The sequence below is a fragment of the Myodes glareolus genome, chromosome 1 (genome assembly GCF_982192425.1).
Source record: "Myodes glareolus chromosome 1, mMyoGla1.1, whole genome shotgun sequence".
Classification (NCBI taxonomy): Eukaryota; Metazoa; Chordata; class Mammalia; order Rodentia; family Cricetidae; genus Myodes; species Myodes glareolus.
In genome coordinates, this window is record NC_142026.1 from 75,037,478 (window position 1) to 75,155,190 (window position 117,713).

Genomic DNA, 117,713 nt, shown 5'->3' on the forward strand with positions numbered 1-117,713 from the left:
CTTTTTTTCTCTTTCCCCAAGTAACGGGGCCAAAGATTTCTTCTAAATGAACCATAATTCATTTACAAGCATAGCAAGCATTTTGAGTTTTACCAACAATTTTCTTTTTCTTGGTACCCTCTGCTCCTACCGTAGTTTAACCCTGATGGAAAAGGAGGATGCTGTTCGGTTCCCATCGAGACCAGAATCAGGTTGAGTAGCAAAGAGGAGAAATAAAGGTATCCAGGACCGGGCTGGAGAGCTAGGCAACAGTTGCGAACATAGCTGTCACTTCTAGAACTATAACCAGTGAGTATGGGTTGGGCCAATTTGAGGCAGAAAATTGATGATTGTAACTTTGGTCTTGGTCTGAATTTCAGAGATGGCCCTTTGCTTCTGAGTGACCTTGGACCAAACATTTCCTGTCCTAAACTCAGCCAATCTAGGGACCAAAGTTATCTTCAGATAAAATGAGAATAACTTGAAAAGTCACTTTACACATTTTTTTAAAGAACGGTGCAAATTGAGCCAGATGTGGTGGTGCACATCTGGGATCCCAGGGAGGTAGAGACAGGAGGATCAGGAGTTCAAGGTTGTCCTTTGCAACACAGGGAGTTTGAGGTCAGCCTGAGCTACATGGTAGAGGTGAACCACAAAAATCTTAAGAACTAGCCAAGGGTTGTCTCTGTCTTGGGCTAGGCAGCTTATGGCTTACTTTATCTCATGGAATTCTTATAAAATCGTTGCTGAGTGGGCAAGCTAAGACTCTGAGATATGAGGCATTCATTCAAAATCACCCAGGGGTTGCAGGCAGAGCTTGGTTGAAGAAGAATCTTTGTGGCGAGAGACCAGCAATGGGTAAGTTTCAGAAACTTTTTTTTTTTAGTGTGTGAGTATGTCTGTGTGTGGTGTGCATGTGAGTGAGAGTGAGGAAGGGTGTGTGCCGTGGCATGCGTGTGAAGGTCAGGAGACAACTTGCAAGGTTGACTCTCATTTGATATGGCGGCGGGGGTCCTGGAGGTGGAACTAAGTTAGTCAGGTTTGCATGGCAGATGCTTAGATGGGCCGAGCCATCTCGCTGACTCTGAGTCATTTAATCATACCTTTGCCCCGCATTTCTCTATCTTGGGGGCTAAGGGAGGACAATCTATGTTCCTCTCTCCATCATTTACCTGATTTTGTATCTCTGGGTACTCAGTTTCTCAAAAAATTCCACTAGTTTTCCGTTCTCTTAGTTCTCCTGTTTCTGCTTTGTTGTTTCTCTTCAGGTTTTTTTTTTTTTTTTTTTTTTTTTTTTTTTTTTTTTTTTTTTTTTTTGAGACAGTGTCTCAGTTTGTAGGTCAGGCTGGCCTGGGACTCATCCTATAGCTCAGACTCGGCTCAAATCAAGACAATCCTCCTGTCTCAGTTTTGGCAAGTATGCATCAGGACACCAACTTTCCTTGGTATTGCTTTATCTCAGTTCGTTTCATTCCCACCATGCCCCCTGAGAGTCTGGAGTTTGGAAAAGCATCCTAATACCTCTGGTTTAGAAGCAAATAAAAATAACCTGGAAGGGAAGGAAGGGACCTGGAATCCACTTGTCAGTTCTGGGTGTATTTTTTCATCATCTTTTGCCAGGGAGAGGAATAGAACAGACACAACAATGACAACCGATATAAACTGAACGTTTAATTTGAAGACTCAGTACCTTACAGGCATTGGCTCAATATTTTCGAGAAACAATTGAGAGGTTAGCCCCCGTTCTGTTTTGTTTTATTATTTGTTTGTTGTGTATATGTATATGCGTGCATTCATTTTTACATGTGTGTGTGTGCGTGCGTGCGTGTGTGTGTGTGTGTGTGTGTGTGTGTAGAACAGAGGTCAGTGTTGGATACCTTCCTCAATTGCTCCTATCATCCCATCATATTTTTTGAGACAGGGTCTGTCACAGGCCTGGAGTTTGAGGATTCTGTTAGACTAGCTGGCCAGCAGACCCCAGGCATCTTCCTGTCTCCTCCCCTCTAGAACTGAAATTATAGGTATACTTTGCCACACTTTGATGTTTACATAGGTGCTAGGAATCTGAACTCCGGTCATCATGCTTTTGCTGCAAGCTTTTCCCTGGCTGAGCCACCCCTACAGTTTCTAGTTATTTGTATGTTTTGTTTTATTTTTTAAAAGACAAGTTCTCATATGTCCCAGACTGGCCAGAAATTCACTCTGCAGCCAAAGATGACCTTGAATTTCTTGTCTCTATCTCCTGAATTTTGGGATTTGGGGTGTGCAACACCATACCTAGTTTTTAATTGCTCAATTCATTACATTTTATTTTCTGTGTGATTTTGGGTGGTGAGAGGAATATGCATGACATAGTATTTATGTGCACACCAGATGATAGCCAATGGGCGTTGGTTCTCTCCACCAGTAAATTCCAGCAATTGAACTCAGATCATCAGGCCTGATGGCAAGCACCTATTACCTGATGAGCCACACAGTCCGTCCTTATTTATTTATTTAGAAAAGGTCTTATTGTGTAGACCAGATAGGCTTTAAACTTACATCAGCCTTCTTTGCTGGGTCTCCTAAGTGCTGAGATTACAAGTATGTATCACCATATCTAGCTTAGATCCCATTTTATAGAAGTAAAAACTGAAGGTAAGAAAGAGAAGCATTCCATTACGTTTGGATGTAATGTCAGCTGACTTCAAATTTGGATATCAGACAATGAATAAAGCCAAAGTTTCCTAGCTTTGGTGTGAATGGTAGCCAGATCAGGCACTGCTTCGTCATGGGGTGAATTTTACATTGGGGGCGACTGAGCACCAGCCCTTGCTAGCACCCACTAAAAGCTAGGATCAGTACCCTCTCTCTAGTTGTGACAACCAAAGTCTTCAGAACTGTCCCAAGACCCTTGAGAGACAAAAATCATCCACAGCTGAGATATACTAACATGAAATAATTAGCCACTGGGAACTAATTGCCAACTTTATTTTTATTTTAAATTAAAATCAATTTCCTAAATGAATCAATATTGCTAGTAACTACTTTTTACAGAAAAGAACTAAATAGTTCATGAGGGATTTTAAGAAAAACAATTCAGCCAATTGTGTCCCAAATTCCGTACCTTCTGGAAAAGGGCTGTTAGTAGGGTTTTATTGCTGTTGTTGTTGTTGCTTTAGAGTTCTATATTTTATTTTATACATATGAATGTCTGGCTTGCATCTATGTATCTGCACCACATGTGTGCCTCATTCAGGGGTGGTCAGAAGAGGGAGTCTGACCTCCTGGAACTGAAGGTACAGATGGTTATGAGTCACCACGTGTGTGCCGGGAATTGAACCTGAATTCTCTATAGGAGCAACAATCACTCCGAACCACTGAGCCATCTCTCTGTTTCCATCGTGTGTGTGTGTGTGTGTGTGTGTGTGTGTGTGTGCGCGCGCGCGCGCATGCACACATACTCATGCGACATATGCTAGTACAAGTGTGGACATAAAAAGAGGGCATCCGGTGTCGTCTATTACTCTCTATCTATTCCTTTGAGACAGGGTCTGTCCCTGTACCAGGATGTGGGGCTTTTCTCTGGACGCAAACAAGCAAGCTTTAGCAGACTGCCCCCTCCAAGTTTCGGCCCATTTTGGAGCTGAAGCTATAGAAGTTTGCAAAACACCCAACTTGTGGAGTAAGATCTGGGACTTGAACTATGATGGTCATGAATGTGTGGCAAGCGCTCTTACACACAGAGCCAACTCTCTGACTTTGTAAATGTTTTAAATTATGTATTCTCTTGGGGCTTGGTGTGGTAGCACTCACCTTTTATCCCAGAACTCAAGAAGCATAAAGAATCTATGTGAGGCCAGCCGAGGGTACATAGTAAGACCGTCTCAAAGTGGAAAAAAAAGGTATTTCTTCTCTGACTTTCCTTGACATTTCTAAATAATGATTACCTTTGTGTCTACATGATGCATTATCTATTGTTTTTTGTTTGTTTGTTTGTTTCACTAATAGATAATGGTTTTACTCACTTTTTTCTCCCTTCTTTCAGATATATTTTTTTCATTGCTAGTTGTTTTCTGTATGTTAAAAGATACATAATTAGGATATTTACTGTTCTAGTGACCAAAAAGAGCACATATTTATTTATTTATTTTAATTTATTTATGTGTTTACAGAAGCTGTTTTTTGTTTGTTTTGGTTTGTTTTAAAAAATGGTTTCACATGGCCTAGGCTTCCCTTGAACATTCTCTGTAGGCAAGGATAGCCTTGAACTTGTGATTCTCCTGCCTCCACCTCTCAAGTATCGATTACAGGTGTGCACTACCATACCTAGTTTATACAGTGCTGTGGGTTGAACTCATGATTTTGTGCACAGACTATGCAAATACCCTACCTACTTAGCCACATCCCCAAGCCCTATAGTGTCCTTTAAAAGGCATTCTATCAGGGACAGAGAGATGCGTTACCAGGTAGACACATTTGCCATGAAATCCTGATGACCTCAGTTCAACCCTCAAAACCCACATAAAAAGTCAAATGTGGCACATGGCTCACATCTGCAATCCCAGCACTCCCACGGTGAAACAGGAGAATTACTCAGAAGTTCATAGACCAGCCGGAATATACAACAAAAGAGACCCTGTCTTAACCACAAGGTGGATGGGCCATCGAAATGGCTCATTTTGTAAATGCTTTTGCTGCACAAGCCTGACAAACTGAGTTCAAGTCCCAAGACCCACAGTAGAGGGAAAGAGACAATTCAGAGCTACCCTTTGACCCCCATATGCACACCCACATTCAGACACATTCACAAAAAGACTAATAAACTTATAGGGAAAAAATAGGAGGGAACCAACTCTCAAAAATGTGTCCTTTAACCTCCTAACCTCCACTTGCACACTGTGGTACCTGTGTATCTGTATGTACGTATGCACACGTGCGCGCACACACACACACATGGTTTACTATAGAGAGAGCCATGGTAGAGAGAATTTTGATTGGCAGCAAGAGAACAAAGAACTTCTTCTGACTACAGGGCAGTGAATTCTGTACAGCTTTCAGGAGTTTGGCCATCTCTCCCAGCCCAAGTTCCAGATAAGAACAAGCCAATCCATAGTTTCAGGTTTGAAATACCCTGGCCACAGCAACATATATCTTTCTTGACCCTTATCTGAGGAAGCTACAGGATGATTGTTATGTGTCATTTGAAGCTATAGGACTTCTGCTATTTTGACAGATGACTAATATGTCCCATAAAGCATCACACTGTAAAGGTCACACAAGCTGCTCAGCCACTGTTTCTTTAGCACAGCCTTGAAGCTTTCTGTCCCAACAGTCAGGCCTCATGTAGGTCCTATCTGGTCTCCTGTGTAGGTCCCCTTCCCTCTCGGTCCCCTTCTCCCTGTCCTGCTCTCCAATAGGCTCTGCCCAAAGCCCACACCACTAGCCTCTCGATGTCTTCTTACTTGATCCTAACTGTGCAGCATCATAGCTGGCCCTGTCCTTCTTCCTCTTAAATTCCTCCATGGCTTCCTGTGCATCCTCAGGAGAAAAGTCAGGCTCCTTAACTGAGTCTTCATGACAAAAACACCTGCCTCAAGGCAGGATATGCCCTCTGCTGCATCCTTATGATACAGTCGCTCTCCTACCCAGCTCAGACGACAAGTCTTCTGCCCACTCTTTTTGATGTTGTCTGATTTTCAAACAGTGGTTAATTAATTAATGCCATGCTACATGTTGTGTTGCAAATGTGGAGGTCAGAGGACAACTTTCAGGAGTCAGGTTCTCCACTATGTGGGTTCCAAGGAGCAAACTCAGATCGTCAGTATTGGTGATAAGTAAGTACCTCAACACACTAAGGCTTCGCCATTGGTCTTCCATCACTTAAAAAAAATTATTATTTTAAAATTACATTGAGGTGTGTATGGAGGTGGGGTATTTGCTATTTCCTCTAAGTGTGGTTTCCTGCAGAAGCCAGAAGATGGCCTTGCATCTCCTGGAGTTGGAGTTAAAGGGAATCTTGAACCAAACTTAGGAAGAGCAAAAGTGCTCTTAACCACTGAACTTTCTCTCTAGCCTCTTCCATCTACTCTTAAAAGATTCAGCCTCAACCGGGCATGGTGGCACATGCCTTTAATCCCAACACTCAGTAGGCAGAGGCAAGTGAATCTCTGAGTTCAAGGCCAATCTGGTCTACAGAATTAGTTCCTGGACAGTCATGGCTTCACAGAGAAATGCTGTCTCAAAAACCCAAACTTGACCAAACAAACTAGAGATTCACCCTTATCCTTGCTGAGATGGTACACATCTTTAATTCCCAAAATTTGGGGGTTGAGACATGTATGTGGCTGAGGAATTTAAAGTTAGCATTCGTTGCATAGCAAACTTCAAGTCAAATTTCAAGTGAGATAGACCAGCTGTCTCAAAAACTAACAGGAGTTGGCCAAATTTCTCAGCGGTTAAGAGCACTTATTGCACTGGGCAGTGGTGGTGCACGCCTTTAATCCCAGCACTTGGGTGGCAGAAGCAGGTGGATTTCTGTGAGTTCAAGACCAGCCTGATCTACAGAGTGAGTTCCAGGACAGCTAGGGCTACAGAGAGAAACCCTGTCTCCTGTTCCAGGGAAAGAGAGAGGGAGGGAGGGAGGGAGGGAGGGAGGGAGGGAGGGAGGGAGGGAGGGAGGGAGGGAGGGAGGAAGAGAGAGAGAGAGAGAGAGAACTTACTTAATGCTTTTGTAGTGCTGGGGTTTAGACTCCCAGCACCCACATGGTGGTTCACATTCACAACCATCTAATTCCAGTTCTTGGTGCTCTCTTCTGACCCCCGTGGCCACAAAGCACAGATGTGGTCCACAGATACATACACACGCAGGCAAAATACTCATACATAAAATAAAATGACTAAGTCTAACTTTAAATTTTTAAATGATCAGGAGCTGGTGAGATCATTTAGCCACTAGAAATAACTGTCACCTGATGATACAATACTGGAAAACCGAGTTGGATCCCCAGAACCCATGGAAAGGTGGAAGTAGAAAATGGACTCCACAAAGTTGTCCTTTGATATTCAGATATGTGCACACACACACACACACACACACACACACACACACACACCTCACACAAACACAGTAATAATAAGCTTTCTAAAAACCAGGGCTGGCAGGGTAGTGGTGGCGCACGCCTTTAATCCCAGCACCCAGGAGGCAGAGACAGGTGGATTTCTGTGAGTTCCAGGCCAGCCTGGTCTACAGAGTGAGTTCCAGGACACACAGGGCTACACAAAAACAAAACAAACAGGACTGAAGATGGAGCTCAGTTGATTAGGGTGCTTGTCTAGCATGGATGAAGCCCTGGGTTCATTCACCAACGCTGCATCAAACAAGGTGTGGTCCTGACTGCCTGAAATCTTAGCAATCTGGAGACAATCAGGAGGGTTCAAGAATTCAATGTCCTTCTTGACTACAAATGAGTTCAAGACCAGCCTGGGCTCCATGAGTCCTTGTCTTAAGAACAAAATAAGGTCTAGTGAGATAGCTTAGCAGGAGACTATTCTTACTGCCAAGCCTGACAACCTAGGTTCATTCCCTAAGGAGGCACACAGTGGAAGCAGAGAACTGACTTTCACAAATTGTCCTCTGACCGCCACAGGCATGCTGTGGCACGTGCATCTCCCCCCAAACTTATGAATAAATAAATATATCTTTTAATATTAAAAAGTTCACCTTCAATCCTCATTCTTCCAGGAAGCCTTCCCTGATTGCTGCAGTCTGTATCCTTGCGATGTTTCCAGTTTGCCCTGTGCTACCTCCACCAGCACCCAGGCACCCCACCTAGTGGTTGGTGTGGGGAATCTATCTTGCCCGTCAGTGCGGGAGCTGACCAAAAAAAGGAATAGGTCTGACTGGCTTCGGCCCCACCCCCACAGCCAGTAGATGGGAGGTCTCTATCCAGGGATACCGAATGGGTGGCTCAGAGAACGAATGAATGGAGTCGGAGGAGTGAGTCTGTTCTCTGCAGTCCCTACCCTGAAGCGTCAGCTCTATCCTCCCATCACCCGAAGCCTCCGGTCCCTTGCATCCTCTCCCCAGGTGTTTGTCATCAGCCACAGCTGGGGCCTTTGTGTTTCTGGAGAGGAACAGAGAGTGGCTGCTCGGCTCTCCTTCCCATCGCATCGGGGGAAGGATGATAATCAGCGCTTCTAGAATGTCCTCATTCAGGGTGAAGTGGAAATGTCCCAGCTCTGGGGAGTCAGGTGGTCTGTGTTTCACGTGCTGTTTTTCCTGGTCTCCCCCAAGGCATCCAGAGCCAGTGTCTCACCCTCTACCCACTGGGTCTCTTAATCTGCACAAGGGAAAGGTTGCCTGAGCGAGCCCCCTCTGGAGGGGACATTTTACAATAGAGATTCAAAACAGCACACCCAGAGAGTCTTGGAAGAGCTGTGACGACGTCCACGGTTCTCCTGAAATTACATACAGAATTGGTGAGTATGTGTATTCCCACAACACATTGGAGGTTTGAAGCTTTTATCCAATTCTCAAAGGAATCTCTAATGTCTGTATTAGTAATAATTAAAAAAAAAAAAGCAGAGGCTGGGGTGTGGCTTAGTGGGTAGAGAGTGACTGTCTAGCATGGATGAAACCCTGACTTCAATCCCCAGCACAGCATAAATCAGGCATAGAGGTACCCCCTCCCCTATCATCCTAGTACTTGGTGAGTAAAAACAAAAGTGTTAGAAGTTCAAGGTCACCTTCCCAATGTGAAGTGAGTTTGGGGCCAGGTTAGGCTTTAAAAAAATAGATAGATAGATAGATAGATAGATAGATAGATAGATAGATAGATAGATAGATAGATACATGGATAGATAGATAGATAGATACATAGATAGATGGATGATAGGAGGTAGATACATAGACAGATAGGGAGAGAGAGAAACGGGGAAAGTGTTAGTTAGAAGTATTTGTTCTTTTATTCTTTTGGCTCTTTGCCTCTTTGGGGAGGACCCCCACCACCCAGCTCCCAAATAAATCACACATGGAGTCTTATTCAACCTTAGCTTGACTTGTTTCTAGCCAGCTTTTCTAAAATTATCCCATCTACCTTTTGCCTCTGAGTTTTTTCTTTTCTTACTTCTGTATATCTTACTTTCACTTTGCTCCCTGGCTGGCTGTGTGATTGGGAGACTGGCCCCTGGCATCCTCCTTTCTTCCTCCTCCTTTTCTTGCTCCTTGATCTTTTCTTCCCAGATTTCTCTTTCTATTCCTTCTGTCTGCCTGCCAGCCCCACCTATCCTTTCTCTTGCCTCACTATTGGCCATTCAGCTCTTCATTAGACCAATCAGGTGTTTTAGACAGGCAAAGGAACACAGCATCACAGAGTTAAACTAATGCAGCATAAAAGAACACAACACATCTTTGCAACAGTAAACCAACATTCCACAGCATAAACAAATATAATACATCTTAAAATAATGTTCTACAAGAAAGAGAGACAATACACAGATAGAAGAGTAGATTAGCTATGGCAATAGAAAAGAATGAAAAAGGAAGAAGGAATACAGGTGAATGGGTAACGCCTAGAGCCAGTAATTGAAACTTCACTATAATCACATCTTAGACCAGAAGAATCTTTGCTGCGGATGGTGGCCAGTGCCTACCAACAAGTTTGCAGAATCCCTACAGAAGCCAGTCTGCCATCTTAACTTGTACAGAAATCACTTGTTTTACCCTGGTGGCAAAACCATTCCAGGTGAGAGTCACTGACCTAAAAGAAGAAACTGTTATTGTCACATCACCTAGGGATGAGGCCGAAATTAAAAAGAACAAAAATTGGAAAGTCATCTTGTTTCTCTTTCTTTCCTACTCTTATTTTATTTCCTTGATTTCTGGTACTGATACCAGCAGTCGGACCCAGAACCCTGTGCATGCTGGGCAGTTCTACCACTGAGCCACTATCTCGAGCCCCTCACTGGTCCTCACCAGGTGCTCTACCCTCTAATCCATGCCATTAGGACATTCTTCACCGGCACTCCACCTCTGGGCTAAAACTCTAACCCAACTATTCTCTTTGTAGCCTTCTCTGCTCCTGAAACCCTGCCTCAAAAAACAATTTTTTTCTAGGTGAATGCATGTCTCCATAGGTTAAGTGCGTTGCCTGAAGCGGCCAGAAGAGGGCGCCATATCCCCTGGAGTTGCGGTTACAGGCAGTTAGTTGTGAGTCACCCAATGTGAGTGCTGGGACCCCAACTCAATCGTCTGAGAAAGCAATGTACACTCTTAACCACTGCGATTTCCAGCCCTGAAAACTTCTTTTCTTTTTAGAAGTATTTTTAAATATTTTTATTTAATGTATATTTAATTTAATGTATGTGTCAGTGCTCATGGAGGCCAGAAGATGGTGTCAAATCCCTTGGAGGGATTGTAAGCAGTTCAGTCAACATGGGTGCTCAGAACTGAACCCTGGTCCTCATGACTGAGCGAGGCACATTCTCAACCACAGGGCCATTTCTCTCGCCCCAGAACACACACACACACACACACACACACACACAATGTCCTCTCCCTCTCCCTCTCCCTCTCCCTCTCTCTCTGTGAGTGTATGTCTGTGCATACACACACAGAGGTCAGAGGACAATCTCAAGTGTCCTCCCTTGGGCACCGTCCATCTATTTTTACTTTTTAGATATAGTTATTTTATATGTATGAGTGCTTTGCCTACATGTATGTACATACACCGTGTGCATGCCTAGTGCTCTCAGAAGTTAGAAGAAGGTGTCAGATGCCCTGGAACTAGAGTTACAGATGTTTGTGATCCACTGTGTAAGTGCTAGGAAACAAACCTTGATCTTTCCTGGTCTTTTGCAAGAGCAGTGGGTACTCTTAACTGCTGCCCTCCCTCCAGCCTCGGGTTTGAAGATAGCCCAGGCTATTCATCAAGGTTCCGTGCAGCCTGGACTCCACAGTGAGAGACTAGCTTAATAAATAGCTAGACCACAGCGTGCTTACATAAGCAACTTGCTTTAGGGAAAACTCTCTAGGGAGTTCCAAAACAAAATAAGCATATGCAGATGCTTTATAAAATCTATGCAACCCCTGTCCTAATAGAAGGAGGGGCAGTTCATGTAGCGATGCTGGAACCTCAGCCCAGTTACTTGTAAGATTAGGCAGGAATACTCCTAATGTAAATGTGAGGCACATGGCTTTCTGAGTGAATTCAAAACAAGTCTGGGCAAATTAGTGAGACTGTATCTCAAAATAAAAATTCAAAAAGGGCTAACTTGGCAGTGGTGATGCATGCTTTTAATCCCAGCACTCGAGAGGCAGAGGCAGGTGGATCTCTGTGAGAAATCCTGTCTCAAAAAACATAAAAACAAACAAACAAACAAACAGAAACAACTAATGATATAGACCGGGTGTAGAGCCCTTGCCTAGTATGTGTGAGGTTTGGGTCCAGGCGAAAGCCCATTTCTTTGTTCATTCTATCATCTTCATACTGGTCCTAACAGCTGGGAGGTGGTGGCCATGCCTTTAATCTCAGCACTCAGGAGGCAGAGGTGGGTGAATCTCTATGACTTTGAGGTCAGTCTAGTCTACATAATAAGTTCCAAGACAGTCAGAGCTGTTAGAAAATCCAGTCTTGAAAAACAAAAAAGCAAACAAACATACTGATCCTAATGTTGCTGTACTCTATATTTCATAAGGAAATAATAATATAAGGGTGAAATAAGTTTATTTAGACCCTGTTTTATTTATTTCTTGCTTCCTTAAATATTTTTTAAAAATTTAATATGTGTGTGTGTGTGTGTGTGTGTGTGTGTGTGTGTGGTTTGTTTGGATAGAATCTCCATCTCAAACTATCCTCAAACTCCATGTAATAGCTCTGCCTTAGGCTCCTGACCTTCCCGAGTCTACCTCCTGAGTGCTGGCATTTTGGGTGAGTGCTACACCCAGCTCCATGGTAGAACTTTGGACTCATAAATCCTATTTCCAGATTCTGAATCTTCTAGCTTTTTAAATAAGTCACAGGGATCCCCAGGGCTTCTGGGTCACAATTTGAGCGCCACTAATGTGTGACACTCTTCTGTAAATAACATAAGATGCAGGACACTGTGAAAACCAGTCACAGAGAGAAGTGTGGCTTCCCCATACATAAAGGCATACCCTTTCATGGGTGAGTAGTACAGGCTCCGGGACTCCCAGGATTCAATTTTAGCTTGGTGATTTTTCTAGCTGTGGGATGAGCAGAAAGTTAATTAACCTCTCCATGCCCTAAGATCTCATTTAGAAAACGAGATGATAATAACTGCCAAACCTCCACGGGTTACTGGATGTAAACGACTTAAAGCAAAGTGGCCAGTGACAGGAAGCACTTGCTAAATTATGCAACTGATTTATGCAAACTATTGTTATTAAGTGGCCTTGGAAAATAGTCAAGAAGGGTTATATAACTGATATGAAATTGGCTCCGTTCCACATGTGTAGTTGGAAGGTGGAGAACTCTGAGCCTTCTGTGATGACTGTTATGTAAAATGCACACATATGTGCTTCCTGCCCACCTGTGTGTGCATTTAAACAGACACCTGCACAAGCTAAAACACAGAGTGTTTCTCAAGAGATTTGCTCGAAGGTCACAGTACCTGCTGGAAATAACAACTCGGTTTGTAGAGTGCATGCACAGCACACAAAGACCAGGGTTCAATAACCCAGCATCATAAAAAGCACATGGGACAGCCTGGACTACTTGATGAGTTAGAGGCTAGCCTGGGATACATGAGACTGTCAAAAAAAAGCAAAAACCAAACAAACAAACCCCACCCATCAACAAACAGAACTCTGATAGTACCTTGGCAAAGGTTCCTCCTGATGGTGGTTGTGCTGGATAGTTTTATGTCAACTTGACAAAAGCTAAAGTCATCTAAGAGGAGGGAGCCCCGATTAAGAAAATGTTCCCATAAGATCTGATTGTAGGTAGGCCTATAGGGAATTTTCTTAATTAGTGATTGATGTGGGAGTCCCCAGTCCATTGTGGGTGGTGGCGTCCCTGGGCTATTGGTCCTGGGTTCTGTAAGAAAGCAGGCTGAGCAAGCCAGTAAGCAGCATCCTTCTATGGCCTCTGCAACAGCTCCTGCCTCCAGGTTCCTGCCCTGTTTGAGTTCCTGCCCTCAATGCTTTTTTGATGATGAACTGTTTGTTATATGCAACTATGAGGAAAGAAACCCTTTCCTCCCCAAGTTGCTTTGGTCATAGTGCTTCATCACAGCGACAGTGACTCTGACTAAGACAGTGAGAAGCTAGCTTGTTGGTTTGCTGTGTAGCCTGATGAACTGAGTGCGATCCTTCCCAGGTCCAGGACAGCATTGTTCTCTGACCTCCATATGCACACACATATACTAAAGAAAGAATTTTTTTCATACAACTTTTTTTTTGCTAGGAAGTGGTGGTGCATACCTTTAATCCACGGACTCAAGAGGCAGAGGCAAGCAGATCTCTGTGGGTTCGAGGCTAGCCTGGTCTACAGAGTGAGTTCTAGGACAGCCAGGACTCTGTCTCCAAAAAAAAAAAAAAAGGAAATAAATAAAACCAAAAAAAATTCCCCTATGGAATTCTTTTCCATCTTCAAAATGTAGCAAAAATAAAACAAGATGGATGTTATTGTTCCTCTGCATGTGAACAAACACCAGACAAAAAGAAACTTTAGGAAGAACCGATCATTTTGACTCAGTAAGAGGGCAGAAACCTTTTGGTCAGGTAGTGGCGCAGGCCTTTAATCCCAGCATTCAGGAGGCAGAGGAAGGTGGACCTCTGTGAGTTCAAGACCAGCTTCGTCTACAGAGTGAGTTCCAGGGTTCCAGGGCACCCAGGTCTACGAAGGAAACCCCGTGTGCACAAGGAGAAGTCAGAGGAGTTCACGGGTGTTTCTGCCATATTCCTTTGGAAACAGGCTCTCTCACTGCCTCACTAAGCCAGAAGCTAGCAACCCTCCTCTCTGTCCCTGACAGCGCTGGAGTTACAGGCCCGTGTGGCCACGCCCAGCTTTTTCTATGAGTGACTGAAATTTAAACTCAAGTCCTCATACCTAGATAGATTTTTAAAAGAGAGCATCAGCTTCCGGATTTGAGGTTGCTACGTTCTGGACAAAGAGCAACCACCAGCACTTGTACCATCACCACCCATGCTATCGGCACGACAGACAGCATCAATCTATCAGCGTGGCAGACAGCACCAGTAGATGGGGACATTCTCTCCTCCTGAGCAAATACATGTTCAGAATTCTTCTAATACTGTGTTCCAAGCCACCGCTAGGAATCAATTAGTCTCAACAAAGTAGCTGAACTGTGTTTGCCATTGCGAATCTCAAGCCTGACCTTCAGAAATTCCTGGAATCATGGGAAATGACTCAGAATGTATTTCCCTCAGGGAGTCTGACCCTGCAGGCTCTGAGTTCTTTCCTGAGAACCTCCCCAAACCATCCTCCCCTGTCCTGAGGGATTTGGAATCACTCTAAACCATCCCCCTCATTTTTCTTTTTAGATAGAAAAGGAAAGCAACGCCTCGGAAATTAAAAAGACTCGCTCAAGGTCACAGCATGAGTTTGCATAAGATCTCAGTGGTAAAATGTAGCAGCTGGGGGTGGCAAGTGGGCTCAGCAGGGGGAAGGAGCTTGCTGCCCCGCTGACACACTGCGTTCTTTCACTGGCAACCACGTGGTAGAAGCAGAGGGCTGATTCCTGAGAGTGTCCTCTGACCTCCATGTGTGCGCCACGCCACTCATTCACCTCTCCCGTACTTTTTTTTTTAATGTAAGAGTTAATTGACTGTGAATCAAGGAAAGCCTGGACATAGGACTAGCTCACACGTTAATAGCTGAGTAACCTCATCTCCCTGTGCCTCAGTTTCCTCACTTGTACCATGGGACTAATGCTGAGTTCACAGGATGGTGGGGAAACCAAAGACTGAAGAAACAGAAAGTGTTCCCTCAGTATGGCTGTGGCTGTGACCCACATGTCATGGTTGCCAGTGGTAGAGCACCTGCCCAGACCCCTCATTGAGGGACGGGGTGTGGCTCAGTGACAGAGTTCTAGCTTGGTTTCCTGGATTCAATCTGGGGAGGGGGGAGAGTAAAGTGGGGGGGGGGTAAGAGAGAGAGATCACAGCTATAAATTTATCAGATATTTTATATTTTGGCTGTTCTCAGTCTCTCAGTATAGGGAAATCACAGCTCTTAGAATCCAATTTTGAGCCTCCCTTCCTCACCTATACAAACAGTGGGAATTCCTACACACCCACTGCTGCGAATGGCTAATGGGATTGTGCTCAGATCGGAAGCACCTGCCTCATGGTGGATGTACAATAAATAGCTGCAGTCACTTCTCAGCCTAGCAAAAGGGCCCAGCATGGGAAGCCCACTGTCACCTTGTTCCCGGGAAGGAAGCTCGGCTCTGGAAGCCAGACTGACTTGGTGCCAGTCAAAGGCTGTCATTTTGTAGGAATGCTCTCACATGAGTCATTGGCCTCGTTGGCTGAATGGGCACAAAGAGGCCAGGAAATTCAACAGGGGGCTCAGAAGAAAGTCACATAGAGCAGTGTGAGCGGCGGGGACAGTGCAGTAAGCTGCAAGAGGAATAGCAAGAGATGGGCATTTTCTGGGTTTTGCTTTTGTTTTTGTATTGACCTTAACCTGTTGTCATTTATTGTCCTCATACAAGGGCTGAATTATGAAGTGATGCTTAAATTAAATAACCTAAATAGCTTAATTTTTCAATACTTTCTTCTCCCCTCTTCTCTCTCTCTCTCTCTCTCTCTCTCTCTCTCTCTCTCAGTCCTGATAACCTTCATGGCCAATGATGACCTTGAACTCCTGTCCCTCCTGCTTTCCTTCTCCTGAGTGCCACCATGCCTGGCAGAGAATGAGACTAGTCAATCACTCTACCAGCTGAGCTACATCCCAAGTCCTTCCTCAGCTTACTTAATTTTTTTTTTTTATAGTCCTGGCTGTCCTGGAACTCACTCTGTAGACCAGGCTGGCCTCAAACTCAGAGATCCACCTGCCTCTGCCTTCTAAGTGCTGGGATTAGAGGCATGTGCCACCACTGCCTGGCTTATTTGTGTGTGTGTGTGTGTGTGTGTGTGTGTGTGCATGCTCATGTGTATGGTCAGATGACAACTTGCAAGAATGGGTTCTAGGCACCAAGTTCAGGTAACCAGTTGAGTCATCTTGGTGGCCTTTGTTTTGTTGTTTGAGAAAGCCTTGAAAGTTTGCCTAGAACTTGCAGCTCCTGTCTCTGTCTCTCAAACCCGGAATTACAAACCTGATCAGATGGTGTTCTATTTTTTGAAGACAAAGTATCACTGTGTAGTCCTGGCTGTCCTGGAACTCACAGAGATCTGCCTGCCTCTGCCTCTTGAGTGCTAGGACAGAAGGTGCGCGCCACCACACCTGGCAAGATTAGTCAGTATAATAGCACTTTACCCTCAGGAGAAACCAATACAAATATCATAGGCCTCTTGCTTCCAACCCCTTCCCTTTGGTTAGGCAGAGACGTGTTTGAAATAAAGTTTATTGAAGTTTCTGTCGGTATTTACATATGATACACGGTAAATAACAGAGCCAGGCCCCCCACCCCACCGTTTCCCCACCCGTATTGCTTCCCTCCCCCCTCCCCAGCCTCATTAAAAATCGCTGCGTAAAGACAGGTTATAACTGCTGCGGTCCCCCCTCCCCCCTCCCTCCTAAGATGCAAACTAAAAGCCCCTGGTCCCTCCCCTGCCCCCTCCCCCCACCCCGGGGGCCGTTCTGGTTCCGTGTGCTAACACTGTGCTACCTCGCCCCTCCTCCCCTAATAAAGAGAGTGGGATGGGCGGTTTTCTGGCGACCCCCCCCTAAACTGTCCAAGGGGGCGGACAGGCCCTTGAAAAAGGCCGGAGTTGGGGAAACTGAGATGGGAAGAGGGACATGGATGAGAGGGAGTACCAGAAAATGGAAGACAGAGGTTTTGGGGGGCGTTAACCCCCGCTACTGCCCCTCCCTCCCCCGACGGGACCTCGAGGGGGGAGAGGCGGGCACAGGCGTGGAGATAGCATGAGGGAACCTCCCTCCACCCTGGGGTCCCATCCTTGTTTGGTGTGAGAGACCAGATGCACCTAAGGGCTTCGGATGAGCAAGTGGAAGCAGGAAAAGAGAGAAGTGAGAAGAGGGTGGGGAGGAGGAGGAGGAGGAGGAGAAGGAGGAGGAGGAGGAGAAAGAAGAAAGATCTATTAGAAGGAAGGTCACCTTCCAGAGGACAACAGAAAGAGAGGAAATAGTGTCTCCCAGAGGCGACAGAAAAGGAAAAGTCAAGGTAAGCCATAGTCTATCCCTGCAGTCCCTGACAAGACCAGCAAATGTGGGCAAAGCAAGCTTCTTCCCACCAGCCGCGACCAGGGCCCTGCAGGGCACGTGGTGTTGTGCTAGGAAAGAAGGGAGTTCAAGGGCATTCCCAGTGGCTGTCACACCCACTCTCCAGCCCAGCACCCCTGTGGGGAAGCGGGAGCCTGAAGGATTTGGGGGAGCTAGGTGCAAGATACCACCAGAGGATAGTTAACTGAGTTGGAGATAACAGGTGGAGAGGGACCCGGGAAAGGGACGGGTTCACCGGGGGTTAGGCAGGTGAAGGGAGGGAATCATTTGGAAGTATAATAGACTAATGAGGAGAGATTGGAAAGAGGGAGCCATCGAAATGAGGATGATGGATTGGGGCCTGGAGGTGGCACAGCATCCCCCAGCCAAGAGTCCCTTAAGGGGTTGGGGCCGCATGGGGGAGGGGCAGCTGAAAGGGAGGGAGGAGGAAGAGGAGAGGGAGAGAACCCAGCCTCAGCACGGTGAAGTGGAGATGTGGAGGGCCTCGGGCTGCAGAAACTGGCCCGAGTAGTCAGAGCAGTCGCTGAGACGCGGGCGGTAGAAGGCCGGGTGCGGGCGATACATCTCCTCCTCCGCATAGCGCTTGGTGAATAAGTACACGGACATGACTCCGGCCCCCTGTGGCAAGGAACCGTCAGAACCCCAGAAGCACCCTCCTGCCGCTTCCTCTACCAAAACCCTGGAGTCACTGCTGCATATTATCCCCAAGACTGACTTCTGCAAAACCCAAGAGGCCTCACCTTTCATCTCCTCCAGGACCCAAAGAATTGGAACACCCAGACCTCTTCCTCTCCAGGAACTAGGGGTTGAATCCACATCTAACCCACCTCCCTCATAATACAGGCACAACCCCATCCTCTTCTTCCTCTTGGCCCCGGGAATCCGACTGCTAGACCCTCCTGCTGCAAAGTGGAAAGATTGATCCCCCATCTCTGTTCTTTCCCAGGACCGAGGACTTCCTCAACCTCTTCCAAAGCTTCAAGGATCCAACCCACAGGCTTTCCTTCAGCTTCTGCCTTCCCAAGACCCCCAGGAGCTAGAATCCCTAGGCTTTTTCCTCTCTGGGACGCATAGATCCACAGTCCATCCACCTTCCTCATAACCCACAGAATTATTTTCCTCCTGGGCACAGGGAACAGGTCCTTCTCTGTTCAGGTAGTCCCATCCCTGGGCTCCTCCTCCCCGAGAACCCAGGACTCCCACCTCTAAGGCCTCAGAAGGTCCAAACCTCAGGGGTTTTGTCTCTCTCTCTCTCTCTCTCTCTCTCTCTCTTTCTCTCTCTCTCTCTCTCTCTCTCTCTCTCTCTCTCTCTCTCTCTCTCTCTCTCTCTCTCTCTCCCCTCTCCCTCTCTCTTTCCTCTTTATTTCTCTCCCCCAAACCAGAAGGCCCTATCTTCAGACATCTGCTCCAGACCCCCAGGAGCTAAAACACCCCGTAACTCCCACCTCCTTCTTCAAACTGGTAGTCTGGGCCCAACACATCACCTCTTTGAGAAGGAAAGAGGAAGCAGCGAAGGCAAACGACCACCCGTATCGATAGTGAAAGTACTGCTCAGAGCTGCTGGGCCTGTTCATGACCTCATCATTGATGCTGGAGATGTATAGAACCAAGCCCACCACCAAGGAGAGACCTAAGGGGAGAAGGGTTCCAGGAACATGAGAAGGGAACACCCCCAACTCCAGCTCACTGTTTCCCTTCCAGCTCTGTCCAGTATCTAGAACTAACATTATGCACTATTCCCAGCATGCTATGCAAATGCTCTACTTCTAAGCAACACCCTACCTAAGCTCTACTTCTGAGCAATGCCCCACACACACAACTAGGGGACTCTAGGCAGGTGCTCCTGCTCTATTACTAAGCCATACCACCAGCCTCAAAATGGAGGTTCTAAGCAAGCACTCTACTGCTGAGCCATGTTTCCACACCAAAGAATCTATGTAAGAGTTCTATCGCTGGGTCATAACCTCTGCCCCTCACTGCTGAATTCTATCTAGGCAGGTACTCCACAGCTAATTCTCGGATTCTAGGCTGGAGTTCTACCATGGAGCTTTGTCCCCTTCTTTTTACTTTTTGGGAAAAGATCTCAGAAACTTGCCGGGACAGGCTTGAACTTTTGATCTCCTGTCTCAGACTTCCAAGTAGCTTTCATGACAAGCCTGTGTGTGTTTCCAGGTTGGACTTCACTTCTGTGTTTTGAAGGACCGCCTGTTCCTGGCCTCGGTTGGGTACAGAGAATCCAGAGATGAATCTACCAGCTGTCCTCACCCCACCCCACATCTGCCATCTGAGACCTCAGAGCAACTGAAAGAGGTAAAAGACAGGATATTGAGCACCCATTCTGTGCAGGGTGACATGTGCTACGAAGCTTGTCTCATTGAGTAACATGGAGTCCACACTAGGCATAAATCCGTCTGTGATAAGAACAAAGGGATCAAAGAAATATGTCTTTCTCCACATCCTAGAGGGTGAGATCCAGGAAAGGTTAAAAGCAAAATAAGATGAAAAGCAATACCATGTGTCAGCCTCCGGCCTGTGTATGCATATGCATGTGCACAAACTCACACACACACACACACACACACAAGTGTAGGTATCTTAGGAGGCCTGGAGAGGTGGTTCAGTCGTTAAAAGCACTGGCTGCTCTTCCAGTGGACCTGGGATTCTGTGCATCACGATGGCAGCTCACAGCTCTCTATACCCAGTCCTAGAGATCTGTTAAAACCAGCTAAGGCGATAATTATGCAGCACCGGTTCTACTAAAACTCATAGTTATATATGAGTTATGTCTTATGTGAGTTATACCTCAAATGTTTAAAGCCTATGACTTTCATGCCTATGAGATAGCTCAGTGGGTAAAGACACTTGCTGACAACACTGAAGACCTGAGTTCAATCCACAAGATAGACATGGTAGAAAGACAAGTTGTCCTCTGAACTCTAAATAAACTCTATGGCACTTACGAGTACCCCCCCAGTAATTAATAAATGAAAAAATACCTAATATGCTCATTAGAATCTAGAGAGATAACTTATCCATTAAGATCACTTATTGCTCTTGCAGAGAACCATGTTCAATTCCCAGCATCCATACAGTGGCTCATAACTGTCCGTAACTCCACTTCCAAGGTATCTGATGACCTCTTCTGACCTCAGTGGATACACATGATGCATAGACATACATGCAGATCAACACTCATACTCTTAAAAAACAAAATAAAAACTACAAGTGAATTCATCTTTTATTCCCAGTCTCTCCAAGGATAGAGAGCTATTATGTAGGCCAGGATGACCTTAGACTTATAGAAATCTTCCTGCATCTGCCTCTCAAGTGCTGGGATTAAAGGGGTTCACCACCATGCCTGGCTTAGAATGTGCTCTTAAGCATAAAAGAAGGGATCATTTTAAGAGGTATTAGTTACTGTATGTGAGTGGACAGTGTGTTTGAAGAGGAATGCTGTACCTAACACAGCATACACATGGAGTTCAAAGGTCAGCTATGTGCAGTCTATTCTTTCCTTCCACTTCTATATGCTTTCTAGGGATCAAATCCAGATTGCCTCAGGAACAAAATACAAGGACTGGAGAGATGGCTTAACAGTTAAGAGCACTGGCTGCTCTTCCAGAGGACCTAGGTTCGATTCTCTGCACCATAATGGCAACTCAGTGTCTATAATTATAGTCCTAGGGATCTGACATCTCTTCTGGCTTCTGTGGGCACCATGCACAGACATACATATAAAAATACTTTTTAAAAAAAAGTATAGTAGGAGGACTCAAGAGATGACTCAGGATTTAAGAGTACTTGGTGCTCTTTCAGCACCACATCTGAAAGTTTATAACTAGCCTGGATCATTGTGAGTTCAAAGCCAACCTGAGCAATCTAGTGAGACCATGTCAAAGTAATGAAGACAAAAAAAAAAAAAAAGGTGTGAGAGTATGGCTCAGTGCTAGAACACTGATCTAGAATCCTACAGGAAGGGATTGGAGAAATGGCTCAGTGGTAGATCCTCTGCCTAAAATCTTCCAGTGAGGGGCTGGGAGTGTGGTTCAGTGGTAAAGCAACTGCCTGGAATCCCCCAGTGAGTGACTGGGGGCATGGCCCAATGATAGAGCACCTATCTAGAATTCCCCCCACATACACACACACATGAGGGGCCGGAGGGCATGGCTCAGTGGTAGAGCACCAGTCTAGAATTTTCCAGTGAGGGGCTGGGGGCGTGGCTCAGTGGTAGAGCACCAGTCTAGAATCCGCAGGCTGGGAATGTGGAAGGATAGGAGCCTTGTCCAGCATGTATGAGGCCCTAAATTCAATCCTCAGTGCTGAAATGGGAAAGAGAGAAAGGAGAGAGAATACATGTGCATCTGCTTATTTTTGCACAAATAAGCATAAGGAGAGCTGACAAACAAGTGAGGCTGATTGCATCGCAGAGTAGGTAGAACAAGGAGAGGAGGAAAAGCGCACAATTTTGCATGATTTTGATCTTCAGAGTTATGTTAATATTTTATACATTCAAGGGATAAAATCAAAGCCAGGTGTGATGGCAGCTTGCTGAAGAGAGAGGGACAGAGTTGGAGACTAGTCTGAGCTACACAGCAAAACTCTGTCTCAAAAGCAAGGCAAACAACAACCAAAAAATAAATAAAAATAAGAGTGGAGAACAATTCCAGTAACTTCATTCTCTAGCTTTCCTTTCTCCCTCCTCCCTCCTTCCCTCTCCACCCCATCTATCTTTTTAAAGGGTAGAATCTCTCTTGCTATGCAGCCCAGACTGACTTCAAACTGTTAGATCTTATAGGCATGCCAACTCTTTGTTTTTGAACCCATCCCCCATTGAAAGGAAACAGGACTCCCTGAAGAAACATCTCCAAAGCCAAGGACAGTCCAAGTAAAAGTGTAGCTTTGCCCTGCAATAAGAAAGAGCTCAAGGGGCTTAAGAAAGGGCTCAGCAGTTCAGAGCACTGCCTGCTCTTCCAGAGGACCAGCGTTTAGTTCTCAGGACTCACATGGCAGTTCACAACCATCTGCAACTCATGTTTGAGGAGATCTAACACCCTCTTCCAGCATCTGTGGACACTGCACACAGTACACAGACACATGCATGCTGACAAACACTCATACACACAAAGTTAAAAATAAAGATACCTTTAAAAAGAACATGCTCAAAAATGATGGGCACGGCAAGTAGTTTAAAGAGTTTCCTGAGTCAAACAGAGGATAATTTGAGCAGCAAAATGGGTCATTAAACTGAAGGCTTATAATCCACTGAGATAGAGAGAGATGAAGTGAGCTGGAGATAACAGCTCATGTTAGTAGAGGGCTTGTCTAGTATATGTGTGGCTATGAGTTTGATCCTGAATTTGTGTGTGTATGTTTGTGTCTGTGAGTGCATTTATAATATACACTGATTGCTTGTTTGACATATGATCTCCTCATGTAACCCAAATTCTATACAGATTTTTTTTTTCTTATTGGAAACAGGGTCTTATCTTGCCCGGACTTGGTGAAATTTGCTATGTAGCTAAACATGACCTTGATCTTCCTGCCTCCACATCCTGAGTCCTGAGGTGCCAAGTCTGCACCACCATGCCTGGCTTTTGCAATCCTGGGGAGAGAAACCAGGACTCATTTATGCTAGGCAAACACTCTACAAACTAAGCCACATTGTCAGCTATGGGTTTTGCTTTCTTTTTCTTTTTCTCCTTTTTTCTTTTCTTTTCTTTTTTTTTAAACTGGGCAAATAAAAGGATTCATTGGGTCAAAGGGTCACACAAGTCTAATGACCTGAGCCTAATCCCCAGAACCCATGAGGCAGAGAGAGGTCTGACTTCTGAAAGTCATTCTCTGACCTCCACAAACAATGGCACAATCATACATGCATTCATGCAAACACACATACAATTATAAAAATGAGGACAATGAACAAATGACGTTAATAAATGAATAGACGAAAAGGTTTGTTATGGTAGCACACCCATCTACACATGTACATGAAATGGTAGTCACAAGACAGCACACACTTGACGATGACAGTTGTAACAGCAGTCACCAAGCAGGAATCACCAACAGGAGCTAGAGAGACTGCTCAAAGGATTGGAGCAAGGGCACTGGCTGCTCTTTCAGAAGACCCCAGCTTGATTCCCAGCACCTCTATGGCAGCTCACAACATTGGTAGCTGCAGATTTAAGGGGTCCCAACACCTCTGGCTTCTGAGGTCACTAGATCCACATGATTAAAAATAAATCATCAACAGATACTAAATCAAAGGGTAGCAGAATCTCCTCATTGAATGCTGACTCGTCACAAAGAGGTTAAAAGCATCTCTCAGCCAGGAATGTAGCTCAGCTGGTACAGTGCTTGCCTGGCATACACAAAACCTTTGGTTCTGCCTCCAGCACCCTATTAACTAGGCATGGTGGTGCAAGTCTGTCATCCTAGCACTAGGGAGGTAGAGGCAGGAGGATCAAGCGTTCATGGTCATTTTTAACTATGTAGTGAATTTGAGCCCATCCTGGGCTAAAACATTAGGCCCTGTCTCAAAACAAGCAAAGAAAAAAAAACATATCATTTATTGTGATTTCTTGACCCAACAGGTATCACATTGAGCAAGCTAGTATCACTGATACAGGGCAGACAGACTCCAAACACCAAGTGTTACAAAGTCTGTAAGTCATTCCTTCCTTCCTATGCTGTTCCCATTGAAGCTGTGCGACCTGAATCCATTAAGAATAACACTGTGGGGCTGCCCTTTGCAATAAAAATGTCAACATGAAAGAGTAAAGGAAAAGTGACAGAACTTTATAAAAGATAAAGAGAACGCCATTGGAGTACTCAGAGCTCCACAGAGATGCAGTCGGGGTATGCCGGGGCACTCTGGAAGATCATGAAACAGCGAATCAGGCTCTAAGAATCAGAGGCGGAATATCCCAGGCTCTGCGTGGCGCTATTTTTCCTGTCACGGAGGCCGCTAAGGGAGAACAGCAGCCATGGTGTGCGCTAGCTCCCCCCCCACCCCCGACTCCTGGCAAGCCATGGGCACCTCACCAAGCACATCAAGTTCGTGCGGTACTTGATGTGGGAGTGGGAGTGTGCGCCCTACAAGCGGAGGGCCATGGAGCATCTCATGGTGTCCAAGGACAGGAGCTCATACAAGTTCATCAAGAAAAAGGTGGGCACATACGTTCGTGCCAAAATGTTGACAGCCATGAGGAAGGCTATGGTCAAGGACCGATGTGCCCACCCCCATAAACGTTTATGCTTCACGAAAACACAAAAAAAAAAAAAAAAGAAAAAAAGAAAAAGAATCAGACCAGCGTGTTCACATGTGCATTCTTTGAGCAGATTTCCTGGATGCTCAGGAGGTTCTAGATACTTTAGTCTGCTCCATGTTTCTAAACAATGGTCCTGTAAGTACAAGGCTGTTCTGCTAAAGAGAAGGTCTGAAGACACAGCATATGTGGGCAGTCTGGTTAGGAAAGAGAAATGGAAATAGGAGCCTGCCATGATGGATCTGAGGACCTGTCCACCTCCCTGAGGACTCAGGCAAATAAGAGTTACTAGGGCAGGGAGAGACAGACAGACAGACATTTTCTTCAGTGATATAATCACTGGTAGAGAGCTCACTCTCCGATAAATAATCCTTCAAGAACGATATTGTAAGAAACCCTGATAAAATACATTGGGTCACCACAAAAAGAAATAAAGAAAGAAGGATGGATGGATGGATGGATGGATGGATGGATGGATGGACAGATAGAATAAAGTAAGAAAACATGGACTGGCAGGATGGCTCACCAGTGAAGAGCTTGCCATCAAACTCAAACTAGAGTTTGAGTCCTAGGTCCCACATAATTGAAGGAGAGAACTGGCTACTGGGAGTTGTCCTCTGACTTCACGTATGTGCCTTGGCACCACGTTATTGAACAAAAAAGGAGCTAAACATAAAAATAGAAAGCCTCTACTTCCTGAATGCTGAAATTAAAAATATTCACCACCATGTCTAGTTTTTTTTTTATAAAAAATGAAGAAAAAAGTAAACATGAAAATAGAAAGGTATTTAGCTAGTAAGAAAGATATCAGAAGGCAGGAGAAGGAAACAATTGGTGGCAACGGGAGGGGCTGTGATCAAAATGCATGATACACATGCATGACAGTGTTACAACGGGCTGGCTGGGGCAGCGCACACCATGCGTGATACATGTGCATGACAGTGTTACAACGGGCTGGCTGGGGCAGCGCACACCTTTAATCCCAACACTCAGAAGGCAGAGGCAAGTGGAGTTTGGTGAGTTCCAGGGCAACCAGAAAGAAAAAAATGATAATGAAAGCCATTATTATGTGTAAGTGCTACATGTAAATAATAGAAGAAAACCTCGGGGCTGAAGAGATGGCTCAGCAGTTTAGAGTACTTGTCACTCCAGAAGGGGACCCTGATTCCACTCCCAGCAGAGTCCAGTTCCAGGGAGATTCGTTGCCTATTTTTGTTGTTGTTGTTGTTGTTTGCTTTTCTCTGTGTAACCCTTCCTGTCCTGGAACTCACTCTGTAGAACAGCCTGGCCTCAAAGGCAGAGATCCTCCTGCCTCTGCCTCCTGAGTGCTAAGATTAAAGTCATGCACCACCACTGCCTGGCTTCGTTGCCCACTTTTAAACTCCATAGGCACTAGGCCACAAGTCCTGTATGTATGTATGTGTATACATGCATACACACACAACAACAACAACAACAAAACTCTTCCTAAGGAAACAAGATGAGGAGGACAAAGAGGAGAAAGTTGATTAACGTTTATCTGGGGATGCAGCTCAGCTAGCCTAGCATGCATGAATGCATGATGCCCTGGGTTCAGTGGTCAGTCCTGCATAAAACTGGGGTAGTGGCCAGGCAGTGGTGGCACATGCCTTTAATCCCAGCACTCAGAAGGCAGAGGCAGGTGGAACGTGGTGAGTTCAAGGTCAGCCTGATCTACAGAGCAAGTTCAGAACAGCCAGGACTGTTTCTACAGAGAAACCCTGTGTCTAAAAACTAAGAAAAACAAAAACAAAACAAAAACGTGAGATACTACTGGAGACTGGCAGATCAGAAATTCAAGGTCATCCTTGGCTGTATAATGAGTATGAGGTCAGCCTAGGTGACGGAATATCCTGATTCAAAAACAAACAAAACGTTCAAAATTAAGGATCCATATTCATCCAAGAGGCCTCCCTTAACCTTCTTTTCTGTTCTGAGTTTTGCCCTCAAACCCAAGAACAGCTGAGCCTGGTTACGGTGGTGTTGCAAAGCGACCAGGAAAGCCATGGATCAGGTATGCTGTAGATGATTGGCAGCTACACAGAAGGCTGCTGAGCTAAAGGGAAAGTATGAAAAGGACGCTGTCCATGGCAAGCTGTGGGCTGGTCTGATACAAGAAAGGGCAACAAAAAGGAGGAAGAACCAGGTTATGGTAACTCACGCCTCTAACCCCAGCACTTGGAAGGCTGAAGCAGGAGCACTGCTGTGACTTAGAAGCCATCTTGGGCAACAAAATGAGACTCTGAAAACTCTAAATAAATTAAATAAAAAATTATAAATAATAAAATTATAAATTTTATTTATAATTCAAAATAAAATTAACGGTGGGTTGCTGAGATGGCTCGGCAGGACTGCAGCCCAGCCTGATGATTTGAGTTCGATCCTCAGAAGTTGCATAGTGGAAGCAGAGAACAGACTTGAGCAAGCTGTCCTCTAACCTCCACGAAGTTTCAGCCGCTCCCTCCCTCCCTAAGAGCTGTATGCAATTCTGCTCCGGTTGTATAGGGTTTTAGAAGATGATGGTAGACAGAATACAGAGGTGAGAGGCTGGCTGAAGCTTCATTTGTGCAGCTACGGGGAGGTTGTCATCCATTCCAGGGTGAGGCTTTCAGTACAGCTGCTTTGGGGTCACCACGTTTGTTTGTTTGTTTGTTTTGGTTTTTTTGAGACAAGGTTTCTCTGTGTAACAGTCCTAGCTGTCCTGGAACTCACTCTGTAGACCAGGCTGGCCTCGAACTTACTGAGATCCACCTGCATCTGCCTCCCAAGTGCTGGAATTAAAGGCGTGCGCCACCACTGCGCAGTCACCCACACTTTTATAGGTAACTCCTCAGGCACACTCCTGTAACCATCACCCATCCTTCTGTAAGTAAGCCCAATAAACGCACAAGTTCACCAAGCTGGAATTTGGTGCAGTCATTGCTCTGGTCCTTCACTGGTGCCCTACCTTGAGAGAATAAACATTCTGGCCAGGAGAAGTGAGTGCAAACGCTATGGGGAGAGGTGCGACTACGACCCGAAGAGAAGATCACAAAGCTCATAACAGAACTTTTTTTTTTCTTTTTGCCAATCATGTTTAACCCAAATGCTATTCGAGCCTCAGGCATAGCCTATCCTATCCAGGCATAGCTTTCAGATCACAGCACAAACAGGAAAGCGAAATAAGCTAAGCAAGGAAACAGATAAAATACAGAGTGAGATCCGGGCGGTGATGGCACATGTTTTTAATCCCAGCACTCAGGAGGCAGAGGCAGGTTGATCTCTGTGAGTTCAGGGCCATCCTGGTCTATAAAGTAAGTGCCAGGACAGCCAGAATTACACAGAGAAATCCTCTTTCAAAAAAACAAAACAATGGGTCTGGAGAGATAGCTCAGCGGTTAAGGGCACTGACGGCTCTTCCAGAGGACTTGGGTTCAATTCCCAGCACCCACATGGCAGCTCACAACTGTCTCTAATGTCAAGATCTGACACCCTCACACAGACATGCATGGAGGCAAAATACAAATGCAAATGAAATAAAAGTAAATGAATTAATTATTTAGAACCAAACATAAAAACCAAAAACTGCAAGAGGGGATATTCTACAGAAACCCTGCCCTGCAGCATTCTAAGGGTGGTGAATGGATCAGGGATCAATCCTTGCAGCAGAGAGAGAGAGAGAGGGGGAGGGAAGGAGGAAAGGAAGGAGAGAGGGAGGGAGGGAGGAAGAGGGGGAGAGAGACAGAGAGAGCATTGCATTTCCTAATAGAACTTTAACAGACCCATCTGTCTTATAACCCAGCCTGACCTTGAACTGTCTTTGAAGCCAAGGACAACCCTGAGTTCCCGATCCTCTTGAGTTTATCTGCTAAATGGTGGGATTACAGATGTGTGCCCAGCATACGCAACTTTAGGAAGTGCTCTTGACAAAACAATAAGAAATTAAACCAGGCTTTCCCAAGCTTCTTCAAAATCCTAGTTTACAAAGATGGATGGATGCATTCAATCACAGTATGGAATGCCTTTAGAAGAACACAAAGTCGGGTGGTGGTGGCACACACCTTTAATTCCAGTACTCAGGAGGCAGAAACAGGTGGAACTCTGTGAGTTCGAGGCCAGCCTGGTCTATGGAATAAGTTCCAGAACAGACTCCAAAGCTACAGAGAAACCCTGTCTCAAAAAAACAAAACAAATCAAAACAAAAAAGAACACAGAACATGAGGTTTCTACACCACAAACTGCCATGCCCCCTCCCAACAAAGTGGACGGCCTGAGTTCAATCCCTAGGACACACATGGGAGAACTGACTGCCACAGGTTGTCCCCTGATCCCCCACACATGTGCACATCCACAACCACAGATAAATAAATGTTTATTTTTTACAAGGAAAAAGAGAGACCGTCTGAGCTTAAAGGAGGCATCAGAGAGTCATCAGTTAAATGCCCGTTTGTAAATTACATGTGTAATTACACGCGGGTTGTGATTTGCAACCCGCTCACAGTTAAAAGGCATTTATGAGACCAGTGTGGGGGAATGAACAGTAAGTAGGTATTAGATGGCATTAACTTACTCTCTTGGTTTGTTTTGTTCAGGCTCTGTCGCGGTACCGTGGCTAGTGTGGTTGGCGTAAATAAAAGAGTACTTCTTACTCGGAGACATACTAAAATACGTGAGGACAAAATGAGTTGCTGGTGTCTGAGGCTGGCTTTAAAATAAGGCAGCAAAGCACGGAGGGGGACATGGCAGTGGTTGACTAAAAAAAGATCCGCCATATGCTGGCAATTGTTGGAACTGAATGAAGGGTGCATGGGATTTCCTTATACTATTTTTTCCATATTTTAAAAGTCACTGTTGGGGGTGGGGCAGAAAAGGAGTGGCAGAGCCAGAATATACCAAAGAAGACTTATTAACAAAATAAAATGCAAGAGGCTAGATGGAGTCCTGGTTCTGAAGAGAAACCTTAAAGAGAAAAGTATTTTTTTCTTTTTCTTTTTCTTTTTCTTTTTTTTCAATGCTGTTGAACCCAGAGCCTCAAGCAGACATGCTCACAATCCCTGAACTACCCCACCAACCCTAGAAAAGATATTTTTGAAACAAATGGGACAGCACAAAAATGGATTAAATTGGGCCAGTGTGATGGCTCAGTGGATAAAAGTGCTTGTTGCTGAAAACCTGAGTTTGATCCCTGAGTCCCACAGCATGGAAGGGAAAAACGGATTCCCAGAAGTTACCCTCTGACCTTCATGCATGTGCCACATCATAAATGTGCATGCATGCACACGTGTGCATGCACATATTGTATAAATATATGCAACTTTTGAAAAACACAAAAGAAAATAAATTAAATTACATTAGACACATATTGTCAAATTTTAGGTAATATATATATATAATATATATATATATAGGCACTGTATTCATGCAAAGAATGTGTTATAAAATCATTAAAACTGTGTGATAAGTATGTGTACATGTTCATGTTTCTGTGTGCTCGGACACATGTATATGTGTGTGTGTGTGCATGCGGGTACCAGAGGTCAACACCAGACATCTCCCACAATCTTGTTTGATTTGGTTTGCTTTGGTTATTTTGAGACAGGGTTTCTCTGTGTAACAGCCCTGGCTGTCCTGGAACTCACTTTGTAGACCAGCCTGGCCTCGCACTCACAGAGATCAGCCTGCCTCTGTCTCCCAAGTGCTGGGATTAAAGCCATGCGCCACCACTGCCCAGCTCCACATTAGTTTTTTGCTTGCTTGTTTGTTTGTTTGAGATAGGGTTTCTCACTGAAATTAGAGATCACTAATTAGACTAGATTCTCCTGTCTCCCCTTCCCCAGCTCTAGGGGTTCAGACGTCAGATGTGTGCTCCAAATGAAACTTTTATGTGGGTGCTGGGGATTAAACTCAGGTCAGCATGGTTGGGTGGCAAACACTTTACCCACTGAGCCATCTCCCCAGTCCCCTAACTTAAAAGCAGGAAAATGGCACAATATCTACAACTTACTTTTTCTCTCTCTCTCTCTCTGAAACCACCATCTCCTGCTTTCTTGAGACAGCCCCAGTCTATACCCCAAGCTAACCATGAATTTGCAATCTTCCTTGTCTTAGTTTCTCTTTTTTAGGAGTGGAGGGGACAAAGTTTCTGTATATAGCCCTGGGTGTACTGGAACTCACTCTGTAGACCAGGCTGGCCTTGAACTCACAGAGATCCACTTGCCTCTGCCTCCCAAGTGCTAGGATTAAAGGTGTGCGCCACAATGTCAACTCTATCTCAAACCCTCGAAGGCTAAGATTACAGATGTGTGCAACCTACTATACCTGGCTCTAAAACTTATCTTCAAATGGTAACGAAAAAATGTAATTGGTAATCACAGCTACACAGCAGACAGAGGCAGGAGGGTGCCAAGTGTAAGGTTTGCCTGAGCTACAGAGAAAGTTCATCTGATGCAAGGACCCCATCACAACATTAATAAATATAAAATGACCGGGATGTAGCTCAGTGGTAGAGCATTTGTTTGGCACGTGGGAGATCCTGGTTCAGTCCCTAGCGTTTTGGGGGGCAGAAGGTGCATGGTGTATGGAAGGAAAGGAGGAAAACTGGAGAGACAGCTCAGTGGTGGAGGACACTTGTTGCTCTTCCAGAGGACTCAAGTTCAGTTCCCAATACCTACGTCAGATAGCTCACGACCACCTCTAACTCCACCTCCAAGGGATCTTACGCCCTCTTCTGGTGTCTGTTGGCACTGCACCCTTAAGTGCATGTGCACATGTACATAAGGAGGAAGAGTAAGGGGAAAGGAAAAGAGAAAGAGGAAGGAGAGAATGGAGAAATATCTGGATGGTTCAGATAGGTGGATAAAATTATTCCTTATCTCCCACTTTCCCCCAACCTGTCTTATATATTAGTTAATTTTGTGAGGAGGGGGTGGAGGCACACCATGGAATGTGTGAGGGTCAGGGAAGAACGTGTAGAAGTTGGTTCTCCTTCCACCATGTAGGTCCCCAAGAATAGAGCCCAGGCTGGCAGGATGTACTTTATTATTTCTGTGTATGTGTCTGTGTGAATGTATGTGCACACACGGGCATGCGGTTGCCAGCCAGAAGAGGTCATCAGACCCCCTGGAGTTGGAGATACAGGCTACTGTGAGCCATCAGACATGGGTGCTTGGAATCAAACTCTTCTGGTCTTCTGGGAGAGCAACATGATCTCTTAACCACTGAGGTGTCTCTTCCCCCTCCCCCACCCTCTCAATCCTCTTTTACTCTTTGATTTGTTTTGAGGCAGTCTTGCTAAATTGATAAAGCCTCCTTGAAACTTACTCTGTAGCCCAGGCAGTCTTGCCTGAGCCACCCCAGTAGCTGAAAAGACAGGCCTGCACAATAAGACCTTTCCCTTCCTGGCCATTTGGCAGCATCTCTGAAAATGGCTTGCTTTCTCTCTCTCTCTCTCTCTCTCTCTCTCTCTCTCTCTCTCCATTTCTACACCTGCAGTGCATCTCTCTCTCATTTTCTCTCTCTGTCCCCTCAAGTGTGCACAAATCTCACACAGCTAACAGTAGACATCACTCAGAAGACAGAAGTAGGCATATCTGAGTTTGTGACCAGCCTGGTCTACAGAGTGAGTTCCAGGGCAGCTAAGGTTATGTAGAAAAATGCTGTCAAAAAAGAAAAAAAAAGAAAGAAAATCAAAAAATAAAACTGAAAAAAAAATAATAAAAGTACAGGAAGTAAGAATGAAAGTTACTTCACATTCTGCTCTGGCCTCTACATGTGTGTACCCACTCTCATGTGAGTGTAACACACACATGGGGGGGGCAGGAAGATATGATGTGGTATTACGACACTAGAAATTGTTTCCAGTGTAGGGGATTCCCTTTGTTGCCTGCCCGCCTGACTTCTTCACTGTTTGTTTATTTTTTTTTCTTTCCTGCCCATATGACACTGCTTGTTTATTTAACTTATTCATGTAATGTGTTCATGCAGAGGTCAGAGAACAGCATCTAGATTTATTGGTTCTTTCGTTTTGCCAATGTGGATCCTGAGACTAGAACGCAGGCTTTCAGTTTGTGACAAGCACTTTTACCCACTGGGCCATCTCAGAGACCTTTTTTTGGTGTGTGTGACAGGGTTTCGCCATGTATCCCAGGCTACCTTTAAACTGATTGCATAACGAAGACTGGTCTCAAACTCAAAACAATTCTTCTACTTTCTAATTGCTGGGATTGCAGGCATAGACCAGCAAACCCAGCCAGAAGAGGCAATTTTTGAAGAGGCCCTGAGGGTCAGGAAAAGAGACCCCTGCAGGGAGGAATAATGAAGTGCAGAGGTCCTGTAGGGAGGCTGGGATCTGCGTGCTCAAGCAATTGAATGAGGCTGGGACAGCCTAAAGTCAGAGGCAATGTGGAGCGTTAGTGGGTCAGAGATGACGTCGCAGACCTGGACACCAGCTAGACCCTCAAAGACCTTGTTGATTGAGTGAACAACCTGAATGCCTTTTGACACATTAAAAAGGCGCAGGAGAGATCCGAGAAACTCTAGGAGCTAGGAATAACATGAAGATGAGACTGTCCTGCGACTGTCGGGGCATTCGCCTAGATTTAGCCATGTGAGACCTGCTCCACTAGACAGCTGATGAATGAATGTTAAAGCAGATGCGGGGCTGGGGATGTTGCTTAGTTGGTGGAGTGCTTGCCTAGTGTACATGAGCCTAGATTCAGTCCTCAGCAGTGCATGCAGCAGCTGTGATGCCGTGGGCTGTGGTCCCAGTGCTGGGGGAGGCAGGACGAGGAAAGGCAGGAAGATCAGAATGTGAAGGTCATTCTCAGCTACACCACGGGCTCAAGGCCATTCTAGGGTACGTGTTTGTTTATTTGCTTGAATTAAATGTACAGACTGAGCTTGAGAGCTGGAATGAGTATGGGATGTATGGATGCCTGTCATGACCTACAAGAAAATCTATGCAAGCTGGACCGCGGTGGTGTGTGTCTTTAATCTGAGCACTAAGAAGGAGGTACAGGCAGGCAGAGAGATTTCTCAGTTGGAGGTCAGCCTGGTCTACTGGGCAAGTTCCATGACAGCCAGGGCTAGACAGAGAAGTCCTGCCAAAAAAAAAAAAAAAAAAAGGACAGAAAGAAAAGAAAATCTATGCCACCTTGGCTTCCTCCCAGCTCCCCTCTCCAGTCAGTCAGTCATCGGGTCTATTGATTCTCCTGCCAATAGCCCTCTCTCTCACAGCCGTGTGACACCCAGTATAACCTCATCTGCTGTTGCCTGGACCACTGCAGATACTGTCCATTCTCAGCCTTGTGATGGATAAAATTGAATGTCAACTTGACCAAGTCTACAATTATCTAAGCAACAAACTTACGGGCATATATGTAAGGGAGTTTCTAGATGGAGCTAACTGAGGTGGGAAGACTCACCCTAAATAGGGGTGGTCATTTGAGTTCAGCATTTATGGCTCTCTGCTCCTGCCCCTCCCAGCCGGGTGGGCTGCACCCTGGAACTGTGAGTTGGTTTTTTAGAGACAGGGTTTCTCTGCAGTTTTGGAGCCTATCCTGGAATTAGCTCTTGTAGACCAGGCTGGCCTCAAACGCACAGAGATCCGCCAGCCTCTGCCTCCGAGTGCTGGGATTAAAGGCATGTGCCACCACCGCCCAGCAAAAAAGAAAAAATATTAACCAGTCTCTTGCCCTCCAGCTCTTTCCCCAACAGGTCCTTGGGGGATGTTTGACAACCACATGTATCCCTTCCTTTCTCCTGCTCCAACATCCAGCACCACTTTCTCCAGTTTTGAGCGCTGATGTATCAGTGATAAACTCAGAAGTGACTCCTGTCTCCGAGCCTTCATGTCTTCATTGGGAACAGGGAGTTAGACCAGATCATTCTAGTCTAAGGTCTAAGGAATTGATATTACACATGGAGTTTCTGTTTGGTTTGGTTTTGAGAAAAGGTCTCATGTAGCCTAGACTGGTCTTGAACTCACTATATAGCCTAGGATGACTTTGAATATCTGATCCTCTTGCCTCCACTACCTCCTGAGTACTGGGATAACATGTGTGTACCACCACACCCAGTGTGTATGGTTGGCATAAGAAAAGATCTCACTATATAGCCCTGGCTGACTGGAGCTCTCTACATAGATGAGTCCCCGGCCTCAGACTTGTAGAGATCTGCCTGTCTTTGCCTCCTGAGTGCTGAGATTAAAGTTGCATACCGCCATGCCCAGTGTCATTATTGTTCCTTTAAAATAGTCTTGCCATGTAGCCCAGATTGTTCTCAGACTCTCAGTCTTCCTGCCTCAGCCTCCAGAGAACTGAGCTTACAGGCGCATGCCTGGTGGAGTTTTAGAAGCTGTGATTTGAGTGGGTGGTGCAGGGCTGTGGTGAAAGTGCCTGGTCTGGAATCCTGGTCTCATGGATGAACAACTTCACCTCCTACTGCTTCTGCTTTCACAGGGGTAAACGAAGATATTGGGGCTGGCGAGGTGGCTGAGGGTAAAGGCACCTGTTGAGCAAGCAGGATTTCGATTACTAAAACCCACACCAAGGCGGAAGGCAAGAACTGACTTCCCAAGGCTTTCTTCTGACTGCCACATGTCCACCTTTGCACTCACAACCACAGAGACATCATGCACACACGTGTGTGCGCACACACACACAGTAATAATGATAATGGCAATAATAAAATTTTTAAATGGAGCTATTAATAGTCAAGGGAATGAAATAATGAAATTCACATAAAGCAGAGCTGTCCAGACCCAAACACGCCACCCAAACACGCCATGTCCAGACCCAAGTCAGCGGGGACACTACCAACACCTGCACATTTATTTATTTATCAATCTATTTCTGCTTTATTGTATTTCTTTTTTTTTTTTTTTTTTTTGAGACAGGGATTCATGTAGCCCAAGCTGGCCTTTAACTCATTTTGTAGATATAAATGGCCTTAAATTTGTGATCCTCCTGCCTCCACCTTCCACGGGCTGGCATTGTAGGTACAGACCACCACATTTTGTTCATGTGATGCTGAGGACGGAGCCCAGGGCTTTGTGCACGCTAGACAAACACGCTACCAATGAGCTACTACTACAGCCTCTGCTTATTCGTCTGCTCTACTACATACAGTTGAACACTTATTGTTACAGTCCAAAAACGAGATGTCCACCACTGAGATCAGGGTTCGGACAATTGCAATTCTTCTTCTGCATGGCATTTGCTTGTTTCTTTGTTTGTTTTTTGACAGGATTTCTTTGTACAGCTTTGGCTGTCCTAGAACTAGCTCTGTAGACCAGGCTGACCTGTAACTCACAGAGATCTATGTGCCTTCCTCTGCCACTGGAGTGCTTGGGGATTAAAGGCGTGTGCCACCACCAGCTGGTTTGTGCCTGGTTTTGTTTGGCTTGCAAGCTAAGTTTGGGCTTTACATTTTTAACTTCCTGATAGAAAAGCAAAAACAAAAAGAGAGAGAGAAAGAAATATTCCACGACACTTTATGATTTGAATACGAAATGTACCTCAACAGGCTCATATGTGGAAAGCTTGTTCCCCAGCTGGGGCTGTAATTTTAGAAGGTTCTTTAGGAAATGAGACTTAGCTAAAAGATGACTTGGATATAGATTTTGTCCTTGCCTGGTCCTTACTCATTGTCTCTGCTCTCTAGCAACTTCATTCAACTAAACACTTGTTTATGACGGTGGCGAGGGTGTGTGTGGTCTGAGGTACACAGAAGGGATGGAGAGATGGCTAGTTATCAGTGTGCACCGCTCTTGCAGAGGACGCAGGTTCAATCCCAGCACCCGAATAAGGCAGTTCACAAGCATCTGTAACTCCAGCTCCACAAGTACATGAGTTCCCATAACCACATACACACACACACACACACACACACACACATATACAGAAAAATTAAACAAAATAAAATTTTAAAAGGACCAAGCGAGAACAAGGTGGGGATGGGAGCTCTGACATAATTCACCAACACTCTCCACCCTATGCCTTGAGGCAGAGTCTCTCGCTGAACCTGAAGCTCATTATTCAACTAAGTCAGTAAGTTCGAGGGACCACATGTCTCCAACTTCCCAGTGATAGGGTTTGAGGCATGCATTGCCATACTGCTTTTTTGTTGTTGCTGTTTTTGTTTTTACATGGTGTTATGGATCTAAATTGAGGTCCTCACTCTTGCAAGGTAGGCACTTTACCAATGAGCTATCCCCCAAGCCCAAACCACACACTTTTACTTCTATGACATTCTGCCTCACCACAAGCTCACATCAATGGAGTCAGACAACCCACAAAATGAAGTCTGTGAAATCATGATCTAAAGCAATATTTTCATCCTGGAAACTGTTCTCTCACCTCTCAGAGTGATCTCATTTGGGCAGTAAGGGCTCTGAACCCACATCTCTCTAGGTTTACAACATGTGGCTCAGCTACTGCAACCCACAAGCCTGAAACACGAGCATGTACCCTGGAATAGGGTAAACAGATCAAAATCTATTAAATGAATTCAAGAAAGAGATTCAGTCAAGACAAGGCGGTATACACCTATCACCCCAGCACTAGGGAACATGAGGTAGTAGATTGCCATGAGTTTTAGGCTAATCAGGTCTACATATGGAAAGTTTACCTAAGCCCCTCCCTATGCATGCCCTGGATATTTCACCTGGGTGTTTTATCACAGTGAGAGAAATCAAAGTAGAACACCACACACACACACACACACACACACACACACACACACACACACGTCAGACTTCCAGCCCCAAAGGCATCATTAATCTGCAGTTTGACCTTGGCCCAGCAGACAGTTACTGGTTCAGTGCTTGAAGGGTGGCTTTTGGAAGCAGAATACTCTTGGTTCAAAGCCCAGCTCTGCCATTGACTGGCTGAATCGACCGGTTCCATTCCTGTGATCTGCAAACAGTGGGACTTTATATCCAACATACTGGGAAGACTGAATAAAAGTCCCCATGGGATCCACTCTTGCCCCACTTTCTCTCTCTAGGCTACTATTTTTCCATCTCAGAAATGATGAGCCCTTTCTGCTCTGACACTCTAGGATCGTGATATCCAACATGTCTTATTTTAGCTCGGTGTCTGGCTCGAATGCTGAGATTTGAGTCTGCACGGAGGCTGCACCCTGTTTTCCCTGGGAAAGGTCTCCTCAGGTTAGGGTGAAGGCTTGGGGAAGATTTGGCCTCAAGAGAGCTGGGGGAGGAGCAGGGATATCCTTCTGTAACACAGTGAACTGTAAAGATGGACCCACGCTTCAGCAGAGCGAAGAGGAAACACACGCTAGATTAATATAATATATCATATGTATGTATATAGAAAGTATCAGCTCAAGGGGCTAGAGAGATGACTCGGTGTGGAAGAGTGTTCAAGCATGTGTACCTAAGTTTGAATTTCCAGCACTCGTGTACAAAAAGGGACATGGCTACCGTGTCTGTAACCCTAGCATTGGGGAGTGGGGGCCAAGACAAGCAGATCCTCTGACCTCACTGGAACCAGTCTAACTGAAAAGGTGAGCTTCCCAGGCAGGAGCACATCCTTTACCAAGGCCATAGGCAGAGGGCGTCCGACCAAAGGACACCCAGCACCCCCCCCCCCCCCGCTCTGGTCTCTGCATGTACACGTACAGGTGCAAGGATTCATGTACCTCACGTGTACATCACACCACACACAATGCACACACATTAAAATAGCAATCAACTGGAAAGACCTGGTTTGAGTTAAAGTATGTAATGGTAAACTAATTTGGATTGAATTGGAGAAATAAGCAAGAATGAATCAGGGTTAGTTGGACAGGATTGAGGGGATGAAATACATTTCATCCCATCAGTAAACTGATCTGAATAGAACTGGATTGGACAAAGCTGGAAAGGTTAGACTCCCCAAAGAGCGGCGTTTGGATCTCTGGACACTGGCATCATCTGGAAGCAGTGCCTTGGGTGTGTGGATCTTAGAACCCTTACTTCATCAGGTGACGGCTGACAGCTCCCCACAGAGTTCTTAGAGGATGGAGTGTGAGCTCACACATGCTAAAGATAAAGAGCCTCCCACCTCAGGAGACGATGAAATCTGCACCCTAGCTAATGGCATGCACTGTGAAGTGGTGGTGGTGAAGGACACCAGAAATACACCTTGAAATGCTTTTAAAAAATCAAAAACCGAGATAAATGATAGATAGTTAGAAGCTTAGACAAAGGGTTGGATATAGCTCAGATGGGACACGGCTTGACTAGGCACACGATAGCTTAAGTTTGATTCCCAGCACCATATAAACTGTGACTGTATTTCCAGTACTCCGAAGGTGGAGGCAGGTGGCTCAGAAGTTCAAGGTCAACCTCAGCTAGTGAACTGGAAGGTAGCCTGAGCTATTTGAGATCCTGATTCCAAAAAGGAAAAAGGAAGAAAAAGGAAAAAGAAGGGAAGGGAAGAGACGGGGAAAGGAGAGACAAGGGAAGAAAATGGAAGGAGATACGATGAGAAGGAAGGAAAACAGAGACGGGATGATAAAGGGAAATGTAAACCCAGGAACAGGTCATCATCGGCTGACTGGAATCAATGGGCCCATGTGGCTCACTATGAAACTCTTGTCTGTTTGTTTGTGGAAAAAAATTAAAGTAATAAAATGTTGCACCCAAAATAAAGAGCTCTGTAAACTGTTAATTTCTAAAATAACAGTGCTGGTTAAAAATACAACTTCTGGAGGCGAGTGACGTGAGTTTGACTCCCAGCTCTACCCCTCACTCTCTTTTGGCCCCATGCAAATGACTTCATTCCTCTGAGTGGCTCCTTCCATGTCTATAAAATGTGGCTATTAATAGTCCTCACCTCATGGCTTCTATCAGAGCAGAACCTGACACCTGATCAAGAATGTAGCTGTTGTTTAAGCTAAACAGCACAGTGCATGGACACTATGCCATCTCTGCTTCACATAGAGATCCTACATGCCTCCTAGGCCACACAGCAAATAAACCTCTCAGTGGAAGAAGGTCCCTTTCTAGCTCCTAGAAGTTGAAAGTCTCTTACCCTCCTTGCCCCTGCCCCAGCCCACACACAGTTCCTTGGACTCACCTGATAAAATGAAGAAGATGCCAGACACGAAGGCCAGAATGGTCCTCTGAGGTCGGATGTGGCCAATGTTGCTGATGACAAAGGCGGTGAACACAAGGAAGAGACTAACCATAGGGAAGGGAGTAGCCGTGCGGACCGTCTCTGGGGGAGGTGGACAAGAAGAAGCAGGGGTGAGGGCCAAGTCTCCAGTGAGCTACTTCCCCATGCCCTTCACTATTCTTCCCTTTAGCTTCCCCCCTTTCTCACCTACTCCATCCTTTTGTTAGTTATGTCCTCTGCTAACTCCACTCTCAACCAAACCACACCCTTGGAGGGACCCCACCCCTCTCCTGCAGATACCTCCCCATCCCAGCCAAGACATTTCTATTTGACTCCTTCTCTCCCGCTATTCTTTCTTCTTTCAACCCTCTGCCCTCTGTGTGAACCCACCCCTATCCTACCTAATCCTGCCCTTTCTCCCAAAACCCTCTTGTTGCCTGTGCCCCTTCCCTGATCCCCCTCACTCAAAATATTCTCCGTGTTTTCCGTCACCAAGTTGATCTCTGGTTCAAGAAAGTACTCGGAAGCCACACAACGCCCCTTCTCCCGACCTGGTGGGGAGAAAGATAAGAAACCATGGGTGGAGGAGAGGCTCCGGGGTTCAAGGGAGGCTGTCAGGGGCAGAACAGGACCCAGGAAGGAGATGGGAAATTTCACCCAACATTTACAATCTACCCTACTTTTGGGGCTCGAGAAAAAGGGTTGAGTCAGCTGAGCATGGGGGTACAGGAGTGTAACCATATCTACTGGGGAGTCTGAGGCAGGAGGACTGTAAGTTCAAGGCCAGCTGGGCTACATAAATGAGATTAAATCCAGTCTGGACAATTTAATAAAGCCCTGTCTCAAAATAGGAAGTAAAGAGGAAGCTAGGGATGTAGCTTGGTAGAGCACTTGCCAAGGATGTATGAGGCTTTGGGTTCCTTCCCAGGTACTGAAAAATGAAGAAATTCATAGAATGGCAGGCCATAGAGTTTTGGAAGATCTTAGTTGCTTTGAATATTGGAAGGTGGAAGAGGGCAGGGCTAGATTTTAACATTTGAAATGAGGAGGGAGCTGTGGACAAGGATTCCTGGGTTCCTAAGGTCCAGAGAGCTGGGGTGTCTGAAAGGAAATAGTCTTAGGGTTCAGCTAGAAGGCATGGAATCTTCCCCATTACATGAAACATAGGAGCTGTCCAAGGAATAAGTTCTGAATCTAAACTGTTGACAGGTTTTGTTTCTTTGTTCTTGTTGTTGTCATCGTCGTCGTCATTATTATTTTGTTTTTTCCTGACAGGGTTTCTCTGTGTAACAGTCCTAGCTGTCCTGGAACTCACTCTGTACACCAGGCACAACCTCACAGAGATCCACCTACTTCTGCCACCCAAGTACTGGGATTTAAGGCATGTGTCATCACCACCTGGTTTTCTTTTCGTTTTCTGAAACAGACTCACGTATTCCAGGCTGGCTTTGAACTCCCTCCATAGCTGAGGCTGACCTTTATCCTCTTGCTTCTGATCTCCCAGGCCGTGATTACAGACAGGCACTCTTACACATAGTTCTTGGAGTTCCAGAGGTCAGTCCCAGGACTTCTTGTGTGCTAAACGATCATTTGACCAATTGTACTACCTATAGCTCTAGACCCAGAATTCTGATTTATTTTTAACTGTCACTTTTAAAAGTATATTACTCATTTTGGGGGAGACAGGCGGGGTGTGCCTGCGTGCAAGTGTGGAATTCAGAGAACAACATTCTCCTTCCAGCATGTGGGTCTGGGGATGAAACTCAGGTCATCAAAATGCTGCTTAGCAACCTATCCACTGAAGCACCTCCCTGACCCTAGGCTGATGACTTCTAAGAGGTTTTCGACATGGATTTTGAGTACCTGAGCTTCACTATCTAGAGGATAAAGGGGGTAGGCACGAGGGTTCTGTGCTGAAATTTAACTTCCGGAGAGAAATAAAATTAACTTCTGGATTCTTGAAGTCTACAATATGTGACTATAGATAAAGTCTTTGGGGTGAGAGAGGGCAGGTCAGGGGGGCACCTGCAAAGAAGCAGACTCTCCAGAGGCCAGCGTGCAGCGCCATCTTGACCTCGGTGGTCTGGTTCTGCGGCAAAACGGTCCCCTCCTCCATGTACAGCCAGTAGTCCGTGCTGACCGCGATGCCCACAAGGAGCAGGCCGCAGGCACCAAACACGCTGCTCAGCAGGGTCAGGGCACGGCTGCTGCAGTGACTCATCCTGAGCGGCGGGGGGCGCCCTGTGGGGCCTGTGGGACCAGAAACTATAATAGAGAGTGCCCAGAGTCCACAGCCCCATGCAGCCATGTAGGACATTATTAGCTCGGGTCAGAGAGACAGAAACCCCAAAACCAAACTTCTAAGTTTGATTTCTGTGCAGTGAACCACCATCCCAGCCCTGAGCTCTGAATAGAGATACCAGCTGTTGACTCCAAACCTCCACACTGGACTTCCCTGACCCTTCATTGTGCTCTGTTCTTATGAATGCAGATCCTCAACTTGAGATAAGACTTGCAGCCACAGTCTTTAAATTCGACCGGGAGATGATTCTTGACTTGAGCCATGTCTATACTAGAGGTCCAAAGAATCAGTCAGGATTCTGACTAGACTCCAAATTCTCAACTCATGACAGAGTCCCCCAGATCCAACTTCCTGTGCTGGTGTGGAAGCTCAATTTTAGAAGCCAGACCTTAGCAGAGTCCTTAACCTTTGAAGTAAGCCAGTGACTCAGAAACAAGCCTCCTAATTCAACAGCTTCAAATTTGGACCTGGTACCTCAACCCTGACCGTGTGCCCTGATTAACTCTCAACTCTGCACACTAGACACGCCCCCCACAAAGGACATTTTAAAAACTGGGGTACGAGGTTTAGACAATGAATTACGGACGACTTAGTTTATTCAGAAATTTTATCCCATGCTGCCCAGCTTAAACTCTATGCTCTGACCTGTATATTGGAATGTTCTCTGTAGAACCTGTCTCTGAAGCACATTTGATAATCCTCAAAGTAGGTCACCACTCAGAGCTCCCTAACCCTATACCCTGGACTCCCACACTTGACTTCAGGCCTATGTAAGACTTTGAGCACAGCCCTGCTCCTGAGTTGGCACTCTTGGATGCCTATCCTTACCCCAACACTCAGTTGTAATTTTTAACCATCTCCTCTGCGTGTATGTGTGTGTGTGTGTGTGTGTGTTCACATGTTTGTGTGCGGGCAGTCAACTGTGGTGGTCAGACGACAACCTCAGGTGTCTGTCACCTTGCACCATGTTTGAGTTGTTTGCCCCTGCAAATGCCAAGCTAGCTGCCATACAAACTTGAGTCAGGGACTCGTCTGTCTATAACTCTTATCTCATCCTAGAAATGCCTACATTACAAACACTTGCTATCATGGCCATTACATGGGTTCTAGGACTCTGAACTCAGGTCTTCACACTTCTGTGGCTAATGCTTTACCTTTGAGTCATTTCCCTAGCTTGTGGTCAAATCATTTGTACAATATCAGTTCCAAACCTAACCCTACTTTTCCAGATCCAGGCATGTCTCTGAACCTGGGATGCTGGACTTTGTTCCAGGACATTAGGACCCAGAGATCTGAAGAATCATCTGGATTAGAGACTCTAGAATAACAAGAGCCAGAATAATAAGAGCTTGAGCTGGGCCCTCCAACCCAGCATTCCCAGAGATCTCCAGTAAAAACCAATGCCCTTCATCCTGCAAACAAGAAACCAGCACTCTGAACTGACTGTCCAATCAGGAATTCCAGTACAACCCAGTCCATTCCCCCAATTCTGCCAGACTCTGAGCCTTGGTTTTTCATACTAGAACTTCCAGTCAGTAGTGTCTCAGTCCTCCACTCTTCAAGCAATACCATCTTAGACCTCCCAAATTCCAATTAGGAGCTCAGAAGTGCTAATTGGGGGGGGGTATGCTGAAGGCTTCCAAATCTTTTTTATGCATGTATTTATCGTGTGTGCATGTGTGTGTATTGTGTGTGTGTGTGATCATGGTATTCATGTAGAAGTCAGAGGACAACTTTCGAGAATTGGTTCTGTCTTCTCACTGTGAGTCTGAGGGATTCAGCTGAGGTCATCAGCTAGACAGGCCAGACACTAGGACCTTTACCATCTGAGCCAACTCAACAGTCCCCAAATTCTTTATCTCTACACTTACACCCCCACTCACGGGACAAGAAATCCCACCTTGCCACAAAATGCCATGATGTGCACACAGGACTCATCTTGGTGTCCCCAATTTACCTCAGCCAGAGTCCTCTATGACCAAAGACACTCATTCCCCTTTTAAAAAATTATTTGTAGGTGTGTGAGTCTGCATGTGGGTATGTTCAGGAGAATGAGACCAGAGTTGATAGACCCCTGGAAAAGAGGCCAGAGGTGATTGATACTCTGGAACCGGAGTAACAGACAATTGTGAATCATCTAATATGGGTGCTGGGACCAAACTCCAGTCTTACGGAAGAGCAGCAAGTGTTCTTAACCACTGAACCACCATTTCTCCAGCTCCCACCCTCGATCTTTTTCATTATAAAGTTTGAGACACTCCCCCCAAACATTTTCCCAACAAAGCAATTAAGACGACCCGAGACCCCACTTTCCACATTTCCTCATAATTCTGTGAGCATTGGGAATGTACTTCATCCCAATAAGACCCTAGAATCAGAGTCACCCCGACATCCCCGCACTCTGAGCCTCCAGAACTCCTGACTTCCACCCTCAGCCTCCTGAGGACCCCAAGATCTAGATTCTGTCAGAGCTCTGGCTAGATTTTCCTCCCATCCCCCTCCAAGTGGCTCTGGAGCTTGACAGCCAGCTGCCTGCTCAGCTTCCAGTCCTCGGCTCAAACAAGCATTATCCACCCAGTCACCCAGTCACTGGACTGTCTCCGTCCAGGTAGCTGACCTCAGCCTCTGGGGCTGCTCCTCCGACTGGATTCACAGTGGGGAAGCTGGACCTTTCCAACTCCCCTCACTTCTCATATTAAGCCCACTCCTTCTCCCGTTCAGTTCATCTTCTTTCTACCTGACCCACTCAGAGCTCTTTATCTGCAGCCATTCCTCCTCTGGGACACCCCCACCGCCATCACTACCAGGCCTGGAATCTCCTTCTGGTCTTTTACCCCAGCGTTTCCGCGATTTGGATATTGAATGGCTGAAGTTCCATTCCTCAAAGCCCAAGTCCAAACTCCATCTCGCAGACCGTAACTCTTCGCTTTTCTGGGGACCCTTTCCCAGACTAACAGCTTGCTCTCCCGACCTGGGCCCTCCGCCTTTATCCGTTACCACCTTCTTCAAAGGCCCTACCTAGACCCTGCCCAGTGGCGACGATCTCTGAACTCAAACACCACGAGTTTGTTTTCTTACTCCCGGACCCTCGGACCCGGTCCTCTGGGATCCACCAGGCCCAAATGTCCCTCCATCCACCCAAACCTTCCCAAATTCGACATTGGAACCCCCAGGATCCCACTCTTGGAGCCCCTCTAATCTCCCTGAGTCCCAACTCCCGCTGAGAGTGGTCTAGCGCGGAGACCCCAGCCTTGCCGGACCCTCCCCTCGCACTTACCTCTCTCAGGGCTGGGCGGACGCTCCGGGCCGCGGGCTCCGCAGCCGCATGACCGGCCCCGCGGTTTCCCCCGGCCGCCGCCGCCGCCACCGGGGTCTCCGGTGCCCGCGCCCCCCGCCCCCGCCCCCGAGCCCGGCGTCCCGGCCCCCTCCCGGCCTCCCACCCCCCACCCCCCGCGCCCGCGGCCTCACTCGGCGGACGCAGCCGGGAGCAGGGACCGGCGGCCGCTCATTGGCTACTGCGGAGGAGGGGAGGGGCAGGGAGGGAGGGGGAAGGATGCAGAGACGGAATGAGATGAGCCTTCAGGATGGGGGGGCAGGCAGGGAGGGAGAGAGAAAAGAAACAGAGGCAGAGAGCCTGAGAGGGGCAGAGAGAGAGGGAGAGAGAGAGAGAGAGAGAGAGAGAGAGAGAGAGAGAGAGAGAGAGAGAGAGAGAGAGAGAGAGAGAGAGAGATTGATTCTGGAACTCACGAGTCCTGAGACTGGAGGAGACAGACAGAAAAGGAGAGAGAGAGATGGAATAGTTTCAGGTGTCCCCACCCCCACCACTACAGAGGCCCTGGAAGTGGAGAGGTCAGAGAGCCCCAGAATTCAGGCAGGAGAAAGCTCAGAGGCCTTGGGTCAAAGAAAACTGAAATCCAGGGATCTTGAGCTTGGAGATGGAGTAGGGAAGAAAAAGAAATAGAGATTAGAGATTGATGATAGATAGATAGATAGATAGATAGATAGACAGACAGATAGATACTCTCTAAGGAGAGACAGCAGGGGCAAGCCGGAGTGGGAGGTCCCCTGGTGAGGACTGGGGCTGTAGTCAGGCAAGGGGCGGAGCCTGGGGTCTGGGCAGCTGGAGAAGGCGGGAAGGGGCGTCCCGGGCCGGGGTCCCTAGAGCAGCAGGCGGGCAGGCGCAGAGCAGAGCCGGGTCCTGCAGCCGCCGCGGAGCCGGGAGCGGGGCCAGCCCCCCCCCCCCGCCGTGATGTCAGCGGGGCCACTCTTAAAGGGGCAGGCCGCCTGCCGAGGGTCGGAATTTGGGCTGGGGCCTTCAGGAGCGGGGTTAGGGGTACAGGAGTGGTGGTGCCGGAGAAAGGGATAGTTTCAGCATCCAGTTGGAGTGGGACTCGGAAACCCAGGGGAGATGTCAGGCCCTCAAAGGAACCTGCTAAGCTTTTGAGGTTCTGTCCCCTCCAAACACACTGACAGGCACATCATTCTGCTGGCCTGCCCGATCCAGTGACTACATTCCCCATCAGCCCTGGCGGCCAGAGGCCAGCACCTGGAGCGAGGGTCAGGGTCTTCTCCGATGTCTTCTGGGAAACGTAGTCTGAATTGATTGCTCCCCTCCACACACTTATCGCTCCCCTCCACACACACTTGCAAGTGGGTCAGGAGAGAAAAAGGCCGGGAGAACGCTTCTGCCTGTTTTCTGCCTTGCTAATTGGTTTCTAAGCCCCCAGGTTCTGATTGTCTCGCCTTCTGTGACATGGGGTCCATCCTTTCTTCTGATCATGTCTGTCTCTCCATAGGAGGCCAGCCTTTCATCTCCCTTTCCATGGACTTCTCTGGATCCTGGTGTGTGTGTGTGTGTGTGTGTGTGTGTGTGTGTGTGTGTGTGCGCGCGCGCGCGCGCGTTTGCACTTTGCTCTGGGTGAGTATACACGTGTGGTATCTGGGTAGAGGGTCGGTCCTTTGCTGACACAATTAATGGTCAAGGGGTGTTCTTCCTCATTAAGTATTTGACTACTTCTTTAAAGCAATCTCTGTATGTCGCTCACATGCCGAAGGTGTCTTTGCTTTCATTTTACGGGTCTGTGCAGTCTCTCGCCCCCATCTCTCTCCACACCCCCTATGTTTGTTTCTATGTACAGCCGGCCCACCTCCGCACCCCCTTCATTCCCCAAGCTTACAAGAAAACATCCAAACATTTTAGCATCAGCATCCCAAATTTATTCTCCAGCAGCTGTGTCTGGGTGGGAGAGGCTAAAGGAAGGGGGTGGGGGAGAGAAAAGTCCCAGAGAGTGGCAGGCACTGCCGAGGACGTGGATGGGGAGGTGTGCTTCCGACCAAGGCTGGAGCCATGCACCGGGGCAGGTGAGCAGTGATGGGTTCTGGAACAAGTCTAGAACAAAAGCTGACTGACAACAGTCGGGGAAAGAATCCTCCGTGCATGCCAGGAATCCCCAGAGCTTGGAAGGGAGGTGGCCTGGAACACGGAGCCCAGCCTCCCACTTAACTCTACAACTGAAGTGGAGGTAGGAGGGGCCTTGAAGGATGCAGGCGGGCTGATCTGGAATCTTAGTCTGGAGCAGGCAATCTCATGAGACTACTTCCCCCAGGATGTTGTAGGGGGGGGGGGGGGGAGAAGGCATAAAACTACCAAGATGGAGTCTAGAACCCCACACGGAGTGGGGTTTCTGGGAACAGTAGGAACAGCATCCAGATGTTGGGGGTGGGGTGGGGAAACAAGGCTCAGCACAACGGAATCTAGAGCACAGAAAGGCTCTAGAGACTGCATGGCGTTTAAAATGCCAGCGACGCTTGGGAACAGCATCTAGAACCCGTTGGGGTGTAGGAAAGAGGCCAGAGGCTGGGGTGCGGGACCTAGAATCTGGACTAGAGGTAGGGAGGGGCTGCAGCCGGCGTGGCGGAGGGGGCACTGGGGACACCTAGTGGTGGCAGGTGAGATTACATGACAGGCACAGGCACTGGGCTTGTGGGGCTACGGGCATCTGGGTGCACGAAGTCCGGGTTTACGTAGGTAAAGCCCTGGAAATCCGATTGGTCGATGCTGGCTAGGACCAGGCGGTCTGGCGGAGTCAATGCTGGCGCCGCCCGTGTGAAGAACTTGTCAAAGTTTTCGCCACTGCGCCCACACTGTGATATGAACAGATGGAAAATTAAGTTCTGAAAATCAGAACCTAGGCACACCCCCGTAGTCTCTGATACTCCCTTTGGGAGCATCTCTGCCGAAGGGTCCCCACAACTCCACACACAGGTATTGAAGGTCGGGAACTCCAATCCCCAGGGATGGAAGCTGGGAGGGCAACTGACCGGACGTGGTCTGAACGGAGGTGCAATCTCCAGTCTCTCCAACCTCTCCCAGTCGATCCAGCGGAAAAAGCCATGTGCCCGGATGGTGGGTTCACCATCTGGCCCTGAGCCCAGGCGCTTTCCCGGGTGCTTGGTCAAGAACTGTGAAACACACACAGAGAGGGCCTGCCAGATAGCTCATTGAGTAAAGATTTGCCACAAGCCTGATAGATGACTGAGTTCAATCCCTAGGACTCACATGATGGAAGGGAGAAATGACTCCCTAAAATTGTTCTCTGAACTCCACATATGTGATATGGTATGTATGTGTGTGTGTGCGCGCACACACACAATCACAGATTAAAAAATGCAATTTAAAATGCCTTAAAAATCAAGTGTGGTGATCTAAGGATCAGAGAAAATAAAAAAGACATAAGAAAAATCCCAAAGGGGGAAGGAGGGAGGGAGGGAGGGAGAGAGAGAGAGCTGGAAATAGAAGATCTCCTCTGGATCTTCTATGCCAACTAAAGAAGAAGAAACTGGGGCTTGGGGCTCACAGTTTGGGCAACTCATCAAGATCCCTAAAAAATAAAAGTCACAGGAATTGGAGGTAATCTGACCCATCCAGCCCTGGAAAGACAGGCCTTTCCCTTTCGGCATTCCCCACAGTGTGCCAGGATGTGGGTACTGCAAAGGATGATGAAGAAGCCACCCTTGGTCTGAAATGACAGCAAGGTGGCAAACTATTGTTCAGCCAACTTTTGCAGCAGATGGCCGTAAAGAGATTTGAATGATGGGAATCTTTTTCTAAAAGAGTTGGCAACTGGGGTGTATGGGATGTGGATCTAAAGAAGTTGGGAGCTGGGGCTCTCACCCCCTTGCAGATGGCCACCGCTTCCCGGGAAAGTGACTTGGGATAGGTGACAGTTTGTTCCATGATGGCTTGAAACAGCTCCTCCTCATCTTCCCCATCAAAGGGTGGCTACAAAAGTAGGGAGAACAATGTCAGGGCTTGACAGACTGCCTTTCCCGAGCCTGCATCCCTTCATTATCCACTTCAAACAAGAGCATTCTGATAATGCACCTCCACCCCTGTGGACAACAGCCCTGGGAAAAACCTAGAAAACTATTCCACCTTCATCTCCAATTGCCTCTCTCACATGCTCCAATTCTGTGTGTCTCTCTACTATCTGCCTGTATTTTTCTGCTAATGGAGTGTTAATTAGGAAATATGTCATCTAATGAGAGAGGTAGAGAAGGAGAAAGACACACACAGAGGGACAGAGAGTCACAGAAGGAGAGGCTGCAGGGAAGACTAGAAACAATTACCCTCACTGAAAGTGTTCAGTCTTCCATGGTTAGGAAAGGCAATATGAAGTAAAGGTTTGCTTGTTTATCTATTTGTTTTGACACAGGGCCTCATTTAGCCAGGCTAGGTGGCTAAGATGACTCTGAACTCCTAATCCCCTTATGTCCACCTCCCAAATGTTGAAGTTATAAGCATCTAATAACATGCACAGTAACCTTTTGGATTTACAGACATCCTTCCCAAGCTCATACCACGGCTATCACTTTGTTCTGGATAGTGGTGATACGGTTCATCAGACCACTAAAGAGGTCCCCAGGAAAAGGATGAAACAAAAGCCAAACTGACGCGGCTAAAACAATGTTTCAGGACCGTGGACAGCGCTGCCCTGCCCCAGCTTCCTGCGATTTAGCACTAGCACGTTTTCTTAGACTGGGCTCCGGTTCCTTCAAGAATAATGCCTTACAAAAAGGAGCATCCACTCAATGTAGTCAAGTCAACACAGCCACACTTCCCCTTACCTGTCCTGCCAACATCTCATACAGCAGGACCCCAAAAGACCACCAGTCAACAGACTTCCCATATGGCTGATAGGCAATGATCTAGAAGAGAAAGTAAAGAGAGACGTCTTTTGAGACAGAATCTCATGCAGTTCAGGTTAGTTTCGAACTATGTATCGAAGGGTGACCTTAAACTCTTTATTCTCCTGCCTCCACCTCCTGCCTGTTAGGAATTCAGATACGTGGCACTGTGCCTGCTGTGGCTACTTTAAGATGTGCAGAACTTCTCTGGCCTCTCTCTCTCTAGATCCTGACCTATTTCAAGTGTTTTTGACACAAATATTTTCCACTCTGAATATTTTAGCAAGAGCTCCACCCTTTGGAAAATCCAGGAAATGATGTTTATATACTTGCAAGGTTCCTTTGCGGTCAGATATAAAGGCTACCTAAGGGCTGGCAAGATAACAGCTTGCCACACAAAGACTGATGACTAGAATTGGATCCTCAGAACTCACATAGTGGGATGAGAAAACTAACTCCCTGAAGTTGTTCTTTAACCTCTATATGTTACACACACACACACACACACACACACACACACACTCATAAATGCAATACTTTTTTTTAAGTGGTGAGAACAGGCCCTGTAAAGTTTTCTTAAAACCCCCACAAACATGCTGTGACATGTATACCCATGCATACACAAAGTAATAATAAACTTAATATTTTAAAGCCTATCTAGGCCAGGCACAGTAGCACACACCTTTAGTCCCAGAACTCAGGAGGCAGAAGTAGGCAGATCTATGGGAGTTCGAGGCCAACCTGATCTACAAAGCAAGAACCAGAACAGCCAGAACTACACAGAGAAACCCTGTCTTGAAAAACCAACAAAAACAACAACAAAACCACAGAAAAAGTTTGTCTCAAAAAGAAAAGAACAAAGGGGATGGGTTGTAGGGATGACTCAGTGGTTAAAACTGCTTGCCACATCAGTGTGAGGACAAGAGTTTGAATACCCAGAACCCACATACATGCCAGGTGGGTGTAGTGACCCACCTGTGATTCCAGCCTTGGAAGGTGGGGGCAAAGGACCCTTAGTACTAGCTGGCTCGGGAGACTAGCTATATCAGAAAACTCTGGGTTTGACTGAGAAAATATGCTTCAATGAATAAAACAGAAGAGTGGTGGAGGGTTCCTAACATAACCCTGGGCCTCTGCATGCCTGCATAAACGTGCCCACACACATGCAAATATGCATATACATGTCACTACACAAACACACACGAGAAAAATGGAAAGCGTTCCTTAACATTCAACGGCAAAGCTACAAGCACTATCAGTGAGCTGCCATTCAATTCTGTACTAAAGGGTAAGCCCCACACAGCCAGCACACAGAAGAGACAAAGCCTCACAGCAGGCATAGTGTTCTCAGGCCTTCCCACTCAGAATATACTAGAAATAGTCTCCACCTTCTCCACTTTGGAATAGTGCATGCTCCACTCACGCTCCTACAAGCCGATCCTACTCCTGTACACTACTCACCCTCTAGTCCTGCCGGCTTTACCCATTTGAAGGAGGGAGATCGAGACCACTGTGAGTGGTACCATTCCCTAGGCAGGAAAGCCTGAAGTGTAGGAATGGCACAAAGTGTATGGGCTGAGCACTGAGCACACGTGTGAACACATTGCTTTCTGCTCTTAACATGAAAGTGCTCGGCACAAGAGTCTCTCCACTCAAGGCATTGGTGGAGACTACCATAGATGAGGACACAAACCAAGGACAAGCCTTGCCTCCTAAGACTATTAGACAATTGCACCCACTGAGAGATGTTCACAGAGCAGCAGGCTCAGGGTTACCTCAGGTGCTATGTAGTCTGGGGTCCCACAGAAGGTTCGGGTTGTGGACCCAGGGAAGACATTCTCTTTACACATGCCAAAGTCTGTGATCTTGATGTGTCCTTCAGCATCCAGCATCACGTTATCCAACTTGAGGTCCCTGGAAGGTGAGAGTACAAGGAAGAATTGCAAAAGAGTAGTGTGATGGTCAGTGTTCCGTGTCAACTTGATACAATGCACTATCTCCAGAAAGAGACTCTCAGGGAGGGAATTGTCTAGAACTGGTTGGTCACTGAACGTATTTGCAGAGTTCCTTGATTACTTTAATTTAGATAGGCAGACCTAGTCTACTGTGGGTGAAATCACTCTAGACAGGATACTAGCTTCGTGAATTAATTCATTGCTCTCTACTTTTACCTGTGGGTGTGAATAGCCTTGACTTTTCCTCAGTGATGGAAACTGTAAGCCAAACCAAATTTTCCGCTCCTTGTTTTTGGTTTTTTGAGACAAGGTTTCTCTGTGTAGCTTTGGAGCCTGTCCTGCAACTCACTCTGTAGACCAGGCTGGCCTCGAACTCACCGAGATCCACCTGCCTCTTCCTCCCGAGTGCTGAATTAAAGGCATGCATTATTATTGCCCAGTGTCCCTTGGTTGTTTTTGTTAGGTTCAAAAATTGTGTGTGTGTGTGTGTGTCCAGGTGCCTGGGGAAGGATGCAAAAGAGGATGTCATGGCCAAGTGGCAGTAACGTACGCCTTTAATTCTAGCACCAGGAAGCAGAGGCAGGTGGAACTCTGTGAGTTCAAGACCAGCCTGGTTTACAAAGTGAGTTCCAGGACAGCCATGGCTACACAGAGAAACCCTGTCTCGAAAAACAAAACAAAACAAATAAACAAACAAAAAAGTCAATGTCATATCTCCTAGAGCTGGAGTTACAGGCAGTTGACTTCTGTCTTCTGCTGAACAATCTTTCCAACCCCCTTGTGGTGTAATTTAGAACAGCAATGGGATGCAAAACCCAAAGCAACTAGCATTCAGCAATCCGGAGCTCTGTGTTGGAATCACATCCCTTCAAGGGACCTATTTTCCCTCCATGGAAAGTGCTGGGGCTACTGACCTGTAGATGATGCCCTGGTTGTGAAGGAAGAAGAGGCCTATTGCGATTTCTGCAGCATAGAATCTGGAGGAGCACGTGGGAAGTGGGAAGGTCAGTGACAAGACCACCCCCTCCCGCCTCCCACTCCCTTACTGTTGCTGAGACTTACGCTGCATGGGGCTCCTTAAACTTGCCCAGCTGCTGAATGTGGTACATTAAATCGCCTCCAGTGACATACTCCATCACGAAATACAGGCGGTCCTGAGGAAGAGTATGTGTGGCTTAGTGTCAGGGACACACCACACCTGGACAGAAAGGTTTTATTGTTTTGATTTGGTTTGATTTTGGTTTTTCGAGCCAGGGTTTTTCTGTGTAGCTCTGGCTGTCCTGGAACTTTCTATGTAGACCAAGCTGGCCCCAAAGTCACAGAGATCTGCCGGCCTCTGCCTTCTAAGAGTTGGGATTAAAGGGCTGGACCACAACTGCCTTTTTTATTTTTATTTTGAGTGTTTTGCCTACATGTATGTATGTCTCCACATATGTACCTAATATCTTTGAGTGTCAGAAGATGACAATCAATTGAGGCCAAGGACGTGGAGATTCCACCATGTGGATGCTGGGAACTGAAAGAGCGGTAAGTGTCTCTAACTGCTGAGTCATCTCCCTAGCTCCAAACTATTTTTTGTTTGTTTGTTTATTTTGTTTTGTTTAAAGACAAGATCAGTGGTGGTGCATGCTTTTGATCCTAGCACTTGGGAGGCAGAGTCAGACAAATGTCTAAATTCGAAATCAGCCTGGTCTACAGAGCAAGTCTCAGGATGACTAGGGCTAGTCCTGTATTACAAACATACAAAGAAAAAGACAAGGATGGTCTCGTGTAGCCCAAGATGGCCTTGAACTCACTGTGTAACTGAGGATAATCCTGAACTCATAATCCTCCTGCCTCTGATTTCCAAGTGCTAGGAATACAGGGATCTAACACAGCCATCTAAGAACAGCTCTTTCCTCCTGACCACCTGGGACAGACATGGAGACCTCCCAATTCACTCTGCCAGTAATCCAGAGGAACTGGACGAACACATAGGCAAGCTCCGAGATTCTAGCCCTGCCACCTCAGAATCTCCTCAGCCCTGACTCTGTTACTCTGATTAGCTGATTTTCTAAGAGACCCACAGGACTGAACTGAAATCCAGGAGCACTGAATCTCATGCTGCAGCCACACGTATGTGTAGCTCTGCCTGTCTGGGGCCAAAGGTGGCCAGCTTTCACTGCGGCTATCAGTTTTTATTTCTCTAGGGGGAAACTGTAGATGGTGTGTGCACATATGTGTATGTGTGCATGTATGGGGTCAGAGAAAGTAGGATGCCCACCTCAATCATTCTCTGCCTTATTCCCTCGAGACAGGGTCTGTTAGTGAACCCAGAGTTAAGGTGGCACCCAGTAAAGACCCTGTGACTCTGTTTCCATCCCCACCCCCACAGTACTGGTGTTACAGATGCTCATGAAGCCACAGCTGGCTTTTTACATGGGTGATGGGAATTCAAACTTAGGTCCTCACGTATGCATAGCAAGCGTTCCTACCCACTAAGCCATCTCTCTAGCTCCTATTGTTTTTGTTTGCTTGTTTTGTTTTCGAGGCACGGTTTCTCTATGTAGCTTTGGAACATATCCTGGAACTCACTCTGTAGACCAGGCTGGCCTTGAACTCACAGAGATTCTGCCTCTGCCTCCTAAGTATTGGTATTAAAGGTGTGTGCCACCACTGCCCGGCCATAGCCCCTATTATTATTTATAGGCTCTCCACTCTTAGGCCCAGGTTAAGTTCAAGCTTGTGGCAATCCTCCTGTCTCAGCCTCCAAAAGGCCAGGATGACAAACGTAGGCCATTACACTCACTTACCTGCAATTAATTTTTGCTTGGTCAGAGACCAGGGAAAGTGAAGTCCTCCCCAATCCCTGAGGATTCTAACTTATTGTTCAATCCCTCAGTCTCAGGGAAATTCCCTTTTCTGACTCATACTTCAGTCAGAATCCAAAAGTAATGAGCTCACCCTGGAAGCCCAATTATTCTGGACATGTCCAATTAGAAGACATCACTAAGGGCTGGGGCTACAATTCGTTTGGTAGAATGCTTGCCTAGCATTCCCAAAGCCCTGGTTCGATCCCCAGCACAGCATAAACAGGCTCATCCTCTATGAATAGCAAGTTCAAGACAAACCTGGAATACACAAGACCCTGTCTCAAAGGAAAAAAAATTCCCATCTAACTTATTCTTGGCTCAAAGCCACAGAACACTGGCTACAAGCATTGGAAATTGAGTTCACAGGAACCACAGAGATTCAGACCACACCCACTCAGATTCCTTCCTCTGACCATGCCCTGCATGGCACCAGCAACTTCACCCTACTGGATCCCTCTTGTAGGACCACATTCATTCATTTTTAAAATTGATGTTTATGGGAGGTGGTGGTACACACTTTTAATCCCAGCACTCAGAAGGCAGAGGCAGATGGATCTCTGAATTCCAGGCCAGCCTGATCTACAGAGTGAGTTCCAGAACAGCCAGGGCCACACAGAGTAACCTTGTCTCAAAACACCAAAAAAATTGTTTTGATTAAAAATAAATAAAATTAATTTTTAAAATGATTTTAAATTAGGTATTGGGGCAGGTATGTGCATATGAGCACAGGGGTCCCCAGAGACCAGAAGCATCAGCACCCCCTGGAGCAAGAGTTACAAGCGGTTATGAGCCACTGCACATCTGGGACACATGGGAACCAAACTTAGGAGCTTTGCAAGAGTAGCCCATTCTCTTCACTGCTGGGCCATCCTTCCAGATCACTCATTCATTTCTTTATTTTTATTTTTATTTTATTGAGATGGTGTCTCACATTGTCCTGAAACTCACTCTGTAGACTAGGTTGGCCTCCAACTCAGAAAGCCACCTGCCTCTGCCTCCTGAGTGCTGGGATTTAAGATGTGCACCATCACCTCCAGACTTATTCATTCATTTTAACAATTTATTCATAGTTGTATGTGATATATAAGTGTGGTTACATGCATGTGAACCCATGTGTCCCATATGGCAGTAATGGTGTCTCTTAGCTCTTATTGCTTTGAGACAGGGTCATTTTCTAAACTGGAAGCTCACCAAAGTGACAAGCCTGGCTATCTTGGGACCTATTTGCCTCTGATCACCCCCCATTCTGCCCCCACCCCACCCCCACAATGCTGAGGCCACAGAACACACAGCTGTATCCTCATTTTTTTGTTGGTGGTGGTGGTGGTTGGTTGTTTTGTTTTCAAAGCAAGGTTTCTCTGTGCAGCTTTGAAGCCTGTCCTGGAATTCTCTCTGTAGATCAGGCTGGCCTCGAACTCACAGAGATCCACCCGCCCCTGCCTCCCAAGTGCTAGGATTAAAGGTGTGTGCCACCACTGTGCGGCCATATCTGACTTCTTAAGTGAGGACTGGGATTCAAACTTGGCCCTCACACTTGTGAAGCACGCGCTCTTACCCAGCGAGCCATCTCTCAGCACTGGCCACATCCTCTCAGAACACAAGGTTCTTTTTGCCTTTCCCTGAACTCAGCCTTCTGAACCATGATCCCCATCCCTCCTTCCTCACCGGTGTCTGAAAGGTGGAATGAAGCTGCGTGAGAAAGTGGGGCCGGCCTCCGGGACCTCGGCCTCCCAGGGCCAGCACACGTTTCTCCACTAGGGTGCAGTCCACGTCATCATCCTGGACTATGACATCTTTTTTCAGGATCTTGATGGCATAGAGTTCATCAGAACCTCTGCGCTCTGCCAGCATCACCTACAAACAGATGTCCGAAAGGACCAGTCCATTTGAGAAACTCAAGGCTGCAGGGCCATGTACCACGCTTCATACAGAAGACAATATGAGAGCCCCTTCCTTCTCTCCCAGAGGACCAGATATTCTGCAGTTGCGTCTACTCCCCTTCAGAAGAGTGCTGGCATGTAAGTCCCCCCACCCAAACTTCCCCCCTAAGGAATAGAAATCCAACCTCTCTGCAGGCCTCCTCCCCTCCCTCCAGAACTCCAGGAATCTAACCTTCCCGAAACTGCCTTTCCCTAGAACCATGAGGAAGCTGAAGTCAGAGATATGCAGGCGTCCTGGGCTGGCACTGAAGAAACATCGCTTGGAGTCCGTGGGACTGGGAGATGGGGAAGGAATGGGGGAGGAAGAAGGGCCCATCCGCACTCTCTGTGAGAAAGAAGAGAGAGATCCAGAGACAGTCAGAACCTAGGGAAGTCCCCAAGGGACACAGCACCCCCAAATGAAAAGGACCAAGAGAGACAGAATGGAGAGAAAACGGCATTGTTCTCATTCTGTGTTTAGCTTAAGAACATTCTCAGGCTATGCTCACCTGTAACCCCAGCACTGGGGAACCTAAGGAAGGAGAATGGAGAGCATAAGACCAGTCCGGGCTGCCACAAGACCTTGTCTCAGAAGATAAGAGAGAGTAGAGAGAGGTGGTAGAGGGGAGAGAGGGAAGAAGAGAAAAGGAAGGGAAGGAGGGAGCGAGGGAGCGAGGGAAGGCAGGATTCTCCATAGCTGGTGAACCTATTTTTTAAATTAACACCTAGTCAGATCCAAAGAATTCACATCTATAGATTTGCACCTGTTAGCCTCTAAACCAGAACTCCTTGAGGGATCAGAAGAAAAAAAATACACCTGAGTCTCACTTCCAGGTTTTCTGGAGATGGGGCCTGAGAACTTGGACTTGAAACAAGATGCAAGGGGACACAGTCTGAGGACACTGGTCTGAGGACAACACTGAGTTTTGATGATGGAGTGTTCTCATCCTTTCCTGCCTCCACCTCTCGAGGGGGGAGCAGGGGGTCCCATGACTGAACTACAACAGCTGCCACATGTGTCCCTCTATACCCACTGCCATCTTTTCTGATATGTGCTCTGCTCTGCAGGCAGAAGGACCAATTTAAAAATAAATAAATCAGGTCATATCTTCCCTTTGCCTTCAAAGCCTCTAACGGCTTCTGTGTATTAAGATTTTATTCCCTGCAGCTTCAAAACCAGGCTCTGATCGGTCCTGAGTGTCCTTCTTCTCTCTGCCCCTCCCTTTCTTTCCATGATATAAACCCTGGCCTCATTCGCCTAGTCCTCTATCTCCCCTCAAGGCCTTGGGAGGTGACACCAAGTCTTCTTAAAGGCTGTCCTGTCCCATCTCCTGCAATCTGTTCCTCCTTTAGACCAGAATTAAGTGTCTCCTTCGCAGGTGTCTCCTGATGGCTTTAGCAGGGTCAGCCACCTCTCCTGAGACTCCTTGCTACCATGGACAGCTCCTACGAGGCTCTGAGTGATTAGCATCTCTCCATCAGTGTGACTGTCGCCTTACTCCCTGGGAGATCCTACAGAGCAATCTGTTTGTTCTCCAAGACACAGTGCCTGGAGTAGAGCCAGGTTCAAGAAAAACTGCACCTGTATCTGTACATGTACAGACACATATCTGAGATAGAGAGATGGATGGATGGATGGATGGACGGACAGACGGACGGACAAAGACAGAAAGAGACAGAAAGTCAGAGTTTTTGCTTTTTTGTGTGACGAGATCTCATGTAGCCCAGACCAGCCTCAAACTTGCCATGTGCCTTGGACTCTTCAATCTGCCTGCTTCTGCTTCCCAAGTGCTAGGATTACAGATACAAGCCATCTAATCTGGCTTCAAGAAGCAGTTCCTACAGAATGTGTTCTTGTGCAGAGGTGTAGTCTGACCTTCTGAATTTGGGGCCCGATCACCAAGGGCATCTCTTCATAACCTCATCTACAATGTAAGTGGAACAGGTATAATTTCCAATAGAGTTAGCAAGAGTTGGTGATTAACATCTGCAAATCACTTAGAACAGTACCCTGTGTGTCCCTTTTTATCCAGCACTGGGCCTGAACAAGCTAGGCAAGTGAGCTCTATCTCCAGGCCTCTCAAGGACTTTCTTTGTTTTTTGAGACAGGGTTTCTTTGTGCAGCCCTGGTCTGTCACATAGTAGGTCTGCATTGGTGACACTAATGTGCGTTTACTGGTTATGGAGACAGCTGTGGAAAACACCACACACAGTCATACCTAATCATTGGTACTCATAGACTAAGCAGTTAGTCCACACTGGGTATGGTGACACATGCCTGTGACCCCAGCACTAGGGAGAGAGAGGCAGAAAGATCAGAAATTTAAGGCCAGTCTCAGCTACATAGTGAGTTTGAGGCTATCCCGGGTTATATGAGTCCTCCCACCCACCTACCGCCTTTTCTTCAGATAGTCTCACTGTGTAGCTTTGGCTAGCCTGGAACTTTCTGTATAGACCAGGCAGCCCTCAAATTCACATAAATCTACCTGTCTCTGTCTGTCTCCAGGATGATGGGATTAAAGGCATGTGCTACCATGCCCAGTTTAATATTTAAATTATCTCAGGATACAACACAGCTCCGCCCAGAACCCTCCATTCTTGCTTGGCTTAAAATCAGACATCCTCGTGAGGGATGACACAGCATTCTCTCTGATGCCATCTCCTTTCCTTCCCCCACACCCTTTGACCAAACTTCACTGTCCTTGTTGTTTCCAGACCTGGCTCCTACTTCAGGGGCTCACACATGCCCCTCCCTCTGTTGCAAGGCCCTTCTCTGGGGATCCTCACTCTTTGTCTTGCTTCATTTAGATCTTTGCTCAACAGTCCCTTTCTCAGGGAAATCTTCTTAGTGCAAGCTCACATTATTATCAGTAGAATTCCCAGTGCTTCTCGAAGAAGATCACAGTATTACCAACAGAATTCCCAATGCTACTCAGTGCTCATTGTTTTCCTTATCGCTTATGACTTCCTAACATATTGTCATGCACTTTAGTTTTTAATAGTAAGAGGACTGAATCTGGAGTTTCATGGATTCTAGGCAGGGGCTCTACCACTGAGCCACCCCCCCCGCCCCTCACTGGGGGATTCTAGGCAGGGGCTCTACCACTGAGCCACCCCCCAGCCTCTCACTGGGGGATTCTAGGCAGGGGCTCTACCACTGAACCACACCCCAGTCCCTCACTGGGGAATTCTAGGCAGGGCTTCTACCACTGAGCCACATCCCAGCCCCTCACTGGGGGATTCTAGGCAGGGGCTCTATCACTGAACCATAACAGTTCCTCATTGGTGGATTCTAGGAAAGAATTCAATTGCTAAGCTATAATTTCAGCCGCCCCCATTTTTTTTTCACTTTCCATTTTGAGACAGGGCCTCACTAATTTGCCCTGCTGTCTTTGAACACTCCATAGCTCAGGTTGTTGTTGAACTCATCCTGTAGACGGCAAGCCATGAACTTGAGATCTTCCTACCTCAACCTTCAGAGTAGCTGGGATGGCTGGCGGGCACCACCAGGCCAGAATCATGTCTTACATCATGGGTGAGTTGGATGGAGAAAGGACTGATTTGTCGGCTGCATAGGGATCCCCAGGGACTAGACCCTTGCCTTGTATGCAGAAATGGGCTTTTATTTTTTGAAAGATCAAAGGAGGGGAATTGTCACATTGCCTCCTCCCACCCATCAGCACTCTCTAGGAAGTTGTCCTGACTCTCAGACTATGCTGGTTCCCTGGTGCCTGAAGCTATTTCCACCATCAAACACAGTCCCGTTCTGATGTCTCAGGCTGTCTCCTTCATTAGAGAGGAGCCCTAGGGAATGGCCTGATTCTTTGCTGGCACCATGCTTCAGGAAATAGTGTTCAATGACCAAATGAGTGAATGAAGAGAACAGTGTCTTCACTACAGAGACACAAAGCTCAAGGGCCAATTCAAGGAGAAGCTTCACTGATTGCTCACTGTTCGGGGTAGACTAAGACCTCAGGACCTGTAATTGAACTCAAACACCTATGATGGTGGCCCTACCTCATGTAGTCACTGACATTTTTCAACAAACACAGAGTAGGTGCTCAACTTATGTGTGCAGAATTGAAGACAGGAATCAGGAAGATAATGAGTGATGCTCACCTCATACAATTCCAGGGGGTAATTACAGGCCTGCAGAAGAAGAAAAGCCACAGTCAGAACCCCTTGAGAGATAAGTAATTGCCCTAGAGCAAAGGCCCACAGGGGCGCCTAATACCCCAAAGTCATGGGGATTAAGAACTACAATTCCCATGAGACCCTGTGACCTAGACCCCTAAGAAAAGTTGAGGAAGGAGCCCTAAAGTCTTCTGGGAATTGTAGTCCCAGTCCCAGTGCTATACCAGGGATAGAGGGCAAAGCCGGCTCTGAAGATGGGGAGGCTGGGCTGGACTCCCCTGGGGGAAGCCAGTCAGTCGGTCAGGGTACCTCAAACTTCTGGAGGAGGCTGCAGTTGTCAGCATCGGCCACCGGTACATTGTAATACTCGCCCTCCTCCTGGTTCAGTAACTTGTACCTGACATACAGACGGAGACCAGGGCCGGGCAGGGATGGGGGGAAGCAGGGCACCCATGGGAGAGGCAAAGACATCCAAAGGGAGGTAAGTGACACAGAAAGACGGACACAGAGATGGAGAGAGAGAAAGAGTGAGATACGGAGAGAGGGGAGAGGCAGGAGGGGAGAGAAGAGGAAGAGGAGGAGGAAGAGGAGAAAGGGGAGGAGCTATGTTGGAAGATAAAGGGGGAAAAGATGGTGGCCTAAAAGAGAGACCACATATGGAAAGAGAAGGTAACACCCAGGTCCACCACCAGCCCAGCCTTGCTCCTCACCATCCATCCACAGGAGCCTTGAGGAGCTCTGAGACGCCAAAGGACATTGCACCCATGAAATCATTTCGGGATGTTCTATCCCAATCCCACACCTCCACACTGAGCCGGCGTTCCACATCCCCTGGTTTCAGGTTGCTGTGGGAAGGGTGGAAGCAGAGTGAGGAGCCAAAGCCATGGCTCCCCACTTATTTTTACCCCAGGCACTGGAGATTTCCCCAACTCTGACCCTCAGAGAGTCTCCCCCACTGTCACAGGTTATAAACATAGCTATCACAAGCTCTCTCCATTCCTCCCAAATTCTTGGTCCCTTTCCATCAATTCTCTGCCTTTTCTCTCATTACTCTGACTTTCTGTGCTCCTTCTCTGGGTCTCTGTCCTCATGTCCTGGCTTCCTTTTCTGTCCTTGTCACTCCCCTCCTCCTCTTCTCTTTGTTTCTTTCCTTCCTTCCCTTCCTTCTCTCTCCTTCCTCTCTCCTTCAGTCCTTTCCTTTCTTTTGGTTTTTTTTGTTTATTTGTTTGTTTGAAACAAAACCTCTCTATGTCATTCCAGCTAGCTTTGAACTTGCCTCAACCCCCAAGTTACTGCCATTACAGGCATGCACAACTATGTCCAGCCTCTTGATCTTCCTAGTTGTTTCTGTCAGTCCATCCATCTGCCCTTCTCTTCCTGTGCCACCCTACTTCTTTTCCTTTTTCCTCTTCTGGACTCTTCTCTGGACCTCTCTTTGTTTTCTTTTTTTTTTTTCTGTTCTCACATATTCTGACCTCCTGTCTGAGCACTTGTGTGTCCATCATCCTGCCCGCTCATTCCCTCTGACTGCTTCCTTAACAATTTAAATATTTTGAATGTGTATGAATATTTTGCCTGCACATGGCTATACACCACGTGTGTGCCTGGTGCCTGTACAGGCCAGAAGAGAACAGCAGGTCCCTTGGAACTGGAATTGCAAGTGGCTGTGCCATGCAGGTGCTGAGGTCCCAGGTCCTCACCAAGAGTAGTACTCACACTTCACTACTGAGCCACCTCTCAGTCCCTCGGTCTGCTTCTTGAGAGTCCTGTCCTCCTCACTCTGTCTCTCCTCTGATATTCTCACTCTGACATGTAGGGCACTGAGGGGGAGTAAATACCCAGAGACCTTCTGGATCATTCCATTCCTGTCTCCCAACTTCTCCTGTCTCTTATTAGAGATTTCCTCTGCCCTCTACCCTGCCCCCAAGCACTCTAGGTGGTGTGGGTTACTGGGACTCTCAGATCCTCCTCTGTCATCACAGCCCCAGAGCTCACAACACGAAGGTCTCGTTCCACACGGGATTCAGTGTGGCTTTCACAGTCCTCGTCTTCTGTTTCGTCAGGTTCCGAGGGTCTGGGATGAGCTTCAGTTTCACATAGGGATCAGACAGACCATTGGGGTCCATAGGAATGAGGTTCCGGGCCTCGCCAACTGAAGGTAGAAGGCAAGGAAGGATGACTTCTTGAGTTAGAGATCCAAGAAATAGCTCCCACCCCTCCCACAACCAACAATCAGGAATGCAGGATCACAGCCAGCAAGATGACTAAATGATAAAGGTGCCTGCCACCAATCCTGATCATCTGACATGGCAGGAAAGAATGACTTCTTCCCACTGTCTTCTGACCTTCATACATTCACTGTAACACACAGTGCACACACGTACACATAGATGTACACATGTACCTGATAGATAAATGAATGTTTAAAAATAATAAAGAGGGGGCTGGAGAGATTGCTCAGAGGTTAAGAGCACTGGCTGCTCTTTCAGAGGTCCTGAGTTCAATTCCCAACAACATTAAAGATGGTGACTTACAACCATCTTTAATGAGATCTGTTGCCTTCTTCTGGCACATACATGCCAGTAGAATATTGTATACATAATAAAAAATAAATAAATAAATAAATCTTAAAAAAATGAAAAAGTAATAGAGGCTGGAGAGATGGCTCGGTCATTAAGAGTACTTGTTTTGCAAAACACCTGAGCTTGGTTCCCAGCACCTACATGGTGGTTGGCTACTATAGCTCCAGTTCCAGGAGATCTGACACCCTCTTTTGGCCTCTTTGGGCACCAGGTACTCACATGGTGCTCATACATACATTCTGGCAAAACACTCACACACAGAAAATAAATACATCTAAAAACAATATTTTTTTAAAAAAGAATTTAAGGCCAGTTTCCTTTCTCTAGAACTTATCTTTCTACCACCTATATCCAGGACATGTGGCCTGTTGCCTGGAGCATGTGCCCAGAAATCAGCATATTTCTTCCACTAGAACTCAGGAGTCTAGAGTCGAACTCTGCTTGGTAAGTCAGATCTTGGCTCTCATTTCACCCTCTCAATGGCCACTAATTGGAAATCTGGGATGAGATTGGGGGATATAGCTTAATAATAGAGTGCTTGATAAGCACAATGAATTCCTAGGTTCAATCTCCAGTACTAGCGCGCGCACACACACACACACACACACACACACACACACACACAAGCCTGGCGTGGTGTTGCTTATCTGTAAACCTAGCATTAGGGAAGTAGAGCCATGTGGGTCACAGATTAGAGACCAGTCTTTCCTGCATATCTGCTACATATCTAGTTTGAGGGCAGCTTGGGCTACATGAGACCACAGCGGGAAGACGAAGGCTGAGGCAGGTCTTCTGCTAGAAAGGGATTGGATAGATGGTGGGGATGGTGTCAGAGATGTGGGCGGTGTCTTTGGGGGGTGTGGTATGCCATGATGGTTCCCCACAGAGAACACCCAAGGTGAGTTCAGCCAGCCTCAGCTCTAGGTTGAGGGCGTGGCTACTGAGGAAGCAAGTCCTCACCAGTGATGTGGATCTCATCTGACGTGGGAGCCCGGATTTCCAGTTGCAGACGTCCACGGCGCTCGGTGTGGTCCACGCCGCACAGGGAGGGAACGCTGCGCACACAGCGTCGGTGCACGTTCATCTCGCAACCTGGAGGGACAAAACTGGAGTTAGCATTTCAGGCACAGGCGCTCACCATTTCCCCCTTAAATCTCCCCTCCACCCAGACAATGCATTGTGGTTGAAGGAGCGCCCTCTAGTCCCCGATCTGGGCTAGGGCAGCAGACATCCTGGTTGGCACACTCACAGGAACATTTCATGCCCTGGTGCACCAGACCATAGAGGAGGGAACCACAGTGGTCGCAGAAGGTGGGGCTGCTGTAGCTGTGCAGGCGGAACTTGTGCTTGTTGCGAGGATCCTAGGGAGCAGAGAAGAGTCATTTAGGGAAATAGGATTGGGGGAGGGTCCTAAAATCTTAAGAGAGGTGATTTTTTTTAATGGTTTATTATTTTTGCCTACGCATGTCTGCACGTGAATGCAAGTGCAGGTGGAGACCAGAAGAGGGCGTCAGATGCTCTGGAGCTGATGTTACATGAAGTGTGAACTTCCCAATACGGGTATGGGAATGGAACTCAGATTCTTTAGCAAGAGCAGCAAGTGTTCTAAACTGCTTTGCCATCTCTCCAGCCTTGGAACTTTTTGTTTTTATTTTTAGGCCATGAGATGGGGTTTCATGTAGTCTAGGCCAGCCTTAAACAAGATGTAGTGGAGGTTGACCTTGAGCCCCTGATCCTCCAGCCTCCAACTGAGATTGTAGTAGGCATGGACCACCATGTTTGGATAGAACTACCAACAGAGAAGTGTCCCCAGTCAGAAAAACATCCTTTCGGTATTCTTCCTTTGGCCTCGCTATCTATCAGCTTTCTGCTCCACCTCTCTCCTTTCAGTCTATCTACACGAATTCACTGAGATCCTGCTGTATGTCAAGCCCAGCACTGAATAAATACAATTAGAAATCTGTCACGTGGAGGGACTGGAGATTTAGCGCTATGAAATGCCTGTCTGACCTTCATGGAATACTCTGCTCCCCAGCACCCCATAAACTGAGTGTGGTGGTTCATGTCAGAGGGTCAAGAATTCAAGGTATCATCCTTTAGCTGCAAAGCAGCTTCAAGACCTATCTCAAAAAAAAAAAGAACAACAAAAACACTTGTCACCTTACATTTTTCTTTCTAATGGAGGGAGATGAAATAATAAGCACAGTAAATAATAAATAAATAATATAGTAAGACAAATGTTCATGGCTATTTTGGAGGAAAATAAAGCAGCGGTAGGGACCATCAGAAACCTGATGGCACAAGCCTGTCATCCTATCTATTCTTGAAGTGAGACAGGTGAATCAGAAATTCAAGGCTAGCCTAAGGTGCACAGAGAATTCAAAGCCAGCTTGGATAACTTAGTGATACCCTGTCTAACATTTTAAAGGGGCTGGGAGTGTTGCCCGGTGATACAGCACTTGTCTGGTATACATGAGACTCTGGGTTTGATCCCAGTATTTAAAAAAGAAGCGGGGGGGGGGAGGCTGGAAAGAAAGAGGCAGCAGGGGAGGAGGAGGGAGAGAAGGAGGATGGGAAGGAGATGAGGATGGTGAGAATGAGGAGGAAAGAGAGGAGGAGGAAAGAGGAGGAAGAGGAGGAGGTTGAGAATGAGGAGGGAGAGGAGGAGGAAAGAGAAGAAGGAGGGTGAAAATGAGGAGGAGGGAGAGGAGGAGGAAAAATGAGGAGGAGGGTGAGAATGAGGAGGGAGAGGAGGAGGAAAGAGAAGAAGGAGGGTGAAAATGAGGAGGAGGGAGAGGAGGAGGAAAGAGAAGGAGGAGGGTGAGAATGAGGAGGGAGAGGAGGAAAAAAGAGGAGGAAGAGGAGGGAAGTGAGAATGAGGAAGAGGGTAAGAATGAGGAGGAGGAAGAGAAAGAGAGGAGGGAAAAGAAGGAAAAAGGAAGATGAGAAAGAGGAAGAGGAGAAGAGAATCAAGGAGCAAGATGGAGAAAAAAATGAAAGGAGAGAGAAGAGTGGGAGGAAGAAAAATGGGGAAGAAGAAAAGGAGGAAGATGAGAAGGAGTAATATCTGACGCTGGAGACTCAAAAAGGAGTGTTCAGGGAAGCTCTTAATCCACAAAGTGGCATGAGAGCTCCCAGAGTTCATCTCTCTCTCAACTTGCTCTCCGAGGACCGGTGAGCCACCCTTAGCCCCAGGTCCTTCACTCGCTGCCTCCCTCCAGCCTGCCTTCACCAGGCTCCATGTGAGACAAGAATCAGTTACAGCAGGCACCAGAGGGCCTGACCAGATTAATGGGAGACTCACAGCAGAACTTAGTATGTGAGACATGCCCATTGCTGCTAGTCTGACAGCAGTTATTGTGGTGCTGTGGTTATTAGGAGGGATTTTATTGCTGGACCTGAAGAGCTCTGAGTTCAAATAACAGCTAGGTCACTTCCCGGATGAGTGATTTGTGGGGTGGGGGAGCAAATTCATTTCCCTGTTGTGAGTCACAGCATCCTTCTCTGTCAAATAAAAATAAACATTCTTTCTATGTCTTAAAGCGACATTAAATGCCCAGGGTCCAATTACTCAGGAATTTAGGACATCAGTCATACCTTCCCCACCCATATTCCACCCTGCAGGGTAATGTCTGGTTCTTAGAAAATTATTTTACTTTTCCCTGCTCCGTTCTTCCCTTCCTTCCTACCTTCTTCCCTTCCTCCATCCCTCTCTCTGATTTTCCTTTCCATCCTTTTTACAGGCTTGTTTGAAACTTATTGTGTAGCTCGGGATGTTTCTTAAAGTCCCGATCCTCCTGCCTCTACCACTAAGATGCAGGCATCCATTGCCATGACCAGTTTACACAGTGTTAGGGATGGAACCCAGGGCTTCTAGGCAGGTGCTCTGGCATCTGAGCTACAGCCCCAGCCTCAGATTTACCTTTCTCTGAGCAAGCATTGGAAAGATTATCCTAAAGGGAGGAAAGTTAAGATATTCTCAGGCTTTCATTTATTTTAGTGAGATTGCTATCTTTACCTTTTAGATTTATGATTTTATGTGAATGAGTGATTTACCTGTATGTATGTATGTATGTATGCGTGTATGTATGTGCTACACATATATGTGCCTGGTGTCCACAGATATCTGAAGAGGGCATTTGATCCCCTGGAACTAGATGGTTGTGAACCACCATTGGATGCATGGAACTGAACCTGTGTCCTTTACAAGAGCAAAAATTGCTCTTAACCACTGAGTCACCTCTCCAGTCCCTAGTTTTCTGTTTGGAACTTGTGCACGCACGTATGAGTGTGCATGTACGTGTGTGTATATGCATGTGTAGGCACACATGTGGGGGTCAGAGGACAACTTGCAGGAATTCCATCCTCATCTTCTACTGTGTGGGTCCCAGGGATGAAATTCAGGTTGCCAGCCTTGGAGCAAATGTCTTTACCAGCTGAGCCATCTTGATGATCCAATATTTTCCTTACTCTGTTTCAGATACTATCCCAAGGGTTTGGCTCAATCGATACTGGACTGGAAAATGACCCCGTAATTAGGTACAATTCTCACCTCACTTTCTAGCCCAGGAACTGAAGATGTACTGTAAGTAATTAAGCCAGCTATTTCAACACACACCTGTCATCTCAGCATTTGGGGAGCTGAGCCCTCAGTAGAATAGGGTTTTAAGGACAGCCTGGACTACATAGAAAGATCCTATCAAAAAAAAAAGAAGAAAAACATGGGACATGGTGGTGCACACTTTTAATCCCAGTACTCAGGTAGCAGAGGCAGATGGATCTTATGTGGTCAGCCTAGTCTACACAGCAAGTTCCTGGCCATCTAGGGCTATATAGTGAGATGCTGTTTCAAACAAAACAACAAAAACAAGACCTCCAAAAGAAGCAAAAAAGACTTTTGATCTCTCCCAAAGAAACAGAAAAGCCTTTAAAATGTATTTAAATTTTTAAGGAAGACTGTAAGAGATAATTCCTCATTCATAGAGGGACTGGCATTCAGATCATGTGTTCTAGTTCAAGAGTCTCTGCTCAGATGGGAACAGAAGAAGAAGCAACTAATCTTATGAGCAATTATACGGATTCAAACCTACACTGGGTGTAAAATAGTTGATGAGTATGTATGTAATCAGGACCTCATAAGACACAGCAAGCGTTGGAGGCAAGCAGGTGCACAGGCAGGCAACAACACACCCTGGCAATGGTACACAGTGGTGCTCAATATGTGTTCTATGTAGTCACATTCTTTATGCAAATTTGTTTTCTTTACCTGACATGCAGGCAGGTGCCTCATGAGCCTCCATGGATCTTTCCTCCTGCCTTTTCTTTGAGACAGTGTCTTGCTATTTAGCCCAGTCTGCCCTCGAACTCATGATCCTCTTGCCTCAACTTACTGATTGCTATCTTCCTATGATAGCAACTTACTGATTGCTATCTATGAATCATATGACTATCTCTTGCCTTGTACCAAACTCTAGGAAGAAACAACCTCCGTTGAACCACTAAGGTAAGATTGGAAATGTCTAGATTGACGCTACCCTGTTCAACTATGTAGTTGTTCAAATTTAAATTGATCTGAGCAAAACAGCGTTTAGGTTTCTTTTCCTCACAGCATCCCTGTTTTGTGCCAGCTGCATGCTGCTGATGGCAAGCATAGAAAGAAAACATCTCCATGACCACAGGCAGGTCCACTGGCCACTGGTAGGTCACAGCTCTATTTAACAGGGGAAGAATCACTGGCTTGATGAGAAAGTGAAGAAGCAGAAAGAAACCAGTGCCCTGAGTTGACTGTGTTTATCAACCCCTGCTGTGCAGAGGGACAGGGCAAGATGGTTGTGGATCTGCATGGTTTCTGTGCACTGTGGGGTCTCTCTGAGTCTCCCTAAACATTTAAACGTCTTTTATCTCTACCACTTCCTATTTCACACACACCCTTAAGAAAAGTCCTATGTAGCTCAGGCTTGCCTGGAACTTGCTATGGAGACAAAGCTAGCCTTCAATCCCAGATCCTTCTGCCTCCACCTCTTAAGTGCTAGGATACCTGGCTTGTGCCATGACACCCGACTTCGAATTTCTCTTTTCCTACATCTCTGTCCATCTTCTGAGATTTTCTCTGCCTATTTTACTATTTTGGTTCTGGCATTAATAACTCTCTCTCTCTCTCTCTCTCTCTCTCTCTCTCTCTCTCTCTGTGTGTGTGTGTGTGTGTGTGTGTGTGTGTGTGTGTGCACGCACCGATGGCAACTTCATCCTTTCAATGACTTTTGGTCCCTTCAAGCCCTGCTTCCTTTCTATGCCTTCACCTGTGTCCCCAGTCTCTTCCAGGCCCCCTTCTCAGTCCCCCTTTTCAGGCCAAGGGCAAGGAATCTGGGCCAGACTAGCTCCCCCTATCTCTTCAGCCCCCCTCCCCTCCCAGCCTTAAAAATAGAAAGAGAAATTGGGACGGACGCCGAGGGGGTGAGGGCGGGGACATGGCCTGAGGAGGAGGAACCAGGTGTCTGGGCACTCACGTCCGTCTGGGGGCCCTTTCCAGCGCCTGGACACTCGAAGGTCACAAATTCGTGGCATCGGCGGTGAACCACAAAGCTGCAGACTGGAGATGAGAATGCAAGAGATACAGAGGCAGGGAGAGACCCCCATAGACACAAATTCAGAGCCAGGCATTCCAGCCCACAGAAGACCACAAAAAGAGGAATTCCCACATAGAGTCCAATAGAGAGAAAAATTAGAGGAGAGACTCAGACCAAGAATCACATGGAGACAGACAGACACAGCCACAGAGAGCAGGACGCAAAACCCCAAGAGATAGACTTGAAGGAAGACAAAAAGAGACAGAGAAACACAGTGACACAACCCCCATGTGCACACGTACGCATACACACACACACACACACACAGAGAGAGAGAGAGAGAGAGAGAGAGAGAGAGAGAGAGAAGAAAGCAAAAGGAGAGAGGAAGACGGGTTTTGAAGAGAAACAACAGAAATCCTTAGACATAGCAGAGAGCAGCAACTTGAACAGAAGTGAGTCTGGGGGCGCTGCTTCGGCCCGCCCCCCACCTTGAGTCACTCTGTTCTCAGCCAAGTGGCAGCTGGTGTTTTAGGACTCGCCCCCCTCGCCCGGCCCCCACCCGCCCATTAGTGACCCCACCCGGCCTGCCCCTGCTTTAGGGATGGATGGTGTTGTCATGGCAACGATAGTCTGGGGAGGGGGAGCTCTGACTTTGCATCTCCAAGCCCCTTCCCCCCCTTCATCTCCCCTTTTCCAAATCTCTCTGTTCCCATGGAAACAGATTCTCCAAATATCTGTCCCCACCTGGAGCCGGCCGAGGGAGGGGCCCCCAGCACCACCTCCGCGGTGGCCCTGCCATCAGAGTTTCCTCCCCACCACAGGCTGTGTCTCTGCCACACCCCCCGCCCAGGGCTCCCCCGCGCCTCTCTGGGGACCACAGAACACGTGTGTCAGCCGCCTCAGCTGTCAGGCCCCAGCCTCCACCCTCGGGGGTCCCAGGAGTCCAGGTCTCAGCTCTTACCTTGACATTGCAGGCCCTGCTTTCCAATGCCCCTGGAAGAATCAAGGATCTAAGGTCAGTGCAAAGAAGGGTACCAGGGCCCTCCCACCTTTGCAAGACACAGGTTTGCGGTTTCCCATCCTCACCCAGGTGTCTGTGTGAGTCTCAATCTCTTTCTACTAGAACCAAGAAATTCTAGTCCCAGCTCCTTTTCCCTTGAACCCTGGAATCCAGCTTCCAACCCCTCCTCCCTCAGACCCAGAAACCCAGGCTTCACCACCCCCACCCTTGAGTCCAAGAATGGGTGCTACAACCCCTTTCTGCACAATCGCTTGGGGGCCGGTGTGATATGACCGACCCTCAAGTCCCCTCTTCCTCCAGCCCTCTCCCCCAGTCCGCTTCCCTCACCAGATGAAGTCGGTACAGTGACTGCAGAAGGTTGGCTGCTTGAAGAAACGAGCGGTGAACTTGTGGCTCTTCACCTCGTGGACCACCTTCTGCCTCAGCGCCCCCTTTCTGCAAAACAGGGGCCGGGGTCCCCCCTCTGAGTCGCCTCCGCCGGGGCCCAGACCCGCCATGGCCCCAGGAACGCAGTAGGGACCACGATCTGGCCCTTTTTCTGAGGAAACAGGTGGACGGGAAAGGGGGAACTCCGCAGACTCAGAGATGGGAAGGACAGGGGCGAGGCACCTAACGGTGAGCGGAGCAGGGTAGGAAGCAGCACCCCGTCACCGGCTGCACCGAAGGGGGAGCAGGCGGGTGGGGTCAGAGCAGAAGGCAGGGGCACCGAAGAGCCGCAGGCACGGGCGGCGGCGGCGGGAGCTCCGACTCCCGGCACCTGCTGAAATGTAGAAGCTGGGGGTGGGGGGTTGGGGGGGTGGGAGAGGCGTTGCCATGACGACCAAGGGGCGGGGTTTCAGCTTAAAGGAGCCCCCCCCTCGAGAATCCCGGACAGATGTCCCTCCCTCCTCTCCACGTGCACACACCCATTCCGCAGGCTATATGCAGGTAGGGTGTGTCCTCTTAGACTTGTCCATCCCCTTCTCTCCAAATCCATTCCATTCTGTCATCCTGGTCCCCCACACTCCACTTTCCTCCCTACTCAGTTGCATGGGTCGGTCTTGTCAGGCTCCTGAATCTGGGCTAGATCTGTGGGTCTCTGGTCTTAATCCTTGAATCAAGAAACTTATGTTCAGTGCTGAGGACTTCCGAATGAACAGAGAGGCTAGCGTCTCACTCCCGTGATGCTGCGGGCTCTTTATTGCTCTCTGATCTCTGAATTTACAGCTTCGCCTCCCTCTGGTTGTGTCCCATCTTTCTCTCCCGTTTCTTGTCTCTTCTTCTCTCTCTTCTCTCCTCTGTGTTTTCTCTCCATTTTCCCAATCTGCCTCTCTCCTTTTCTTGCTCACATCTCTCCTCATGCCCCACATGGTGCACTGGAAATGTTTCCATCTCCCTGCCTTTCCCGGTCCTTTCTCCACTAACATGTGTTCCCTGCTTCACCTCTGCCAGTTAAGTTCAGCGTTTCCCGATGTCCGTCACTCCCTGCTTTTGTATTTCTCCCCTTCTGTCGCTAGGGGATGCTCTCCCTGAATAGTTGCCTGTCGCTCCTTTCCTATGCCTCTTTCCTTCTGTCCCCATCTCTCGGACCCATTCAGGGTTTTTCTTTTTGGCTCTGTGATCCTCTTTGTCTTTGGGAATCCTTCCCGACTCCTTGTAACTCTGTCTCTAGAAGTCTCTTCGCCCTCCGCATTCTCCTGTGACTGTCTCTGGGAGTCTTTCCCTCCTCGGTGTCTCCCTGTGATCGCCCCCTCTCTGGGATTTCTCCCTCCTCTATCTCCCCGTGAGTCTCAGAGGCTTCTTCCCACTGTGTCTCTCCCTACAGCTCTCCGTCTCTGGAGGTTTCTCCCCACTCCGTGTCTCCCTGTAACTCTCCATCTCTGAGGGCCTGCCTCCTCGGTGTCTTCCTATGACTATATCTGGTTGTGGGGGGTTTGTGGATCTCTCTGTGACTTTGTCTCGGGGGTCTCTCGTGTCTCTCTGTGACTATCTGAATGGGGGCTTCTCCCGACTCTGTGTCTCCCTGGGATTTCCCTGGCACCCCCACCCAGGTCTACTCCCCTGCGTTCCTTCCCCCCCCCCCCAAGCCACGCCCCACGGTGCGCCTTTCCCGTAGTTCAGGCACAACAACTGGTCTCTTCTGCCAGGAAGCGGTTCATAGGTCTTGGGGAAACCTGGCCCGCCAGAGGCTGTCGAGCTCAGTGCACTCTGGGACTTATAGTTGGGCCTTCGTACGGGCAATTCTTGGGAAGCCCTCCCAGCGTGCCCTGCGCGTCGGGCTGGACGCCGGCATTGGCGCGGTTGTCTGTATAGCACCACGCCTTCTTTGCGGTTTTGCTTAGCTCGCGGTGGCGTCGGGATTCCAGAAGGTGCAGGAGAGGTGGAGGAATTCGAGTCAACCCTTAAACACCCGTCGCTGAACGCAGAGTTCCCTGCCCACCCTGCAAGTCACCTCTAGGTGTACGTGGCTTACCACAGCCTGAGTGTTCAGGTGCTGAGGATTAGACCGAGGACCTTGTACCGACTGATCCACCAACACAACCCTCTAGCTGTTCTTTCTGGTATCTTCTAGAAGGTATTCTGAACCGGGTCGGGGAAGGAGTGGGTGTGATGCCCTCTTGAAAATAGGGATTCATGCACTTAGGTCTTGGTAAACACTAAAAAATAAATAAATAAATAAATAAATAAATAAATAAATAAATAAACTTTTTCTTTCGCCTTGAGTGCGTGTCCTAACTGGCCCTTCTCCTACGTATTTCCTGTTGAATCTTAAACCCGGGTCAAAAGGCTAACTGACGTCCCTATTTAAAATATCAAAGCAGACCTGGCAGCCAGGTTCTCCCTGCCTTCCTCAGTCCCTACCTGTTAGTAGAGTATGGCTAGCATACCCCAATCCCTACCCTGAACTTCTCCAGCCGAGGATAAAATGCCCTTCCCCCAGTTGTCCTTCCGTTTATAACCCAGCTAACTTTCTTCTGTCTACCCTTCACTGCCCTGACCTCTTGGTCTCCTGGCTCTCCCCTCCCCGCTCTCCTCACAGTGCCCAGCTTGACCCTGTTCACTGTGAACTCTCCCAAATGTTTTTCTCTGGCTATGCTCTCCCTTTTCTCTACAATAAACCTCCTCCACCACACCTAAGAGCAATCATGTCCTTCGTTTTCCAAGTTACAGGTGGGGAAAAAAAGGATGGTATGATCCTGTGATCCTGAATTTTTTCTTTTTGGTGTTTCGAGACAGAGTTTCTTCATTTAACAGTCCTGGCTCTGCCAGAGCTCGCTTTGTAGACTAGGCTGCCAAATGCTGTTATTAAAGGCATACTCCACCGCCCAGATAATCCTGGAATTTTTTTTTTAAATGATTTATTTATTTTTATATGCATTGGTATTTTGCCTGTGAAGGTGCGAGACACCTGGAACTGGAGTTATAAGCAGTTGTAAGCTGCCATGTGGGTGCTGGGAGTTGAACTTGGGCCCTCTGGAAGAGAAGCCAGTGCTTTTAACCCGAGCCATCTCTCCAACCTGATCCTGGAATCTCTGTGTTCTACGTGTGTGTGTTTTCCGTATGTGATACCTTATTCAGGTGGATTTCAGCAGGGATGGGCAGGATCAGAACTGGATGGAGTGGGCCCCTCTGGGGAAAGGGTAAGTTGGACAGAGGGTAGTCAAGGAGGAGGCAGATATGGGTGGAACTCAGGAGAAAGAATGATGTCCATGAACTGCCAAGAGTCTATGCTGGGAAACATGGGGGAAAGGAGTGAATTTTGGAGAAAGCCATTGCACTCAAATTGGAATACATGGGTTTTGTTTTGTCCTCTGGGTAGAAGTGGCTGTTCTGCAACTAGCTCTGTAGACCAGGCTGGCCTTGAACCCAGAGATCTGCTTGCCTCTGCCTCCCAAGTGCTGATGTGCTCAGCTTGGACGCTGGATTTTTTTTTTTTAAGGCTTACTTGTATAAGTCAGTGTGAGTGGCGGAGACCAGAGGGTGTCAGCAGTTTTAACCTCTGAGCTGTCAGTCTCTTGAAACTGTTGTGAGCTGCTGATGTGGGTGCTGTGGACTGAGGTCAAGCATTTTTAACTGCAAGGACACCCCCTCTAGCCCCAGGACACTGGATTTCTGAGGTTTTCCTCCAGAATCTATGTGCGTTGCTAGGAAGAGAACTGCCAGGGCCTTGTACATGCTAAGCAAGCCGCTTGCCAAGCCATGGTGCTTTGTATGTCTTAAGTACTCATGCGACTCTCTGGGGGAGAAGTCATGTTCATGCCGTTCTTAGCCCACCTTCCTGGTTTCTGCCCTCTTTAAAAAGATGATAAATGTCTGTGTATGTCTGTGTGAATGTGGGCATAGAGGCCAGAAAAGAGTAATCTAGTCACCTTCCTGCACTCTGAGGCAGGAAGCCAGCAAGTCCCAGTGATTCTCCTGTCTCTGCCCCCCCTTCCCCAACCATGGCAGGAGTGTTGCGTGAGTTTGCGGGATGCTCAGCTTATTCCATGGATACTGGGATTCAAAGTCAGATGCTGAAGCATGTGCCTTTAGCCAACCTCCGAGCTCTCATGGTTTTACAGAATAATTTGAAAAACAAACAGGCTATGGTACATAGCTCAGTTGGTGAAGTCTAGCAATGCTGAGCTCTGGGTTCAGTCCTTAGCCCTACATAAACGGGGTGTGGTGGCTCATGCCTGCAATCCCAGCACTGGAGGCAGAGGCAGGCCTTGAGTTCATCCTGGGCTACATAGTGATTTTGAGGTCAGTCTAGGCTACATGAGATGGTCTTAAAAGAAGGAAAAAAAAAAATCCAGACACTGCCACTGTTTTCTGATGAGGCCAAGGTTCTTAGTCGCAACACCCCTCTGCCATCAAACTAAAGAATCTGGGTCTCAACCCTCTCTTTGAGCCTTTCCCACCCACCTTCCCAGACTCCCCCCAGTCATGATAAATAAAGCATGAGTCTTCCTGTTATCTTTATATTGAGATTTTAAAAAAGAACATTATGGATATGGGGGGTAGGTGGGAGGGGATGACTGACAGTAGGAGCTAGCAAAGCTCCAGAAAATTAAAAAAAATAAAATATATATTTATACACTTATAATATATATATATATGTATACCAAGTAATGCATGTGAGTCCCAGAGAAGCAGAAAAGCAGCAGCAAGAAGCAACTAACACACACAGACCTGGGTGCGTGTGCAGCACACACAAGCCATTCCAACCCTGACGCCCCCACCCCCCAAAGAAAAGATTGTTAAGAGTTAAGGAACTTCTCTCCTGAATGAGGTTACACAATTGGGGTGTGGTAGTACACCTGTAATCTCGGCACCCAGAAGGTGGAGATGGGAAGACCAAGGATTCAAGGGCAGCCTCAGCTACACAGCTTTGAAACCAGCCTGAGCTATATGAGACCCTGTCTCAAAAACCTTAAAAATAATAATAATAATAATAAAAAGCCGGGCAGTGGGTGATGGTGCAGGCCTTTAATCCCAGCGCTCATCAGAGGCAGGGGGATCTCTGTGAGTTCGAGGCCAGCCTGGTCTACAAGAGCGAGTTCCAGGACAGGCTCCAAAGCTACAGAGAAATCCTGTTCCGAAAAACCAAACAAACAAAAAACCCAAAAAGCTTCTTAGTTGTTTTGTTTTTGCCTTTGTATTCAGGAAAAAAAATCAAAGAGGCTCATAATGCCTTTAAGGCTGGCAAAGGCCGTTTTTCTTCTCCATGCTAAAGCAGGTCATGTTATTTTTAACACTGAGATAGGAGGGTACCATGACTGTCCCTCAGAAATACTTCAGAGTTGTCTTTAAGACCATGTGGCTATTTTGGTGGATTTTTGTTTGATGTTTTTTATGCTTGTTTTTTGGATAGCACAGAGAATAATTCAGCAAAAGGCATCCATCCTTTGCTTCATCTAGGATAGACAGGTTTTCAGGAAATCTGGTAAAAATTCAAGAGCCAATTTTAAGCAAAACTGAGTGACAGGTAGAGACAGGCTCTCTGCTTAATGACTCCTGGCTACCGGGAATCACTGACCTCCAGGGTTTTGAACTTAAAGGAGAGGCACAATATACAGCCTGCTCCCCAACCACTTTAACACACACACACATACTAAGGCACAGCTAAGGCAGGCAGGCAGGCAGGCAGACATGCTTTGGCAATGAGGCCCCGAAAGAGGCCCATGGGGTGAAGAACTGCAAAGAAGTATGGGATGTGTTGGGCCAGCACCTTTGAGGGGTGAGGGAGAGAAAGCAAGAATTCTGAGGGCTCCCAGGAAAACAGGCAGAAACAAGAATACGAAAGAAGTAAGGCAGAAAGCTGTGGAGACAGTTCAGGGGCAAAACAGGATATGGGGAAGCAAACAGGAAGAGGAAAGGGAAGAAAAAGAAACAAGGAAAGGGAACATTAAGTCAGGAAGAATACATAGGAGAAAGAGCAAATAGGAGGGAAGTAGGAAGAGGAAATAGCACGGTACCAAAATCTTGGGTAATCAGATGAAGAGGCCACAAGAAGGGACGGGGAGGGGAGCCCCTTGTTAACCTTAGACCTTGACAAACACCAGACGAGTGGAGTACACCAGATCAGACACGTACGCCAGCAGGTTGACACCTGTCAGGATGGCCACCGCCAGTCGGCGGTCCCAGTAACACACCGAGTGCGGGTGTGTATAAGCGCAGCTGGAATCCAAGGAACGCCGGGGGTAGCCATTATACCTCTGATCAAATTGGTAGAGGGGCCAGAGGACAATGGCAGTGGCATACAGGAGGACAGACAGTAAGGCTAGGCCTGACAGGAAGGTGGGAAAAGGGATGGGCAACATGTTAGTACAATCCCCCAGGTTGAGCAGGATGGTCACCCCAGCTAGTATGAAGCAGATGGCATAGACTGCCACACACCACTCCAGGGCCGGCTTTTGCTGGTACAGAAACGGTTCGCTGATGAAGGCAAAGATGATACAGGCTACAAAGGTCTCGAAGACTTTGAGCAGCCCTGGCACCGTAGCCATGTAGCCAGTGATCTCACCAGGCCTTGCACGAGTCCAAGCCACTTCAGTGGCATAGGCCAAACAGGCGACACAGGAGAAGGTGGTGGCGGCGATGGCGTGGTCCCGGGTACGTCCGTGAGCCATGAACTGCACATAGGTGGTGGGATATATGATGGAGGACGACAGGCAGAAGAGAGCTGCATAGCAGGCATAGGTGATGGGGAAGTTTCGCCACGACAGGGGGAAGCGGGTCTGGAGTCCACCCAATTCCACGATAAGAATGATGAGGGTCACAGCAAAGCAGAAACACCAGGTGAACATGGCCCAGTTACCCATGGGCCCAGTCCAAGCAGCCACACTGGCTACCAGTGAGAAAGCCACACAAGTGGAGATTAGCTGCAGGAGACGGAGGAGGCCCAGGGGCTGCGTCAGTGCCCGAGGGGACCCCACAATAGTGGAGGATGATGTCGTTGTAGTAGTGATGGTGGTGCGGGTTACTGTTACCGGCATGGCTGAGAAAAAAAAACAAAAGCATTTGGATAAGGTCTCATACCGAGGAATCCAGACACCAAGCTCCTCATCTGTCTTGGAACAATTACTCTAAACTCTGAAAAGGGTATGTCTCAAAATAAGGAATTTGTTAGTCAGGAAGTGGTGGTGAACACCTTTATTAGCAGCACGCAGGAGGAACTCTGTGAGTTCGAGGCCAGCCTGGTCTTCAGAGCGTGTTCCAGGACAGCCAAGGCTACATAGAGAATCCCTATCAAATGAAGGGGGGGAAAATGGAACTTGTTTATAAACTAAAAGAATGAATTAATTGATCAGCCGGGTGCTGGTGGCGCACGCCCTTAATCCCAGCACTCAGGAGGCAGAAGCAGATGGATCTCTGAGTTCGAGGCCAACCTGGTCTACACAGTGAGTTCTAGAACAGGCTTCAAAGCTACATAGAGAAACCCTGTCTTGAAAAAACAAAAAAACAAAACAAAGCAAACAAATAAATTGGTCATCTAGGCTCTAGGCTCATCCCAAATCTTCCTGTGAGAGAACTCAGAATCCAGAGACCCAAAGCAGCACTTCTTGCTCTCCTTCCCCAGGCACTCAGCAACCTCTCGACTGCTGGAGTATGGTGGGCCGGGGAGACAGTGGACAAAGGAACTTGTTGCCATACTGGACAAACTGAACTGGATCCCTGGGAGACACCTGGTGGATGGAAGGAGAGCACCAACTCCTCCGAGTCGCCACTGACCTCCACATGTGTGCATACAGAACCCACCCCAAACACACACCTAAGACTGTGGTCTTGGGGATGTGGCTCAGTTGATAACATGCTTGCCTACCATTCAGGAAGGCCTGGTCCAACTCCTGCACTGCACAGACCAAGTACAGAAGTGCAGACTGTGAACCTAGCATTTCAGAGGTGGAGGTAGGGTTACCGTGAGATAGAAGCCAGCCTGAACTAATCTAGGCCTGCCTGGGCTATAAAATGAAAGTCTACCTTTAAAATATATATATATGAAAGCTCATTCAACCCTCAGTGAGGACCACCAGGAAAAAAAAAAAAGCAACAGAAAGATTATGGTCTAAGATCCTGCCTGTGTCATTTCCTCCTCTGCATGACCCAGGGCTTTATACCCCAGGCCCTGTGAACAGAGTTCCCACTTTGCCCCTGCAGCAAGCCAGGCATCTCTAGTTTCTCCACAGCCAAGACTCCAACTTCCTCATACTTTAGGCCCTGTGAGTAGACTTTTTTTTATTTTTTATTTTGAGTATAACACAGAGTTTCTCTGTATAAATGCCCCAGCTGTCCTGAAACTCTCTTTGTAGACCACAGGTTGGCCTGGAACTCACTAAGAGTTGCCTGTCTCTGATTCCCGAGTGCTAGGATTAAAGGCGTGTGCCACCACTTCCCCGCAAAAAAGATTTCTTTTATGTAAAAGCAACCTAGATATTAGCAGCCCCTACACATCCAATATTCCAACTTTAATTCCAGCTCCCACATCTAACCAGAGCGCTGGACCTCCATCCTTCTCACTGCCCTCCCAGAGACCTCTGATTCAAACATCAAGTTTTCTTTCTCCCCTAAGTTTCACCCATCCTCCCCCTAATCCTACTTCAGACATGGAAACAGATCAAAAGACAGCTCAGTTTCCTCTTTCCTATCAGTAAGCCTATCACTTCCTATAGGGACTCAGTCAACAGGTTCCTCAAGTTCAGGAAAATCCAACTCCCTCCACTCCTACCCTTCAGTGGCCCAGCTTCATCCACTGAAATGTCTAGTTTTCAAGATCAGTCCTGCAGGGTTGGAGCTCAGGACAGGCCTCTCACTCTTCTGACATCCCATGTCACCCAGACATAGGATGGGGGTAGAAGGACTACCACCTTTTTTTCCAGTGACAAACCACAGCTTCTATTTCCTTATTCTGGAAACTCAGAACAGGGACTAGATGCCAGAGTCCTCCTCTGTATGACTGTCTGACCTCTCAGCTGATGCTGGGGAGGTGGTTCCCAGATCCTGGGAAATAAAACTTCCTTATTGCTAGTATCATTCTACAGTTATTTCCTCTGACTTGAACATCAGCTGCTGGAGGGAGGGGAGAAGCTCAAATGACTCAAAAGCTAGGAAGACCTGGGCCAAAGTAGATGCTCAGCTGGTAAAGGAACTTGCAACAGAGCAAGACCCACATGGTGAATAGAACTGAATTCTGCAAATTGTCCTCTGACCTCCGTATACTTGCCGCAGGTATGCACACACAGAAACACACACACAAGCCGGGCAGTGGTGGCACACACCTTTAATCCCAGCATTTGGGAGGCAGAGGCAGGCAGATCTTTGTGAGTTCGAGGTCAGCCTGGTCTACAGAGCAGGTTCCAGGACAAACTCCAAAGCTACAGAAAAACCCTGTGTGTGTGGGGGGGGGGGGGATGAGGAGGATGACATTGAACAATTAAGTAGATGGGGTGCAGGTGGGTGGTGGATATTTCATTGGATTGGGGGTGGAATGTGGAGGGTGAATATAGTTGGGCAGTGGTGGTGAATGCCTTTAATCCCAGTTCTTGGGAGGCAGAAGCAGGTGGATCTCTGAGTTCTAGGCCAGCCTGGTCTACAGAGTTGCAGATGGCAGATCTACACAGAGAAATTCTTTTTCGAAAAACCAAATAAATAAATAAATAAATAAATAAATGGCATGATAGTTCATTCTGAGCCGAACAGGTCGTGAACACGAATTCATTCAAGTTACCCTGAATGAAGTATTTCAGCATGGCTGCATTTTAAAATCAAACCATGGAAGGTATGACTTTACAGCTCTGTTGGTAGAGGGCTTGGCTAAGGCTCATGAGGCCCCAGGTTTGATCCTCAGCATAGGATGGACCAGGTGTGGTGGTACATGACTGCTAGCACACAGAAGGTAGAGACTGGAAGATCAGAAGTTCAAGACTATTCTCCGCTACTTAGGGAGTTCAAAGCCAACCTGGGTTATATGGGCTATATACTGAAAATATATTTCAATTTGAAATTTCACACAAACACCCACGCCAACTCCTTGGTTGCTGGGATGGTCCAGCCCGGACACATCACCCTTATTCACACGTGGCCTAAATTAGGGATCTTCCCGCGCTCACATCTGCGGCTATGCATGCGTAAAAGGTACAAGGCCCACCGACCTATGACCCAGGAATATATCTTTCATCACCCATGCTGGGGTGGGTTTTTCAGTGATGTCCATGCCCCTCCCTGTAAGTATCCCAATCAAGTCACTGGCTCAGCAGGCTGCACCTGGCTTAACAGATTATTTGGTCCATCATCCTTTTTTGTTTTTTGAGACAGGGTTTCTCTGTGTAGCCCTGGATGTCCTGGAACTCACACTGTAGACCAGGCTGTCCTGGAACTCACAGAGATCCGCCTGTCTCTGCCTCCCTTGTGCTGGAATTAAAGGTGTTTCCCACCACCCAGCAGCGGTATGATATCTTATGCTCTGAGACAAGCATAAGTTATTCCTAACTTTCCCTCAGGAAAAATCATGCTAAGGTCAGGCCCGCGGAAAGACAAAAGGGTAGGCTTTAACCTCTGGAAGCTCACACTGTCCCAGAAGAGCTCCCAAAAGTACACAGGAGCCAGCTCCTGGATACAACTTCTTAGGCACATGGGTAACTCTGATTATATCCTCTGGAACCCTACCAGGTCCCTCCTCTATCGGGGATCTAGGAATCGAGGCACCATTCCCCTCCTCCCTCATACCCAGAGATGGGGCCCTAGATCCTGTAGATCCAGTTCAATATTCCTGGCCAACCTCCCTTAGTAAGACCCAGGAAATCACCAGCCCTCCTATCATAGACTCAGAAGTTCAGGTTCCAAGCACTTCGCTCTTAGACTCAGGGGTCCAGGCTTCAGGCCCTCCTCCATCTGACTCAAAAGGGAAGCACCCTAGACCCTCCTGTCTTAGACTCCCGATCCAGAACCCCCCAGCCTTTTCCCTTAAACTTGGAGCTCTTCCTACCACAGCCTTCAAGCACTGTAATTATAATCTGGACCACAACTGCTCCACTCTCAAGAACTTGGAAAAGGGGCCACTAGCACACTCACCTGCTGTCTTAACTGAAGACTGGAAGGGGAAAGATCACGCTGCGAAGGCGGAAGTGGTTGAGCACCTGGAAAAGGCTGAATAGAAGCCCTGAGGAGGAGAAAGGCAGTCAGGACGGAACTCAGACTGTCCTCCCTTGCAGCACCGTGACCCCAAGCCCTAGACGCTACAGCAGGGACAAATCTCCCGGTGGGGACGCATACTTGGCTGCAGGCCCCGGGATGAGGTCTCAGAGGGTAACCGGAGGAAGCACCGCCCTCTTGTCCCTCCCCTAGGACTAGCCGCGTGGGCGAGGTGGAAGCAAATGTGGACAAAGGGCCGGCCCTCGGGACCGCTGGGGCGTGAGTGCTGTTAACCATTTAGCCCAGCCTTGTAGTCTGCAAGAGATCCCAGGGCGGAGGTTCTGAGAGCGGGAAGCCCGGCCTCGCCCGGCCCGGCGTCTCCGCGCCTTATAAGGGCTTTAAGTCGCCTCAGCCTGGGCGATGTGGCAGGGACCAGGAGGTGGTGCCAAAATCCAGGAGACCCAGTCGGAGGCTACCCACCCCTCCGTGACACCCTAGCTAGAGACTGGAGACTGGCTGTACGTGTACGCGCGTGTAGGGGGGGAGGGGGAGAGAGGAAGAGAGAGAGAGAGAGAGAGAGAGAGAGAGAGAGAGAGAGAGAGAGAGAGAGAGAGAGAGAGTTAACGTTTTCCAAAGAATCGGGAGGGTCTGTTTGTGGTTCCTTGAAAAGTGAGTTGCGAGAGCCAGGCAGAACTGACTGGGGGGGGAGGGGAGATCCTGGGTTCTAGGAGGAGGCGGGAGGGTGTGTGGTTCCTTGAAAAGTGAGTTGGAAGCCAGGCAGAACTGACTCCCACAAGTTGTCCTATGACCTCCACACACGCCTTGTGGTACGTGCGTCCCAAACCCCATGCAAAGTTAAAAATCTATTTTGAGACAAGCTCTTGCTCTATAACCCTCGCTCGCCTGGCGCTCACTATGTGCTGGCCTGGAGCTCACAGAGATCCGCATGCCTCTGTCTCCCAAGTACTGGGAATTTTTATTTTATCTTTTTTGTTTTTGTCCCTCCAAGAATGGAATGGAGATGAGTCTGGCCTGGTAGCGCAGGACTGTATTCCCAGAACCCTGGCAAAGGCAGAATTGGAAATTCAAGGCCTTCCTGTAGCCATAGACTTCAAGACAAACCAAAACTCAAAACAAAGAAACAAAAAAGGGAAGAAGGAGATCGGTAGTGGTGAGGTAGGTGGAGGTACTGGGTTCAACCCCCAACAACCAGTGGGTATGTGGTTAGGGAAATAAAACTCTTGAGTACCCACCAGACCTGAACTCGCTTTAAAATGCTCCGAATGCGCCTTGCTAAACTGGAGGACGCATCGCTTTCCCAGCACCAGGCTGTAAAACTCATGCTAAATTAGAATTAGGTACACACAATAAATGTAGGTTCCCAGGTCAGTGCTAGTTCACCTGGTAGAAGCCACAGGAAGGGAGAAACTCAGTTTCACCTGGAACGGTTAATGGGAAGCCAGGATTAGTCCCATACCCGGCACTGTAAAAAGTGGGCTACTGATTGCGTTTAATCCCAACACTCAGGAAGCAGAGACAGGCGGATCTCTGCGAGCTCAGGGCCAGCAAGGTCTACAGAGCAAGTTCCAGGACAACCAAGGTTATACACGTCTCTCTCAAAAAAAAAAAAAAAAGTAGGCTACTGTCCCGCCATAAACATTGGAGGAGGAGGGAAGAAGAGCATAAATCCCTAGGCCTGGAGGAACGTTGTTTAGGAAAGGAGGAAGAAAAAGGGAGTGATGACGCCCTTGCCCCTCAAGAGGGCCTCTAGCACTGTTTGAAATCAGAGCTCAGGAATGCTCAAAGACCTAAGCAGGGCAAGGAAACGCCCCTTGAGCTTCCTCCTAGATCTAGTTCCACTCTCCCGGGCCACACCCAGCACCCCTGCTACCACCACCCCCACAGCTACACTCCTGAGGTCATCTATCATACCATAGACTTGGGCACTGCCCTGATCAGACTCCCGGCCACGCCCCACACCATCAGTGGACACAGCCTTAATGCCACAGCTCCCCCCACACTCCAACTGCCCATATAGGGCCTCTGGAAGGAGGTTCAGACCACGGACTTCTCCCCCTCCTGAGCACCTCTGGGCACCAGATGCAAACCTCGTATCCTCAGATTCAGGGATCTATACTCCATCTCTCCAGGTCCTCAAACCCTAGAGTCCGGATCCCAGTCGCACTCGCCTCCTTCACGCCAAGTTCAGAACTCAGTCCCTCCTCCCTCAAAACAAATTCAGACCCCCCCGCCCTCCTCCGGATTAAGCCCCAAATCCATCCCTCCGTGCCCCAAGACCCATCTAAATTCGGATCCCAGGCCTGTTCGGTCTTATCTAGTATTCCAGACCCCATTTTACCTTTCTCAGCCTCAGGGGCTCAACCCCCACCGTCCTACCTCAGACCCAAGTGCCCACTCTCTAATCCCTTCTTATTACCTTCTAAGACCTGTATGAGCTCAGAGTTCTGGCTCAAATGGGAGTGTTTCTAGGGACCCAGACATCTGAATCCCTGCTCACTTCTCTTTCTAGACCCCAGGATCTTGGGCTACCACTCCTTCCCTTCGGGGTCCCTGCAGCCTCACCTCTCCAGTCAGTGGTGTCTGCGGCAGAAACAGAGCAACAGCTGCGGACCAGAAGGGTCTTGGGCTGGGTGGAGTTGACCATCTGAGAAGCGTGCGAGGGCGGGGCTGAGGGCGGGGCTTGGGTCTGATTTGGGCGGTGAAGGGGGGGTACTTTCCCTCCGCTTGGGCTATCCCTGGTCGGCCCCCAAGGCGGGGCTAATGTCACACCACGCCCCTCTAAAGACTAGAACGTCGCCTATTTCTAGCCAAACCAGGGAGGGGGTGCAGGGCTGAGGTCACCGTTGCCGTGGAGACAAAACAGGAAGACACAGCAGCTGGCGGCGCGGGGGCTCCCAGGGGCTATCCTCCTTGACATAGCTCTAGAATGAACTCTCCAGGGTAGGCCCGAGAATGCCGTTGCCGTAGAAACCTACATGTTTACGGTTTGTTTTTAGAGCCCCCTTCCCCACCCCACCCCCGTCGCCCCCAGCTTGGGTACCCACGCCTAGTCTTATCCCTCATTCAATTCTCCCTCTCTCTGCTTCTCTGTCCTTGTCTATCTGATCCCAAACGCTGACCGAAGGAAAAAAAATTATATCCAGATCGCAGCGTATTTAAGACCAGACCTCATAGTTTAACGGAATCTATGGACTAGGGTCTTGTCTACCTGAAAAAGAAAGGAATTTAGGGTGCCAGGCCTAGAGCTTTTAGGAGTTCTGAGCAAGCAACCTTGAGTAGCAAGGCTCCACCCGCAAAGAACAAAGACCATATTTCTGTGTTTAGGGGGGTCTTCCTAGACGGGAGTGGGCCGGAGTGGGCCATACACTGTAACTGCGACAAGAGGACTGGGCTACGCCTCAGAAGATCACAGTCAAGAGAGGCGAAGGGGTGATGAATAGTAGCTAAATTACTGGAAATCTGGGGGGGGTGTCCCCAGACTTCTGAACGATCAGATGGTTTTCAGAATATATGTGGCTGGTTGTCTGCTGAGTCTCCTGAGTCTCGAAGGGCGAGCTATTTTTGGCTAGCATTCCTGCCTTCAGGAAACAGGGAGGGACTCAGAATCTTTACGAGGACGGGCCTAGAGCCTGGAGTTCTGAATTCTGGGTTCTACCATATGGGAGGGATACGGCGGGCCCCGTGGTGTCCCGAGGAGGAGGGGGCAAAGCAGGGAAGGGCTTTAGGATTGGGCTTTTTTTTTTCCCGTCGGATTTGAGGACCTGAAAGATTGGACTGAGCCAAATGGGAAAGGGAGTTGAAGGTCGTGCTGCCGAGGGAGCTGAAGGTCGCGCCGCCGGCCCCTTGGGCAGGGCGGGGACCCGGGATACCTGGCTCCCTCCCTCCTAGTCGCTCTCACTCACCCCGCTCTGCAGCGGTCCCGGGCGCGGCCCTGCTCCGCTGCTGCTGGGCGGGGCCTAGTGGCGGCTGGCTGCAGATGCTAGGCTCTTCCCCGCGGCTGCTTCTGGTCGTCTTCCAGAAGGTCTAAGGAGGCTTAGAGGCTCAGCCCAACAGTGGGATCCAGGAACGTTGCGAAGGGAAGGGTCGGAAGGGGTCCAGGAGCACAGAACCGCCAGCAACGTGCCCTACGGAGGAGGGAGGAGCTGTAGGGGGGACCTGGGCGCTTGCTTAGGGATTGGTGGAGTGGGGGTGGGGACCGAGGTATAGGGAATGGGTAGGTGAAGAGCTGCAACTCACTTTGCATTCCCGCGAAGACACACAAAAAGACCCTCTTCGTCATCCTCTGGCCTGCATAAGGGAGGGTTTTAGTTTAGTTTAAACACACACACGTTTACTTATTTTATGTGTTAGAGTGCAAATGTGGAAGTCAGAGGACAATTTGTGGGGTCAGTTTTCTCCTTCCGCCATGTAGGATCTGAGGATCCAGCTCAGGTCATCAGTTTGGTTAGCAAGTGCCTCTATCCACTTGAGGTATCTTGTTGGTCTGTGGAAGGCAGGATTTTGCTTTTTGTTTGTTTTTATTTATTTTTTTGATTTATTAGTTTTTAATGTGTCTGAGTGTTTTGCCTTCATGTGTGTATGTGCACCACTTGCAAACCTGGTCTCTTTAGAGGTCAGAAGAGGGAATCAGATCTCCTAGAACTGAAGTTACATATGGTTATGAGCCACCTTTGTGGGTGATTGAACCCTCTTCCCTCTACAAGATAAGTGCTCTTAACTGCTGATCCATCTCTTCAGCCTGCTGAGAAGTTTTTAATAGGTCCAGCATCAGACATTTGCACACGTGCGTGTGCACACATGCACACACACGCAGAGAATAAACCTATATAGTCTAAAAATAACGTGTTGTGTTTCCCATAGATTCTATTTACAAGCCTCGTTAGCACTGGGGTTCAGGCTTAGTAATATCTCTCTTCCCCTTCTATCAGTAACAGCTCTCTCCCCCTTCTACTAAGTAAGCCACACAACCACGAAGTTGGAGGCATCTCGAGTGGTCTACAGAAGTCTTAGTTTACACAACTTACCATGCCATATCCTGTGGTAGAACTATTTCCTGTACAGAGATGATGTGTAACCCTTGTGTCTGTGTTACCCTCTCAGTACAGTTCGCATGCCACTGTACCATATGGGAGCCTGGCAAGGGCCTGGAGATTGAAAGAACACACAAGAGACCTGGGTCATTCGAAAGGAGATCAGCTGAATGCTGTTTATTCAAATTTAAGGAAAGCCTTAAATACCTTGCTGCTGCACAATGGAATAGCCCCCAGGCAGGTGGAAAATTACCACACCCAAGATGGAGTCAACAATGCCCTATAGCTAATCACCAGGCGGGGCAGAAGGAGCACAGGAACAAACAGGATGTTTAGCTGTCTGGCCAGAGACTGTCCTCAAAATGAACCCCAGGAGCAGGAGCAGTGGATCAAGTCAAGCCTAATGACCCGAATTCCACCTCCAGAACCCATGTGCTAGAAGGAGAGAACTGATTCCCAAAAGTTTTCTTCTGACTGACACATGTCCACTGTGGCATGCATTCCAACACATGCATACACACACACACATGCACAAATGTACAACAAATAACAAACAAAACATCTCAGTGTTCAGGGTAACATGAACAAGATACAAGAATAATCTGGGGTGCATACATGTGTGATGCTAAAGATCGAACCCCCAGCCTCAAACATGCTAGGTAAGCTCTGTACCACTGAGACCTTTCCCCAGCCCAGTTTGCAAACATTTGAAGAGTGAATCACAGGGTGTGATTTTGAAGAAATGTTACTCTTGGGTTCCCAGACCTGTGTAACCTGGGATCATGTATGTGCTACTGGTTCAGTGTTTACCCAAATGCCCCCCAATCTGTCACTCTTACCGCCTTTCCAATAGGCTGTGCCTGTGTTCTAGGAGGCTGACTGCTTTGGGAGTGTTGTGGTACATGAACAACCCCTCTCCAAACACAAACCAACTTCTAAATAAACAGTCCCTTGATCAGAAGCAGTACTGTGTGCTTTAACACGATGGTGAATGGTGAATAGGACCATTCATTGTGCACACACAGGCTGCATTTGGCAGAAGTGAAAAGGGCAAGAAAAGCAAATAACAAGAACAGAGTTACTTATTCCATGGAGAAGAAACATATTGCCCAACCCATGTTAGGAGAGGCCCAATGTAGAAGCCTGGGTATTTGCCTGGCCTCCATAGTACACTGTGCTTCCTTGGGGGCTCAGCAAGTGTTGCTGCCACCAGCAAGATTTGCAGTCGTTGATGATGTGACAGGCTAAGATTGGTGAGTTGAATCTATTATGGTCTTCCATGGCTATTTTTGCTTAGGAGCCGAAATATCCAGAGAAGAGCTTGTAACAACGCCTGTGTTACTCTCTACGGTACAATTCGCACTACTGTACCATTCGCGAGCCAGGCAAGGGCCTGGAGATTAAAAGAACACACAAGAGACTTGGGTCACTTGTGAGGAGATAATGCTAAATGCCGCTTATTCAAGCTTAGGAAATCCCTTAATATACCTAACTGCTGCACAGAGGAATTCCCCCCAGGCAGGTGGGAAATTACCAAGCCCAAAATGGAGTAAACAATGGCCCTATAGCTGTAGCTAACCACCATAGTGGGGGGGGGGGCGCAGAGGGAGCACAGGAACAAACAGGATGTTTAGCTGGAAAAAACAACAAGATGTCTGGCCAGAAACTGTCCTCAAGATGAACCCCTAGAGGAGGAGTAGACCCATGTGCCCTACAAGAGCTGACCAAGAGACACCAAGCAACCATCTGGTCTACCACGTGACATAACAAAATTCCCTCTAGTAGAGGTGGTTATGGGAAAGTTCATGAGATATAAACTATGAGATAGTTTTCATTCTCACAACTTCTAACACCTACTGTTCTCCTGGAAGCTTCGCCCCAGGCCCTGGCATTCATAAACCCAAAGAGCCTGGAATGTTCGGGCTGAAGCTCCACCCCAAGCTGCCTCCCCCTAGCACTCTCCAAACCCTGCTTCATCTCAGAAGGCCTGCCAAACAATGACCTCTCCCCAGAGATGCTCAAGACCACTCCCACAGGGTACTTAAACTGCCCCCCAGAAAACAGCGTGGTTTTTTAGTCTTTCTTTCCTGTTTCCTCTGGGTGGGGTGGGGGGTACGGGGTACTGGAAAGTCATCTGAAAGTCTTTTATCCATTAAACCTAGGCTTTTTAATTTTTGTTTTGTTTGTTTGTTTTTCTCAAGACAGGATTTATCTGTGTAGCTTTGGAGCCTGTCCTGGAACTCGCTTTGTAAACCAGGCTGGCCTCGAACTCACAGAGATCCGCCTGCCTCTGCCTCTGCCTCCCACCATTACCTAGCCTTTTGTTTTGTTTTGTTTTTGTTTTCAAGACAGGGCTTCTCTGTGTATCTCTGTCTTGGAACTCACTCTGAAGACCAGGTTGACCTCAAACTCATAGAGATCCTCCTGCCCCTGCCTCCTGAGTGCTGGGGTTAAAGGCATGTACCACCACTGCCCAGCCCTTAACCTGGGCTTTTTTTAATTGTTTGATTTGGTCTGATTTGGATTGCTGCGTTGGCAGAAAGGCTTATTAAGGTGCAGAAACTTTTCACCTATTATATAAGTTTTATTTTCTGAACTAACAATCAAATCTTTTTCTATCTTACAATTCAATTAAAAGAATTTTTTATTCTAATGTATGTGTGCTTAGGTGAATTTATGTGCACCACAAGCATCCCTCAGAGGTCAGAAAAGGGAGTTAGATACCCTTCGTGTTAACGGATGGTTGTGAGCCACTGTGTAGGTGCTAGGACCTGAACTCAGATTATCTGGAAGAACAAAGATTTTGTTATTCCCAGGATGGCCTTGAATTTGATGGGTAGACAAGGGTGACCTTGTACTCCTTATCCACCTGTTTCTAACTCCCTAGAGTTGATGGTACAAGTGTATATTACCCAGACCAGTTTGTGTTGTTCTGAGCGTCAAACCCAGGGCTAGTGACAACACTGAATACAACAGCAAACAGCTGTCTTCCTGGGTAAGGTGGCTCAGTGAGCAACCTTACATGCTGGCTCAACACATGTAAATTCAATCTCTGGAATCCATGGTGGAAGAAGAAAATTGTCTTCTGACCTCCATGCTCACATCTAGACATGCATACACATGTGTACACACACACACACACTTTTATACTTTAAAATCCACGCGTCCCGGGAGAGCGGCTTGCGATCCACCCCATCTGAGACTGGCTGTGGGTCCCTGCAAGATCCCGGCAAGTGGGCCATATGGTGGCAGGCAGACACATGGCAGGTGGGCAGGAGACAGAGACGTGGATAGACACAACATGTAGAGTGAGATTGAAATATTTATTCAGGGGGTTATGGAGGGGAAGGGGAAAGGGAGAGCAGAGAGAGAGAGAGAAAGAGAGAGGGAAATGGGGAGACACATGCAACCCCAAGAGGACAGTAAGAGAAAAGATCCAAGATGGTGGGGAGAGGTCAGGGGTCGCCAGGAGTGGGTGTGACTTGCCCTTTAAAGGATCAAAAGCATAATACACACATATAATAAAATTTAAAAGTTACACAGAAACATAGTGAGATATCGCCCCCTCCAGACAGGGTTTCTCTCTCTTAACTGTCTTGGAACTCATTCTGTAGATCAGGCTGACCTTGAACTCTCAGAAATCCACCTCCCTCTGCCTCCTAAGTGCTGGGTTTAAAGGTGCACATGACCACCACTGAGATCTTATTTAAGGAGAGAAAATGCTTCCATGGGGCTGGAGACCACTCTGTGGTTAATAACACTTACTACTCTTGCAGAAGACCTGAGTTCAGTACCTAGCATCCGTACTTGGTGGTTCACAATCAAGCCATGAGACTTGCAGGTAAATGCTTTTACTAGACAAACCATCTCCATGGCCCTGTTGGTACTTTTAAGATAGGTTCTCATGTAGCCCAGGCTAGTCATGAAATCCTTGCATTGTCTAAATTGACCTTGAACTCCTAATCCTCTTGCTTCCACATCCTGAGTGCTGGAATTGTGAGTTTCACTCTCCCTTGACATTTTTGGTGTTTTGAGACAGGATCTTACTCTAAAGACCAATCTAGACAGAAACTAGGAAGGGACATAGCCTAGGAACTCACAGCAGTCTTCTTACCTCTATTTCTCAAGTGTTGGGATTAGAGGTCTGAGCCACTGTGCCCAGTTCTATGATATAGATCTTAAATGTCCCACAAAGTCCCATGTATAGAAGGCTTGATACCCTTCTGGCACTATTTTGAGGATTCTCTGGAAACTTTGGGAGGCGGGAAGAGCTGGAGGAAATAGGTCAGTGAGGGGCGCATCTTTGGAGATTAAACCAAGTATCCAGGCCCCCGCCTCTTCCCATTTCCTCATCACCTTGATACGAACAGCTTCGGCATGCCTTCTCTGCTGCAGTGGACTGAACCCTCTGAAAGCATGAACCCAAACAAACCTTTCTTCATGTTCTTTCAGGAATAGTGACCACGGGAGCACAAAGTAACAAACGCAGCCAACGGCACTACTCTTGTGGTTTGGGATCACTGTTAAAAAAATAAAGTTTGTTTGAGCACAAGTGCCGTGATACCATGGTGGTCTGTCTGATCACCAAGACAGCTCAAGTGTAGTGGAAATGTAACATCCTAGAGTCAATTCCTAACACTAAAAAAACCAGGTATTCTGGTGCATCCCTGTAATTTCAGCATTTGAAAGGTGGTGGAGAAAGAAGAACCAACAATTCAAATTCATACATGGCTACATAGTGAGTTCAAAGCCTGCCTAGGCCACATGATGCTGTGGGACAATGGTCTGTACCCTGTCAATTGTATTTGAATAAAACACTGATTGGCCAGTAGCCAGACAGGAAGTAGAGGAAGGGCACGAGAATTCTGGAAAGAGGAAAGTTTTAATCTGCAGCCATCACCCAAATGCTGAAAAAGTACCAAGCCATGTAGCTAACACAGATAAGAATTATGGGCTAATATAAGTTATAAGAGTTAATAAGAAGCCTGAGCTAGTAGGTCAATCAGTTAATAATTAATGTAGACCTTTGTGTGTTTATTTGGTACTAAACGACTGTACGACCTCAACAACATGAGGCTCTGTCTCAAAAGTAGGGATGTATGAGCCAGGCAGTGGTGGCACACGCCTGTAATCCCAGTACTCAGTGTTAGGAATTTTCCTAATGTGAGCTCTCTGCCGAGGCAAAAATCTCAATCAAGCCAAATTAAAATATATCCAGGTTTAATGGGATTCCTGCTCTCTCAGGTGGGCCTGAGGGGGAACTGGGAAGCCGCAAATGTGATGTGGGGTGAAACAACGACAATGCGGGGGTGAGTGATGGAGGGAAGTGGGGGAGGAGACAGACACACGGACTGGGCCAGAACTTTTGAGGAAGCTGCTTAAATAGAATGGGGGAGGGGTCAAGATTTTGTCCGGCTGTCTTGACTTTCCTCCAGGGAGGGGTCAAGGCTTGGTGGGCACAGGAACAAAGATGGACCAGGACTTGGGACTTATACTCAGGAGTCAGAGGCATGCAGATCTCTGTGAATTGGAGGCCAGCCTGGTCTACAGGATGAGTTCCAAGACAGCCAACGTTGCAAAAATTCTGTCATCAGTTGAATTAGCCAATTGTAAGAAGCAGTTGGGCCCAAGGAGTGGAGTTTTATTGGAGGGTTTGTGACCTAACTACCCGAATAAAAGGCCAGGGTAGAGCAAAGCATGCTCTCCTGGGTGCTGGCCAGCTTGCAGCAAGCCATGGGAGTGAGAGCATGTGTGGCTGGTGGCTCCGTGCACATACCTTTTGAAACGAGACAGCGGTGCAGTGGGAATGGTGACAGTGTATCAACTGGTCCTGCAGTGGTGTAGCAGCCTCAATCTTCAGTGTACTAAAAGATTATTCCACAACAAACCAAAAATAGAGGTGTATGAGGTGTATGAGACAGCTCATTGGATAAAGATGCTTGCCTCCAAGCCTACTGGGACCCACATGGAGGAAGAAGAGAATCAAAATCGCTCCTTCAAGTTATACTCTGGTTTCATACTTACAATGTGTGGCATGCAGGGCCAGTCATGTTGGCATTCGCCTTTAGTCCCAACACTCAGGAGACAGAGGCAAACAGATTTCAAGTGAGTGTGAGATCTCAAGTGAACCCATAGTGAGTTCAAGGCCAGCCTGGCCTAATTATGAATCCCAGGACAGTCAAAGCTGTCTCATCAGACTCTGTCTCAAACAAAAACAAAAAGCAAGAGCTGGGTGTGGTGGAGCATGCCTTTAATCCCAGCCAGCACTCCGAAGGCAGAGGTAAGCAGAGGTAATCTATTTAAGGAAATATCTTTCCAATTGCCCAGTGCCTCTCGCTTTTTGTCTTTACTGGTCTATTTTCTAACTTTCCAGAAATATCCATTGCATAATATCCATTATTTGTGTTTCCAGAAATATCTATCCACATGTATTCAAGGAGTGTAGGTGCCCATGCCTGAGGTAAGATTCTGTTCAATATCTGTGACGGTTTGATTGAGAAATGTCCCTCATGATGTCAGGCATTTGCAGTGTTTGTTCCCAGTGGGTGGAGCTGTTTGGGAAGGATTAGGAAATGTAGTAGTTAGGGTTACTATTACTGTCATGAATCACCATACCAAATGCAATTTGAAAAAGAAAGTTTGGTTTGGTCCCCCTCCTCCCAGGCAGGGTTTCTCTGTACCTTGGAACCTGTCCTGGAACTAGCTCTTATAGACCAGGCTGGCCTCAAACTCACAGAGATCCACCTGCCTCTGCCTCCCAAGTGCTGGGATTAAAGGTGTGAGCCACCACCACCCGGCAGGAAATAGAGTTTTTATTTCATTCACACTGAAATGTAACAGTTCATCACCAGGAGCAGTGAGGGCAGAGGAAGAACCTGGAGAGGAACTGATACAGAGTCCATTGAAAAGTGCTGTTTACCGGCTTGCTCGGCAGCTAAGAGCACTTTTGCAGAGGATTCAGGTTCAATTTCCGGCACCCACAACCATCTGTTGTCCAGTTCCAGGAAATCCAGCTTCCCATCTGGCCTCCAAGGGCACTGTATGCACATGCACAGATATATCCAGGTAAAACACTCATACACATAAAATAAGCAAATAAAATTTTTTTAATGACATATATTTGCTCATATTGTTGGGGAAAGGTATACAAACAGCACATCTGTGGAGAATAGAGGATAACTTATCAGAGTTGTTTCTATTCTTCCTCCGATTCCTCCGGGTCCTGAGGATCACACTCAGGCTGTCTTTCTTGACAGCAATATCTTTACCAGCTGCGCCCCCTCAATGGCCCAAACATTCTCAGTTTCCTCACAGGTAATCATTGTGTCTTCACGCCCCATTCTACACCAGGACTTTTTAACTTAAGACTCTGTCCTAAAATTTTTTCCATTTCTGTAAACATAATTTCCTGATTCTATTTTTAAGCCATGTGCATTGCCTGGTGTTGCAGTACGCAGTCACACCCGTACTCTCAGCATTCAAGAGGTTGCGGCGGGAGGATTCTCATATTTTAAGTCATGTGCATTGCCTGGTGTTGTGGTGTGCAGTCACCCCCATACTATCAGCACTCAGGAGGCTGCAGCAGGAGGATTCTTATGCTTTTGAGGTTCTGGGTCATCACTGTGTAGCAGAGAAAGAAAAATCAGATGTGTACATTATTCCATTATCTTAAATTTTTTTTTGAGACTGTATTTCTTTCTGTAGTCCTGCCTATCCTGGAACTCACTCTGTAGACAAGACTGGCCTCAAACTCACAGATCCACTGCCTCCCGAGTGCTGGATTAAAGACGTGCACCACCACCCCCTTTAAAAACTTCAAAATATTTATTTATCTTAACTTTTTGTGTGTATAACTGCTTGCCTACATGTATTTAGGTGCACCATGAATGTACCTAGTACCCATAGAGGCCTCAAGAGAGAATCAGATACCATGGAACTGTACGGTTGTGAGTTACCATGTGGATGCTGGAAACTGAACCTGGATCTTCTGCAGAGCAGAATCTTAATCCCTGCGCCATCTCACCAGTTCCTTAACAATTTTTATTACATTAAAGATATTTTATTACAAACCAGGAGGTGGTGGCGCACGCCTTTAATCCCAGCACTAAGGAGGCAGAGGCAGGCGGATCTCTGTGAGTTCAGGCCAGCCTGGTCTACAGAGAGAATTCTAGGACAGCTAGGGCTACATAGAGGGGAAAAAATGGAGAAAGAAAAAAGAAAGAAAAATATTTTATTACGTTTATTTGTGTTCAGGGTGGAGGACACAAGTGTTTGGAAGTCAGAGGAAAATCTATGGAAGTCAGTTTTCTCTTGATCTGTTTGGATCCTGGGAATTGAACTCAGGCAGTCAACTTGGCAGCAAGCCCCTTATCCAATGAGTCCTGTCAATGGCTCACATTTTTAAGTGTGTGTGTGTGTGTGTGTGAATGAGTGAGTGTGTGTGTGTGTGTGTGTGTGTGTGTGTGTGTGTGTGTGTGTGTGGTTGTACTTGCTGGTCATAGGGCTGTTTGTGGAGATGTTAATTCTCTTTCACCATTTAGCTTCTGAGGTAGCCAGATTTGGCTGCAAAGACCTTTACTCACTGAGCCGTTACATTATCTAACTTTTCATTGTGAACCCAGTTCACTTAACATGGAGGCTTGACTCATTTCCAACATGATAAATGCCTTTAGCAACTTTAGAAATCAAGTAGATTTCCTTCCTGCCCTGTCCCCCAATGCAGCCCACGCCTTCAAAACAGACGACTTCATCCTCTTCGGTCTAAGGATGACAAAGCTGCCATCTGTTAATCCAATCTGCACCAGGAAGAAAAGAGACTCACTTCACCACGTGAAAGCCCCTCTCCCATTCCACCACAGGGGAATTTCCCAGGGTCTCACCGGGGCAAAACAGCCACCGGAACTTGTGCCTATCCTGGCTCTTTGCAAATTATGAATTTGCAAACCAGGAAAGGAGAATTGTGTCTGAGGATGCTGAGTAAATCATGGACGCCACAGGAAGACGAGTATCAGGCCCAGGAATCTGTCAGAAAGCCAAGTGTAGACAGCCTGAAAAACGCTTCCTAAGTCCGGTTGCAACCTCAGCCGGCTTGTGAGGTTGCCGCTTGTGAGCAGCTAACTGTTCACCATGCCCCAGTGACACTGACTGGTCATACAGTCGCCCTGCTGCCGCTCACCAACGTTTCCAGACTTCTTTTGTTTCTTTTTTGTTTTGTTTTTGAGACAGAGTTTCTCAGTGTAGCCTTGGCTGTCCTCGCTCTGTAGACCAGGCTGGCCAAGACCTCACAGAAATCTACCTGCCTTTGCCTCTGAGTGCTGAGATTAAATGTGTGCACCACTACCACCCCGCGCCAGATTTCTTTATATCTTTCTTCTCTAACTGGTGAGGTTTGAATTGCAGTTTAAGTGTGTCCCTCCCGGAGTCATGCACTAAGTGAGGTGTTAGGCCTGGATATGGCAGAGTTGAAAGGAGCTAGACTTTTAAGAGATCAGTCACCTGGGATGCTGTCCTCAGAAGCCATTAATGTAGTTCTTGTGGGGGCTCTGCTCAGTTCCCCTGAGAGGAGTGCTGTGTGACCAGAAGGCCCATGGTAGTGCAGCGCTATAATCCTGGTGCTCTATAACCCTGGTGCTCTATAATCCTGGTGCTCAGGCAGTAGGATCAGTGGTTCGCGGTCACTCTTACCTTTGAAAACAGATGAAGGTCAGTCTGAGTCACATGAGACCCTGTCCCAAAATCAAAACAAAAATTGAAAATAAAAACACAAGAATCTGAAAGCCAGCCAGGCATGGTAGAAAATACACCTTTAATTGTAGGTGTAATCTCAGGAGGTAGAGGTGTATTTTCTACCACGCCAGTCACACTCAAAACAAAACAAAAAACTCCCAACTCCTCCATTCTGCACTTTAACACACAAAATTAGGGGCTGGAGAGATGGCTCAGCGTTTAAGAACACTGGCTGCCTTTCCAGAGGACCCACGTTCAAACACTCCCAGCACCTACATGGCAGCTCACAACTGTCTGTAACCCAGTTTGGATCAGGAATCTAACACCGTCACACCAATGTGCTTAAAATTAAATAAATTTTAATTGAAAAAAAATTATTGTTAGGGGAGGTGGAGATAGGGTCTGACTATGTGGTCCTGGCTGGCCTGGAGCTGGCTGTAAAGACCAAGCGGGCCTTGAACTCTCAATGAATCAACTGACTCAGTATCCTGAGACCTGGAATTACAGGTATTATTTATCCTTGTTGAGTTCAAAGATTGACATTTTAAAACCCTCTTACCACTCGTAGTGGCAGCAAGCACTTTTACTTGCTAAGCCATTTGTCAGCCCCAAAGTTGGACTTTTTAAAAATTTGAGACAGAGTCTTAATACTTAGTCCTGGGTTGCATAAATCCGTAGTACACAACATGTTTTGATGTACATAAATACTTGGGAATGATAAGCTACCTCATGTATACATCACCTCACATATCATTGGAGGCAGGGTCTCACTGTGTAGTTCTGGCTGGCATGGAACTCTGTATGTAGACCAGTCTGGCCTCAAAGTCACAAAGGCTTGCTGGCCTCTGCCTCCCACATGCTGGGATTAAAGGCACACACCTGGCAGGTATTATTATTTTTTCACATGATCAGAACCCTTACAATCTTCTTAGCCAGTGGGCATGGTAGTGTAGGCCTGCAGTACCAGCAGTGGGAAAGCTAACGCAGGAGGAGGGTGGACAGTGGCAGATCAGCCTGGGACATACAGGGAGATTGATCACAACCAAAGAAAAGCTCCCACGCAGTCTACATAGCGAGCTCCTTTTCTCTTTCTTTCTTTCGTTTCTTCTTTTTTTTTTTTTTTTTTTTGGTTGTTGTTGTTGTTCTTTTTTTAAAAAAAAAATTTAATGGTTTATTTAACTTTATTTTATGTGCATTGGTGTGAAGGTGTCAGATCCCCTGCAACTGGATCTTCAAACAGTTGTGAGCTGCCATGTGGGTGCTGGGAATTGAACTCAAGTCCTCTGGAAAAGCAGTCAGTGCTCTTAACCACTGAGCCATCTCTCCAGCCCCATGTTGTTCATTTTTTGAGACAGGGTTTTTCTATGTGTCTGTGGCTGTCCCAGAACTTGCTTCATAGACCAGGCTGGCCTCAAACTTAGAGGTCCTCCAGCCTCTCTGCCTTCCAAGTGCTGGGATCTGTTGTAGGAGGCTGCTTGCTTGTTCCTGGCTGTTCAACCCTGAAATAACCACACAGAAACTATATTAATCAAATTATTATTTGACCTATTAGTTCTAGCTTCTTATTGGCTAGCTCTTACATCTTAATTTAACCTATTTCTATTAATCTGTGTATCACCACTTGGCTGTGGCTTACTAGCAAGGTTCCATCTAGCATCTGTCTCTGGTGGGGCTACGTGGCTTCTCCTGACTCTGCCTTCTTTCTCTCAGCATTCAGTTTGGTTTTCCCCGCCTACCTCTATTCTGTCCTGCCAGGCCCAAAACAGATTCTTTATTAACCAATGGTAATCACAGTATACAGAGGGGAATCCCACATCAGGGATCAAAGGCATCCACCACACTACTTGGCAATTTTCAACAACACCAATCATTGTTATTAGCTTCAGTTTTACCCTGTTACTCCCTTGGCCTTTTTCTTCTCAACTGTCTCGTTGAAACTTTGTGTCCTTTAAACAACAGTGTCCTAGTCCTCCCCTCTGCTGACCCTGGAGCGGTTCTTTCACTCCTAGCTTTCTTGAGTTGAACTGTTTTTCCTCTCCACATGTGAGTGGTTTGTTCTATGTCAGATTTATTTTAGTTACCGTAAAGTCTTGCAAGTTCATTCATCTTGTGACAAAGGGCAGGAACCCATAGCCAGATGCAGTGGATCATGCCTTTAAGCTCAACCTTTGTGAAAAAGAAGCAGGAGAATTTCTGTGAGTTTAAGGCCGACTTGATCTACATACTGAGTCCCAGGACCAGTCAGGGCTACATGGAGAGACCCTGTCTTAAACAAGCAAACAAACGAACCCCTAAAAACAGGACAGAAATCCTCCCCTTCCTTCCTTTGACCTTCCTTTCCTTGTTTTATTTCTTTCTATCTGTACTGAGAATGGTCACCAAAACCTCACACACTCTAACCAAGTTCTCTACCATTGGAATATATCCCCAGCCCAACTTTTTTTTAAGGCTCAATAATAGTCCATTATATATCTCATTGCTGTTATCCATTCATCTAGTGATGGCTACTCAGGCTGCTTCTCTTGGCTGCTGAGACGGTGGTCTGCACAAACATAGGATGCAGATATCTCTTCCTACACTGGTTTCATTTCCTTTGGATGTATACCCAGAAGCTGGATTGCCTCATCAGATGGAGGTTCTATTTTTAATTTCTTAAGGATTCTGAAATGATAACATTTAAGTCAAGAAATGAAAGATACAGAGAAGCCAGTGATTTGGAAGATCTCAGGAAAGGCTGGGCATTCCAAACTAAGGACTGAGTAGACATACGGGTCCAGAGCGTGGAATCCAGGATGAGGAGCCCCATAGCCCAAGGGGCAGTGTAATGGAAAGTTGACAGGACACTATGATGAGATGGGGAAGTTATATAAAGCATCTGGCTTTTGTTCAAGTATAAAGGGAAGCAACCAGAGGCAGGAAGTGACACAATTCCACTTCTGGTTTTGAAAGAACCTGGGTTGAATTTTTTTTTCTTTTCTTTTTAAGGTTTTTTTGAAACAGGATTTCTCTGTGTAGCTCTGGCTGTCCTGGAACTCTCTCTGTAGACCAGGCTGGCCTCAAACTCACAGTGATCCACCTGCCTCTGCCACCTAAGTGTTAATTTGTGTTTGTTTGTTCTTGTTTTTCTAGACAAGGTTTCTCTTTGTGTAGCTTTGTAGCCTGTCCTGGAACTAGCTCTTGTAGACCAGGTTGGCCTCGAACTCACAGTGATCCACCTGCCTCTGCCTCCCGAGTGCTAGGATTAAAGGCATGTGCCACCACCACCCAGCCCAAGTGTTGAGATTAAAGGTGTGCACCATCACTGCTCAGTTGGATGAATCTTGCTGTAGCAAAGAAGTGAGTTGAAAGATGGAAGGGAGGAGACCTGATATGCTGGGATACTTGGGACCATTGCTGGAGGCTCCCCATGGGTGGCCACAGGGCAGCCTGGCTCTGGAAGCTGTAAGGAGATTATTTTTTATGTCTACAAGTATTTGTGTAGGGTTGTCTGCCTCATTGTAAGCACTGATGAAGCTATGAAGAAAACAAAGGCCCTGTCCTGGTGGACACAATGGAAGACTGATGGTACAGTGCTATGTGGCTAAGCCTTTTTCTCCTCTCCCCTGCCCTTCTCTCCCACCCTCCCCCTCTCCTTCCTTCTCTTCCTCTCTCCCTTCCTCCTTATTGCCTTCTTCTTTATTTGCTTTTCTATTACTTGGATAAACACCACAACCAAAAGCAATTTAGGGAAAAAAGGGTTTACTTCTCTCACACTTTCACATCACTGTCTATTATGAAGCGGAATCAGAATCTGATGCAGAGGCCACAGAAGAAGACTGCTAACCGGCTTGCTCTGTGTGGCTTGTTCAGCTTGATTTCTTTCCTCCTTTCTTTCTCTTTCTTTCTCCTTCCTTCCTTCCTTCCTTCCTTCCTTCCTTCCTTCCTTCCTTCCTTCCTTCCTTCCTTCCCATGTGTTCATGCAGATCTCCTGTATCCCTTGAGGCTGATTTCAAACTGAATATGTAGTTTAGTTAAGGATTCACTTTTTGGGGATGTGTGTGAGAGAGAGAGAGAGGATTTCTCTGTGTACCCCTAGCTGTCCTGAAACTCACTCTGTAGACCAGGCTGCCCTTGAACTCAAAGAGATCTGTCTGCTTCTGCCTACTGAGCGCTGGTCTTACAGGTGTGGGCCACCATGCCCGGCTTACACTTCTCATCCTCCTGCTTCCGCTAGCTGAGTGCTAGCTTGCCACCAGGCCAGGTTTATGCAGTGACGAGGGTGGCAGTGAGAGCCTCCTGCATGCTGGACAAACACCTACCAACCGGACTACAGGCCCAACTCTTCCATTATTGGTTTGCGTGTGTGTGTGTGTGTGTGTGTGTGTGTGTGCATTTGTGTGTATTGTGTGGGCATGCATGGCACACATGTAAAGGTCAAAGGACAGCTTTAGAGGAGTTGGTTCTCTTCTCCTACCTTGTGGGTTCCAGGGACATTCGGAACTCAGAACATCATCTTTCCTGGTGACAGGCTCCTTTACCCACTTGTCACCCACTTGTCATCTTGCCAGCCCATCCCTCTCAGTTTTTTTTTTCTTAGTAGTTTTTTGTTTGTTTCTTATGAGACAGGATCTTGCCATGTAGCTTTTTCTGGTCTAGTACTCACTATGTAGCTCAGGCTAGCCTAGAAGACAATCCTGCCTTAGGCTTCCAATGGCTGCAATTGTATATTACAGGCATATACAGCTCTGTCCTGACCATACAGTGTTCATGCTACATGAAGCCCCAGCACCTGAGAAACAACTCTGTGAGAAACTCTTTTTAGAAAATCTGAGGTTTAGCTTATAAGTTGGGGACAGAAAATACATCAGTCAAGTCACAAGCAAAGAACCAGGCATGGCAGTGTGTACTCTAATGTCTCTCTAATGTCAACATTAGGAGATTGAGGCAGAAGAATTTTGAGTTCCAGGCAAGCCTGGATGACAGAATGAGTCCTGTCTCAAAGTAGAGAAGTTAAAACAGGGCTCAGGATATATCTCAGTGGTGGAGTTCCTGCCTAGAATCCCCCAGTGGGCAGCTGTGGGTGTGGCTCAGAAGTAGAGCTTAAAACCCACCAGTAGGAGCAGGGGTGGGGATGTGCGCACCTTTAACCCCAGCACTGGGGAGGCAGAGGCAGGTGGATCTGTTGAGGAAAAGGACCTGCCTAGAATTCACCAGTGAGGATCTGTGGGCATGACTCAGTGGTAGAGCACTTGCCTACAATCCACGAGTGAGGGGTTGAAGACATGGCTCAGCAGTGTAGCAGCTGTCCTACAATCCAACCAGAGGGACTTGGGGCATGGCTCAGTGTTCTATTGCTGACCTAATATCTACCAGTAAAAAACTGAGAATGCAGTTTAGTGGTAGATCTCTTGACTATAATCCACCATAGTGGGGTCATGGGCATGGCTCAGGGGTAGATCCTCTAGCCTAGCATCCATCAGGGGAGGGGCTGGGGCCTGGCTCTACAGTGAACTCTGACTTCCATTCCCAATATATACACACACAAATGAGAGAGAGAGAGAGAGAGAGAGAGAGAGAGAGAGAAAGAGAGAGAGAGAGAGGTGGTTTTACTCTTCCTCATACAGACTGTGAGAATTCTTGTGGAATTTAGTCTCTGTGTGTTATGGAAGCTGGCCACATCCTCCTCCCATGTGTTCCCCGTATGTGAAATTGGATGTGAAGACAAAATGGGATCGGCTGGAAAGATGGGAAAGGATGTCATGCGGGGAGGCCATGGATGAAATGGAACCTTGTTTTGTCTCACTCTCTCTACTGTTTTTCATTGTGATTTATTATATAAGTACATGCTATAGGACTGTTCAGTGACTGAAGGATTTAATGAGCATAAAGCATGTAAACCATTGGTCCGACCTGCCAGGCAAGGCTAGACTCCTGCCAGAGCTCTGCCTCAGGACTCAATAAGGAAGTGTAATAAGGACTGACAAGATGGTTCGGCCTTAAGAGCTCTGGCTGCTCCTGCAGAGAACTGGGGGTCCCATTCCCAGCACCCACACTGGAGGATTCCTAACAACCTTTAGCTCCAGTTCCAGATGATCTTTTGCCCTCTTCTGCACTCCAGGGGCATTGCACATATATGGTACACAGACATACCTGCAGGGAAAACACTCACATATAAATCAGAAACAAGTCTACGTTTTTGTGAATAACAACAGTTGGGAATTGTTTGTGCCTGTAATCACAGCACTCTGGAGGCAGGATCATGAGGAGTTTAAGCCCCACAAGTAAATAATACATCTCCCTGAACCCCCACCCATGGCTAGCCTGGAAACTGCTATGTAGAATGAGCTGAACTGGAAATCAGAGATCCACCTGCCTCTGCTTCCTAAGTGCTTGGATTAAGTGAGTACACCACCACATCTGGCCCCACACAGTACAGAACATTGGTGTGCACCACCACTCCTGGCCTCACACAGTACAGAGCATTGGTGTGTACCAACACATCTGGTCCCACACAGTCCAGAGCATTGGTGTGCACCACCACTCCTGGCCCAACACAGTCCAGAGCATTGGTGTGCACCACCACATCTGGCCCTACACAGTGCAGAGCATTTGGTGTGCACCACCACATCTGGCCCTACGCAGTGCAGAGCATTTGGTGTGCACCACCACACCTGGCCCCACACAGTACAGAGCATTGGTGTGTACTACCATACTTAGCTACATAGTGAGTGTGAGAACAATCTGAACAATGTAATAAGACCATGTTTCAAAGAAAAGAGGAAGAGAGGAGGCAGGAAGAAGAGATCTTCCTGCTATCTGACTGTGCATCTCAAGCTGTTCTGAGGTCTGGAACTCATGTCCCTTGAGGCTGAACTTCTAGAGAGGTGGAGTTACAAGTATGCACAAGCCTGCCTGCCTCGAGTGAAGCAAGCTTCCTTCTTTTCTATGTATTATCATTATCACTGTCACCATTACCACCACTATCATCTTTATGTATGTATTTATTTGTTTATTTATTTATTTGAGATAGGATTTTCCATATAGCCCTGGCAGTCCAGGAACTTACTATGTAGGCCAGGTTAGCCTCAGATTCACAGAGATCCACGTGCCTGTGCTTCCCCAGGACTGGGATTAAGGGCATGTGCCATTATGTCTGGCAACTTCTTTTCTTTCTGTCGGGGGAGGTGCGCTCACACTGGCTAATTTTATGTCTGCTTGACATAGGCTAGAGTCATCTGAGAGGAGGGGATCCCAATTAAGAAAATGTCTCCATAAGATAAGGCTGTAGGCAAGCATTAGCCTTCAAGCATTTTTTTTTTTTTTTTTTTTTTTTTTTTTTTAGTTAGTGGCTGATGGGGGAGGGCCTAATCCATTATGAGTGGTGCCCTCCTTGGGCTGGTTGTCCTAGGTTCTACAAAAAAGCAGGCTGAGCAAACCACAGAGAGCAAATCCAGTAAGCAGCACCTCTCCATGACCTCTGCCTCAGCTCCTGTCTCCAGATCCCTGCTCTGTTTCAGTTCCTGTCCTGACTTCCTTCAGTGATGAACTATGATGTGAAAGCTTGAGGCAAATAACCCCTTTCCTCCTCAACATCCTGTTAGTAGTGGTGTTTCATCATAGCAACAGTAACCCAGACTAAGATAGCAATTAAGCAAAGGAAGGGGGTGGAGAGATGGTTCAGCAGTTAAGAACACTGGCTACTCTTCCACAACTCTCTGTAACTCCAGTCCCAGGGGATCCAACATCCTCACACAGTTATACATTCAGGCAAAACACCGATGCACAAGAAATTAAAAAAGAGGCAGAGGGAATCAGTGAAGGTGTAGGCAAGAGGATCAGCTGGTTTGAATTGCATCAGAGAGCCCCAGAGCATAATGGTTTTCTTGGGTCCTCAGGCTTGGCAGCAGGAGCCTTACCCATTGAGCCATCTTGCTAACTCAGTTCTGCATTTTCCCTACAACTCAATGGTAAATCTCTTGACTAGCATTTTGAATGCTTTAGGTTAAATTCCCTAAACCAAAGAAGATGGGTGACCTGGGAATCAGAACAAGCCAGGGGAAGAGGTACAATCCTGTAATCCCAGCACTCAGGGAACCAAAACAGGAGAATGGTGAAATTAAGGCTAGTCTAGGCTACGTAGACAAAACAATAATAATTATTTAAAACAAGAATAGGCCAGGTGGTGGTGGTGCAAGTCTTTAATCCCATTACTTAGGAGGTAGAGACAGGAGGATCTCTGAGTTTGAGCTAGCCTGGTCTATAAGAACAAATGCCAGGACAGTCAGGGCTGCACAAAGAAACCCTGTCTCAAACAAACAAGCAACAAGAGTAGGTTCTTGGGGCTGGAGAGATGGTTGGCTTAACCATTAAGATTACTGACTGCTCTCTCAGAGGTCCTGAGTTCAACTCCCAGCAACCACATGGTGGCTCACAACCATCTGTAATGATATCTGGTGCCCTCTTCTGGCCTGCAGGCATACATGCAGAATGCCATATACATAATACATACCTTTCCAAAAAAGAAGAAGAAGAAGAAGAAGAAGAAGAAGAAGAAGAAGAAGAAGAAGAAGAAGAAGAAGAAGAAGAAGAAGAAGAAGAAGAAGAAGAAGAAGAAGAAGAAGAAGAAAAAAGAAACAAAAGACTAGGTCCTGGGATACTTTCACTCTGGCTAGCTGTCACTCTTAGCCACATGGCCCTCTAAAATCTTCACTATTGTTCATGCTGAATAAAGTTATCTTGTGACATCTGCAAAAATCACAACAAGATAACGACTAAAAGAAAACCTGCTGGGTGGTAGTCAGCACTTAGGAGGCAGAGGCAGGAGGATCTCTGAGTTCAAAGCCAGCCTGGTCTAGGTCTAGAGAGTGAGTTCCAGGACAGCCTGGGCTGTTTCAGGAAGAAGAAGGAGGAGGAGGAAGAGAAAGAGGGGGAGGAGGAAAAAAGCTTAATATGTCACATCCCCTCTGGGGAACAACTGCAGTGGCTGCAGACAGTTTTGGTTGGGGTCAGGGAACACTACTGATAGCTTCTAAGAAGAGGTCCAGATGATCTCACCAAGCATCCAGCCAGTTCTAACAACCGAGAATCGCCCAGGCTGGGTCAACATGCCAAGAACAAAACTGACAGCACTAATTTTCCCCAGTCGATTTATTGCATAGTTTCCTAATTCAGTAGACTTTCCTTCAGCTTCCTGTTTGAGCCACGGTGAAATCACCAGCTGGATGCACTCGGGCCCAGTCTTGGAGACAGTCTCCAGCCCACGTAACCGCTGACTCAATCGCTCCTCCTCCCAGATGTGGTAGAGCAGAGCGTTTCCAACACCAGATAAACGGACTGTGCTGGTTTCTCTCCAGAATGCCAGCATTAGGGAGGTGGGGCAGGAAGTTCAAGGTCATCCTTGGCTGTGGTGGGTTTGAGGCCAGTTCTGAAGACTGGAGACCCCATCTAAAAGGGGCTGCGTAAATAGATAGCTCAGTCATGAGGACCATGAGTGCTGCTCTTCTAGACGACGGAGTTTAACATCCAGGACCCACATATGGTGCAGCTCACAGCTTCTGGGAACAGGGGATGGATCCAGTGCCCTCTTCTGGTCTCTGGAGCAGCTCCCCCCATACACATACGAACTTAAAAACTATAAATATGCAGCGGCTGGAAAACTGGCTCAGTGGTTAAGAGAACTTGCTGTTCTTGTGAGGGACTCAGGTTCGATTCCCAGCATTCACATGGAGGTTCACCACTCCCTCAGGTATGCTCGTGGTGCACAGACATATGTGTAGGCAAAACACTCTAATGAGCAAACTGAATCTAAAATAAATAAATAAATAAATAAAATGATTTTTTTTTTTTAAGGAGGTTGCTCTTGCTTTGGCAGCACGTATACTAAAATTAAAACGATACGGAGATTAGCATGGCCCCCGCACAAGGACAACATGCAAATTCGTGAAGCATTCCATTTTTATATAAAATAAGTGAAAAAATGTTATTTTAAAAAAAAGAGGCTGAAGAGACTGCTCTGCAGAGGTCCTGAGTTCAGTTTCCAGCAACCACATGGTGGCTCGCAGCCATCTGGTGCCCTCTTCTGGCCTTCAAGCATAGATGCAGGCAGAACTCTGCATATGTAATAAATAAAATCTTCTTTTTAAAAAAAAGGATGAAAGCAAGTTGGCTCTTCAGATACATCAATAGCGAAGGAAATGTCTATATAAGACAGTCAATGTCGTTTTTTTAAAAAAAGAAAAAATGTAAAAGCAAAAAACAGGGCTCAATAAGATAACCAGGTGGGTGAAAATATTTGCTGCCAAGTTTGATGATCTGAGTTCAATCCTTGCATGCCCTCCTTCCCCGATTCTCCTCCTCTCAATCTTTCCCATCCTTCCCTCTCTCCTCAACTAAAAATGTTGAATGTCTGTAAGTGTCTGTTTCCTCTGGCAGCATTGGGTATCTCTGACGTTTGGGTCCATGGTGCAATGACCTCACAAATATTTTCTAAGTAAACAGTCAGTGGAATTTATTAGGTTGTGGTTTTAAAAAGTTTTGTTGCTGCTGTTTTTTTTTTCTTTTCTTGAAAAAGAAATGGGGTCTCCCCGTGTGGCCCAGAGTGACCTTTGGCCCCAGCTCCCCTAGAGCTGGTGTTACTGATAGATTTTCTTTATCCCTCTGTGTGACGAAGGATCGTAGCATGAGCCCTTATGAATTTACGTTTCTAAGTGCTATTGCATGAGCTGTTAATCTCAAATGCTGACTGACCTTTTGAACCGGTTTTACTCTCCGCAGCTGGTGCCTGACTTGAGGTAATTAAGACCCCTTTTCCCCCCCTCACAAAGCAATGACCTTGAATTTACACTTGATCATGTTTTATTAAGGTCTCTGCACTCCTCTCGCTAAGGTCTCCACACTCCTCTGCAGCTAAAGCCTTTGTTCCTTACAATTTCTATTTATCTTACTTAACTAACTGCGCCCAGGAATGAGTGAGTCACTTCGTGGTTTATGGGACACTTTAAGAGGCTCACAGACTCTTTTATGGCTTGTTCTCTGCTTACACTTGCTCCGCTCCATCGCCCCCTGTTGAGTTCCAACGTCCTTTGCAAGTCAGAGGCCCACTACGTTTGGCCCTCCAGACAGAGAGGCCAGAAGATGTCTATAAAGTCCAGAAAGAGGCCTTGGATGTTTGACCCTCCAGACAGATAGGCCAGAGGATGTCTATAAACTCCAGAAAGAAGCCTTGGATGTGGCTCCTTTAGTAGAGTGTGGCTGAAGCCGGGTTTGATCCCAGCATCTCAGAAATTATGCAAAATTGCAAATAAGAACTCAGAAAGGGGTGTACTTCTACATCCCATAAGAAAATAGTTCACACTGGGCTGTGATGACGCATACCTTTAATCCCAGCACTTAGGAGGCAGAGGCAGGTGGATCTCTGTGAGTTCAAGGCCAGCCTGGTCTGCAGAGTGAATTTCAGGACCGGCTCCATAGCTACTGAGAAACTCTGTCTTGAAAAACCAAAAGAAAGGAAGGAAGGAAGGAAGGAAGGAAGGAAGGAAGGAAGGAAGGAAGGAAGGAAGGAAGGAGGGAAGGAAGGAAGGAAGAAAAAATAGCTAATGGGTTGGAGAGACCACTCAGTGGTTGAGCACTGACTGCTCTTCCAGAGGACCTGGGTCCAATTCCGAACACCCACATATGCAGCTCACAACTGTCTGTAACTACAGTTCTAGAGGATCTGACACCCTCACACAGATATACATGCAGACAAAATGTCAGTGCACATTAAATAATCAAAGAAAAGAAAATAGTTCACTTTTGATTATTATTAACCTTGGAAATGCCAGTTGAATACCTTTTTTTTTTTTTAACCAGGCTCTTAATCTGAGACCACAGGTATAGTGCTTGTCCAAGGACCTGCAATCAATCCCCAGAGCCCTTGTCAAAAGCCAGGTGTGGTGCTAGGTAGCTGCTTGTAATCCCAGTCCTGGGAAGCAGAGACAGGCATATTCCTGGGGCTCATTGGCCAGTCAGCCTTGCCTCCTTCATGAATTTCAGGTCAAGAGAGATTCTGTCTCAAAAAGAAATTGGAGGCGGACTGGAGAGATGACTCAGTGGTTAAGAGCACTGTGTGCTCTTCCAGAGGACCAGGAATGGAACCTAGCACCTACATCATAAGGTAACTCTAGTTCCAGGAAATCTGAGCCCTGCCCTAACCTGCACTCATGTGCGCACACACACACACGCGCGTGCCCACGCGCACACACACACACACCTCCATGTAACTTAAAACAATGAAAGCAAATCTTTAAGCTGGGCAGTGGTGGTGCCTTTAATCCCCAGGTTTGAGTCCATCCTGGTCCACAGAGTGAGTTCTATGATAGCCAGGGCTATACAGAGAAACTCTGCCTCAAAAAACAAAAGCAAAAAGAAAGCAGCAACAAAAACACCAAAAAAAAAAGCAAAAAACCCCAAATCTTTAAAAAATAACTTTTTTGTAGAGTGAATGATACCTAAAGAATGACACATTAGGTTGTCCTTAGCGTCTCTGAGTATGAGCACACACACACACACACATACACACACACATTAATCAGTGATTAAACTGATTAATGATTTTTCAATAGCTATTGAGGATGAAAGAAATTAAGGCTGGAGAGATGGCTCAGTGGTTAAGAATACTGGTTGCTCTTGCAGAGGACTGGAGTTTAATCCTAGCTTTCATGTGATAGCTCACAGCCGTCCACGGTTCCAATTCTAAGGAATCTAATGCTCTCTTCTGATCTCTTCGGGCACCAGGCACACGTGCTACATAGATGTACAAGCAGGCAAAGCACCCACATACTTAAAAATTAAATAAATTTAAGAAAAAGGAAGGAAGGAAGGGAGGAAGGAAGGAATCACATTCCTGGGTAGAGCTAGCTCTGTAACTCAAGCTTTAATTTGATTGCGTGGAAATGATATCTTCATTGTGTGATTATTATTATTAGTCCTTTTTAAAATTTTTATTTATTTTTTTATGTATATTGGTGTTTCGCCTGCATGAAGGTATCAGATCTTGGAGTTGCAAATAGTTGGGAGCTGCCATGTCAGTGCTGGAAATTAATCCCAGGTTCTTTAGAAGAGCAGCCAGTGCTCTTAACCACTGAGCCATCTCTCCAACCCCTAATAATTCCTTTTTCTAACACTGAGAAATCAAACCTATGGTCTCATGCTTGAAAGGCAAACACTCTACCAACTGAACTTTGTGTACAGTTTTTAATTAACTAACTAATTAATTTTGAGACAGAGTCTCTCTTTGTAGCTTTGGTTGTCCTGGAACTCACTATATAGACTCGGCTGACCTCAAACCCATAGACATCCACCAGTTTTACAGTTACATTAGACTCTGGTGGACCTGTGTGTTTATTGGAGTTACTAACAGGAACATTAGTGATAGGCTCCATAGCTACTGAGAAACCCTGTCTTGAAAAACCAGAAGAAGAAGGAGAAGAAGAAGAAGGAGAAGGAGAGGGAGAGGGAGAAGGAAAAGCAAAGAAAATCCCCCCCCCCAAAAAAACAAGGGGGCTGGAGAAATGGCTCAGCGGTTAAGAGCACTGACTGCTCTTTCAGAGGACCCGGGTTCAATTCCCAGCACCCACATGGCAGCTCACAACTGTCTGAAAATCCAGTTCCAGGGAATCTGACACCTTCACACCAATGCACATAAAATAAAGATAAATAAATCATGAAAAAAACTTAAAAAAAAAAACAAAAAAACAAAACCCGACTTCAACTTCAGCTTGGGTGCTTACTTGTGAAACCTGAAGCTCTCTGCAGGATCTGTCACCTCCTGAGGAGGAGGACAGGACAGAGAACCTCTGCAGGCTATTGGCCTCCTTGAGCAGTAGGCGTATTGGTGCTTAGATAGAATATGCAAGCAAAACACTCATACAACTAAAGTAAATAAATAAGCATTTTATTTTATTTGCTTTTTCAAGACAGGATTGGTTTCTCTGTGTAATATCCTTTGCTATTGTAGAACTCCATGTGTAGACCAGGTTGGCCTCGAACTCACACTCGAGTGCCAGGAGTAAAAATGTGTGCCACTATGTCCAGCTTTATTTTTTAAAAATTAAAAAACAAATAAATGGATAAGTTTCTTGCAGAGGACCTAAACACACACACACACACACACACACACACACACACACACACACACACACAATTACTTAAACTCCAACTTCAGGGATCTATTGCCCTCTTCTGGCCTCTACTGGTCACAGGCACACACCTAGATCTCACAGACACACATGCATACACACAATATAAACAAAAACAAATCATTTAAAAAATGGGCTAAGGAATTGAATAAAGAGTTCTTAGAGAAGAAATACAAATAAAATATTTTTTAATATTTAATTTCTTCAACCATTGGGGGAAATGCAAATTAGAACTATTTTGAGATTTTTTTTTAAAGATTTATTTATTATGTATATAGTGTTCTGTCTGCAGGCCAGAAGAGGGCACCAGATCTCATTATAGATTGCTGTCAGCCACCATGTGGTTACTGGGAATTGAACTCAGGACCTCTGGAAGAGCTACTAGTGCTCTTAACCTCTGAGCCATCTCTCCAGCCCCTACTTTGAGATTTTATCTTACCCCAGTGAGAATGGCTATCACCTAAACAAACGAATGAATAAATGAATGAATTAATTGATGACAGCAAATGCTGGTGAGGATATGGGGAAAAGAGAATTTTTATTTATTGTTGGCAGTATAAAGTGTGTAGCCACTATGTAAATCAATCTGAAACTTTCTTTTTAAAAAACAGAGCTATAATATTGTGGCTGTATCACTCTTAGGTGTGTCCTCAAAGGATTCTAGAATCTACCAGGAAGATACTTGCTTATCCATGTTCATTGCTGCTCTAACCACAACGGCCAGGAAACATGATCAGTACATCTGTCCATCAACTCGCGAATGGATCGTGAAAATGTGCTCCCTACCCACCACAAAATTGTTTGGGGCCACAAAGAAAAGTAAAATTGTGAAATTTCAGGAAAATGGCTAAAGGATGAAAAAATGTTAAGTGAGGCACCACTCAGAAAGACCAGTACTGCGTGTTTGCTGTCATAAGCAGACCCGCTTTCCCAAACACACCCGCACACATACACTTATGTGGGAGTGTGTCTGTAGAGTCAAGGAAACTAGAAAGGGGCTTTAAGAGAGGAGGGGCCTTTAAGGTCCCATATGATAAGAAAACGTTGGGGGCTGCAGAGATGGCTCGGCAGCTAAGGACACTGGCTGATCTTCCAGAGGACCCAGGTTCAATTCCCAGTACCCACATGGCAGCTCACAACTGTCTGTTACTTCAGTTCCAGGGGATTTACAAAAAACCATAAAGAAGCTGGAGAGATGGCTCAGTGGTTAAGAGCACCGGCTGCTCTTCCAGAGGACCCTGGTTCAAGTCCCAGCACCCATGTGGTAGCTCACAAATGAACTGTCTGTAACTCCAGTTCCAGGGGATCTGGCATCCTCACATAGACTTACATGCAGGCAAAAACACCAATGCACATAAAATAATTTTTTTTTTAAAAAAAGCCATGAGAGTATCAGGCATGGTGGTACACTGCTTTAATCCCAGCAGATTAAAGCCAGAGAGTTCGAGGTTAACCTTGTCCACAAGAGTTTCAGGACAGCCAGGGCTACACAGAGAAGCCCTACTTTGAAAAACAAAACAAAACAACAAAACTGTAAGGGAAATGGAAATTTGCTAAGCTGATTTCAAACAAAAACTTTAAACAGATTAAACAAAAGTACTGCACAAGCGAATCAGTCAGTTTGTCCCACAACAAGGTTATTAAATGTTCCTGTGTTCAGTGTGTGATACTTCCTTATGAGTCACCCAGGAAAGTCCCTTATATCCCTCAGAAAACAATACAGGCTATTGATATTACTATTATTTACTGTCTATTGCCTACCAGAATTAAGGTAGGATCCTATTTCTGGGTTGTTGGGTTTTTTTTTTTTTTTTTGGTTTTTTGTTTGTTTGTTTGTTTTGTTTTTCAAGACAGAGTTTCTCAGTAGCTTTGGAGCCTGTCATGGAACCAGCTCTGTAGACCAGACTGGCCTTGCCTTGAACTCACAGAGATCTACCTGCCTCTGCCTCCTGAGTGCTAGGATTAAAGGCATACGCCACCATCACCCAACCAAGATCCTATTTCTGAAGACACCACATACTCTTGGTTCAGGACGTAGACAAAGCAATCTGAAACTGTATTGGAAGCTACCACCCTGCTGGCTCACAATCAGAGTCCTCCCTGCTAGCCCACCATCAAAGTCCTCCCTGCTGGCTATCCATCAGAGTCCTCCATGTTGGCTGCTGGGGAAGAAAATCAGTGGTTTCCCTCAACTGTGGACTGTGCATGTAACACGATTGAGTAGGAGAGATGTGCCCACTGGTGAAATGGTAGCAAGTCTGATGTTGTTTTTAAGATTTATTTATTTATTTTATGTATATGAGTGCTCTAGCTGCATGTACAACTTTATGTCAGAAGAGGGCAGCAGATCTCATTCTAGATGGTTGTTGGGACTTGAACTCAGGACCTCTGGAAGAGCAACTAGTACTCTTAAATGGTGAGCCATCTCTCCAGCCCAACAAGCCTATTTTGGAGGTGTCCAACTGTTTTCTGATTAGGTATGGGGCCTGTTTCATAGCAGGAAACTGACATCTGATACTTTCAAACCAGTCAAAAGCCTATGGTTGGGGTTATAGGCCCTAGTAGGAAGTTACCACTGCTGTTTTGTTTAGTAAGTATGAGATGCCTGCACTCTGAATAACTGTGCTCATAGATTAGCACTGTTGTATGCTTCCATCAGAGAAGTGTGGGCGTTACTACTGAGACTCATAACTCAACATAGTTCACTGTTGAACGCTCAGTCCTAAAGGGGCAACTATGACATCTATATCAACCCTTCCTAGGCTCACAGGAGAGGAGGGAAAGATGCCAGAGCCCATGGAACAGGTAGAGTGTTGTGGGCTTTCTAGGTGTGATATGGCTGTGGCATTCTGCAATCATGATTACCTACACAAAACCTGTACCAGATGAGCCTGGTCACAGCAGAGCACGGAGCTTGTCAATAACCACACTCCCTAGTGGTTTATGGGCAGTGAATGTTGATGGGGGAATGGCTGGCGAGTTTCTCTGTCACCTTGATCCAAGCTAGAGCCATGGTTCTCAACCTTCATCACACTGCCATACTTTAATACAATGCCTCATGTGGTGACCCCAACCATAAAATTATTTTTGTTGCTACTTCATAACTATAATTTTGCTACTGTTATGAATTGTAATGTAAATATACGTGTTTTCCAGTGGTTTTGGGAGAGTCCTGTGAAAGGTCGTTCGACACTCCCCCGACCCCCAGGGTTGCAAACCATAGATTAAGAACTGCTGAGCTACAGTCATCTGGAAAGGGGGAATCTTTTGTTGTTGTTGTTGTTGTTGTTTTGTTTGTTTTTGTTTTGAGACAGGGTTTCTCTGTGTAGCTTTGTCCGTCCTGGAACTCACTTTGTAGACCAAGATGGCCTCGAACTCACAGAAATGCTCCTGCCTCTGCCTCTGCCTCCCAAGTGCTTGGATTAAAGGCGTGTGCCATCACTGCTTGGCAAAAGAAGGAATCTTAATCAAGAAAATGCTGCAATAAAATTGATCTGTAGGCAAATCTATAGGGAATTTTCTTGATTAATGATTTATGTAGAATGGCTGAGCCTATTGTAGATGGTACAACCCCTGGCAGTTATCCTGGGGTATAAAAGAAAGCAGGCGGAGCAAGCCTTAAGGAACAAGCCAGGAAGCAGTGCTTCTCTGTGACCTCTACTTCTGTTCTTGCTTCCAGATTCCTACTTTGAGTTACTGCCCTGACTTCTCTCAGTGATGAACTGTGACCTGACAGATACAAGCTGAAATAAATCTTTTTCTTCCCAAATTACTTTTGGTCATCAAGTTTTAACACATCCATTTCTCCCCCAGTGGGGTAGCCACTGGGAAGATGCCTATAAAGAAAACCTCTTGTAAGTAATTGAAATGAAGGCACCTAGGGCTGTTCAGAAAAAAATGAGAAAAATTAAACAAGGTGTAATGGTATACGACTGTAACCCCGGCATGCAGGAAGATCAATGCAGGTTCTACATAGACAGGACAGGGAGGCCTTGCCCCAAAGTAGCAACAAAAACTGGTTGAAAGCTCACACCTGTTCAAATACAGTTTGTTTTCCATTTTCAAACAGAATACCTCTCTCTAATAACTACTTGAAGGCTGGGTATGGTGGTGCATGTCTTTAATCCCAGCACTCAGGAGGCAAAGGCAGGCGGATTTATGTGAGGTCGAGGCCAGCCTGGTCTACAGGGAGAGTTCCAGGACAGCCAGGACTACACAGAGAAACCCTGTCTTGAAAAACAAGACAAATAAGCAAAGTACTTGAAGGCCAGGTGTGGTGATCATTAATGCCAGCACTCGAGGCAGAGGCAGGCAGCTCTCGGTGAGTTTGAGACCAGCCTGGCCTACATATTCAGCTCCAGGACAGCCAAGGCTACATAGCAAGATGCTGTCTCAAAAATAGATAGATCGGTATAGGTAGATAGATAGATAGATAGATAGATAGATAGATAGATAGATAGATAGATAGATAGATAGATAGATAGACAGATAGACAGACAAACAAACAGTTGCTCTTTTTCTGTACACAGTATCCAGACATGCTTATTCCCCCATCCTGGTCTTCCTTCCTGTCCTCAGTGTTACTCTGCTCTGTCCCCAAACTGTAACCTCTCTTCTTCATCCATTTGATTGACAGTTGTCTACCACGTTCTTATATTTTCTACATTCCTGCAACAGGCCCTTTCCTCAGTGAAGGCTGTCTTTGAGATCCAGCTCGGCCTATATCCACGTTTCCCTTCTCCCACTCATCCCCTTCTCTCAGAAACTGCCTCGCACCATTCCCACCACAAGCTTTCTCACCTTGTTACAACATAAATGCTCAGCCTCATTTGTTCCTCCTACATTACATTTCTTTGCCTAACCCTCTTGTTTTGTTTTGTTTTTTGTGGTTGTTGTTTTGTTTTTGTTTTCTTGAGGAAAGTTTTCTCTGTGTTAACTAACAGTCCTGGTTGTCCTGGAACTCACTTTGTAGACCAGGCTGGCATCGAACTCACAGAGACCTGCCTGTCTCTGCCTCCCAAGTGCTGAGATTAAAGGCGTGCACCACCACCATTTGACCTAATCCTCATTCTTATTGACTGATGGTTGATTGGTTTTTCAAGGCAGGGTTTCTCTATGTAGCCCTGGCTGTCTTGAAACTCTCCCTGTAGAATATGCAGGCCTTGAACTCAGAGATCCGCCTGCCTCTGCCACCAGAATACTAGGGCTAAAGAAGAGCACCACCAGACCCTTCAGGCTGATCTTTATCACGTACACCTATTCTCTAAACTCTGGCAATGCACACCTTCACTTGTATCTGCCCCTTCATGGCCTCACCCTTGCTCTGTCTTTTCTTTCCTTCCTTCCTTCCTTCCTTCCTTCCTTCCTTCCTTCCTTCCTTCCTTCCTTCCCTCCTTCCTTTTTCTTTTTTTCTTTTTTTTTTTGAGACAGGGTTTCTCTGTAGCTTTGGAGCTTGTTCCAGAACTAGCACTCGTAGACCAGGCTGGCCTTGAACTCACAAAGATCTTCCTGCCTCTGCTGGAGTGCTGGGATTAAAAGTGTGTGCCACCACTGCCCGGTCTATTTATTCTTTCTTTCTTCTTTCTTTCTTTCTTTCTTTCTTTCTTTCTTTCTTTCTTTCTTCCTTCCTTCCTTCCTTCCTTCCTTCCTTCCTTCCTTTCCTTCCTTCCTTCCTTCCTTCTTTTTATTATTTATTTATTTAGGTTTTTCGACACAGGGTTTCTCTGTGTAGCTTTGGAACCTGTCTGTCCTGGTACTCTATAGACCAGGCTGGCCTTGAACTCACTGAGATCTGCCTGCCTCTGCCTCCCGAGTGCAGGGATTAAAGGCATGTGCCACCACCACCCAGCACTCTGTCTCTTTTCTGAATGAATCCAATGGTTATATGGTTCTTCCAGAAACCAAACAAGTGGGAGGAAAAACCACAACTCTCTCCGAAATG

General features: G+C 46.9%; 3 protein-coding genes and 1 pseudogene across 7 annotated transcripts; 1 reads left to right on the forward strand and 3 right to left on the reverse strand.

Annotated features, from left to right (window-relative positions):
• Positions 1-17,804: 17,804 nt before the first annotated feature.
• On the reverse strand, positions 17,805-45,415 carry Cacng7 (calcium voltage-gated channel auxiliary subunit gamma 7). Its single transcript, XM_087896572.1, has 6 exons — positions 45,312-45,415; positions 41,758-41,982; positions 40,197-40,283; positions 39,694-39,834; positions 18,836-18,981; positions 17,805-17,969 (listed from the first exon to the last, which is right to left on the reverse strand). Exons 2-6 carry the CDS (start codon positions 41,951-41,953, stop codon positions 17,805-17,807), a joined length of 735 nt encoding a protein of 244 aa, XP_087752698.1. The 5' UTR covers positions 41,954-41,982; positions 45,312-45,415.
• A 1,813-nt stretch (positions 45,416-47,228) lies between these two features.
• On the reverse strand, positions 47,229-72,014 carry Prkcg (protein kinase C gamma). The gene is made up of 18 exons (XM_087910070.1): positions 71,578-72,014; positions 71,191-71,222; positions 70,170-70,252; positions 64,913-65,024; positions 64,624-64,755; positions 63,077-63,233; positions 61,792-61,926; positions 61,391-61,478; positions 61,067-61,096; positions 57,141-57,293; positions 56,694-56,882; positions 53,239-53,330; positions 53,091-53,153; positions 51,997-52,135; positions 50,162-50,242; positions 49,209-49,316; positions 48,356-48,496; positions 47,229-48,178 (listed from the first exon to the last, which is right to left on the reverse strand). The coding sequence occupies exons 1-18, from the start codon at positions 71,745-71,747 to the stop codon at positions 47,990-47,992; spliced, it is 2,094 nt and encodes a 697-aa protein (XP_087766196.1). The 5' UTR covers positions 71,748-72,014; the 3' UTR covers positions 47,229-47,989.
• A 4,162-nt stretch (positions 72,015-76,176) lies between these two features.
• Myadm (myeloid associated differentiation marker) lies at positions 76,177-86,929 on the reverse strand. 5 transcript variants are annotated; one of them, XM_048452150.3, is made up of 3 exons: positions 86,763-86,929; positions 82,780-82,867; positions 76,177-78,709 (listed from the first exon to the last, which is right to left on the reverse strand). In XM_048452150.3, the coding sequence occupies exon 3, from the start codon at positions 78,705-78,707 to the stop codon at positions 77,754-77,756; it is 954 nt and encodes a 317-aa protein (XP_048308107.2). In that variant the 5' UTR covers positions 78,708-78,709; positions 82,780-82,867; positions 86,763-86,929; the 3' UTR covers positions 76,177-77,753. The 5 variants fall into 5 exon arrangements, with proteins under 5 accessions (XP_048308107.2, XP_048308105.2, XP_085547599.1 ...); XM_048452148.3 differs by lacking the exon at positions 86,763-86,929 and adding an exon at positions 85,423-85,554; XM_085691473.2 differs by lacking the exon at positions 86,763-86,929 and adding an exon at positions 85,277-85,295.
• A 20,525-nt stretch (positions 86,930-107,454) lies between these two features.
• On the forward strand, positions 107,455-107,554 carry LOC125411864 (U6 spliceosomal RNA; annotated as a pseudogene).
• The last annotated feature ends 10,159 nt before the right edge of the window (positions 107,555-117,713 follow it).

Excerpts from the sequence above, each read along its gene's own strand:
- Myadm (XM_048452150.3), bottom strand. The coding sequence starts at position 78,707 with ATGCCGGTAACAGTAACCCGCACCACCATCACTACTACAACGACATCA.
- Prkcg (XM_087910070.1), bottom strand. The coding sequence starts at position 71,747 with ATGGCGGGTCTGGGCCCCGGCGGAGGCGACTCAGAGGGGGGACCCCGG. Across the intron at positions 71,223-71,577 it reads CACTGTACCGACTTCATCTG|GGGCATTGGAAAGCAGGGCC; the intron begins GTGAGGGAAGCG and ends TGATTCTTCCAG. Across the intron at positions 61,097-61,390 it reads GCCTCCTCCAGAAGTTTGAG|GCCTGTAATTACCCCCTGGA; the intron begins GTACCCTGACCG and ends CTTCTTCTGCAG.
- Cacng7 (XM_087896572.1), bottom strand. The coding sequence starts at position 41,953 with ATGAGTCACTGCAGCAGCCGTGCCCTGACCCTGCTGAGCAGCGTGTTT. Across the intron at positions 40,284-41,757 it reads GAGAGTCTGCTTCTTTGCAG|GTCGGGAGAAGGGGCGTTGT; the intron begins GTGCCCCCCTGA and ends TCTCCCCACCAG. Across the intron at positions 18,982-39,693 it reads CATCTTCTTCATTTTATCAG|GTCTCTCCTTGGTGGTGGGC; the intron begins GTGAGTCCAAGG and ends TTCTCCCCTTAG.